The following is a 121,506-nucleotide window of genomic DNA, read 5'->3' as shown; positions in this document are numbered from 1 at the left end:
GCCCTGTAATAGTTCTTGGGCGGTGTGCCTTTTATCGCCTAGGCTCAGCAGTTTGAGCACCGCCTGCTGTCGCTTAGCGACGGCACTGCTGCTGTGCCTAGAGCTAGCGACTGATGGCGCCATGCCCACGGATGGTAGTTCGGAGGAGGAGGAGGCATAGTAGGCCTGAAAGACCTGGACCGAGGTAGGCCCCGCAATCCTCGGCGTCGGCAGTATATGACCAGCCGCAGGGTCAGACTCGGTCCCAGCCTCCACCAAGTTAACCCAATGTGCCGTCAGCGATATATAGTGGCCCTGCCCGGCAGCACTCGTCCACGTGTCCGTGGTCAGGTGGACCTTGTCAGAAACGGCGTTGGTCAGGGCACGGATGATGTTGTCTGACACGTGCTGGTGCAGGGCTGGGACGGCACATCGGGAAAAGTAGTGGAGGCTGGGGACCGAATACCGAGGGGCGGCCGCCGCCATGAGGTTGCGAAAGGCCTCGGTCTCTACTAGCCTATAGGGCAGCATCTCCATGCTAAGCAATCTGGAGATGTGGACATTAAGGGCTTGGGCGTGCGGGTGGGTTGCACTATATTTCCTTTTCCGCTCCAGCGCCTGGGGTATGGAGAGCTGAACGCTGGTGGATGCTGTGGAGGATCGTGGAGGCGACGATGGGGTTTTTGTGCCAGGGTCCTGGGCAGGGGGCTGACTATCAGCTGACACAGGGGAAGGAGCAGCCGGAGGTGAACGGGCTTGGTGCCACTGATTGGGGTGTTTAGCATTCATATGCCTGCGCATACTGGTGGTAGTTAAGCTAGTAGTGGTGGAACCCCTGCTGATCCTGGTTTGGCAAAGGTTGCACACCACAGTCCGTCGGTCATCCGGTGTTTCCTTAAAGAACCTCCAGACTTCTGAAAATCTAGCCCTCGCCGCGGGAGCCCTCGCCACGGGAGCTTCACTACGTGACACATTTGGCGCTGATGCACCTGCTCTGGCCCTGCCTCTCCGTCTGGCCCCACCACTGCCTCTTCCAACCTGTTCTGGTCGAGGACTCTCCTCCGTCTCCGAAGCACTGTGTTCACCCGGCCTCTCAACCCAGCTTGGGTCTGTCACCTCATCATCCTCCGATCCCTCAGTCTGCTCCCCTCTCGGACTTCCTGCCCTGACAACAACTTCACCACTGTCTGACAACCGTGTCTCCTCATCGTCAGACACCTCTTTACACACTTCTTCCACTACGTCAAGAAGGTCATCATCACCCACAGACTGCGACTGGTGGAAAACCTGGGCATCGGAAAATTGCTCAGCAGCAACCGGACAAGTGGTTTGTGACTGTGGGAAGGGTCCAGAAAACAGTTCCTCAGAGTATGCCGGTTCAAATGCCAAATTTTCCTGGGAGGGGGCAGACTGGGGGGGAGGAGGCTGAGGTGCAGGAGCTGGAGGAGTGCCGATTTCGGTGACATGGGTGGACTGCGTGGAAGACTGACTGGTGGACAAATTGCTCGAAGCATTGTCGGCAATCCACGACATCACCTGTTCGCACTGTTCTGGCCTCAACAGTGCTCTACCACGAGTCCCAGTAACTTCAGACATGAACCTAGGGAGTGTAGCTCTGCGGCGTTCCCCTGCTCCCTCATCAGCAGGTGGTGTCTCACCCCGCCCAGGACCACGGCCTCTGACCCCTGCAGTAGTTGGACGCCCACGTCCCCGCCCTCGTCCTCTACCCCTAGCCCTCGGGTTAAACATTTTGAAAATGAAAGTTATAACTTTAATATTTTTTTTTTACTTTTTTTTGTGTTTTTTTGTGTTTTTTTTTTGTGTGTGTTTTTTAGTTTTTAAAACCAAACGATGCTATCCTATTGCTATGGCTATTTTCTAGCCAAGTCTGAAAGCACACTGCTATGCCAGATGAGATGACGCTGAGTTATGAAAAAATAAACGTAAAATAAAAAGTAAATGGCAGACTGTGCCTAATTGAAATCCAACCCCTAATAAATTGTCCCACTTCGGTCTTTGCGATGGATATGTGCGTCACTAAGCGCTAAACACAACGGTCGCAAGTCTCACTGCAAATTCCTCACAATATGGTAGTAGATGCACTACAGCAAGGACAGCCACCAGCAGATCAACCAGAAATCAAATATATATAACGCTATTGTAGGCCTAAGTAAGCCGTTTGGATTCTCCTATGGCTATTTTCTAGCCAAGTATGAAAGCACACTACTATGCCAGATGAGATGATGCTGAGTTATGAAAAAATAAACGTAAAAAAAAAGAAACTGGCAGACTGTGCCTAATTGAAATCAAACCCCTAATAAATTGTCCCACTTCGGTCTTTGCGATGGATATGTGCGTCACTAAGCGCTAAACACAACGGTCGCAAGTCTCACTACAAATTCCTCACAATATGGTAGTAGATGCACTACAGCAAGGACAGCCACCAGCAGATCAACCAGAAATAAAATATATAACGCTATTGTAGGCGTAAGTAAGCCGTTTGGATTCTCCTATGGCTATTTTCTAGCCAAGTATGAAAGCACACTGCTATGCCAGATGAGATGACGCTGAGTTATTAACCCCTTCACGCTCCGCGGCGGATATATCCGCCACGGAGCGCAGTGACTTAGCGCTCAGTGGCGGATATATCCGCCGCGGCGCTTATGCCGGCTCGGCTCTGGATCAGAGCCGAACCGGCATCGGGAAACACGGGGTGCCGGCTGTAACTAATAGCCGGCACCCCAGTGTAACACCCGCGATCGGAGTCGTCTCCGATCGCGGGTGCTTAACCCTTTAGATGCCGCGGTCAGCGCGACCGCGGCATCTAACAAGTATCTGGGGGGTCTTTCCCCCACGATCGGCCCCCCCGAACCGTTTTCGGGGGGCGCCGATCGTTGCTATAGTAACTCTGGGGTCCGATCTGGACCCCAGAGTTACTAGCAAGAATTGCCAGTAAGATGGCGTCTGTGACGTCATCTTACTGGCACAGTGCCAGCCTATGCAAGTGTATAGGCTGACACTGATAATACTCTGCAATACATGAGTATTGCAGAATATTATCATGAAGAAGCAATCAGAAGATTGCTTCTTCATGTCCCATGGTATAAAAGTGAAAAAGTAAAAAAAAAAGTTATTCAATAAAAAAATAAAGTCATAAATCACTAAAAATGCCCCAAACCCCCAAAACATATAAAGAGACATATAACTCAAAAAAAAGTCTAAATCATAACACAAACCCAACATATATAGTATCACCGCGTCCGTAACAACCCGTAGAATAAAAGTAAATCATTATTGAACCCCCACGATAAACGCCGTAAAAAAAAACTGTTATAAACCCTCCAAAAATTATGATTTTTACCTTTTCAATCCCACAAAAAATGCTATAAAATGCGACCAAAAAACCATATGTACTCAGACATGATACTGGTGCAAAGTACAACATGTCCCGCAAAAAACAAGCCATCAACCAGCTCCGTAGCCAAAAACGTAACAAAGTTATGCCACTTGGAAGATGGCAATACAAAAATTATAGATTTTTCCCCACATTAGGGTTTTGTTTGACAAATTTAGTAAAACGTAAGAAAATATATTCATGTCTGGTATCCCCGTAATCGTATCAACCCATAGAATAAAGATAACATGACTATTAGTCTATACGGTGAACACCAAAAAAAAAAAAGTCAAAAATCCAGTACAGAATTGATGCTTTTCTACTCCTGCCCTCAAAAAAAGTTCCTAAATTTTCAACAATAGGTGATACCAACCCCAAAATGGTAACAATGGAAAAAGCATCTCATCCCGCAAAAAAAATGCCGTCACATGGCCCCAATAACGAAAAAGCGAAAATTTTATAGCCTTCAAAAGGGGCCAATGAGGAAACTAAAATCCTGGCAGCTGCAGCGCCCTCCTTCCCTTCTGCGCCTTGCTGTGCGCCCATAAAACAAGTCACAGCCACATGTGGGGGGTCTTTGTACTCAGGAGAAATTGCAGAACAAATTGTATGGTGGGTTTTCTCTTTTTATATTTTGGAAATGTGTAAATTTTAGTGCTAAATGAACGTATAAGGGAACAGTATGACCATTCTAAATTTCACCTCCATTTTGATTCAATTACTATGAAGATCTCAAGGGGTTAACAATCTTCGTAAAAGCTGTTTCTTATAGCTTGAGGGGTGCAGATTTGAAAATGGGTAGATTATATAGGGGGTTTTGATGCTAAATATGTAAAATTTCATTCAAAACTGTATTTATCCCCAAAATAGTCAATTCTGAAAATCCGGAAAAGCGATATTCTATTTGTAAGCCGCGTGACATCAAAATAAATTATCCAGACATTTCAGAAATTATGAAAATGTAAAGTAGACAAATGGGAAATGTTATTCAGCAACTTATTTAGCTGGTAAATCTATCTGCCTGAAAACGCAATGATTTAGAATTTCGAAAATGGCAAATTTTTCAAAAAATTTATCATATTTTCTTTTTTTTGTAAATAAACGCAAAACTTATCAGCCAAAATTTACCACTAAAATGAAGTACAACATGTGGGGAAAAAATAATCTCAGAATCGTTTTGATAAGTAACAGTGTTCAAAAGTTATAACCATATAAAGCAAAGCAAGTCAGAATCCAAAAAATCGGGCTGAGCCTTAAGCTGTAAAATGGCTGCGTCCTTAAGGGGTTAAAAAAATAAACGTAAAATAAAAATAAACTGGCAGACTGTGCCTAATTGAAATCAAACCCCTAATAAATTTTCCCACTTTGGTGTTTGAGGTGGATATGTGTGTCACTAAGAGCTAAACACAACGGTAGCAAGTCCCCCTGCAAATTCCTCACAATATGGTACTAGCTGCAAATAAAAAAAAAAAAAGTATAACATTATTGTAGCCCTAAGAAGGGCTGTTGGGTTCTTGTAGAATCACTCCTGCCTAACACTATTCTAATAGAACAGCCTAACGCTTTCCCTGACCAGCAGCAGCTCTCTCCCTAGCGGCATCCAGACACAGAATGATCCGAGCAGCGCAGGCAGGGGCTAGTCTATTCCAGGGTCACCTGATCTGGCCAGCCAACCACTGCTATCGACGTGTAAGGGTACCACGTCATGCTGGGTGGAGTGCAGAGTCTCCTGGCTTGTGATTGGCTCTGTTTCTGGCCGCCAAAAAGCTAAACGGCGGGAGATGCCATTTTCTCGAGCGGGCGAAGTATTCGTCCGAGCAACGAGCAGTTTCGAGTATGCTAATGCTCGAACGAGCATCAAGCTCGGACGAGTATGTTCGCTCATCTCTACTTACTGGCTATGGAGAGCTCTCCATTCACCCGCAGCCGACACGTGACGTATTACTATGTCACGTGTCGGTAAGGGGTTTATGTACACTCTGCACCCATGTTGACAGTAAAAAATCCCAGAAAGATGTTTTTACTAATTTATTGAACAAGAAAAACTGAAATATCACATGGTCATAAGTATTAAGACCCTTTGCTCATTATTGAATAGAAACGCCTTTTGAGCTAGTACAGCCATGAGTCGTCTTGGGAATGATGCAAAATGTTTTTCACATCTGGATGTGGGGGTCCTTTGCTATTCTTCCTTGCAGATCCTCTCCAGTTCCCTCGGGTTGGATGGTGAACGTTGGTGGAAGAGCTATCAGGACATCCTTTATTTATAACAAAGGACACAGCATTTATTAAGAACGGTTAGATCTTCTATGAATATTGAGGAGAAAAGACAACCATAATGTCCAGGACATTATGCTTGAGGGGTTGGCGGAAAGGAAAAGACGTACATTTCCTATTCATAGTACCATATCAGCTCTTATTACCAAAGTGGCAGAACCCTGATAAAAAATTGTTTATTCCCAGGGCAATTAAAAGGAAGTATCCTTTTAAGAAGAACCACACTGCGTCCTGGGGCCCTCCACCAAAAGTAGATGCCTTTATTATAAAAATGTCCCGTGGCTCCTCGCTCCCCTTTGAAGATATAAACTCCTTAAAAGACCCCATGGATAGGAAGGCGGAAGGGTTCCTTAAGAAATCCTGGGAGTTTTCTACAGTCGCCTTTAAACCAGCATTGGCAGCAGCATGTGTAGCCCGCACAGTTTTACTGTGGTTAGACCAGCTCGGAGACATTCAGAGTAAGGTACCCAGGGAAGTCCTAAAAACCTTGGTAGCTAATATCCAAAAGGGGAAGGCTTTTTTGGCAGATGCTTTGGTTGATACCTTAAGACTTTCAGGCAGGTCTGCAGCGTTGTCAATTTCAGCAAGAAGGGCCCTGTGGCTTAAAGGGGTTGTCCGAGTTCTTAAAAAAAAAAACTAAGGGAGGGCGCTGCTTAAAAAAATAAAGTCCTACTTACCTTCCGGCGCCCTCTGATTCAGCTTCCGGCCAGCCGTGGCCATGCACACCTATCCGTCCCTATTCACAGCATTGTGAATGCGGGCCGGAAGGTTGTCGGGTCCGGCTGGCAGCCTTTATAAGTATAGATCAGGGCCTTTTTATACCCTACCTAGACAACTTCCTCTGGTGGGTCCCTCAGAGCAGGCGGTAAAAAAACAAGTTGTCAGGGTCTACAAAATCCTGGAGTACCTGGGGTGGATAATAAATGTGGAAAAATCAGGGACAACCCCCTTCCGTCAAAAACTTTTTCATGGGGTACTGTTAGACTCCCAATGCCAAAAGTCGTTGCTTTCCTTAGAGAAGCAGGAAAAAAGAGGAAAAATAATCGGGATAAAATCATCTCCCCAAACTTCCATTAGGAGGGCTATGTCTCTTCTGGGTGGTTTAGTAGCCACCATCCCAGCGGTTCCTTGGGCATAGTTTCATCTAAGAGTTCTACAAAACTTACTACTCATGTCCTGGGACAAAAGTCCAGCCTCCCTAGACAGGGAAATAGAAATTCCAGCGGTGGTGCTAGAACCGGTGGTTAGTACCTCCGAATTTGAAAAAGGGTGTCCCTCGGATAGCAAATCCAGGGAAAGTAGTTGCCGGTTTGGGAGCGCATGTAGAAGGCAGGGCCGTTTCAGGGCGGAGATCTTTGGGAAAGATAACACGGACAAGCAAAGAGTCATTCTCATTGCCCCCTACCGCCACGCCATGCTTGGTTTTCAAGCCTAAGGGACAGGTCTATAGCAGATCCATAGATCCTTCCAGAGATGAAAGACTTGTTATACCAGGGTCTTATTTATCATCCAGATGTGAAGGATCTTCATCTCACAGCATGGCTATTGAGAGGCTGATCCTAGAGAAGAAAGGCCTTCCCGATAAGGATATCGCGCTCTTCCGAATAGCAGAAACTGGCCACATTTTTGACAGAATTTACACATGCTTCCTTAGACCAAATCTGTCAGGCTGAATGCTGGTCTACCCCCCACACCTTCTTTAAACACTACCGGTTAGATTCTCTTGATCTTTCTTTTGGGAGAAAGGTGCTCTCCTCTGTTATCCCTCCCTAATATTTCTCTGAAAATCTCTCTGGTTGGTGCCATTGTGGTTCTTGTAAAAACAGTACAGTCATGGCCATAAGTTTTGAGAATGACACAAATATTATATTTTCACGTGATCTGTTGCCCTCTGGTTTTTATGTGTGTTTGTCGGATGTTTTTATCACATACAGAAATACAAGTGCATTCATATTATGAGTAACAAAAGCTTTTGACAGAATGAGTTAATGCGGCAAGTCAATATTTGCAGTGTTGACCCTTCTTCGGGACCTCTGCAATTCTCCCTGGCAGCTCTCAATCAACTTCTGGACCAAATCCTGACTGATAGCAGTCCATTCTTGCACAATCACTGCTCTTGGACGGTTGGGAGAAATTGCTCTTGGAGGACATTCTTGTACCATTCTTTATTCATGTATGTGTTTTTAGACAAGACTGTGAGTGAGACGATTCCCTTGGCTGAGAAGCAACCCCACACATGAATGGTTGCAGGATGCTTTACAGTTGGTATGAGACAAGACTGGTGGTATCGTTCACCTTGTCTTCTCCAAACAAGCTGTTTTCCAGATGTTCTTAACAATTGCAAAGGGCATTCATCAGAGAAAATGACTTTATCCCAGTCCTCAGCAGTCCACTCCCTGTACCTTTTGCAGAATATCAGTCTGTCCCTGATGTTTTTTCAGGAGAGAAGTGGCTTCTTTCCTGCCCTCCTTGACACCAGGCCTTGTTTCAAGAGTCTCCGCCTCACAGTGCATGCAGATGCACTCACACCTGCCTGCTGCCATTCCTGAGCAAGCTCTGCACTGCCGGTAGCCCGATCCCAAAGCTGAAACACTTTTAAGAGACGCTTGCTGGTCCTTCTTGGGCTCTCTGGAGCCGTTTTGGCAACAATGGAACCTCTCTCCTTGAATTCCTTGTTGACTGAGGTGCAATCTTTCTAGCTGCGGTTACTCTTCCGAGGCCAGTTTTGTGCAGTGCAATAATGACTGCACGTGTTTCTTTAGAGATAACCATGGTCAACAGAAGAGAAACGATGATGCCAAGCACCAGCCTCTTTTTAAAGTGTCCAATGGTGTGATTCTTACTTAATCATGACAGATTGATCTCCAACCCTGTCCTCATCAACACCCACACCTGTGTTAATGGAGCGATCACTGAAACTGCTAATGCTAGCTGCTCCTTTTAAGGCAGGTCTGCAATGAAGTTGAAATGTATTTTGGGGGAAAAAGTTCATTTTCTAGGCAAATATTGACTCTGCAATTAATTGCTGTTAAGCTGATCACTCTTTATAACATTCTGGAATATATGCAAATTGTCATTATAAAACCTGATGCAGTAGACTTTGTAAAAATTTACATTTGTATCATTCTCAAAACCTATGGCCATGACTGTAGTTACTGACCGGTAACTCAAACCATGACGGCACCTGGTATATTACCACCCTGGTGTTTTCTTACTTTTTTTCTTGGTGATAGTTCATGGGTGTCGCAAAAAAAAAAACTGTGCCTTTGTTGAAAAGTCCAGTGCAGGTGTCCCAGCTTAAATAATATGCCTCTTACCACCAGTAATATCGTTCCCATAACATTTTCTGCATTTCCACCCATAGTGTGGTGAGTGGAATGGTAAGAAGATTGTATGCAGTTTCCCCATGCAGTACTCATTGCTAATTTCACCATGCAGTAGGAGGGACAGCATTCTGTTACGGACACAAAGTGGACAGGGAGAGGACTTCCTATCTGCTCCGACTGAGTTCTGAACAGAATCTGAGCTGTTAAAGGCATACCTCCCAACTTTTGTGGAGGAGAAAGAGGGACAAAATGGCGGCGCGTGAAGCGCGCCGCGGCGATTTTTTTACCCACAGAAGCCACACCCTAGCCACGCCCCCTAACCACACCCCCTGGCCACGCCACTGCTCATACCTTCAACGCATCCACTGGCACCAATGTATATTTATGTATATAATTGGGGGGCATATTCCACTCCCCCTAGACAACGAGCATGCCCTCCTAGACAACGAGCATGTCCTCCCCTAGACAACGAGCATGCCCCCCCCAGACAACGAGCATGTCCTCCCCTAGACAACGAGCATGTCCCCCCCTAGACAACGAGCATGTCCCCCCCAGACAACGGGCATGTCCGCCCCCAGACAACGAGCATGCCCCCCCCTAGACAACGAGCATGTCCCCCCCAGACAACGAGCATGTCCCCCCCAGACAACGGGCATGTCCGCCCCCAGACAACGAGCATGCCCCCCCCTAGACAACGAGCATGTCCCCCCCAGACAACGAGCATGCCCCCCCTAGACAACAAGCATGCCCCCCCTAGACAACGAGCATGTCCCCTAGACAACGAGCATGCCCCCCCCTAGACAACGAGCATGTACCCCCCCCTAGACAACGAGCATGTACCCCCACCTAGACAACGAGAATGTACCCCCACCTAGACAACGACCATGTCCCCCCCTAGACAACGAGCATGTCCCCCCCCCCTAGACAACGAGCATGTCCCCCACCTAGACAACGAGCCTGTCCCCCCTGTGGCTGCGTGCCCTTTTTTGTGTGTTTGTGTTATTTTTGTCTTCCAGGACCGTGCCTGCTGTGGACTGCTTCCGATTCGAAGGATTACATCGATGACCGACAGTTCTAACAAATAAAATGGTCAACGAGGGTGTGTCTGCGTTTTTTGTTCAATAAAATTTTCTGAAAACGGTGTGATTATTTATTTTTTTGCGACACTCTTCATAGTTTGCCGTAGTAGTGGTGCCGGCTAGGTGACGGTGCTCATTACTAAGGGCTGGCCTTAGTGTTTGCCTTAATTTTTTTGGCAAATTCACACTAACGCCCATACCATTACCCCGGTACCCACCGCCACCAGGGGTGCCGGGAAGAGCCGGGTACAAACCAGTACCTGACCGTCTATAGATGGTCAGGTGTTGGGGCGGCTGCAGGCTGTTATTGTTGCGCTGGAATAGCCCCCTAACAGTGGCCTATCCCAGCTCAGTAATGGCGGCTGCTGCTGCTTTTTTGTATCAGGCTGATTTGAAAAATAGGGGGAGCCCCATGCCATTTTTTCTTCAAATTTTTGACAAAAATATGCGTGGGGTCCCCCCTTTAAAGGGGGCTCCCAGGCTGTTTCCCCCATTTTTACAAAAAAATGGGGGGGAAAAACGGCATGGGGTGCCCCCTATTGTTCAAATCAGCCAGATACAAAAAAGCAGCAGCAGCCTGCTATTACTGAGCTGGGATAGGCCACTGTTAGGGGGCTATCCCAGCGCAACAATAACAGCCTGCAGCCGCCCCAACACCTGACCATCTATAGACGGTCAGGTACTGGTTTGTACCCGGCTCTTCCCGGCACCCCTGGTGGCGGTGGGTACCGGGGTAATGGTATGGGCGTTAGTGTAAATTTGCCAAAAAAATTAAGGCAAACACTAAGGCCAGCCCTTAGTAATGAGCACCGTCACCTAGCCGGCACCACTACTACGGCAAACTATGAAGAGTGTCGCAAAAAAATAAATAATCACACCGTTTTCAGAAAATTTTATTGAACAAAAGACGCAGACACACCCTCGTTGACCATTTTATTTGTTAGAAATGTCGGTCATAGACGTAATCCTTCGAATCGGAAGCAGTCCACAGCAGGCACGGTCCTGGAAGACAAAAATAACACAAACACACAAAAAAGGGCACGCAGCCACAGGGGAGGACATGCTCGTTGTCTAGGGGTCAGGGGTAGACATGCTCGTTGTCTAGGGGGGGGGAAATGCTAGTTGTCTAGGGGGGGGACATGCTCGTTGTCTAGGAGTCGGGGGGAGACATGCTCGTTGTCTAGGGGGGGGAATGCTCGTTGTCTGGGGGGGGGGGACATGCTCGTTGTCTAGGGGGGGGGGGCATGCTCGTTGTCTTGGGGGGGGACATGCTCGTTGTCTAGGGGTCAGGGGGAGACATGCTCGTTGTCTAGCAGGGGGAAATGCTCGTTGTCTAGGGGGGGAAATCCTCGTTGTCTAGGGGGGGGACATGCTCGTTGTCGCAGTAAAGGGGAGGGGTCCTATGGAGCGCAGTAAAGGGGAGGGGTCCTATGGAGCGCAGTAAAGGGGAGGGGTCCTATGGAGCGCAGTAAAGGGGAGGGGTCCTATGGAGCGCAGTAAAGGGGAGGGGTCCTATGGAGCGCAGTAAAGGGGAGGGGTCCTATGGAGCGCAGTAAAGGGGAGGGGTCCTATTGAGCGCGCAGTGAAAGCCATAAAAAACACATTTGATATTTTCCTTCCCGCTTCCCAGTACAGGGCCTGGAATATTTAATACTGTCACTAGGAAGTATAATTTGTTACGCAGAAACAGGCCGCACACAGCTCTGTACGTGGAAAAATAAAAAAGTTATTGATTTTTGAAAGTGGGGAGTGAAATATGGAAACGCAAAAATTGTTCCGTCAGAGTAATGGAGCAGGCGGCCGTGTATGACCATTCTGCTCCATTACCGTCATAGAGCGATGACATGGACCTTATGTGGACCCCAACAGACCCCTTGTTTTCATGATCTATGGGGGTCACATCACTGAAACCCCCACACATCAGCAGGTTAAGCCCTGTCCTATGGATAGGGCCTAACTTGTATTTGTGGGAAAACCCCTTTAACCCCTTAACGCTCTGCGCCGTAGCTCTACGACGCAGAGAGTATAAGGAGTGTATGAAGAGGGCTCACGGGCTGAGTCCTCTTCATACAAGGTGGGGGGTTTTGCATGTTGCAGAAAACCCCCACCGCTAATAACCGCAGTCGGTCATTGTCGCCGGCAAAGTCTTTTTTACGATCGCTGTGCCCCCGAACGTCATCGGGGGCGGCGATCGTTTGCCGTGGTAGCCTCGGGTCTTCTTTTGACACGAGGCTACATGGCTTCTGCAGGTTCGTTACAATGAGCCAGAAGTATTGCAGTATATGGTAGGAGCGATCTGACCATCTAGGGTTAATGTACCGTAGATGGTCTAAGAAATAGTGGAAAAAAAAAGAAAAAACAGGTTTTAAAAATAAAAAAAATTTATAAAATATTAAAAATTCTAATCACCTCCCTTTCCCTAGAACGGATATAAAACATAATAAACAGTAAAGATCACAGACATATTAGGTATCGCCGCGTCCCAAAATGCCCGATCTATCAAAATATAAAAACGGTTACGGGCGGCGGTGACCTCCGAGGCGGGAAATGGCGCCCAAATGTCCGAAATGCGACTTTTACACCTTTTTACATCACATAAAAAATGAAATTAAAAATGATCAAAATGTCGCACAGACCTCAAAATGGTAGCAATGAAAACGTCGGCTCATTTCGCCAAAAATGACCCCACCCCCAGCTCCGTGCACCGAAATATGAAAAAGTTATTAGCGTCAGAAGATGGCAAAAATTTTTTTTTTTTTTTTTTTGCACACATGCGTTTAATTTTTGAAAATGTATTAAAACACAATAAAACCTATAAATCCGGTATCACCGCGATCGCACCAAACCAAAGAATAAAGCTGAGGTGTTATTTTGAGTGCACAGTCAAAGTCGAAAAAACTGAGCCCACAAGAACGTGACATGTGCGGTTTTTTAAAAAATTTTTTCCACATTTGGAATTTTTTGCAGCTTCGCAGTACACGGCATGTTAAAATAAATAACATTACGGGAAAGTAAAATTTGTTACGCTCAAAATAAGCCCTCACACAGCTCTATACACGGAAACATGAAAAAGTTATGGATTTTTGAAGTTGGAGAGCGAGAAATGAGAGAAAAACCCTGCGTCCTTAAGGGGTTAAGGGATTAAGTATATGGTACAATAAAAGCAGAATAGAAGGGCACTGGGGGGGTTAGGGATGGGGGCAGGGGGTCTATGGAGGAAAGTGTTTAACCCTTTAGCTGCTGCCTGCAGTCACTGTAGAGTACCTGTTATCACACTGCAGCAGCTGCACACACTCGGCTCTGCTTCATCAGACGAACTTCAGTGAGGAGCAGGAGGAGGTGGGGGCAGGGAGCCATTGATGTAGCAGTGCTGGAGAGTTCCTGCCTGCACGGAGGATGATCCCCTGGATCTGCTGTGCAGGGGCAGTGCAGAGAACATGACACTCTGCACTGCTCCATCCATCCATCCATGTGCCTGCAAGTGGCAGCCTGAGGACAGGGAGGGCTCTGCCTCCCAGGGGAGGGGATGGGGGAGGTGCCGGCTCTGCAGCAGACAGCCTGGGAGCTGGAGAGGAGGAGGACGCTGCACCCCGCCCCCTGGCTTCTCTGTATCCTGAGCAGGACGGAGGCGGGACTCGGGGGCGGGACTCGGGGGCGGGACTCGGGGGGGGCGGGACTCGGGGGCGGGACAAAACGGAAAAATCCGTGAAACCGCAAAAAAACCGGGACTTTCACTTAACGGTCCGTGCAGGCGGGACAAGGGTTAAAAAACGGGACTGTCCCGCCCAAAACGGGACGGTTGGGAGGTATGGTTAAAGGACACCTGTCATCAGGTCTCTGCCACTAGTCCTGTCACCTCTACCTGTTGGAGCAGCTCACAAGGATCCCATCCCAGCCTTTATCTAGTTATTTCATACGTTATTCATTGTAAAATCATCTATTTTTTATCATGTAAATGAGGCTGGTCACATGGTCAGAGGCAGTAATGTCACCCCTGTTATCCCTCCCCTCTCCTCCCCCTGCTCATGTCTGTGTGTAATGTATAGTAAAGCATGGCTAGTGTGTGTGCAGCATCTGCTGACATGCTGCATCCTCCTAATACACAGGTGAGAGACACAGACATCAGCTACACATGAATCTGACATGCTCTGCTGTAACATGGCTGCCTGGAGCTGCTGTATCTCTAGTATACACACACACATGCACACACAGGCTCCAGGGGGCGTGGCCACCAGAACCAGGAAGCACATCATTATACAGCCTCACATCATTACACAGGCTGTCAGTTATGCACTGGGGGTGTGGCTGTGCCTCCCACTCATGAATAGAGTGGACAGCTTGAATATGCTAATGCTTCATTGGACATTTCACAGGTCATTTGCATACAGCTTTGGGACCTCATTGCTTAGGTTTACAGGCATGTAGAGGGACAATGAAGGGATAGAGGCAATGCTCTCTAATGACAGTTTATGAAAATATATTTAGTTTAGGGGGGTTATTTTGCATGACGGGTTCTCTTTAATCAAAAAACAATGGTGTTCTCTGGAAGCCTGGACAAACATGACATCTATTCAAAATTTGACTCATTTGCATATCAAAAAATGGCTGTAATTACAGTGTCTCCGGGAAGATAATTTTAGGTGATATAGGAAAAACTTTTAACCTTTTACCAGAAGGTATTACTGGTGTGAGGAGGAAAAGTCTGGCGTCCAGTTTTCCTTAACCCCTTCCGACGCACGGCGTAATAGTACAGCGCACCTCGGTTGCCGTTGCATGGAGAGGCCTCATGGGCTGAGCCCTCTCCATAACTAGTAAGTCTTTGCTGTGCATATTGCAGCAAAGGATTAGTGGTAACACCAGCGATCGGTGCTAGCAGGTGTTTTCCTGTCGCTCTCCACCGGCGGAATCAAAATGATGGAGGCGATCGTCGCTCCCCGTAACATCATCAGGGAGCAGCGATCGGTCGCCATGACAGCCTCGGGACTTCTGAAGACCCGAGGCTGTCTCGTTTTAACCCACTCATTACAATGTGTGATTCGCACATTGTAATGAATGAGGAGGAAAATCCACATATATTGCCATACTGTAGTATGGCTGTATATGGTAGGATCGATAAGACAACCTAGGGTTAAAGTACCCTAGGGGGTCTAAAAAATTGTAAAAATAAAAAAAAGTTTAAAAAAAAAACTAAAAATTCAAATCATCCCCTTTTCCCTAGAATTGACGAAAATATAAATAAACAGGAAAAAATCATAAACACATTAGGTATTGCCATGTTCGAAAAGGCCCAATCTATCCAATTATAATAACAGGTTTTTCACTGCGTTTAACCCCGTAACGGAAAATACCACTTTTTTTGCCATTTTGATAAAAATATTAAAAATTCAATTAAAAGTGATCAAAAGGTTGTACAGTACTAAAAAGTAGCATTGAAAACATCATCAAAAGTTGCACAAAAGTCGTACACCAAAGTATGAGAAAGTTATTGATGCCAGAATGTCAAAATAAAAAAATAAAACATTTTTGTACAGATTTTATTTTTTGTAAATGTATGAAAACATAAAACCTATACAAATTTGGTATTCCTGTGATCGCACCAACCCAAAGAATAAAGTAGACATGTTGTTTGTGGCGAACAGTGAAAGCTGTAAAATCCAAGCCCACAAGAAAATAGCGCAAATGCATTTTTTCACCATTTTCACAGCATTTGGAAATTTTACCCGCTTCCCAGTACAACGGCATGGAATATTACATATCATTGCAAGGAAGTGCAATTTGTTACGCAGAAAGCAAGCCATCACAAAGTTCTTTACGTGTAAAAATAAAAAAAAGTTGCATATTTTTGAAGGTGGGGTGTGAAAAATGGAAATGAAAACACAAAAAAGGGCCAGGTCGTTAAGAGGTTAAGAAAATGATGCCTGTGCCTGATGCAATCGGTTACCCTTGTAAGCCATCTGGTATGCAACCATTCTGATGTAAACTTTATCCAATGGTCTGACGTGAAGAAGTAATTGGTGTGGGGTCTGGCCAGAGTACTTCCACTTCCATGCCTTTCTGTGATTCTTCCAGTCTTGCTATATCTCTGCTGCAACTCTGATACTCTGTCTGCGAACATCCTGTTTGAAGCTTTCACTTTGACAACAATTGCAACAATGCCAGTATCCTGCTTCCGAGATCTTCCTATCCTGAGATATAGGGCTAATAGATAGATGGGGCCACCTATAAATCACTCAGCTTTTACAGAAGGAGGTGGGACTTCCTGGTTTTGACATGCATTTTCAGAACAGCTGAGAAGAGATCTGCTTGATTGCAAAATGTTAACGCAATGTTGACATACATCAATGAATAAAGTGTTGACAAGCAATGACAACACATGTTAAAGCATTAACACCAGAGTGGCTGGCGGTTGCGGCCTAGGCATGCTGATGTCACGGTGCTTGGTATGGGGTATGTCCTACAGCCTGTCAGGTCTCCAGCAGGTGGTGTGAGAAAATGTAAAGGGACAGGCTTATTTACTTGAATCTCCCTGGGGAAACCCCTTTAATGTCTGTAGTATGAGCCCCTGGGTAATGTATGGGGCGCCCTTGTTGTCACAGCCGTAGTCAGGGAACAGACGGAGGACACGTTGTGCAAAACAACTCACGGTTCTTTATTCGAACAACTGCAGGCAAGGAGCCAAACGATCTGGTTACAGATGCCGGATTGTAGGAGATTCTGGATTACTGGAGTGGTCATGGAGAGTGATCCTCAGGAGTAGATTCACCAGCCTGGTAGTAGGTGCAGGCTGGGAGGTAGTTGTGTTCAGGTATGGAAGCTGCAGCTTTGTCCTGGGTGTTCTGTGTGTGGCACTGGAGTTGTCACACTATCTCTCTGGTCACTGACAGTCTGTGAACTCTATATTCAGAGCTGAGGCATGTAGCAAGAGCATGTGCTCTAAGATCTCTCTGGTAAGAGAGCTGGATTCCAAGAGGACTTGCCCCTTCCTGTCCAGGTGTTTTGTTAAACCCTAGTCTGGTGGTGCTCACTCTCCAATCATGCCAGTTTACAGATTGGACTACAATTGGATGACAGTAAATCAAAACACATACCCTGTTAACCCTTGCTGTACAGGCAGGGTCTACCACTGCTCATTACCTTACAATGAATGTCTTAGCCTAAAAGTGAGTTGATCAGACTCCTCTATAGGGATCCTACAGATAGAGGGCCTTATTCGCAAGCACTCCCTTGCCTACACATTGGCAGGGGTGTTGCACAAACAGACCTTGAGAATGCTGTAGCTTTACTGATGCAGGATCATATCTTGTTTAATACCTGTGCTGAGTGGTTTTGCTGAAAAAAAACAAATATAGAATTATGATAATGAAGCTCAGTTGCTTCTGTGCCTGGGCTCAGTGCTCTCTGGCCTCTTACATTAGTTATGCACTGCAACTGAGGATGATGCAATTACTGTTCTCCCTGCCAGGCAGAATAATCAATTGCTGCACCACCCCCAGCTGCTGTGTATGAGTGACCCAGTTCATGTTGATTTAGTCATGTTTTAGCTGTTCAGAAAGCTCTGTGTGTAATGGGGATCCAGCTTTCCCAAGATCCTGAATTTTATAATTGTTTTTTCAGCAAAACACCGGGATTAAATAAAATATGATTCTGCAAGAGTGTAGGTACAACATTCTCAAGGTATATTTGGTTGACAATGCAGATGTAGACATGTTGTTAAAACCTAAAATATGTCCACCTACACTATAAATCACCCACATAGTTATTAAAGATGAACACATCGCAACATCACAGCATATGTGTGTGTATATATATATATATATTGTCCCCTACTTAAGAACACTCAACTTACATACCACCCCTAGTTACAAACGGTCCACTGGATATTAGTAATTTATTGTACTTTAGTCCCAGGCTACAATAATCAGCTGTAACAGTTATCACAGGTGTCTGTAATGAAGCTTTAGTGTTAATCCTGGTTCTTATGACAATCCAACATTTTTTAAATCCAATTGTCACAGAGACCAAAAAAGTTCTGGCTGGGATTACAATGATAAAGTATACAGTTCCGACTTACATACAAATTTAACTTAAGAACAAACCTACAGACGCTATCTTGTATGTAACCCGAGGACTGCCTGTATATATATATTATATACACACACACACAGTGAAACTTCCCCAGAAGACCACCTCTCTGAGAGGACCCCTCCCTAAAATACTTTTTTTTTTTTTTTTTGCCATCATACTCTATGGAAGCTATCTCCTATCTGCAGACCACCCACTTCATGGGCAAAGAGATCTGTTCAAAGAGGTTTCCCTGTGTATACACTGTGAGTGCAGCTTCTGATGCCAGTCAGGGGACCTGAGCTCTAGATTTATTTGTGCATTCACGCAAACATTTCTTCAATATTCAAACACAAACAGCTCTGCTACCACCCTTAATATGTAATTGGATTACGAGAAGCATGTGATCAGTCACACGCTTATGACTTCATGGCAGGTCCTGGCAGGTCCTGCAGCTGCTGACAGCTTTTCCTGTTCCTGAGGGTGCATCCACACGTTCAGTTTTTCAAATGCACTTTTTTATGCCCAAACGAGGAGTAGAGTGAAAAAAGGAGGAGTCACACTTCTTATTGAAAAGTCCACCCATTATGATCCGCACCTGCTTTTGGCTTCGAAAACTGCATCTGAAAAACTGAACGTGTGGTTGGACCCTGAGGGCGCGTTCACACGTTGCGTTTTGGTCGCGTTTTCATTGCGTTTGAAACGCATATACAACAGCTGATGAGAGGTGATTTGCCTAATTACATTACCGTTTACGTTTGTAAACGCAATGTTAACGCATGTGTTAACAAAACGCATGTGTTAACGCTTTGTTAACACATGCGTTAACATCACGTTTACGATGCGTTTTGAAAACGGAAACGTTAACAGTGATGTAATTAGGCAAATCACCTCTCCTCAGCTGTTGTATATGCGTTTCAAACGCAATGAAAACGCAGGTCAAAACGCAATGTGTGAACGCGCCCTGAGGGTGCGTTCACATGCTGAAGTAACTTTGCGTTTCCATTGCATTTACTGAAACGCCTTTGGAATGAATCAAAAAACGTGACGCAATGCATCCCGTGAACGCGCCCTCAGGGTGCCATGGCGTGTGCACATACAGCAGTTTACCACCACATATGAGGTGGTGGCATACTTGGGAGAAATTGGGTATAAAACTTTGTGCAGAATTTTGGTATTTTATCCCCTGAGAATGTGTAAACTGTTTGAAAAATACATTAAATTAGCCAACAAAATTCATATTTCAAAATTGCAGCCGATTTTGTGTTGACCCCATGTAAAAAAAAAAATAAAATAAAGTGTTAACAAAGTTGTTTTACATACATCAATGGTGTTGTTTTTATAATGGGATAATGTATGTGGTTTCACTATTATTTAGGCATCCTGAAAGTATGTTTCAACTAACATGAAGAACAGATTAACTAACAGGCAGATTTATTAACCTGTCAGAAAGTCAGAATATTCTTAGTTGTCCATGGCAACTAATCACAGCTCAGCTTTCGTTTTACCAGTACTCATGAGTATTTTAAAGGGGAGCTGTGGTTGCTTGCCATGGGCAACTAAGAATATTCTGACTTTCAGCTTGATAAATCTGCCCCAATGTGTCACAACAAAACAATTTAAAAAGCAACTGGATATGTTAAAGCGTTCCAAAATTATAACCACTTATAGTGACATGTCAGATTTTTTTAAAAATGGGCCGTGTCAGAAAGGTGAAAAGTGGCTTTGGCAGGAAGGGGTTAAAGGGGTTATCTGAGTGTAAGAAAAAAATGGTAGGGAGGGGCAGCATGAAAAAATAAACTTGTACTTAGCTTGTCCTACGCTCTCACTGTCCCATGCAGTACCCCTGTTTGTTTACAGGGGCACAGAAGCTCCACTCTGACAACTTCCGGACGGCTGTGCATGCAGTGCATGAGCTTTGGGACACTGGGAGCGCCGGACAAGGTAAGTACAAGCTTATTTTTTTTTATGCAGCTCCTCCCTGGTCACCTAGCTATTTTTTCTTCCTCTCAGACAACCCCTTTAATTAACACAAAGATTGCAGAATGAAATGTGGCTCACCCCCTCAGACAAATGTTATTACATGCAATAAATGATGAACTTCCTCAAATCTTGTAGTATAAATCTGTCCTTCAATAGAAAATGGACGTAACTGTATATTCCAAGAGGAGGAGTAAGGAAATCCCTAAAGAGTTGACATAGGAAAAACATAGGGGATGGGAGGACAAACAGGTGTCCTGTAGCGAAGGTGACAGACGTTTTGCGATCCAGCCAGGCGAAAACTAGCAGAGGCTAGTGCCTGGATCAGGATCAAGAGGAGTGGAGGTGAGTATTACAAGTTTTTTTTTTTTTTTTTAAATGGTTGATTTCCTTTGAGAAGAACTAATGTGTGTGCGATCTGATTTATTATGTTATTGGAATATACTTTTATCAGCTTTTAAAGGTGTAATATTAATTATATTAAAGAGGGGTACTACAGGAAGAGGCGACCAAGGAGGACACCATTGCTGAAAACAAATCATAAAAAAGCAAGACTGGTATTTCTCTCTGTGCGTACTTGCCTGCGAAGCCGAAGCTACTGCACATGCTCAATAGCTCCAAGTGCGCGCAGCTGCCAGATCTGCATATATAGTCTATGCAGAGTGCTGAATATCTCGTAGTAGGAGGATCCAAAGAGGTTACAAGGGCGTGGAGTAGCCACGCCGTGTAGCTTCAGCTGCGGCTACACCATGCCCCAGTAGCCTCTTTAAGATATTTGCATATTAGGGGATAAAAGATTTATAAAGTTACAGGCCACTGAAGGATTAGCCCTAAAAAGGACTCCCATGTCATTCATTAGTTGAACCTGCCACCAAATCTATTTAATAGGTAGATCCTAGATGGTAAGTTTCCTTTAAAATATGGGCAGGAATAGGATCTCTGAGTGGTCAGGTCATGCATGTGGAGACCACGACTGTGTATATGGGCCCACAGTTATACATGGGACGTGTACAGAGAGCACTAAATCCTATTGAGAATCTATGGTTTGACTTCTTAACCCTGTGGGGTAGATAAGCCCAGTAAACCTGTGTCTCCCTGCTCTGTGGTTTCACAGTACACAGCAGGTCTGTGAGTTGGGAAGCTGGCGACCACCCCCTATGCAGACAACAAGATCTAAATTTTATCTGCCTGAGCCAGGTCTTTGCCTCACAGACTATAGACTTCAATAAGACCTTCAACCTGTGATGCTTCTGACCTGATGCAAGGGCATACAATGATGTCATCACTGAGCTGTGCTGAAAGGAGCGAAGGGGACACCAGCAAGGAGACTACTGGGGCATTATTACTACTGGCTAATGAGGGTGTTAATGCTATTGGGGACCTTGTTACAGCTGGCTACTTGGCGCCTTACTATTGGCTACTGGGTGCCTTGTTACTCTAGGGCAGTGATGGCAAACCTTCTAGAGATCGAGTGCCCAAACTACAACCATAATCCACTTATTTACCGTGAAGTGCCAACATGCCATTTTAAGCAGTAAATGTTTGCTACCTGTTCTTCCACATCTTTCAATCCAATCGACCCCCTGAGCCCACCAATACAGTTGAAAGAAGGAAGGCAAATTAAGATTCATGGCTTCTCTTCAGGGTCTCTCTGTAGGAAAAGAATGGTGGCTCCAGCAGGAGGACCTCCAAAGACATTGCAGTTCTGTCAACACCTTCTCGCTTTTCCCGCAGTTCCAAACAGCCAATGAAATGTTGCTTTAAAACAGCGCTGAGAGCAGCATCTGTTAAATTGCCTGGGGCTGAAGGTGGATTTGGTCCTATTTGGTGAACTCTGACCTGGAGCAATGGTCTGAGTACCCACAGAAATGGCTCTGAGTGCCACCTCTGGCACCAGTGCCATAGGTTCGCCACCACTGCTCTAGGGTATCCAAAAAAAAAAGAGTATTAAATTTGTGATAAAAAGTGGAGGAGGAGATGATGAAGCTAAAATGCTAAATCTACAGAAAGGAGTTGTGGCTAGACATGGCGATCTATGTCTCTTTCATCTTCTTCTATCACCAGAGTTTGTAAGTGCTTGTATTACCCATAAGTTCACAATGCTGCAGCATCTCCCCTGTCCTGTGATTTATTTCTCCTTTGAGGGGGAGCTGTATGGAGAACTTTTGTAATTCATTTTCTTCTTCTGGATCTATGCAGTCAACACAAATTGTTGGTATTTATGGAGTGTTAAATGACTGTATTGGTCTATAAATGAGACAATTCAGATCTATGACTTAAGCTACATTCACACAACCAGTCGGGAACGTATATTTGGCCGTCGTATATACACTCACCGGCCACTTTATTAGGTACACCATGCTAGTAACGGGTTGGACCCCCTTTTGCCTTCACAACTGCCTCAATTCTTCGTGGCATAGATTCAACAAGGTGCTGGAAGCATTCCTCAGAGATTTTGGTCCATATTCACATGATGGCATCACACAGTTGCCGCAGATTTGTCGGCTGCACATCCATGATGCGAATCTCCCGTTCCACCACATCTCAAAGATGCTCTATTGGATTGAGATCTGGTGACTGTGGAGGCCATTTGAGTACAGTGAACTCATTGTCATGTTCAAGAAACCAGTCTGAGATGATTCCAGCTTTATGACATGGCGCATTATCCTGCTGAAAGTAGCCATCAGATGTTGGGTACATTGTGGTCATAAAGGGATGGACATGGTCAGCAACAATACTCAGGTAGGCTGTGGCGTTGCAACGATGCTCAATTGGTACCAAGGGGCCCAAAGAGTGCCAAGAAAATATTCCCCACACCATGACACCACCACCACCAGCCTGAACCGTTGATACAAGGCAGGATGGATCCATGCTTTCATGTTGTTGACGCCAAATTCTGACCCTACCATCCGAATGTTGCAGCAGAAATCGAGACTCATCAGGCAACATGTTGGTGTGAATGTAGCCCTACTAGTACAGGTAGGTATGAGAACCATTGTTTTCATAGTTAGATAAATGTGTATTTAAAACTCTAGGCTAGAAGGTTATAATGCTGAAAGATCTAAATGTAATCGCTTTTAGATACAAAAAAGAACATTTACATATGATATCAATATAAGCTTATTGCAATTCTTTATTACACTAATATGGTTTTTCATGTGCCACTACACAACTGACTCTATAAGTAGAGAGCCTGTTGCTAAAAATGTGAAGACCACCCTGCCTGCACCTCCTGCATTGCCCTGTTATTGTGTGGGAGTATTATTGGGTCTGCCACTACCATGGTGGCGTTACCTGGGCACTGTCTCTACTTATTGGGGCCGTGTTATGGCGGCCACTTGTTCTGCCCCCTCTGGCTGCAGCTTCCTGTCATGCCACCTAGTCAGGGAGGATGGCATCCACCACACAGGCAGACGCAGGACTTAGGTAAATGTCAGGGCGTGGGCAGTGCCCCTCAGCTGCCACCTTGCCTCGGACCCCTGAGCTGTCGGCTACATGGTGGGTTGGCCCCTCTCTCTCGCCGTCTATCGGTCGCAGCGTGCTGATGTCGCCGTGCGTCATCTCCAGGGCAGCGGAAAATGGCGGAGCCTTTACCGGAGCCCGGACGGTACTTATGTGATAAGTGTCCGGCAGACATCAGAGACCGTGTCCCGGTGAGAGAGCCTCGGCGGGGGAAGAGGAGTTAGTGCGGGGGGTGATGAGGAGGCAGAAGAGGGAGCAGCCTGTGCACTCAGTGACAAGAGCCCATCACTGCCTGCACTCTCTGCACACAGCTGGGGACGTAATGGGGCGGCCGGGGACACTATGCAGTTACTGCACGGCTCATGGCTGCCGTGTACAGTAAAGCGCCAGCTCAGCCTCAAACTTTATCATGTCCGCGCACTGTCTGACAACTTGGCCTCCAGCTCCGCCATCAACACAGCGGGTGAGCGGCAGCCGGTGCCATCATTAGGCCTCGGATCCTGCCGCCCCCGGGTGCCCACTCCGTCCACAGCTTCACCCTGTAACATCTGTCGTGTTGTATCCGATTCTAGGAAAGTTGGGGGACATAATGCACCAAGCTCTATAAGACTCCTGAATGACAACCTGACACATGTGCATCATGGCCTCCATTTACATGAAGGATAGTGATGTATGGAGCGTCTTCCTCTAGTCATATCTGACAGGATTTACCACAGATACCTCACATCCAGCATTATGCCTGGACATGGCTGCCCCTGCCTGTGCTTCATGAATGGAAGTCCATAATGTCTAGCACAGCAACGCTGAGAAATCATTCACATGGAGCAGCTCTCATTCACTATGGCACCTCCACATGTTGCATTTTACATATTTTACCGTCAGCTTCTCTATAGGCCCTGACAAATGCCACAAAAACACAACAAAAAGTGCTACAGAGATTTCATGAAAGAATAATAGGGGACATGTATCATTAGTCTAAAATTGGCCACCTGTTTTTTTTTTCTTCTATTTGATACATCTGGCACATGAGGAGTTAAAGAGGTTGTTATGAAAAATGTGATGTATGGGTGTATCTATGCATGTAATAAAACAATAAGCCTCTTAGGGTGCATTCACATGCGGTATGCCCGGCTGGGGTGGCCCCTCCTTAAGAAGCAGGCTCTATCTTTTCGCGGTGTACGGCGCAGAACAGTGCCACACGTGTATGGCACCGGGCCGCCATTGCCGTCTATGGGGATGTATATGCGGCCGCAAATTGGCAGCCACATATACGTCCACATAGACATCCGTCTGAATGTACCCTTAGGCTTCATTCAGACGACCGTATGCCCGCGTAGCTACGGGCGGGCATACCTCCGCCACAATGGAGAGGAGGAGGGCTGACCCCTCTCCATAGAGATGCACGGCATGTCATGTATCTTTTTCCTGTGTACAGAGCGGTATGTGCATCCCCATACGTTCTTGTGACTGTAGCCTTATATTTAATCTCTGCTCCCTTTCACCAGTGGTGCTGCCTGTTACTGTTGAGCCTCTATTTGTATACAGATGCCAGGAGTGTCATCCCGACCACTGACACTCACCTGCTACAGCAGGAGTTTCTGGCCGTAGCAGGCATATGGTTGTGACTGTGCTGCCGGCCTCTGTAAACAAACAGAGCAACTGCCTGCACAACGTGTAAATGGGAGAGAGGTAAGTATCAGAGGTCTGTTGTTTGAGTACACCACCAGCCCTATATCAACTTTTTCTAATCCCTGACAACCCCTTAAAGGTTTATTGTGAATTGGAATTTTTTTTTTTTAAAGTCACCAATTTTTGCACAACTCAAATCTTACTCTTACAACCGCTTTGGGCAGGCGCAGTTTAGCTCCCAAAGTTGCGCCTTTTGAAAAGGTTGCAATGCACAAACTAGAATACGGTACCACATATCTGGAATTTGGTGATAACTCAGACAAACCTGCAGAAAATGTGAACATGATGGCAAATTTTGAAGTGAGGTTGTCTTAGGCACACAAAAATGCACAAATTCACCACCTAAAATTGTTGCAAAAAAAAAGATGAGAAAAACTTACCCCAATGTGCGCTAAGGAGCTATAAGGCGAATATACAGAAAGGGCCTAGTAGAATTTTTAACACATTATTATTTTTTTATTAGCATTGGTGTTTTTTTTTTAATTCGGGAGAAATCTCTTCTAGAAATAGGACACCACCTGCCAATGGAGTGCATTGCAGCTCAAATTGTGGACAAGCCTTTTTAAAGAGGACATGTCACCCTTAAAAATGTACTAAAGTAAGCAGCTCCTAGCGCTACCCTTAAACTGCTAGCTTTATTGGAACCCTCCGATGAAGCTAGCAGACCCAGTGCGATTTATTTATTTTTTTTGAACTCTGTTTTATTGAAGTTGGCAAACATCATTTACAAGAAGAGTGTCATATATTTGTTTACAAATATGCTTGTAACATGACATGCGATTACATGTGAATATACAACTAATCGAGTTTCGTACCTTTACTAAGTTGACATTACAGTAAAACATCATAACATACTTGCTGCTTTCGGACATAATGATAAACATTCCAGACTATGAGGATATGGAAATCAATTGGGAAGACCTAGTTACTCACTGGGTTATATAATATCATTATCACTTGTAGAGTTTATGTTGGGTATATCCTCAGACTGTATCCCGACATATACGTCCCACATTAATTAAATCTGGTTCCCCGTGGCAGCTGCAAATCAACAGGCCTTAGAGTTGTGATTGAAGAGTTGCACCGTCTATCCTATATTTTGTGGAATTTCTCAGGACATTTTCTATGTTTATATACCACCTTTTCATAAGGTATTATTGTATTCACCATGCTGCACGTGGGAGGCCTAGGATCCATCCACCATAGTACTATGGCTTTCCTAACTAAGAAGCAATGTTTCTCACAGGAAGACCCTTTCATAATGTGTCCAGACCTCCTCATCTAACATGCCAAACATGCATATCTCTAAAGTGTGTGGAATGGGTTTTCCCATTACTGATGACAACAGGGTTAGGACCTCTTACCTAGTGTGATTTTTAAGGGTGACAGGTTCTCTTTAAGTTAGTATCTGCCTTGATTTTAGGTTGCTTGCCAAAAATCAAACGTTATAAATGGTCTAAACTAGGAATAACATTTGACCATACTAAAATCAAAATGAAAAATTTGGCACTTGGTTTGTGGCAACTGGTTGGAGGCTGCAAAGATAAATGTACAAAGCTGCAAATCTTTTTCTCTACAGGAACCTATCCCTAAACTATTACCAAATCCACACACATTTAGGCCCCTTCTACACTAGCGAGTGTGATGCGATGAACTCGCATCACACTCGCAACGCAAGCTGCCGGGAACGCAGGGCCCGAACGCTGCACCGCGGGAGTGAACTCAGCATGTCAGTTCACTCCCGCGGTGCAGCGTTCGGGCCGTGCGTTCCCGGCAGCTTGCGTTGCGAGTGTGATGCGAGTTCATCGCATCACACTCGCTAGTGTAGAAGGGGCCTTAGGGTGTGTTCACACATTCAGTTTTTGAGATGCAGTATGAGGATGTCTAAACCAGGAGTAGAGTTGCACTTCTCAATAATATGTTCTCATGATATGATCCACACCTCTTTTGGCTTCAAAGACTGCACCTAAAAATGGAACATTTGGAGGCAACCTCAGACTACGTTCTCCTTACAGCTCCTTAGTGCACACTAGAAAAAGTTGTATAGAATAATCTCTTCTCTCAGGTACATGAGTTCATGCAATGCCCTGTACACAGCGCACTTATAAAATACAGCAGAAGCTTTTAGCATATCCATCTGACGTCAAGTCTTTGCTGTGACGTCAGGCAATTACTATAAAAGCTTCTCCTGTATTCCTTATGTGAGTGTGAGATACACTTATAAACTGAAACTATGCTAAATGGAAGCCCCTAGCAACTAGCCATGGCTACGATTGGCCAGGGGAGCACCCCTAAATTATCCCTTAATTGTCCTAGCTTTTCAATTCTCCTACCATGTGCCTTATTTATCACCAGAATCCAGATGATAAGGTCATATGTATGATGTGTGAAAATTCTAAAAGTTTCAAACATTCGTGCAAAACCGCACGTGTCCTTACCTGCTATAGAAAATGCTTAGGACATAAGAACCTTACTTAACCCCTTAAGGACGCAGCCATTTTATAGCTTAAAGCTCAGCCCCATTTTTTGGATTCTGACTTGTGTCTCTTTATATGGTTATAACTTTTGAACACTGTTACTTATCAAAGCGATTCTGAGATTGTTTTTTCCCCACATGTTGTACTTCATTTTAGTGGTAAATGTTGGATGATAAGTTTTGCGTTTATTTACCACTCCCCACCCCCCCCAAAAAAAGAAAAAATGACGAATTTTTTGAAAAATTTCCCTTTTTCAAAATTTCTAAATCATTGTGTTTTGCAGGCAGATAGATTTACCATCTAAATAACTTGCTGAATAACATTACCCATATGTCTACATTACATTTTCATCATTTTGAAATGTCTGGATAATTTATTTTCATGTCACCCACTTAGAAATCAAAAAAAAATTTTCCCGTATTTTCAGAATTTACTATTTTGGGGATAAATTTAGAATGGTAGGGGAAATTTCGAATGGTAACATTTTGTCAGTTATACGTTTATTTAGCCCTAAAATGTACACATTTCCAAAATATAAAAAGAGAAACCCCATCTTACAATTTGTTCTGCAATTTCTCCCGAGTACAGAGACACCCCCCCCCCCCACATGTGGCCGCTACTTGTTTTATGTATGGGCGCACAGCGAGGTGCACAATGGAAGGAGCGCCCTGCAGCTGCCAGGATTTTAGTTTCCTCATTGGCCCCTTTTGTAGGCTATAAAATTTTCCCTTTTTCGTTGGGGCCATGTGACGGCATTTTTCTTTGCGGGATTAGCTGCTTTTCCCAGTGTTACCATTTTGGGGTAGGTATCCCCTATTGTTGAAAATTTAGGAACTTTTTTATGAGGGGAAGAGTAGAAAAGCTTCAATTCTGTACTGGATTTTTTACTTTTTTTTTTTTTGGTGTTTACCATATAGCCTAATAATCATAATAATCATTTATTCTATGGTTCATTACGATTACGGGGATACCAGACATGAATATTTTTTCTTACGTTTTACTAAATTTGTCAGATAAAACCCTAATGTGGGAAAAATCTATCATTTTTGCATTGGCGTCTTCCAAGTGACGTAACATTTTTAATTTTTTGGCTATGGAGCTAATTGATGGCTTGTTTTTTGTGGGACATGTTGTACTTTGCAACAGTTTCATTCTGGAGCACATATGTTTTTTTGATTACTTTTAATTGCATTTTTGTGGGATTGAATAGGTAAAAATCATAATTTTTGCAGGTTTTTAACAGTTTTTTTTTAAACAGCGTTCATCATGCGGGCTCAATAATTATTTACTTTTATTCTATGGGTTGTTACGGATATGGTCATACTATTTATGTGGGGTTTGTTTTATGATTTAGACTTTTTTTGCGTTATATGTCTCTTTATATGTTATGGGGCTTATGGGCATTTTTATTGATTTATTTTTATTGAACTTTACATTTTATTGAAAAACATAGTTTTTTTTCCTTTTTTTCCTTTTTCCACCATGGGACATAAACAAGCAATCATCTGATTGCTTGTTCATGATAATACTCTGCAATACTGATGTATTTCAGGGTATTATGCATTATGCATAGGCTGACACTGTGCCTTTATGATGACGTCACAGACGCCATCTTTCAGGCAGTGCCAGCAGGCAGCTCTGGGGTCCTTATCGGACCCCGGGGCTGCCATAGCAACTATCGGCCTTCCCTCGGTAACGGCACGGGGGGGGGGCGATCCTGGGGGTAAGACCCCCCAAAGGCAGGTTAAATTCTGCGGTCGCTTTGACTGCAGCATTTAACGGGTTAAAAACCTGAGACCGGATGCCTCCGACCGTGGGTGTCACACTGGGATGCCGGCTAGTAGTCACAGCTGGCACCCCGTGTTTCCCGATGCTGGTTTGGCTCCGATCCAGACCTGAGCCAGCATCACATCATTTACGCTAAGTCACTGCGCTCAGTGGGGGATATATCCGCCGCTGAGACCTAAGGGGTTAAAGGAATTCTACCAGTTTTAAAATGTAAAAAATATATAAACATACTTACCTCTGCTCCTCTTCATTGTGATCCTGGCGGTGTTCTTCTCTAGTCCTGAAACGCTAGGATCACCTAAAAAAAACCTTATAATTAGCAGAATGGAGGGCAGGGACAAGATGTCCAGTGTATTGGGCTGCTAATTATGCACGCCCCGCACCTCTCTCTCCCATGCTGGTAGAGGGTGGTGGCGTCACATGAAAGGCATGAATTCAAACCTCTCGCGTGACCTCACCTCCCATGCTCCCAGCATGAGAGATGGAGGTGGTGAAGGCATGCTTAATTAGCAGCACCAAGCTCCGGACAGCTTGTTCCCGGCTCACTGCTGCTAATTATAAGTTTCTTTTTTAGGTGACCTAGGCATGTCAATATTAGAGAAGAACACCGCCGTAATTGGGATGAAGAGGAATGGAGGTAAGTATCTTTATCTGTTTTTTACATTTTATAACTGGTAGATTTGTCTTTTATGGAAGTCCATGTTCCTTGAACATGAAAAAAATAGTACATATCAAAATTTAGTTTTTCCAGCGGACCACAGGTCAGTGAAAAAATAAGCCAAGATAAAGGGTCATTATTCTATCTGTGATTCACACAGGTGTGTGGATGAGCTGTAAATGCGGATTAATACATAAAAATATTCAGTTTGTCTTGTTTTTACTCTCACCACCTGCCATATTGATTCTTGGAATCCTTGTGGAGCGTGGGCTATGGATAGTATTATATTCTGTTGGAAATAAGGAAAGTTGAGTGAGTATTTTTTCCACACACATGGACATGCTATCCAGGTGTGACTGAAGCACATAAATAGTATACACAAGACATAAAGGGTTATTAAATAATAATAATAATTTCACTAATCAGTAATGTATTGTATTGTTATAATGTCTGCTAATATATTCACTTCAGGTTCAGCTCCTTGACGCTGATGGACTAGAACATGAGGTGGATGAAGACAATGAGTCCCCTGAACAGCGAGCACGGAGACCCATGAACGCTTTCCTTCTCTTCTGTAAACGCCATCGTTCTCTTGTGCGTCAGGAGCATCCCCGTCTAGATAACCGCGGTGCTACAAAAATATTGGCGGATTGGTGGGCTTATCTGGACCCCAATGAGAAGCAAAAGTATACTGACATGGCAAAAGAGGTTTGTAGAGCTTATAATGCATGGTTTTATGTCGGCAATGCTGAACTGGACCTTTTCACTTACCCTTGTCATTACCACCTCAGATCAAGATTTATGTGGATATTAATGTTCTTACTAATGACACAGTTTACTTTTCTTTGCCCCAAAACTAAGGGCTTATTATTTCTGTTTTTTTAAGAGACAGCCTGCAGCTACACTGAATGCAATTCCTTTTAATGGATCAATTCATAAAGCCGTTTTTAAACCCTTAACGATTCCCCTTTTTGGTTTTTGCATTTCCAATTTTCACTTCCCCTGGTAACACCCAGCTTGTATTGAGAGGGCTCAGCCCGTGAGCCGTCTCCATACTCCCTTGACAGACTTGTGACGTTAAGGGGTTAACAGACTGTGTATCCTCTCTGTTAAGAAGTAGATCATGTCCCAGTCATAACCCTTTTCTACAGATTAATCATGGAATATATTTTATTAGAATCAGTGAAAAGGTATGAAAACATCAAAAAAATCATGGTCTTGAAATCTTCCTCTTCTTCCGCCTGCAATAGAAGTTAAAGGTTATCACTGATTTGTGTCTTTAGAATCAGTCAAAATTTGTGAGTTTAATGGCTTTTTTATTAGGAGCAATGCAGGATTTTTATCAAATTATTTTCCTCTTGATAATTCATTAGTAAACAAAATGATTAATAAACAACACGATGAAAGCAGTTAAAAAAAGGAAAGAACCCACCAAAAATTATGATTTTTATCTATCTTGTCCCACAATAAATGAAATTAAAGCGATCAAAAAAACTTATCAATACAAAAATGGTACTTAGGGTATACAGTCAGCACCAAAAAAAACTTTAAAAATTAATGATAGAATTGGATGTTTTTTCTTCAACCCCCGCCACAAAAAAATGTTAATACATTTTCAGCAATAGGACATATCCACCCCAAAATTGTATCATTGAAAAATGCATCTTATCCAACGAATAATAAGCCCTGGCAACATTAACAGAAAAACAAATATTTTATAGCTCAAAAAAGTGCGTCATGAATCAACTAAAAGCCACTAAATTCTATAGGGCACTGCCCTTCATGTGCCTTGCTTTACGCCCATACAACACGGGACGTCCACATGTGGTGGGTCTCCGTACTAGGGAAAACATTGCATAAGAAATTTTAAGATGGGTTTTCTCTTTTTATCTTGTGTAAATTCTACGGCTAAAATCAGACAATTCTAAATTTCACCTCCATTTTGTTTTAATTACTATGAAGATCTCAAAGGGTTAACAATTTTCCTAAAAGCTGTTTCTGATAGTTTGAGGGGTGCAAATTTGAAAATGGAGTGATTTGACTTTTTTAAAAACAATAATGATCCCCAAAAATTCTGAAATCACTTTGAAAATACAGAAAACCAGACATATGGGAAATGTTAACTAGTAACTGATTTAGATGTTAAAACTATCTGCCTGAAAAAAAGATAATTTTGAAAATGGGGAAATTTTCAAAAATGCATCATTTTTAATTTTTATCATAGATAAACCCAAAACTTATCAGCCAAAATTTACCACTAAAAAGAAGTACAACATGTAAATAAAAAACAATTGCTTTGATAAGTAAAAGTGTTTAAAAGTAATGACCAAATAAAGCAACCCTAACAAAATACAAAAAATGGGTGTGACCCTTAAGCTATAAACTGGCTACATCCTGAAAGGGTTAATAAAACAGTTTGCTCCTCATATTCTATGTATAGCCTATAGAATCTATCAGAGCAGCTATCCACACAGTTATGAACGCGCAAACTAAAACATACATCAGTATACAGAGTGAACATACGCTTTACAATCCTGCCAGTTAATACAGTTTTCCTGATCACTTTAGCAATTCTGAGATCAGTGTAGACATTCCTTCCCCTCTGATCTGTAGCGGAGGAGCTTCACTACTGAGCATGTACATAATGTGGCAAAGCAGCTTACAGAGAGAATATACACTGCACATTTTTTTTATGCAGAACTTTAGATATGCTAACTTTGTACTTTATTTCAGTTTTTCTGGTCACTCTAGCAGTGCTGAGATGAGTACAAGCATTCCACTTGCCTGTTTACTCTGATCTGTAAGGGAGGAGCTTCACTACTGAGCATGAGCAAAGAGTGCAGTCCAGTCTGGACAGTTTAGGTAGTTCTGTGTGTAATGTGTTTATGTGGGCACCCAGCTTCCCCAAGGTCCTGAATTTTATAATTATTTTCTGAGCAAAACCATTCATATCAGGGTTTAAACAAGATATGTTTCTGCATGAGTGTCGCTACAGCATTTTCAAGGTATGTTTGGCTCACAACGCATGAAAACAAATGGTAAATTTCCTTTAACAACATGAATGTGCTCAGTCTGTGAATCTCACGAACTGAAAACTGCTCCAGGTTTGCAACTCCAAACCAGCACAGAGCAGTGGTGCCGCAAGAATGTATTAATGTGTGTTGCTTTGACTCCCATATCCGGACCAACGTACAGTCAGTGAAATGTCACCATCACTTTCTGTGTCTATTGGACCCTGGCCTGTTTGTGTGAGTAATCCAACAGGTCTTAGGGCACATGTACAAAATACAGCTGCTGGTCAGAAGTAGCTGCACATTGACCAGCACAATTGCAGTGCTGTTTTTAGCTGTATAGCTTGTAGAGGGGACATTCAACGAAACCATCTACATTATGTACTATGTTAGCTACACAAAGGTACCTAGTGCCTTCTCAGTGATGCATCGTGTAGACGCCCCCATAAGGCTAGGATATCACAGAAATGGATTCTCACACTGAAATTTAGACAAAATTCTTTATGTTTCACAATTTTTTTTTTAATCTGGAGACACATATAGAGCTTTATATTTTGTTGCAGTCATCCCACTATTTTACTGCTTTGAACACACTATTGTGCGTTCGGTTTTAGAATGGTCAGATCTTTACACATGAAGATCAATAATATTTTGGATGATAGATTTAGTAATGATACACTGTTTAGTCTATTGAATTTATGAGCCGATTTTCTAAAATCTTTGTTCTTTTTTCCCAGTACAAGGATGCATTTATGAAAGCACATCCTGGTTATAAATGGTGCCCAACAACAAATAAACCCGTGAAAGCCCCTACAGCTGTCACAACCAGGAAAAAACTTTGGCCTTACTCTCAAGATACAGTAAAAGAATTAACAAGCTCCAAAATCGTTTCAAAAGAAGAAGAAATGCCACAGCTAAACTTCGGAATAGCAGGTATATTTATAGCTCTATTATTTTATTGTCCTTCTAAATTGTCTTACCCGGTTACTGTGGCTTATTTAGTTGTTTGTGTTCGGTATTTCTACTGCTGAATTATGGGCTAAGAAGCCTACAGTAAGGAAAATGCCCATTGCATATCAAATAATCGTCAGAAATATAGTTATGCCTTGTGTACAGTATATATTTTTTTTCTGCCTCCATGTACAGGCAGTCCCCGGGTTACGTACCAGATAGGGACCAGAGGCTTGTACTTAAGTTGAATTTGTATGTAAGTCGGAACTGTTATATTTTCTAAATGTAAAGTAACTCCAGACAATTTTTTTGTTTTGTATGAACAACCCTGTCAAGTTGGTTTTGATGCCCTTGTTCAGATTTTATTTCACTTTCTGTCACTGTGACAATAGGTAACTAAGGAAGCATGAGATTGTACCAGCTAATGCATCCTTAGTTACCTGAAACCTCCGATACTGCCGGCATATACTTACTGCATACATCGGCAACTGATTGCTATCCCCGGCATCTCCGTGGCCTGCTCCAGGCTTTCACTCTGCTCAATGAGGAGGCAACATTGTGAATCGCTGTATATGTAGAACAAGCCATGGAGATGCTGGGGATCGCATACAGTTGCCGATGTATGCGGTAAGTATACGCCGGCAGTATCAGAGGTTTCAGGTAACTAAGGATGCATTAGCTGGTGCGATCTCACGCTTCCTTAGTTACCTGCAATCTCCGGCTACCAGTTCTTCTAGTACACTGGCTGGAAGACTGCCGACCACTGCCGGGTAACTAAGGAAGCGTGAGTTTGCACCAGCTAATGCATCCTTAGTTACCTGAAACCTCCGATACTGCCAAAATGTACTTCCTGCATACATTGGCAACTGAATGCAATCCCTGGCATCTCCATGGCCTGCTCCAGCCTTTCCCTCTGCCCAATGATCCCCGTCACCTCCATGGCCTGTTCCAGCCTTTCTCTCCGCCTAATGAGGAGGCGCACCAGTGCATGCAACCTCCGATAGCAGCGCTATTGGAACCCGGAAGTGGACTGCACATGTGCGGGTGCCGAGTGCCCCATTCGTATCTATGGGTTGTCCGTAACTCGGAACGCCGTAAGGTCGGGGACTGTCTGTACATTAAAATTAATCATTAAATGATCTGTTCTCCAAAATATTACCACTAGAAATTGCAATCTGTCTGACAAAAGAAACAAGAGCTTGTGCAAACTTTTTCTGTAGATAAATAGAAATGTAATGATTCTCGGGATAGTGACATAAAAATTAATCATTTCAATGAAATATGCTTTTATTTATTCTTTATTTATAGAGACCTGTAGAAAAAGTTAACTTGCTATTTTTACAGCACAGTTAACATATGGGAACAATTGGGTACACAAAAAGAAATGAAGCATTCTCTTAGAAAATGTATTAACGCTAATCAATTCATTCTTTGTACCACAAAATAAAGCCAGTCAAAGATACAATTCTTAATTCAAGAAAAATAGCCCTCATTCAGCTGTGGTGACAGCATATTAAAAACGAATAGCTTCTTAAGGCCAGCGGAACACGTGGCATTTTGAACCTGTTTTTGGGCTGTTTTTAAGCAGTACTGAAGTAAATATTAATAAACAGTAAAAATCATAAACACATTAGGTATTGCCGTTTCCGAAAATGCCTGATCTATCAAAATATAATAACGGTTTTTCACCCAGTAATGGAAAATAGCACCCAAAGTCGAAAATGGCACTTTTTTGCCATTTTGAAAAATGTAAAAAAAATCTATAAAAAGTGATCGAAAAGTCGCACTGTCCTAAAAATGATATCATTGAAATGTCATCAAAAGTCTCAAAAAATGACACCACCCACAAACCAAGGTATGAAAAAGTTATTGGCGCCAGAAGATGGCAAAATCAAAAAAAATATTTTTGTACAGGAGGTTTTAATTTTTGTAAATGTATGAAAACATTATAAAACCAAATTTGGGGTCCCAGTAATCGTACCGACCCAAAGAATAAAGTAGACATGTCATTTGTGGCGCACAGTGAAAGTCGTAAAATCCAAGCCCACAAGAAAACTGCATTTGGAATTTTTTTCCCGCTTTCCCGTAAACGCCATGGAATATTAAATACCGCCACTATTTAAGTGCAATTTGTTACGCGGAACACAGCTCTTTACGTGTAAAAATAAAAAAGTTATAGATTTTTGAAGGTGGGGAGTGAAAAATAGAAATGAAAAAAACAAAAAAAGGCCAGGTCGTTAACCCCTACGGGACTCAGCCTATTTTGGCATTTAGGACGCGGCTCCATTTTTCAAATATGGCCTGTGTCACTATAAGTGGTTATAGCGTGGGAACGCTATGAGATATCCGGGGGATTTTGAGATTGTTTTCTCGTGACACATTGTACTTCAAATTAGTTTAAAAATTTGGATGATATCATTTGTGTTTAGTTATGAAAAAAAACAAAATTTATCAAAAATTTCAAAAAATTCTTTATTTTCAACGTTCTAAATTCTCTACTTTAGATGTAGATAGTCAAAACACCCAAATAAATTCATAACTTACATTTCCCAAATGTCTGCTTTATGTTGGATGTTTTTTTAAGATTCCACATATTTTACTAGAATGTTATGAGGCTCAGAATTTGGGTGCCATTTTTCACATTTTTTGTAAAATCACCAAAACCCGTGTTTAGATGGACCTGCTCATCTTCTAATTGTGAGAGGCCTAAATAATAGCGAGACTCGTAAATTACCCCATTACGGAAACTACACCCCTCAACGTATGAAAAACCACTTTTAAAAAGTTTGTGAACCCTTTAGGTGTTTTATAGGGGTTAAAACAAAATGGAGGTGCAGTCTGCAAATTGTAATATTTTTTCACAATACACTCATTTTGGGTGGAAAACTAAACATTTACAATGGATAAAATGAATAAAGGCTCCACAAAGTTGGATACCCAATTTCTCCCGAGTACACGGATACTCTACATGTGCTGGTAACCTGCTGTATGGGCACACGGCCGGGCATAGAAGGGAAGGAGGCGCCATCCAGATCAGATTTGCTATGTCACATTGTACAGGCTATAATTTTTTTCTTTTTTTTTTATTGAGGACCTATAGGGGCTTATTTCTTTTGCCACATGAGATGCACTTTTCTGGTAGGTAATTTTGGGGCATCTATAGCTAATTGGTGAGATTTTATTAACTCTTTGTTGGTGGAGGAAATGAAAATCATCAATTTTTGGGAAAATTTTTATGTGTTTTTTTTTTGGGAGTTAACCATACAATAAAAATAGTATATTATTTTTATTCTATGGGTCCCCACGATTACGAAAAGACCTCATTTATATAGATTTAAAAAAAAAATTTCCCATTTTTACTGAATAAAAAGTAATTTGGCAAAAATGTTGTTAATTTTAGCATCACTGTCTTTCATATGCATATGGAAATTGCAATTATTTCTGGAAAGTTCAGTGCCCGTTATGTGGCGCCCCTTATGAAATAATGGAGGGTTATAGGGAGCAACGTAACCTAACAGTTGTTACAATTATTCATTTTACTGAAATTAATTCACAACAGGTTGGGCATGAATTGTGAATGTGTTGCGTATAAGGAGGTGGAATATACCAAGGGACCAACTAAACTTTTGTCACTCTGGAGATGTAGCAGGTCTCTTAGTATATAGTGTCCATCCTTAGTATATAGCAGTGATGGCTAACCTATGGCACTGGTGCCAGAGGTGGCACTCAGAGCCTTTTCTGTGGGCACTCAGGCCATCACCAGAGATGACTCCAGGTATCTTCCTGCAGTCCCAGACAGCCCAGGACTTGCTGTGCACAGAGCTATTATAAAGTGACAGCACTAACTGGGACTATTTTCTGCTTTATTGGTGTCCTCAGGGGGCTGGTATCAATGAAAGCTGTGACAGAGAAGGGAGTATAAACCACAAATTAAATTTCTGTGTTGGCACTTTGCGATAAATAAGCGGGTCTTTGTTGTAGTTTGGGCACTCGGCCTCTAAAAGGTTCGCCATCACTGGTATATAGTGTTCTTTTGGAACAGACTCTTTAATGAGTCCCACCTTTAGAAGCAGCAGAATTCACCGGGAAAATGCTGTCCTGGCAAAACACAGGAACATCTAAACCAGAGGTACTGGGGCCCCGTCCTTCTTGTCCCAATATTAGTTTCCTAATACCTTCCTCTTGAAAACGGAGAATTGATACGGCAGGACATGCACATTGGAACAGCTCGTAAGAGTTGTACAGCGTAATCTGTACAATGTGCACAGCCAGCACTTTTGTACCATATCTTCGTTTTAGTAGGGAAATTATCACCAAGTGTTGCTCTTATTCACCCTAGCGATGCCCATTGTGACGAATATTGCTGCTTTTGGCTGGACCAAATCGACCAGCCAATAGCCGCAAACATGGACAGAGGGGGGCAACAAAACCCCTCTGTACCGCAAGGCAAAATTGGTGGCTGTCAGGAACAGCCGCCACCCTGCCCCGATCACCGTGTCTATAGACATGGTGACCGGTATTACTGACGTCATAAGTAAATTCGCTTCTATTGGCTGGTCTGAATTGATGAGCCAATAGCAGCGATCATGAACTGGGGGGGTGGGGGAGGGACGGAACCCTTCTGGTCCATGGGGCAGGATGGATAGCTGTCAGGAACAGCCGCCATCTTGCCCCGATCACTGTGTCTGAACCGTGTTGGCAAGTCACTACCCGCCACACCGTTCTATAACAACGCGCGTTGGGAATAGCAATTTTATTAATTTTTTACGTGTGGAGGAAAATAAAATCATCAATTTTTGTTTTGGATTTTTAGCATTTTTTGGGGGGGGTGTTCACTGTAGCATAACAATAATATATTATCTTTATTCTACGGATCACTACGATTACGGTGATACCTCATTTATATAGTTTTATTTATATTTGTCCAATTTTATGGAAGGAAAACTAGAATAGAAAAAATTGCATTTGTTTTAGTATTGCCATTTTTATAGCGGCATAACTATAGTATTTTTTTGTTGACAGAGCTGGTTGTGAGCTTATTTTTGCGTGTCAAGTTGTTCTTTTCAGTGGTATCATTTTGGTGCTTGTAACTTTTTCGGATCACTTTTTCGCGGCTGTTAGAGGCAGGTGTCGGCTATAATATATAGCCGACACCCGCAGCTTCTGGCGCCGGCTCCGTTAAGGAGCCGGCGCCAGAAGTTTGACGTAATAATACTGCATTTTGCGGGAACGCACCTCCCGCAATGCAGTACTATTACTAAAGATACTAAATTTCATCCTCACCTTTTGCTTCATCTCCTGCATTCTCTGCCTTGCTTCTCGCTGCTGCAGTGGCACTGACAGGAACTGGATGCCCGGCAACACAAAGCCACTCATCCAAGGTGCCACATTTGCTAGAGAGGTCTCTTAAAGACCCAGATGCCATTGAATGTTTTCGATAATAGTACTCGAGCAGCCGGATGCGGCCACAGAGTCCCATGGCATATAGGCAGGTGTCGGAGCCCTCTGGTAGACCAAGTTATGTTATGTTGTTAGTCAGTATAGCCATTAGCAGTGCCTAAAAAAGAAATCTATAGTACAAAGTTTTCATCTGCATTTCTTCTAATTTAATATACAAAACATTAATGTATTGGTTCCAAGTAAGGGCACATATAAAACAAGAAGCATCACATTGAGGTATGTGAATCTAAAAATAAAATGTTCTGACCTCCTCCGGACTGCCACTGCTCCAGTTCTCTGTGACGTCAATTTACACAATTTATTTCTGCCTTCCATCCCATTTAACTTGTAAGTATTGTTCTTGTTCATTCATAAGATCCAACACAAATGGGAGGACTGAGTATGCTGCTTCTTGCTGGGGAACATGCCTTGACTGCACAGAGGGATCAAGCAAGGCCTGCTCAAGCAGAAGATGAAGAGACTGAGGTTTGTAATAGCTGACATGGCAGTATGCTCTGTTCAAAACACAACCAAAACTATATAGTGATAGAAGATAATGTTTCTGTGAAGTTCTGGTTCTCTTTTATGCTACTTGCTACTATCTGAGGATATCATAGATTTGTTTCAATCCATGTAAAAATTATTAATTTGAGTTCACACCCATTGTACTCTTTTATAAGATGGCAATGGGGAAAAGAGTAATCTGAATCTATTTTTTTTAAACCTCCGTTCCTTACCTCCCTTAAAAAAAATAAATAATAAATTAAAAATTCTATTGACATCAGTGTAAATTGAAGTCATCCATTATGCATGTGTGTTTTGATGAAAAAAAAAATTATGGTGGCTGTAGTACTTTTTTTTTCCATTTGAAAAAACGCATGCGTAACAGATTTAGTTAGAAAAAGTGGCAATTGCAATACATCAGTGTTTTTTTTTTTAGATCAAGTTAGTGTTAGTTAAAGTAAATGTAAAACTTATAATTATTTGTACCAATGCACAGAGAGCCAGCCATGAGCTGATCGCTCCCACACATGCGGTGACCAAGCTACATGTCTGGCCATATGAACAATTTACACTTTTTATCCCAGTTACAGAAAAACAACATTGAAGCTTCTGGCTTTCAAATAAAAGTCATAATATTACTGTGGTTTTACAATTGTTTTTTTTTATTTTTGGGGGTTTTTTTTCGACACATCTACTGATCTTGGCTTGTGTACTCAGATGCCTTCAAGTCCTACTGAGTCAAAGGAATCAGACTGCTTTCAGTCGCCTAAGAAGTCTGCAATACTTGAATTTGCAGAGGTATGTAAACCCCCCCTCCCCACCCCCCATTTTATATTCTTGACAAGAACAACTTACTTTTTTAATTTAGTACATAAGCAGTAAATAAAGGGGGGTTCCCATCCAGTGGCACCCAAAATCCTAGGTAATCCAGAGGAAAGTGTTGTATGTAAACATGACATGATGTGGTCTTTATTGTAGCTCCAGAGTCTCAAACATAAAACAGTCTTATTTGCATATAATTTTCCATGTAATGTCAGTAGCTATTCATATGTCTGTGTCGCCTCTATGAAGGACACAATAGTTTGTTAATAAAAATATGATCTATTTGCATCAAATGTTCTGCTTCTGGAATGGAATTTTCATAGATCAAAACAGAAACCTATGTCTTGATTGGGGTCTATCAAAGGGAAACTAAAAGTGGCCTCAACACAAGCTGCATAAATAATAGGTCTTAATTCTCAATCCTTAGGGCAGATTCACAGTACCGTTGTCGGTCTGTGAACCAATCAAAGCCCTGTGGCACAGACAGACATCACTTCCAGGAATGGACCTGCTTACATGATAGCAATCTATGATGTAAGAAATTCCTACTTCTTCACTAAACAGCAGCTCAGACAGTGTAAACATGATTACAGTCTCAAGTGCTGCTGTTTAGTATAGAAGCAGGAACAGATTTGATCATAGGTCGCTATCATGTAAGGAGTTCTGTCTGCAACAGTGATGTCAGTCTGTGCCACAGGACTGTGGTTGGTTCACGGACTGAAAAGGACCTTTTCGTAAATAGGTGGCTTGGATGGGGTCCTACCCCAATTAACAGCACCAGTATAAATCCAGACACTTGCTTTTTTATGCAAAATGTGAATTAAAGGGAAACTGCCATTTAACTTGGTCCTGACAATAGACACAATAGACATCAGTAGGCGAGAGGTTGCTGCAGTTTTCAAGAACCTTATCACCCTAGGGTGAAGCAATGCAGTGCAGTGATGAGCAGGCACTTAATTGTTGGGTCTGTAGGAGTTAATTTCGAACTACTGAGTCTATTCAAATGTCTTTCTCCAGTTTTTGTAACTTTAACCCACCTCCCCCCCCAAAAAAAAAAAAAAAAATAAAAATGGTACCTAGAGGGACAGTCAAGTACAGAGAGAGAGAGAGAGAGAGTCAAGTACAGAGAGAGAGAGAGAGATGGTCAAGTCAGAGACAAAGATAGAGACACTATAGAGAGACAGTCAGAGACACAGACAGTAATAGGCAGTCAGAGACAACGATAGATAAATATAGTCAGTGAAAGTTAGACACTACAGGGAGACAGTCAGACACTACAGAGAGACAGTCAGACACTACAGAGAGACAGTCATCCACAAAGATAGTCAAAGACAGATAGATACATATAAAATACTTGTTATGTACCCTTTTTTTTTTTTTTTATATCTTAGAGCAGTTTACTATCCCTAGCAATTCCGGGAGCTACAGCTAGTATCACATAAAAATGATTTATGGGTAAATAAGGGAAACATTTTTTTTAGCTAAAAGAAGGGTGTCAGTTAGTTCACAGGGCTCTATAGGAACCTGTCACTAGCTTTTCATGAGAAAATCTGGCGACGGGCTCATTTTTAAGCACTAAAGTAACCCGCGGGGTAAATTTGACTTTGGTGATATAGGGTTTTCTGATGTATATTTTGCAACTGTCTTTACCACAGAATTGGGGAATTGTGATATCAAATGCAACTGCTTAACTACTGTGCATGTTCAGCTAATTAAAACAATGTAATAAGAGTCAGCAATATTAAAAAAAATGTAATTCTCACATTCACTCTATACATGTTCCTAGCCAAGCAATTTATTTATCGTTATTATTTTTAGTTATTCCCACAGAAACTTTGCTGTCCTTGTCATGTCTTAAAGGCAGTTGCTATTTTATGCCAAAGGTTATGGATAATATACGTATAAATGTACTTTTTATTCAGATTTCTTCCGACTCGGATGCTGTTTCTCCTGTTAAGCGATGTGATAAGTCTGCTCTCTTCCAGTTTGCTGAAGTAAGTGGTAAAATCAAAGGATTCATTTCTATGTAGCATCCAGGTTTCTAAAGTTGCATTTCATAAATATGTAGACTGTTGCAGGTATGTATGTGTCCTTACTTGTACACGGACTTAAATTAATCCAAGCACTCCTTTTGATTTTCAGATGCCAGAAAGTGATATTTATTTACAAGAACGTGATCAGTTGGTGACGTTTCGGCCTATCACAGGCCTTTGTCAAACACTATAAGATACAAAGGTTTATATACATAAGCATGTAGAGCTAGAACAATGTAAAGGCCATAATGATACTTAGTACATGGAGAAGATATATACTAGACAAATTGTGGATATAGAAGACTAGGGTATATCTATGTCATAATATAAGAAAAAAGGACATGAAATGCAGAGTCATATAATCACACAGTAAATCCACAATATATGAAGTATGGCTGTATAATCAGAACTTCGATGCCTTGGTTAAAGAATAGCAGCAGGTGGCGCATAAATTTGCCTGTAAGGTAAAAGGAAAATAAGTTACCGATCCCCAAGATGATGCAGGAGAGGGCTGGCTGGTATGGCAGGCGGCTGGTATGGACACTGTGTGTCTGTAGGAGAGCGTGCTGCTTGTTGTGGTGGTGTCGGCGTTTAAAAGACTTGTGAGCCGCCTCTTGTCCGTCCCACAGCATGACGAGTGCGTCACGTGGGGTGCAGATCACGTGATGTGATGGGCGGCACCTGTAATCATGGCGCGTCATTGGGTAGGTGTGTCCCAGTATCTGGGAGAGGGAGTGATTGGACGGCCATGGAGGAGCCCCGCCCAGTGGGCGGTCTGAAAGTGAGATGTTGGGAATGGTCTATCTGCGATGCTATACTCCTATATACACGGCAGCATCGCAGATAGACCATTCCCAACATCTCACTTTCAGACCGCCCACTGGGCGGGGCTCCTCCATGGCCGTCCAATCACTCCCTCTCCCAGATACTGGGACTCACCTACCCAATGACGCGCCATGATTACAGGTGCCCGCCCATCACATCACGTGATCTGCACCCCACGTGACGCACTCGTCATGCTGTGCCCGCCCATCACATCACGTGATCGGCATCCCACATGACGTACTCGTCATGCTGTGGGACGGACAAGAGGCGGCTCACAAGTCTTTTAAACGCCGACACCACCACAACAAGCAGCACGCTCTCCTACAGACACACAGTGTCCATACCAGCCAGCCCTCTCCTGCATCATCTTAGTGATCGGTAACTTATTTTCCTTTTACCTTGCAGGCAAATTTATGCGCCACCTGCTGCTATTCTTTAACCAAGGCATCGAAGTTCTGATTATACAGCCATACTTCATATATTGTGGATTTACTGTGTGATTATATGACTCTGCATTTCATGTCCTTTTTTCTTATATTATGACATAGATATACCCTAGTCTTCTATATCCACAATTTGTCTAGTATATATCTTCTCCATGTACTAAGTATCATTATGGTCTTTACACTGTTCTAGCTCTACATACTTATGTATATAAACCTTTGTATGTTATAGTGTTTGACAAAGGCCTGTGATAGGCCGAAACGTCACCAACTGATCACGTTCTTGTAAATAAATATCACTTTCTGGCATCTGAAAATCAAAAGGAGTGCTTGGATTAATTTATTTATCGATTACATTGGGGTGGGAACCCTAATCCTTGTCAGCACCCACTGTCGATGTGCGACCGCACAAATCAGACATTTGTACACGAACTTACTGGCAGCCCTGTGAGTGTGCATTCAGATGTGCATACTTACTTCCTGTGTGGTTTTGATTTGGTTACTGATGTTACATAAGCAGCACGTTTTCACTTGACTTTTCTAACACCTAGCTGGATGAAGTATACATATCTGAAGCTTATGCACATAAAATATTCATAAAACATTATGATTTTAAAAAATATTTATATGGGCCCTTGGCTACGATATTCATATCCTATTGCCTTTGCAGTCCTGCCAGTGCCTAAAAGAGGGAACCCATTCCTCTAAAACCATTTGATGCTGCTGTTCCCATAGCGTCTGAAGGGCTAACACTGTGGGTTCTTCTTTATCTTCTGTCTTGAAGCCTGCTGCTTTGTCTCTGTTTGTGCAGTGGGTAATGTGGGGCAGTAGAGAGGAAAGGAGCATTTGAATATGTAACTAGTGGTAGTAACAGGGTACATTTCATTTTCAGGAAATGGCAGGACTTAGTATTTTCTTTGGGTTGGTTTTGCATGAAATATTGTCTCACTATAAAGGAATTCTTTATTGCGTAGACTAAGGAATGTAAAGGTGGATGTCAATAGTTCTTATAAAAATCTTTTAATACATGACTAATATGTGTAATTTATAGCATACCTTCATATGCCAATAATGGTCAGGTTTGTTTTTTTTTCTTTCTTATTATGCTTAGATCTCTTCAAGTACCTTGAAAATGAACAGTCCTGAACCTACAAAACGCTGTGGAAAGTCGGCCCTTTTCCATTTAGCCGAGGTAACATTAAAGTTTATAAGGGGTTTTGGAATAACAATGTGGAAGATGTGAAAGGTAGGCCATTAGAATAAGCTTTGTCAGGATCTGACTAATAAAACTTAGCTTGTCATCTGTCGATCAACAACACTTGTAAACCAAAAAGAGACTGTAGAGTCTAAGTCCTCAGGTCTCTTTATACAGCTTAGTGGTTGGGGCATCAATAATCAGACCAAACCAAAATAGTATGTTAGTAATGTAATCCCCCGAAAACCCAATTACAGCAGATTTATATTGTGAAATAGTTTTTTTTTTTAATTATGAGAGCAGGTTTGTGATTAATTCTGTGTTTGTTAAGTGCTCAAATAACTGAGCTGATGAAGGTTTAATATTACAGTATACAGAAGGCAGTAACCATTACCTTATGTGTGAGAAATGGTGTCCCTGACAAATTGTGGCTGCAGACTGACTCTCGGTCTAGTTGTTGTCTGCTGGGTTACTCTTCATCAGTGTTTACTGGGTTGTTGGTAGTAAATGTCGCTGTCCTTGGTTAGTTGAACTTCTATTCCATGTTTAGCAAAACAGCAGCAGCAATAAGATGTCACTGGCAGTCAGTTTTGCTCCATCGCTTTTTGTTAGCCATATTATTAATACACCTCACGTCTTTTTTTCTCCATTGTGTGACTGATGTGTTTGTTGGTTTTGAGTGTAGATTTCCTCAAGCTCATCACATTCCGATTCATCTGTATCAGCAAAGCAGTGCGGGACATCAGCATTGTTTCAGCTGGCAGAGGTAACTACTGCAACATTACCTGATGATTTATATCTGTCAAGTGACAAAACAAATGAATTCTATATTGTTCCTGTAGCTCACTTCTTTTATCTGGTCTACAATGTAGGAAAAAAATAAAATGTCTAGTGTTGTCTGTGAATTTTGTTAGTCAAGCAGAGCTCAAAGAAAATCTATGATGATAAACCAGGGGCACTTACTCATAGTTCCAGGTACTGTGTCTGTGGTAATCTTCTTATATTTGTTATCCGTGGCCTCCTTCCTCCTAAAAGCAACTTTTAAATTATGCTAATGAGTCAGAAGGCCCTGGGTGCGTTACCAGTGACCCTCCGTGCTTTAGCTTTGCAGGCTGTTACACTGTCTCACCCTTTGATCTGCACCCTGGTCACATCCCCCTCCCTCTGCCTGCATAATCTAACACTGTGGAAAAATACTCCTGCACAGTGTAACATCCTATATATTTACATCTTGGAGAGGCTCTGCTATTGCTCCCACTCATTAGCATTATTTTAAAAGTTGATTTTATAAGGCCGGAGGCCATGGATAAAAAGTATAAGAATATTACACAGTCACAGTGTCTGGATTAATGAAAAACTGTCTCTGGTTAATCATGATGGATTTTTATGGTAGATTTCCTTTAAGGTTTTATTTTATTATCTCTATTTATTGGTAGTGTCCATAAAAAAATCAAATGAACTAAAAGCCCCCCTGATGCTCCTCAGTCAGTAAACCTGATGAATGTGTTTAGTTTATCTTCAAATTACACAGTGTACATTCACATCAATGCTGTGATTTACCAGGGCCAGTACACAGAGAACACTCAATATCAACCTTGGCCTGACCTGAACTAATAATAGAAACGTATAATGTTGTGAGTTCTTAAGAACAGATTTTCTGTCTCATTCTCAGATGTTCTGTGAATATGGAACAGTAGAACTGGTGTTGGTCTAATAGATGCAGATATCATATTGACTATGTTCTTGTACATTTTTTGGCATTAAAGGAAATCTGCGGTCAGAATCACTGATAGTAGACTCCTGACACTCACATGTGCATCTACTGAAGTGGAATCCTGTGCTTAGTTTTTTGTATCACAATTAGTAAAAAAAAAAAGTTATAGAAAATATGTAAATGAGTCTGAGGATCTCTGTGGGCGTCAACATAGCCCCCCTGCCTTTTTTAGTTTATGCACTCCTTTAGTACTTGTCCACCTGTTTCATCCTGTCCCTACTCCAGACAGAGTTGGTGTCACCCGGCTATATGCAAGTATCTTTCTTGCGCAGGCAATACAATAATTATTTAAATATTTTCTAAAACTATTTTTTCTACTTATTGCGGGCATTACTCAATATAAAAAACAGCACACGACTCATCAGATGCACATGTGAGTTTTAGGGGTCTACCATCAGTGATTTTGATGGTAGATTTCCTATAAAGACGTAAGAAAAGAAGAATTGCTTTCTCTCTGGGCAAAACATAACTGTAAAACAATATCCCAGATTTAGACGGCATTAAAGAACAAACGCTCACCTCGTGCTTGTAGGTTGAACTGATATCTGTCAAGTGAAGGAGAGTCCTGGCACTCCGAGGTAGTAAAATGGTCTTTTATTACAAATTCATCATAGAAAAATAAGTAGCATCCATTTATTCTATGGACGCATTGCTTCTCTCCTGAACCTTTATCAACTGCCGCGATCACGATCAACATAGTTCGCTCTGTCACCCCTAAATGTAGCAAAAAATAAAAAATACATACAAAAATAAAATAAGTACAAAGACTGATATCTTTTGTTGTCTGGGTTTAATTCATAATAAAACACTGTCCCCTTTAAGCCAAGTTACAACATAGAGGCCCACATTTACTAAAAAACATTGCAGTCTGTAGTATATGCAGTTTGCCTGTGTAGTGTTCAGGATTTCTGGCGCACCTTCTTCATGAATCTGCACTCCTCCAACTTTTTCTTGCACCTTTCACATGGCGTGTGACATATTTCTGTTTGACGTTGCATGTTAAATCTGGCACACGGTCTTCAGTGCAGAAATTTGTGTCACATGGAGAATGCGACTCAAATGTGGCACAGCCACTTCTTAAATACTCATGCAAGAAGTTTGCACTGAAAAGAATGTGCAAAGTCCGACAGAAAAATGGCGCAAGCAACTTAGAAAATGCTGGGCCATAAAGTCCTTTTAGTGATTTGCAGACCACAGACACGACCAGAAGGATGTGAAATCTGTGCCAAACATGTAACACTGCAAGGTTTGTCCTTCCTGGAGAAAATTGTCCTTGCACTCATTGCTTTGTCCTTTTGTCATTTTTGGTCCTTCTTAGACATTTTATCTTTGAATGACCTTGTGTTTCAGATTACATTAACTCCTTACTGACAAGCCGTTATAGACATTTTTCCCTTGTCACATGGATTGATACTATTTTTCCATCAATGTAGCCTTATCAGGGCTTATTATTTGCATGATGATTTTAGACTTTAACAGTACCATTTCTTGGTACATTTAACTTAAAGTATTAATAATTGAATATAACAAAACTCAATGTCACAAAATGGAGCTTAATTAGTTTTCACCAAGATGGCTGCCCCTGGAAACTACAAATCCAATGATCTTTTAGTTCTCAGTGACTCTCCTCCCTCTTAAGCTCTGCTCCCAGAGGTGATGTAACAGACTCTCTTGCTCTGTTAACATAGTAATGATGTGTAACTGTCATCATTGCACATTACCTCACTGAGATAGGTCTCGCTACAATACCAGCCATACTCAATGCACTGCAACCAACCCACTACAGCCAAACATTGTGATGATCACATGACCTACCCAGGCAGGTGTCCTGTGTCTGAGAAAATCAACGGACTGATTAAAGGGCCAGTTGCATTTAATTCTTCATTATAGTATATGTCAGCAGTATTTTTCTGCTAAGGGGAGCAAATTTTTACATAACAACTAATTACATATTAGCCTATATCTTAAGGACCCATTTGTTTATGAATTATGCTTATTCCTGGAATACCCCTTTAAGGATTCAACGTTATTAGCTCTTTCTGGAGAAAAATTAGAAAAAAAACTGCAAAACTATTAGATACATAATAACTTCTGCAGTGTTTATTGTGCCACAGAAATAATAAGCTACTGCTATTCACAACACAGGAGCCGTGTGCAATACTCAGATTAGACTACAGTGAAAATGTACAGTGGGTATGGAAAGTATTCATATCCCTTTAAATTTTTCACTCTGTTTCATTTCAGCCAATTGGTAAGATCAAAAAAGTTTGTTGTCATTAATGTACACTCTGCACCCCATCTTCACAGAAATAAAGAAATGTAGATTTTTTTGCTAATTTATTAAAAAAATAAAAACCGAAATATTACATGGTTGTAAGTATTCCGACACTTTGCTCAGTATTGAGTAGAAGCCTCTTTTGAGCTAGTACAGCCATGAGTCTGCTTGAAAATAATGACGTTTTTCACATCTGGATTTGGGGATCCTCTGCCATTCTTCCTTGCTGATCCTCTCCAGTTCCCTTCGGTTGGATGGTGATCGTTGGTGGAAGCCGTTTTCAAGTCTCTCCAGAGATGCTCAATTGAGTTTAGGTCAGGGCTCTGGCTGGGCCAGTCAAGAATGGTCACAGAGTTGTTCTGGAGCCACTGCTTATTTTAGCTGTGTGCTTAGGGTCATTGTCTTTTGGAAGGTGAACCTTCGTCCAGAACACTCTGGAGGAGGTTTTCATCCAGGATGTCTCTTGAGTGCATTCCTCTTTCCTTCAGTTACAACCAGTCGTCCTGCCATTACCCCCATAGCATGATGCTGCCACCACCATGTTTCACTGTTGGGATTGTATTCAGCAGGTGATTAACAGTTCCTGGTTTTCTTCACACATACTGCTTATATTTAACACCAAAAAGTTCAATCTTCATCTCATCAGAGCAGAAAATTCTATTTCTCATAATCTGAAAGGCCCTTGTGTTTTTTGGAAACAGTATGCAGTCTTTCATATGTCTTGCACTGAGGAGAGACTTCTGTTGGCTCACTCTGCCATAAAGCCCCAACTGGTGGAGGGCTGCAATGATAGTTGACTTTGTGGAACTTTCTCCCATCTCCTTTCTGCATGTCTGGAGCTCAGCCACAGTGATCTAAGGGGTTTTTCCTCACCTCTCTCACCAAGGCTCTTCTCCCACGACTGCTTAGTTTGGCTGGACGGCTAGGTAAAAGAAGCGTTGAGGTCGTCCCAAACCTCTCCCATTTAAGGATTATGGAGGCCACAATGCCCTTTGGAACCGTGAGTGCTGAAGAAATAATTTTGTAACCGTGGCCAGATCTGTGCCTTGCCACAATTCTGCCTCTAAACTCCTTTGGCAGTTCCTTAGACCTTGTGATTCTCATGTGCTCTCATACATGTGCTGTGCGATCTTATATAGACATGTGTGTGCCTTTCCTATTCAAGTACAATCAGTTTAGTTAAACACAGCTGGACTCCAATGAAGAAGTAGAACGGTCACAAGGAAGATCAAGATGAAATGGACATCATCTGAGTTAAATAAGAGTGTCACGGCAAAGTGTCTGAATACGTATGACCATGTAACATTTCAGTTTTTCTTGTTTTATAAAGTAGCAAAAATATCTACATTTCTGTTTTCCTATTTCAAGATGGAGTGCAGAGTGTACATGAATGAGGGGAAAAAAAGAACTTTTTTTTATCTTGCCAATTGGCTGAAATGAAACAAAAAGTGAAAAACTTTTAAGGGGTCTGGATACTTTCTGTACCCAGGGTGTGTATGGTCTCTAAGGGATGTAGCTAATTAAAACCAGATCGTGAAACATTTATTTTCTCAAAATCATAACACATGTTTACCTATATTTCTTTACTTTACTTATTCTAGTTTAGTGCAGTGTAGGGAACCAGTTTGACTAGGTGAGTGGCCATGGAAATGGGTCAGAAAAGGTAATGTGTCCCCCTGTAGAGACTCCCTTTACTACAGACGTTCAGAGTCTTAAAGGCAACACCCTTTGTTGATGAGTTTGAATAAGGCTAAATTCATACATCGTTTTTAGACATGTTCAACTTTTAAAATGATGCTAATGAGTCTGAAGGGGCATTACCAGAGCGCTGTGCAAGAGTATTTCCCCTCCCACTGTGTGAGATTATGCAGGCAGAGGGATGGGTAGTAAGTGTCCCTTGTTTATCATGATGGTAGATATACTTTAAAAATAAATATCACAATCAACATCAAAAGTCTTAAAAAAATTATTAAAACATAAATGTATTTAATATAGAAAACATTATCTTTTAAAAATTGTCTCTGGTTGATAAGCTTTGGTGCACTGTGGTGCTCACTCTCACAATTTACCGTATTCATATTCTTCTCAGATAGTTTCACTACATCGTATCTGATGCCTATCCCTTCCTTTATAGATGTGTGTGGCATCTGAAGCAGTGAAAATAGAAATTTCAGGAAACTTAAATCCAGCACAATTGAAAGCATTGAATGTTGATGAGGCCGATGAAGTTGTCACATGTAACAGCCAGAAAGAATGTTCTACTGTTTGCAAAGAGGAAGGACTTAGTAATGTTCCAATTAAAACACACGGGTCACCTTCCACAGAACATGCAGAGGCACACTTTGTAGGATTTCTGAAACGGGACAAAGTGAAAAAGAAAAAAAAGAAAAACAAATCAGACCATGATGCTGCTGATAAAGGGTCTCCAAAGAAGAGCTGTAAAAAGAGACAGTCCTCAGAATCAGACATTGAAAGTGTCATGTACACTATAGAAGCAGTTGCAAAGGGAGATTGGAGCATGGAAACACCTTCTTCTTCCCCATGTAAGAAAATCGGTTCTACTCCTAGTCCAAATCATAACTTCTCTGACATCAAGCCAACAAAGAAAAAAGCAAAATCTAAAGAGAAGAAAGACAAGGCAGCAGAACCCACCAAAGATATGATGCAGTCAGAGACCACAGTGTTAACACATGCCACAGAATCTGAACTGCTGGAAGATATAAAAGATGAACCACTATCTCCTGCAGAGGAAGTTCTCCAATTACATCTACCAGAAATCCTAAAGGCTGAAGACTGTGACAGTAACAAAAAGTCTGAGGCATGCGGATCAAGAAAATCTGAACGTTCCTGCAAAGGTGCTCTTTATAAAACCCTTGTCTCTGAGGGAATGTTGACTACTTTAAGGGCAAATGTTGACAGAGGTAAGCTATATCAACCTATGTCATTCACTATAAATAATGATAGGATGGAGGGCAATATATAGGATTTATACACATTTGCATTATGGTTTCTGTTAATAACAGGAAGCATAACACGTTGCTGAATATTTCACATGTCCCCCATGCCATGTCATACCATAGACTCAATCTTGGTTATATACACTTGCTTGAATGTATCTAATCATATGAGGAAAACCTCCAGAATGGGGGAGAACGGTGATCTATGTAGTTTGAGTTTTGCTGATGGTGCTCATAACAGAACAAAGTCCTATGAGGGCAATTTCTAAAGATTTTTTTCTACTAAGAGATCAGAGGAGGCCGCAAAGAGCTCTCCCCACTAAGACAATGATGGTTTATTGCATGTCTCATCAATGGATGTCCAGCTAAAGGATTATCTACAAGTTGTGAACAATATTCTGGGTTGTTGTGGCTAATTTCAAGAGTTAAGTGTGTGGTACTGTGTTTCCAATCCATACAAGATATTTGTGTAGCAATATGTAAAAAAAATCTGATGAGGCCGTAATGGGCTCTTCTTTCTAGGGATCGGTGTATGTCTCATTGGTATGAACTCCTCAATCAGATGACACACTAATGTTAACCTAAGATTGTGGGGGAAAACAGGAACCTAAGTCTGCTGAATCATGATTTTATTTTCAACATATAGATGGCAATAAAGGAATCTGGAGGTAGTTTAACCCCTTACCGACATGTGACGTAGTATTACATCACGTGCGGGTGCGTGGAGAGGGCTCACAGGCTGAGCCCTCTCCATAGCCTGTAAGTCTTTGCTGCATATTGCAGCAAAAGGCTTACTGGTAACGCCACCACCGATCGCGGGTGTTTTCCCGCTGATCGTCGCCGGCAAAGCTGCTGGCGGCTTCAATAAGATGGATCTTTCTGAGGATCGTTGCTCCCCGTGACGTAATTGGGGAGCGGCAATCCGTCGCCATGGTAGCCTCGGGTCTTCTGAAGACCCGAGGCTACTTTAGATTAACCTATTCATTACAATGTGCTACAATCAGCACATTGTAATAAATACGGAGTGAAATTCCCATATACTGCCATGCTGTAGGATTGTACAGACAACCTAGGGTTGAAGTACCCTAGGGAGTCTGAAAAATAGTAAAAATTGTAAAAAAACTAATTATAATAAAAAAACTTAAAAACTCAAATCACCCCCCTTTCCCTAGAACTGATACAAATATAAATAAACAGTAAAAATGATAAACACATTAGGTATCATTGCGTCCGAAAATGCCTGATCTGTCAAAATATAATGACGGTTTTTCACTGCGTTTAACCCCGCCATTAAAAAAAAATTCTATAAAAAGTGATCAAAAGGTTGTACAGTCCTAAAAATGATAACATTGTAAACGTCATCAAAAGCTGCAAAAAATTATACCGCACAAAGCTCCGTACACCAAAGTATAAAAAACTGCATAAGACGGCAAAATCCCCCAAAAACATTTTTGCACAATTTTTGTAGATGTATGAAAACATTATAAAACCTATACAAATTTGGTATACTCGGAATCGTACCGACCCTAAGAATAAAGTAGACATGTCATTTGGGGCGCACTGTGAAATCCGTAAAATCCAACCCCACTGCAATACGGCACAAACGCATTTTTTTACCAATTTCACTACATTTGGAATTTTTTTCCCGCTTCCCAGTACACAGCATTGAATATTAAATACCACCATTTTGAAGTGTAATTTGTTATGCAGAAAATAAGCCATAACACACTTAGGACCTGTAATTGAGTTAGTGTCCCAAATTGCCCGGACAGGTTTCCTTTAATTGTAGAAGTGAGAATGTGTTGCTATGACCACTTCAGCGCTTGAGGGTAGCATGAAGAGCGGGTCGCAGTGCGTTCACCACTAGTGAGAGTCCATGCTCTTCACTCTACCCTCAAGCATTGCAGCGGTCATAGCAACGCGGTCTCACTTCTACCTCCTCTTCGCCTATTTACCTAGCAATCTGTGCCTGATGAAGATCTGAATTATTAAGACCCAAACTTTGCAAAAATTGTTATTGGATTGCTTTTCTCTTACCATTGGAATAAAAATAACATTTCCTCAATTTCTTCAAAAAAAGAGTGCCAGGTTTTTCTTCATTTACAGCTTGTAAAATTATATTCCTGGGTAGTAGCTGGACTGGGAGCACTAGTCTCTTTAATTTTAAATCTCTGCATTCAAATTTCTGCCCTGTTCCTCCTTTCTGCTGTGATATCTAACCAAAAGCCTTCTACTGATCTTACCCAGAGCAGAAGGGAGGAGCTGTGAAATATCACACAGGAGTTTATCACAGTACAGTAAAGATATTATGTAGAATTTAATGTAAACAAAGACCAAAATCTGTAAGGAATGTTTCTAGAATTATGGCATGCTGATAAAAGTTGTGTTGAGGGCACAGTTGTCAACTGAACACTAGAAAGCTGTACTGAAGAGGATTTACCAACTCTGCATAGTTGTAGTCATAAGCTGACTGTGGTGATTCACCTCAAAGCCACAGAATATCTACACTCATATTCTCACATCTTCCAACAGGTTTAAGGAATGTAAACCAAGCACACTGACATACTGGTGTGTGCCCATTCATGTAGGATCTACTCTTCTTCAAGCTTCCTGTGCCCTTGTTTCTAAGAAAAAAGGCTTTAAAAAATATACAAATAAGCCTTAGGGGCTCCAGGCTCCATTAGCAACTCGGAAGCCCGGAGCTCCTTAGCCTTATTTGCATAGTTTTAAAAGCTTATTTTTTTCAATAAATTAGGGCATAAAAAGCTGAAAGAAGATCAGATTCTGTCACAGGGGACACACACCAGCATGTAAGGGTGCTTAGTTTACATTCCTTCATCCTGGCGGTAGATGTCTTTTAAAAGACTTGTCTGGGATCTAAAAACTTTTTGTATATGGCTCCAGGATGGTAAGAATATAATAAATCTAGTCGAATAGGCAATGAAAGTGGACATATATTACTAGTTAGGATACTGGTGGGTGGGACTGCAACAGCACCAAAGGGGTGGTTAAGAGTGGTATAGGGGTCCGCACATGGACTTTTTGTTCAAATAGTTTATTTTAAGATGCCTGTTTCGGAGGTAAACTTTATCAGCTCCTCTGGAGACAGACGCTGAGACTGCATGGTGGGTGTGTGAATATTTTTAGCTTTATGTCCAAAACATTAATGATGTCCTGGATTACAAAAAACAAGGCTGCTCAAGTATATAGCCAGCCAGTCCCTTCCTAGTATGCAGCCTGCCCCTCCCTATATCCAGCCGTCTACAGTAGCCTCCCCACTCCCCCCTGTATATAGCCAGCCAGTCCCCTTTCCATCACATTAAAATAATAAACAATGGTGTAGTCACCTTTCTGACGCTTCCCCGCAGCTCCGCTGTTACAGTCCTGCCGGCAGTGACAGTTCCATACGCTGGCAGCGGCTCACAGACTATGACACCAGCCGCTTGCCTAAGTCATAGTCTATGCGATGACCGCAGCACCATAACAGCAGAGCTGCGGGGGAGCGTCAGAAAGGTGAGTACATGGTTTTTTATTTTTCAACCAGCCCTAGTCTAATCGCCACACCGGGCTCTGCGAACCAGATGCGGCCATCAAAAGAGCCACATCTGGCTCATGAGCCATAGGTTCCCGACCCCTGTTCTAGCCCATCCGAGCCTCGTATATGACATAAAATAGGCCATACGTGGATTAGTAACCACAACTGTATTGTTGCAGTCAATCAATATAGCTTTGTCTAACATCTGTGTAGGTAATGTTAGATGATAATAATGATTAAAATATGTAAAAATAAACAATAAAACTCTTGGTTTTGTAAAGTGTAGAAAAGTAGGCAATTCTGGAAGGGTTAAAATTGTTTAAAGCGTAACTCTAAAGCTATTGTGATTTTACCAAATTATTGTGACAAGGTGGAGGAGGGGAGCAGCATGAGGTGCAGAGACATACAGACAAAGTTCTGTAGAATCAGACTTGGATGGAGGACTGATAAGAAACTGGGAGATCATGTATCTCACTATTCTGTGCAGGAGGCACCTGCATTCAAACATCCAGCTCTGCTGCATACACTGACCTTCTCCCCGGTGAGCAGGGAGCAGCAGCTCCTCCCATCCCATGAAACCAACTCAGAAACAAAGTGTACACAAAGTACAGACTCCAGGGCTTATCAGCATATGGAGAGGAAGCTGCTATTGCTGCACTGAGATAATCTGAGGGGTATAGCAAAGAAACTGCTGTATGTTGGTAACAAAGATAATAGGCAAACATGTTTTACATCCCAAGAGCTATTGATTTTTGGGGAAAAAAACCTTTACAGTTACTCTTTGATGTATTTGTCATCTTGATTTTCCTTTTTTGTCCTTTTTTAGGGAAAAGAAACCTAGGGAAAGGTAGTTCATCTGATCATGAAGGAAGCTGGAATGATGAGTCCTGGTCCTTTAGTCAAAATGGAAATAAGAAGCTAAAGAAGACAAAAACAAAGGAGGAAGGAAATGTTGGGTACGTTTCATTTATTATGACAATTTATAGAAGATTGTTCCTTGGTTTGATTGATTTTACACTGAAGCTGTTATTATATTATCACATTTTGACTGTTGGGTGCTTGGGCCCAGGTGGCAGGTATTTTGACCCACTATTAATGAGCTCTTGCAATAAATGGGACCACAATACAGCAGCAAGCCAAGTTTAGGGATTCTTTTCATGATATTTTCGGACATTTCGTTTTTTAATAATTCTTTTATTTGTAGAAAACAAGTATTTTCTCTTAATTATCATTTTCTTACCCTGTTCCTTAGCTCCAAGTTTTCCTTTTTGCGATCACAGCAGTATTATCATATGCATTTGTATATACTCCAATATGAGCCGACCGATTTATAAGCCGAGCCCCCTAATTTTACCAGCAAAAACTAGGAAAACCTATTGACTGAAGTATAATATGAAGGTGGGAAATGCATTGGTCCCAGTATATAGCCAGCAAGCCCCCAGTAGTATACAGCCCGCCAGCCCCCTTTAGTATACAGCTAGCCCTCTTTAGTATACAGCCAGCCACCCCCATTTAATAGCCAACCAGCCACCCCCCTTTAGTAGCTACCCCCTTTTAGTAGCCAGCCCCCTTTAGCAGCCAGCCACCCCCTTTTTGTAGCCAGCCAGCCCCCATTAGTAGCCAACCACCCAGCCCAATAAAGTACCCAGCCAGCCCCCTTTAGTAGCCAGCCAGCACCAATTTGCCCTGCACATAACAACTGCTCTAACAGCCGGCATGTGCTCTGCCATGTGGTGCACAGTATGACATCATCAGTGGTGACCGCCGCATCATAGAGTCCGCCAGTCGGCACATTTGCTATACAAGTCTATTTTACTAATCTAATATGCTCTCTCTAACAACCCCAAAACACTTTTTGATACTCTCCTGCACCAAAGTTGCAGGCACCTGTCACAGACCTTGGGGCTGAACATCTGGCCACCTACTGTAAGAATAAAATTGACTGCATTTGTCAGGAAATAATTGCTCATTCCACTCACCCCACTAATCCCCTTCCTTCTGGTACCTTATCTTGTTCACTCTCTTCCTTTCAGCAAGGCACCTTTCCTCTGCCCTACCCACTACCTGCATCAGTGACCCCATCCCCTCACATCTTGTACAGTCTCTCTCCCCAGCAGTCACTTCTCACCTCACTAAAATCTTCTACCTCTCTCTCTCTTCTGGTGTCCCCTCTTCTTTCAAACATGCTTTTACCCCATTACTAAAGAAGCCCTCTCTGGACCCATCCAGTGCTACTAACTACAGACCAATCTCTAATCTTCCTTTCATCTCCAAACTCCTGGAACGCCTGGTCTATTCTCATTTTCCCTGCTATCTCTCAGCCAACACGCTCCTTGATCCCCTTCAATCTGTTTTTTGTACTGTATTTATTCCACTGAAACTGCTCTTTCTAAAGTCTTCAATAATCTCCTCTCCCACTGTCTCCCACTTCCTGTAAAGCAGGGGTCAGGAACCTATGGCTCACAAGCCAGATCTGGCTCTTTTGATGGCCGCATCTGGCTCGCAGCCAGGGATCTTATCCAGGGGCGTTAATACAGCTGTAGCAGCTGCTGCGCTGCCTGCCAAGACCAGGGGCCCGTATCTGGCGTGTGTCCCGGGCCCCTGTTGTGCCCCTGGCTGTAGTTATGCCCCTGGATGTATTCGGCAGAGCAGCGCAGGGTCCGCGGGGTTAATTCAGGGGCGGCACCTCCCTGCAGCATGCGCAGAAGAGCAGGCCCGCGCCTGCGCGGTCACTGCTCCGAAACAGGCTCGGGCCTGCTCTTCTGCGCATGCGCAGACGGCAGGATCGCCGGACGAGGGCGTGCAGCTACGCGGAGCAGTAGCCGCATAAGTAAATTTGAATATATGTGTAATAAAAGTTATCAAAAAAGTGTGGGGACGTGAGGATTAGCCCTTAAAAGGGCTATCCTCACGTCCCATTGATCCACCTACCACCCAATCTACCTTTATAGGTAGATGTGTGGTGGTAGGTTTCCTTTAACTTGAAGAACATACCGTACTTAGGGATAATCTGCTATGATACATCTAAAAATTGATTTGTATAAATTTATCTAGTCAATTAAAATAATTGTGCAGGATTCATAACTGTTTTTTTAATCACTAATAATAGTTTTTTTCTGTATTTTATGGACTAACTCTGCTTTGTTTAACAGCTTGGCAAAGCTGGAAGAAGAATTTGAGAAGAAATTCAATAGTCTTCCTCAGTATAATCCCGTTACATTTGATCGCAAAAATGCTTCATTGCAGAGAAAAAAGAAAAAGCCCAGAAATGGGCAAGAAGAGGAAGAGAAAAATAAAGGTAACTGTAGCTTTAAATTTTTCATCTGCATTTAATGTTGAATATATGATTGTCAAGCCATAGCTTTTAGTCTGTCTCAAAATCCTTTAAAAATCTGGTTAACATGTTTCCCTGGGTGTTACAGGCTTCAATATGTGACATTATATTGTATTTGTATAGCAGGTGCTTTACAGTCACAGAAGAAGAATCTCTTTCACAAAATTGTAAGCAAATACAAGCATAAAAAGGAGAAACAAAGTACTTTAGATAAAGGTATGTATTTGAGTATTGTAGTTGTTTTATTCCATTCTTTTCATGTTCCTTCAGCACTGTGACAGTTTGTCCTGGATGGACAACGTGTGCTGAAACGGGCTGCAAATATTACCTTTCTTTGGCCAGGTGGAGATGGAAGAGGTGAGCGCTTCTTACCCTCCCATATCCATAACAGCTTGGTGGAGTGGCCCTGCTAGGTCACAGTGCGGTGAGACATAGCGGCCTTACCACACCCTGAACATATATAAAAGAAGTCAATGCCATGGTGAGTGCCCATACAGCAGTTATGACTGTCAGAAAATCTAGAATGTTTCCAAATTTTCTCCAAATATCCATTTAGTTCATAAATAAATGGAAAACATATAACCCAAATTTTTCACCTAACATGAAGTACAAAGTGTCATGAGAAAACAGTCTCAAAATCACTTAAATATGTTAGTGTTCCAAAGTTATAATCACGTATAGTGACACAGGGCAGATTTGACAAAAAGGGGCCTTGTCAGGAATGCGAAAAGTGGGTTTGGCAGCAAGGGGGTTAAAGGACATCTACCCTCAGTTTACCTAATGGTAGACTAGTCCTACTATCCAGTTCATAAGGAACTGTTCTAAGGTTTTTTTTATATTATAACTCTATACGCCTCAATTTTGGCAAGTTCTAAAAATATTGCAATCAGTCTAGGGCGCTTGGGCTACGTCACCGGAGCTCCCTGTCTTATAATTTTTTGGAAACCCTTGGGCAACTTTTTACCTTTCACTTGCCACTGCCTGTTCCATTATGGCCTTGTTTTTAGCCATGTTCACACTTCACTTATATGTGTACATTTGTTTTTCCTAACCATTACAGAAGATAAGAACACAACTGAGAATTCCAATACTGTTACTTCCATCCCAGAGCCTACAACTACACAGGAACCACTGGTTGGAAGTCAGAAGAGGAAAGCAAGAAAAACTAAAATTACACACCTAGTGAGATCTTTGGACTGTGAGCCCTCTTCTTTAGGTCAAGTTTTGGGTAAGAATTTAACAGTCTTAATAACTTCATATATAGGGGAATACAATCGGTAGAGCACTTGTTGAGGAGGAAGGAGCTGCATTTATTTGTAGATTATAAATGATCTTCTTTATGCATATGACATACATGTACCTGGTGGAATGCCTTTATGTGGAATGAGAGCCAATGGGATCACCACAAGCTGAACCCATCTGTAACCCCTAAGATGCTGCCTTCAACCACTGTCAGACTGATGTAATGTTTGACATTGTGACAATACATATGTGTTGTTGTGTATGAAATCAGTGACTAAGCCCTTTGGTGTGCACCTAAAAAATAAGTAATTATCAAAAAATAAATATTTAGTATTACTCTATCTATAACTACCCTGTTTAACCCGTGCAGTGAGACCCCAAACTCAGTGCCAAAATACCTTTTTTCTTTGCCTCCTGCAATAAAAAGGTATCCAGAAAGTAATATTTACCCCAAAATTTTACTAAAAACAATATCAACTTATTATTGTGAAAGAAAATTTAAAAGCCCTTACACAGCTTCATAGATGGGACAATAAAACATGTATGGATTTTAAAAGATGCTGATCTTTTACAAAGTCCTACTAATGAGCTGGTCACAGAATTAACCGCTGATGGCTTCAGTTTTAGTAGTTTATGTTCTTTTCCTTTTTTCTTATTACTACTTAAAGGGAACCTGTCACCAGGAGAGCCATTTTTAGCACTCCCCCAGTCCCCACAGAGCATAATACATACACTGCCAAAGTGTTTTTGTATAAAAAATTGGTTTTACAGAAAAAAAGATATGTTATATTGTACCTTTCATTAGCATCTGCTGTGTGACTAGGCAGTTGCCTTTTGGGAGGGGCTGGAAAGGAGCAGTCCCCCCCACCCTTGGGAAACATGTGGCCTTTTCAAATATATGAATAACTCCCCACACTCGGGATTGGCTGTAGAGCAGCAGGGGGCGTCACTAAGCCAAGTGATGTGTGTTTTCATATATTAGAAAAGGTCACATGGAGAAGCTGTTCCCCAAGGGTGGGGGGGAACTGCTCCTTCCAGCTCCTCCCAAAAGGCAACTGCCTAGTCACACAGCAGATGCTAATGAAAGGTACAATATAACATATCTTTTTTTCTGTAAAACCAATTTTTAATACAAAAACACTTTGGCAGTGTATGTACTATGCTCTGTGGGGACTGGGGGAGTGCTAAAAATGGGTCTCCTGGTGACAGGTTCCCTTTAAATGCTGATACTTATTTGTGGAACTTCCATTTAAAATCCAGTTTCCATTGACTTAAATGAATGCAAAACTACATAATGTCATTGTTTTACATTTTGTTCTAAATATTGTAATCATGATGGGAAGTAGCCTTCCCTGCATATAATAAACACTAATGCAAACTTCATTAGTATGCCTACTCAAAATAAAACATTCAGAGTAAAATTTAATATGACATATAATGGAACATTAAAAACAGGAGGATTAAAAATGACTCCCCAAAGGTCAGAATGAATGCACTACTTTAAAGGGGTTTGCCCATGAAAGAAAGTTCTCAAATTTAATCCCCTAGTGATGTTTACACAAAAGAGTGTGGACGGGGACTCTCTAAGCAGAAACTTCATAATCCCTCTAGTGCTGTGAGATGTTGTATGCTGACAATGTGCTTAGATAATCAGGATCCAGGTTTAGCTACATTTGTATTTAGCTTCTGAATATTCTACTAGTATCTGACCCATAGAAAAAGAGAGATAAGAAAGATAAGAGATGATGAGATCCATCGTCTCATATAGAACACAATGACACTGTCAGCCCTGCTAACTATAACACACACAGAGTCACTTCTGTATATGCCTCCCTACCCTGGATAAAGACCTTATCTGTCTGTAGTTGTAGATTAAATCTATGCACACTGCTACTTGCCAGCAGAAAGTTCTTGTGTCTGAGCTGTTCTCATAATGTATGGGGGGAGGGGCAGGAGGCAGAGAGCACTGCATGGTGCAGACAAGAGAAGCTACTCATGACCATAGTCAGAAGATTTACAGTCGTATCCAGGAGCAACCAAATTGTGTACAGCAGGACTGACAGGTTGGAATTATATCTGTGAAATGCTGTATTTTTTGTTAATAACAGTGAATTAGAGAATGTGTTAATTAGTTATCCTAACTATATTTAACACTGCGCCAGTGTGATAATTACAATCTGCCCCTAAATAATTCATTGCAACATATGAAAATATGATATAAAATAATAATACACTACTCATGGAGGCTACAAATTACAAACCTTGCATCTAAAGTGCAAAAACTGCCTCAATCGTTGTTAAATATGTAGTGAATGGCTTTATTTTCAGTGCGAATCAATAATGCAATCCCATACAGTTTTACTGACGTTTTGGCCATGTGAGGCCTTTGTCAGAAACAGATTGCCTTGACTTGTTTGTGTAGCAGACGTGCTCTGAGCGGGGATGCTGCTGAAGTGTGTTGTGGTATAACCACTGGAGGGAGGGTTTCCAATCTGCAGGCAGCTTGATGCTGAGCAGGTTGATATACAGTCTAGTTAGAATTCAAGCATTACTTGTCATTAATTAATTAATTTTAATCTTTGCTCATACTTGGCTTAGGCGTTCCTGCTATGTGATTGCTTTCTCTGTTTGTCACATGGAAATAGAATTGCCCACTTGACTGCTAAACTCACTATGAGCAAAGCTTTAACTGAGAAATTACTGCATCAGACTCCAATATTTGCTTTAAGATTGTCCCTTAGTCATGTTTTAAAAATTGCAAATACGGTGTGTTACATATGAATTCATGTGTTTTATTTTTTTTTGTGCAGATGAAAAAACTCCTCCCTGTAGTTATCAAAGTAACTGCAGTGTGGAAGGAACTTGCAGAGCAGAGCTGACAATCTCCAGGGAGGCAGGTGTTGACCAGAGCTGCAGTATTACCCAAGACATACCAGCTGTGTCTGCTTTCTTTAGTTTAGCTGCTCTAGCTGAGGTGGCAGCAATGGAAAATGTTCACAGGTGAGTTTTGTCTTTTACTTCCTCTGTTTTATTCTGCAGTCTTAATTCTATTTTTGTTGACATTTTTCTTCAGTTCCGTGTCATTTCTAGAATAGAGGATTTAGGTAATTTGTGATGAACGGCTTTCAAGGTAGACTCTACCTGACAACTGCTTCTTGTAGAACACTAATAACAGGTGGTATTTCCATTGCGTTTACAAACACAATGGAAACGCCCATTGGCGGGTTCAGGCCGATCGCTTCCAGTGAAACAGATGCAATCGATAGCCAGCACCCGGTGTTTTGCATTGTGTACAGGCAATACACCACTGATGGTTAACGTTTGCATGTGTTTCACTGGAACCACAGATTCGATTGGGCCTAGCCCTGCCCCAGGCTTTTTAAGTGCAATGTAAATGCAATGCAAACGCCACATGCAAAATCTTAGAGGCCAATAATTAGCAAACAATTCAACAGTTAAGGGATTTGTGAAGTTAGTTTTCTTTAATATTGACGTCAATAATCACTCCAGTCAGAAATAAGCGATAGTCATTCTTTATTGAAAACATCGATTGGCAGTCCACATTCATTTCATTTGACGTTTTGGTCGCAAGACCTTCATCAGAAACTAGCTCACCGAATTGCACATGGGTAGCAGCAAAAAGAATGGTAGGTCTGGCCATCAGCAGCAGTGTGAGTAAACGTGATGCAGTGACTATTCAGAAAGACACTTCCTGAGCAGTCACTGCACCACATTTACTAACACTGCTGCTCATGGCCACAGACCTACCATTCTTTTTGCTGCTACCCATGTGCAATTCGGTGAGCTAGTTTCTGATGAAGATCTTGTGACCGAAATGTCAATAACTATGACTTATTGCTGACGGGAGTGATGAGTTATTGTTGTTGATATTGCGGAAGGGCTGGTACCCTACTCATGCACTGACCATTTCTCAATTCCTCATATTGTAGTGACGTGTTTAAGTATTTTATTTGCCAGACTTGTTTTCAGCCTGAAAACACAGACATTACTTTGAAAAAAAGATAATAGCAGATGTCTGAAATTGACTCTTCAAGGAATTCATTCAGTAAAGTTTATGTGTGTCCACCAACTTTGATTTTTTGATCCCTACTTCATGACTGACACATGTTGAAAAGTGTAGCTGTAGTTAGATTATAATTGCCCTAAGCAAGATATAAACTAAGCTTGTTGTTTGTTTTTTTTATTATTCAGAAGTCCTAGATCTAGCCATGCAAGAGATGGACAGAAGAACGATATGTCCCAGGCAGCTGTGCTTATATCTTGTGCTGACCAATGAAGCTTCACTTTATGGCAGAACCTGACTCCGTATTTAAATATAAGCCTTGAGCCTACTTAGGAAGGCTAAAATTATCCATGAAATGGAGGACTAAACGGGCGGAGAAGAGTTTCACTTGAAGCCAGAAGTTAAAAGCTTGGGTTTTATCCTTTAAAACTCAACTTGTTCTTGGCCTGCTAATGGAAGGAGATGGCACTATGGTCACGGTTGCTTTCTACTGAGGCTAACAATGGAATAACGACAAAAGCCGAAGAAGCCGTCAGTGCTGTATCTCTGTAGAAGAGCTCTGTTATGCAGAGTGTGATGTTAGTTTCATATTATAGTTACTAAAAAAAAGAAGAAATACTGATGCACTGCACTAGATAATAGACATGCTTGGTCTTTTTTGTAAATGAAGATTTACGTTCCAAAAAATGGTTTATATAATAGTTTATGCTTACATTTATATTGAGACTGAGTTTTAAAGATGTTCCAGGAAGATATAAACCGTAGGCTCAGGTGTACCATTGTTAGGGTTGGTGCGTGTATTGTCTGCGACCCTTGCCTTCTGCACTTCGCTAGTTTTCTGTAGAGTATAGACCCTGCTTACCCCTCATATCCTCAGCTCAAGCCATGTGCCATAAACACAGGCCACCTAAATGCCACCAACTACATGTCATTGTTATTGTACTGACAGCAGCCACTGATATGCATACACATACAGTAATAAGCCTTAACTGATAGTAAGTAGCTCTGTCTCCATGGTAAGAAGTGATCCCTGCCACTAGCATGAACATACATGTGAGTATGTAGTCCATAAATATATGATGTAAATTGTTTACATGTATGTTTATGATCATTGCCAATATGTGTATGTTTCACTTTAAGCCTTCTATTTAGAAGCAGATTGAAACTGAGATGCTGTATGTAACCCTTTTCTGGTGGCTATTGTGTGCACTGTTTCTATGTGAAGGTGTTAAGGACCGAGGTAGTTCAGGGTGATGAGTGCTGCATCCAGATCAGGGATTCCTTTTAGCCAGGTCTCTCCAGGGAAGAATAACTATGCACTAACGTGTACCTCGTAACCAGTAACGAGGGGAGCAATTTTTTGTCTGTACTTTTGTGGATTGAAGACTAATCAAAGCAAAAAAAACAAAACATTTAATTTTAGTTATGAAGCTGAAAAAAAGTCCATTCAGTGTCATGGTATAGAGATGTCACATGTTGCTTTACAGAATGTTTGTTATCCTTAGCAATGTACTTTTAACAGATTTGATGAGCTACTGTTAGTGTTGCGATACCCATAAGAATCTGCATTAGGTAAAGGGAATGTCCCAAGTTTATTCACAGCATACAGGGTTAATATACTGATCAGAGGGGTACGGACCCCCATTGTTTACTAAAAAGGAGGTTCTGTGCTCCCTAATGAATAGAGTGGCAGATAGAGCATGTGCCCAACGCCCCATTCATAGTCAATGGGATTGCAGGAAATGGATATGTACAGCGCTCCACTATTGCTGCCAGACCCATAGACTATTAAACGGAGCATTGATGGGCAATAACATTTAATTCTGGGGTAAACATTTTAAGATACTATTATGTATAGCTGACCTACCTGTGCCTGTAGTCCAAGAATACAACCCCTATTCATATCCAGAGGGCATATGAATGCCATAGAGAGGGGTACTCTGCTCTGGAGCCAACAATGTAATCTAATTAATCATGTAAACATCAGTGCAAAAAGTCAAACATGGAGTGGGTTTGGTAAATCAAGTTTTGAAGGGATTTACCTGGAATAGCAGCTCTGTACCCTCTGCTGCTCCCCATGTAGATGTAGGGCATCTCAGCCTTCATGTGGCCTTCCCCTGTAGCGCTTTACGTGGCACTTGTGGCAGGTGATATTGTGCTGTTTCATCTGTCTCTATGGTGAGCAATATAGAGGGAGACATATTTATGCAAGTTCTTACAGAGCCCAATGATTCTAATATATATCAGACATGTGAATGTCTTCCATGTAAAGAAGGTTTTTATCTCCATAGGTATGATAGCTCCTGCACAAAGCCATTATTTTATAGATTGTGGTCACTTCTATGAATTTCATGACAGTGGCAACAATCTGAAACTTTAGAACCTACAGCAGTGTCTACTGTACAATGACTTGTTAGACAAGGTTCTTTCCAGATTAGACTTTTATTTTGTACCACAGCCTACATATTATGAGCAAAAGCCTTTTCCATTGCTGAATGGCGCTGGGTTGTCCTTTTACCTTTACCATGCTGATAAGATGAGCTTGCAGTACCGTTACAGCAATAAACTTGTTTGCCTTTTAATTCAATGATGGAATACTTAGCTTTATGTAGCCCTGGGTATAGCCGACCTTAGATCATGTTAGTAGAGTCCACTAGGTGGCTCTCCAGCTATGCTGTGGAAGGTCTGCAGTACCTCAAAGTGACAGAATTGTCAAGATCCTAGACTTTGATTATTTGGCAGATATTTTTTAGTCATGTAAGTTGTCTTAGGTGAAGATGAGAATATCACTCTCCTAAGTGGATTTCTCTGATGTTTTAGACCACTATTACAGCCATGATGCCTGTAACACTTAATAACATGATGATAACATAATATGGCGGGGAATTATTGGTCTGTTATCTGTTACGCCATGCAATAGGATAGGAAACCTTAAACTTGCACAAAACTCAAGGAAAACCTTCTGTAATGCAGTGTTTGCCAGCCACTGGCTCAGGAGCCACTCACGGCTCTCATGCTTCCTAAGTTTAAGTCCATATGAAATGTGACACAATTCTTGTAATTATCTAGAAAACCTTTACAGGCGGTCCCTGACTTCTGAACACCTGACTTACAGGCTACCCCTAGTTACAAAAGGACCTATCTGCCCACTGTGACCTCTGGGGAAGCTCTCTAGATGCAGGTCATTTACTGAACTTTAGCCCCAGACTGCAATGGTCAACATAAAAGTTATCACTGGTATCTGTAATGAAGCTTTATTGCTGATCCTTGTTCTAATGACAACCCAACATTTTGAAACTCCTATTGTCACTCGGACAGAAAAATTAGTTTGTCTGAGGTTACAGTTGGAAAACATATTTGTTCCGACTTACATACAAACACCTATAGAACCTTTTGTGTATGTAACCACTGAGTGACTGCTTCTATCTGGGACTTGGTTCCAATTTCAGGTTTGTGTGACTGCCATTTGATACTTGGCTGGGTGTTTTCTGTATGTTCTAATCAGTAACCAAATTATAATCATGAGTATCACTAATTAGATAAAACCCAGCCACTTTTATTCTCAAAGAAAAGCACTGCACTAACCCATGAGTTGTGTAAGGTATTGCATTCTAGCTTCATTAACGGGAGTCATACTACACATAACCTAAAGAGTAGTGTGGTGGAAACTGTGGGATTTTTTTTGTTTTTCTAATTCAATACAACCTCCATAAAGGAAACATGTCAACTGGTTAGGATCACCTAACCAGCGTGTCTGGCAATTGTTGTCCCATCTGTCGCCCAGTTTTTGACTTTAAAAGCTTTTATTTAATTGTTTTTCAATGCATAAACTAGAAGATGGATGGGAGTGAGATTGTCACCCATTGGGACCCTAAACCCCAGTAGCCTAAGGACCTATTGGTTGTTTATGGGCCTCAAATCTACCAGTAGGATGTAGATTGGTTTATAGTTTTGTTGTAAAATATTCGGTATAACATGTCTAACTTTTTCAACAAAACGATATATCAATCTGCTCTATAGCATGCTAAATCATTAGATTTCTCACTTTCAAGTAGGTGGTAAACAAATAAATAAGGATTTGCCTTGTACCACCACATATTCCTCTGGGTGATGGTGAAAAGTAAAATCGTCACTACTGCTACTGGGCAGTGTTAGGTGGAGGTGTTGGATATAAGAGGTAAGGCACTTAAGGAATTATACGCTGAAATTCTGAATTGTATAACTTTATTACTTGTCCTGCACATTAGCAATGATTAAGAAATATGCCATTCCCTGACTCCCTTAGATATATCTATTTTTTTGCCCTGGTAACATTTCAATATTGCTTCTAGATATTTCTGTATGACTATGGTACCTTTCTTTTTTTTATTATAAAAAGGAGAGAGAATATCTTATTTTATATGTGAATTACTAAGTTACTAAACCTAAGTGGCTTTCCCTTAGAGTAGTGTAGTGACTGTTTTCTGAAACTTTTGTAGATATTGCTTAATTTTTAAGCTGCTAGGCACTAAGAGTAGCAGAAATCCTGCAAAGCTTTAGTTAGTTTTTGAGATATTGGCCATTGTTGGCTCGGAGTAAGTGATTTTCAGTAGATATATTTGCTAATGCACTGAATCCTTTAGACAAGGCTTTGGTATAATCAGGTAACAAATATTAGCACAACTTCTTATCATTTCACTCCAACATTTCCTGATGTGTATCGTTATACATAGAGCATATCCAGATCGCTAATACTTTCTCCCAGAGCTGGAAAGACTGTAACATTTCCTCTGAGTGCTGAAAACTCCTCACTGAACTCTTAATGCAGGAATGGAGGAGTCCATGGTTACTGCCGCTCTGTAGCAATTGTAATAAACAGGGCTTGTGTGGAAATACCACAATATTGCCATAATCTTCACATGATCATCTTCACAGCAGCGTCATTGAGACACATCATAAGAAATTCTCATGGGAAATGTTTGCACCTTATAAATCTTTGAATACCAAAATAGAAATCCCTTTTGCTCGGTTGCATTTTGCTTTAGTGTACTAAACCACTTATAATATTGATACGTCTGCATATGTGTGTTGCACCCACCAATTATTTGATCCTTAAAATCGACTGTACTGTAGTAAACCTGTGATTAAGTTAAGAGAATGGTGTCTGGGAGGCATCACATATTTTATAAATTATACAGTGTTCCAGTAAATGTTTTTTGCTTTTATGTTAGAATTTAACATTGTCATTTGTGCTGTGGTTTGTGCCATAAAACACAGTGTTCCAGAAATTTCCATTCAAGTATAAATATCTTTTCTTTAGGTTTTTTCCAATTCTTTTTCCATCAATTAGATTTTAATTCCAGTTATGAGACCAAAAGCATTGAACCTTTTTGCTGCAATTAAGCATTTTGTCTTTGACAATGTACCCATCCCAATGCTAAACTCCAAAATTAAATTTCTATTTATTAAATAACAATGAACTAATGTTTTATACGGCTGTGATGATCTTATTTTGTTCCCAGTCAAGCTCTGTAGATTTCTTAAACTATTTGAGAGGGTAATAAAATGTTACAATAACTATATAACAGATTGGTTGTTTTTTGTTGTCCTATTTGTCTGTTGATTTGTATCAGTTGCTTATATTATGTTGGAAAAGATTTGTTGATTATAGATAATATAATATTGGTGATGTTTTTAATTCACTTTAGACATTAATTATAGAAGGAAAGTCAAATAGAAAGTTAATTCTATGTAAGGCCAGGTTCTACAATGAAAACCAAAAAGAAGGGGAGGCCCAGTTTGATACAACAGTATATCCTTACAACTCTCAACCAATATCTGATCTACAACCCAAGAGAGAGCCGAAAAAAGCCATCAAAAAATAAATAAAATTCATAATATATTTTATTAGAATAATAATACACAAAATGCATAATACCACGTAATAGGGAAAGAAATAGGGGGAAACAAATAGCCCCTGATGGAAATTGGGGCAACCATGGAAAACATAAGCGCCCTGAAGAACCCCAGAACCTAAAGGTAAGTAAATAGTAATACAGACTAAAAGGTTGATAAATAGTGAATAATGCAGATGGGAATGTAAACAGAAGAGTATATCCTCAATTCAGTCCTATGTGAAGTGGGGACCGGAGGTACCTTCCGGCTCCCAATGTACACAATCAATTAGTGCTTACCCGTAAGTATGGTGATAGGTTCAATGGGGGATCCTAGGAGGCCAATAAACTACACCCCGACACGCGTTTCGCTGATGCTTCGTCAGGAGGTGAAGTGTGTGTATCACGTCAACTGTTTTATACTCACCATCGGCAGTCCAGCTTGAAGACGCGCACCTCCACATGGACGAGCGCGTCAACTGGACGCCACGGACAAGCATAGCCAGGTGATTACTGAAATAGTACAGGTATATCATAATATAAAACCGAAACAACGGAAAGGTCACAGTGCCTAAAATCCACACAGAAACATAGAATCCCATATCATGACCATCAAACTATACATATATAATATCAAAAAAAGCCACATTTCAAAACCCTACATACAGAATTATTATTAATGTGTGGTATAAAATTGAAATTAGGTGCTCATAGTGAACAATTAAAATTAGCATACATATTAGAAAGTGCATATGTGCAATACGGTAAAAAGTACCAATAATAAAAAAATATAGTATATATTACAAATTTTATACATATATACTTAACGTACATATGATCCACAATAAAGTGTCACAGTCAATAAAGTGCACATAATGCCAAAAGTGCATAAATATAGTAATGCGGGAGAACAACTAATATTAGATAAAATACATGCGCCTATTGCAGTTCAAAAAACTCACAACCAAAAAACTATTTAAAAATAAATCACACAGTGATAATACTATCAGACCTGACCAGTGCAAGGTCTTAGTCATCAAATAAGAAAAAAGTGAAAAGTGCTAAAGTGCTCAGAGTTACACCACACAGGACAGCAGAGTCGGTGTGTGCATCAGAAGACGAGATTTCTCTGTGTGTCAGCATCTTCAGATCTTAAGACATCTATCTGGTAAGCCACTTGGAAAATCAAGATCCATGATGACCACTAGAATTCAGTATACATCTATAATGAAATAGGCACAATCAACAATTACTAAAAACACACCACAACAAAAATTACACTAAAGGGAATTATAAAAAAGGTTTGAAGCTAATGGCCTCATTGAGGCCTTTCGGTTGTACTGTATCCAGGAGGGTAATCCACCTAAGTTCCTTCTGCAGTAGACGTTTTTTCACGTCCCCACCCCTGGAGCCCATGAGGACTCTATCAATTCCTCGTACTGTGAGTCCCCTCGGGTTACAGCTATGTACTTCACAAAAATGTTTTGGAATAGGCTGCAATTTTTTCAAGTCCCTTAAACGGACCCGAATTGGTCTCATCCCGGCTGATTTAATACTCCTGATATGCTCTAAAACCCGTACCTTAAGAGGTCTCGTCATCATGCCGATATATATTTTGCCACATGGGCAACGCAGATAGTATACCACCTCCTCCGTATTGCAGTTAATATGATACACAATTTGATATTGTTTTTTAGACTCTGAGTCGGTGAAATCATTTGTGCATTCCATATAGCGGCATGCCTTGCATTTCCCACAGCAAAAGGAACCCCACGTTGGGCCCCTATTGCCCAGCCAGCTTCTTTCAACGGGAGGAACATAATGGCTCCGGACCAACATGTCCCGTAAATTACGGGACTTCCGCCATGTAAGAGAGGGATATGTTCTTAGACTCTGTGCTAGGTCTCCATCAGTCATGAGGACAGGCCAGTGCCGTTCCACGATTTCCTTAAATTCCCTCCAATGGGAGTTAAAGTTTGTGATCAATTGCATCGGTTCATCCTCATTTTTCTTTTTTGGCTTACTCACCAGCAAGGAGCCGCGGGTCTCATTCTTCGCACGATCATAGCCCCTTCTGATGGTAATATCATTATACCCTCTATTGCGGAATCTCCTGGTGAGGTCTTTAGCCTGATTTTCAAAAGAAAGGTCACTGGAGCAGATACGTCTCATCCGTAGGAACTGTCCTATGGGAATGGCTTTTTTGATTTAGGATAGTGGGAGGAGGATGCGTGAAGCAGCGAATTAACAGATGTTTCTTTCCAATATACATCAGTTGCGATAAATCCCGATGGATCCCTTGCAATCAAGATGTCCAAAAATTCAATCTGGCTCTGACTATATTTCCAGGTCAACCTGATATTCTGTTGATTGGTGTTGAGGCTCTGCAAAAAGATATCCAAATCAGTATCTGATCCTTGCCAGATGAACAGCACATCGTCTATATATCTAGACCACGAGACGACGGCGTCCCAACCTATGGTATTATCCACTATTTCCCTCTCCCACAGCCCCAGGAAAGATTGGCATACGAGGGCGCACAAGTCGCCCCCATAGCCGTTCCCTGGAGCTGTAGGAAAAAGCGGTCCCGGAAAACAAAATGAAATCCAAAAGGAGCAAAATAAATTCAACGAAATTGGTGTCCATGTTGGACATAGACAGAAAATATTTGGACGCCCTCATCCCGTGGTCATGGCATATAGACGTGTACAGAGCCTTGACATCGCATGTGACCATTCAAATATCAGGCTCTAAATGCACCCCCTCCAATCTACGCAACACATCCGTGGTGTCTCTTACAAAAGATGGGAGCGTCTCAACACATCCTTGTAAATAAAAGTCAACAAATTGGTATATTTTCTCGCAGAGCCCCCCACGCCTGACACTATTGGCCTACCTGGTGGTCTTTTCGCATTTTTGTGAACTTTAGGAAATAGGTAAAATGTCGGTGTAGTGGGGATTTCCACTGACAATCCATCTCTCAATTTAGGTCCAATAATGTGATTCTCCACTCCCATCTGTAAAAGAGAATCCAGTTCTTTTTTAAAAATCAACATAGGGTTGGAAGGTAACCGTCTGTAGCATTGAGTCATATTCAATTGTCAGAATACCTCCTCTTCATACATCTGTGCTGGCCAAATCACAACATTGCCCCCCTTGTCTGCAGGTTTAATTACTATATCCCTCCGTTGGTTAAAGGGGCATTCTCATTACAGCAAATTAATGTCATTCTTTTTATTATCAAAAGTTATACAATTTTCAAATATACTTTATGTATCAATTCCTTACAGTTTTCTTTAGATCTCTGCTTGCTGTCCTTCTATGGAAAACTTCTATGTTTACTACTAGTGGTCAGAAATCTGATCATGGTCACACAGGTGCACGGCTCGTTATACTGCACAGCTCTGATTACTGCCCGTGTTATAACAAGCCGTGCACCTGTCTGACCATGGTCAGATTTCTGTCCACTAGTACCAAACAGACGTATTCCAGGACATCAAGAGGTATTCAAGGACAGCAAGCAAAGATCTAGAAATCTGAGAAATTGATACAGAAAGTATATTGGAAAATTGTATAACTTTTTATCATAAAAACAATAACAATTTTTTGCTGAAACGGGAATACCCCTTTAAGTTCTTTAATAGCCTGTCTCTCCTTAGTGGAAATATTATCTCGGGGGATCTTATCGGATATGGATTTTAAGTCCCTCCTCACTAAGGTTCTACGATGGGAGGATTCCCAGCCTTTCATTTCAATGGAGGGCAGCGGCGTATCCCACTGTATCCTTTTACAGAGAGAAACGTCCTCTGATTCAGTTCTTCCCCCTTGAAAGCAGATGGAGTATTGAACATTGATTCAAAGAGTTGATGTTTAAAAAGTCTCCCTCTCTGCACATTTATTGTAGGCAGGTATCAAGTTATTTTGGTGTTATAATCACTGATTGATAAAAGCTAAAACAGCTATAAAACTGAGTAAAATTGAAAAGTAAGAAGGTTATAAATGATCTTTATAAACATGACTAGGAGATTAAAATTTGAGAACTTTCTTTCATGGGCAAACCTTTAACCACTTACGGATGCATGACGTAGTATTAGTCACATATCGGCTGCAGGTGAATGGCAAGGGCTCTTGGGCTGAGCTTTCTACATAGCCGGTAACTGTAAGCTGCATATTGCAACTAACACTTACCGGTAACACCTGCCTTCGGTGCTAGCACCGATCGCGGGTGTTCATCTGTCCATTCATCAAAGGCTGCGCTTTGGTGAAGATCGTTGCTCCCGGTCACGCAATTGAGGTGCAGCGATCGGTTGCCATGATCAAAAGGTCGTACAGTCCTAAAAATAGAAGCATTGAAAAGTCATCAAAAGTCGCAAAAAACTACACCACCCACAGCTCCGTACAACGAGGTATGAAAAAGTTATTAGCGCCAGAATATGGCAAAATATATATATATATTTTTGTGCAGAAGGTTTTAATTTTTGTAAATGTATGAAAACATTATGAACCCTATAAAAATTTGGTATCTCTAAACAGCCGGTACCAGAAGCAGCTATGGACTAGGGGCTTGGTGATTTCCAGGAGAAGGCAGGACCCGGGTGTAACACACTGAGCATGCGCAATTTGCTCAGTGTGTTACTTAACACAATGTAATACACCTGTATTACACTGTGTCATAGGAATAAGAGCTTGAACAAGCGATCAGCGCATCGCTTTTTCAAGCCAACCTGTTAAAGTTAAAAAAAAGCACTTAGTAAAAACACTTTTTAATAAAAACGAATTAATTAAATAAAGTTGACGTCCCCTAAATACAAACATTCCGTTTACACATCTAATAAAGTAAAAAAAAAAAATCACCAAAAAACGTCACATATTTGGTATCGCCGCATCTGTACAATAACTCCGAAACATTATTGGACCTACTCGGTGAGCGCCGTAAAAACGAAACCCGAAAACTTGCCAAAAAATGTTAATTTTTCATAAAATCCTTTCACAAAAATTTTCTTCGGGTTTCCCAACTTTTCGGGGATCACGCCGGAAATGGTGTTGTACGGGATCGGATTGTGTCACAATTGCGCCGGCTTTCAGGCGACACAAATCGGGGGGGGGGGGGTGACGGGCGATCCGACGGATTTGGACTAATCGCAGGATTTTACATTCAAATTTGTGTCGCAAGCCAAATATCTGATCGAGGCATGGTGCCAAAAGGAACTCTCCAGTGTACCACAAAAGTGGGGAGAGGTAGTAGAAGACTGGAATCTGGAGAAGTGGAACGAATGTTGCAGGGGAATCGGTTCATCATCAATCGCATGGAATCACAGAATGGTGAAGTTTAATATTGCTAACCAGCTGTATTACACTCCGGCACTACTTCACAAGGCCACTATACCCACTAAAAGAATGTCACCGTGAAGGGGTTAGTGGGCTCATGCAATTTGATCTAAATGTAACTAGTAAATCGACCTTGATGTTATTAATGTAGCCTAGCAGCAATGATTATTGTATAACATGTGGATGTGCCGTGCAGACATTTTTTTCCAAATGTTGGCTTCCAAATGTCATTTACTTACATAAAAATAAAATGTCACTATTAGGAGATGGGATTTGTATGTTTGTTTTTAACATCCCCTTTGGAAAGGTTTAATAAAGTAATGGCACCCACACTGAAGAGTACAATTTGTTTTACTAAAAAATGTTGATAGAAAAGAGACCGTTATGGGAAAAAAGACTGATGACATTTAAAACACACTAGTAGTAGTGCAAACTACTGCGCCAGATTCCAGATTTCTGGAGCCCATACATCATGAATCTGATGCCCTCTGTACAGTTACAACAGAGGGAACCACTTTTTTTGGTGCACCTTTAACCCCTTAAGGACGCAGGGTTTTTTTGCTCATTTCTCGCTCTCCACCTTAAAAAATCCATAACTTTTTCATTTTTACATGTACAGAGCTGTGTGAGGGCTTATTTTGTGCATAACAAATTTTACTTTCCTGTAATGTTATTTATTTTAACATGCCGTGTATAGGGAAGCAGGAGAAAAATTCCAAATGTGGAAAAATTGGAAAAAAAAAACGCACGTGCACGTTCTTGTGGGCTCAGTTTTTACGAATTTGACTGTGCGCTCCAAATAACACCTCAGCTTTTTTCTTTGCTTCGGTACGATTGTGGTGATACCAAATTTATACAGGTTTTATTGCTTTTTAATACATTTTCAAAAATTAAACGAATGTGTACAAGAACGAAAAAAATGTTTTTGCTATTTTCTGACGCTAATAACTTTTCATACTTTGGCGCACGGAGCTGTGTGAGGGGTATTTTTTTGCGAAATGAGCGGACGTTTTCATTGCTACCATTCTGAGGTCTGTGCTACATTTTGATCATTTTTTATTCCATTTTTTATGTGATGTAAAAAGGTGTAAAAGTCACATTTCGGACATTTGGGCGCCCGTCTCGGAGGTCACCGCCGGCCGTTTTTATATTTTGATAGATCGGGCATTTTGGGACGCGGCGATACCTAATGTGTCTGTGATTTTTACTGTTTATTATGTTTTATATCAGTTCTAGGGAAAGGGGGGTGATTTGAATTTTTAATATTTTAGCATTTTTTTTTATTTTTTAAACTTTTTTTTTCTTTTTTTTTTTCACTATTTCTTAGACCATCTAGGGTACATTAACCCTAGATGGTCAGACCGTTCCTACCATGTACTGCAATACTTCTGTATTGCAATATATGGCATTTTTGCATCTCATTCATTACAATGAGCCACTGGCTCATTGTAACGAATCTGCAGAAGCCAGGTAGCCTTGTGTCAAGACCCGAGGCTACTATGGCAACCGATCGCCACCCCCCCGATGACTTTCGGGGGAGCGACGATCGTAATAAAGATGGCGGCGCCCACGCGCCGTCGTCTTTTAAATGCCGCCGGCGACTTTGCCGGCGGCAATGAAAGGGTTAATAGCCGCGATCGGTGCAATCACCGACCACGGTTATTAGCGGTGGGGGTTTGCTGCAATATGCAACAGCCCCCACCCTTGTATGAAGAGGACTCAGCCCGTGAGCCTTCTTCATACATTCCCTATACCTCTGCGCCGTAGAGCTACGGCGCAGAGCGTTAAGGGGTTAATATGGGGCGTGCAATACAATTTTGTTGGACACTGCATGTTAAATTTGGTGCACGGTCCGACTAAGCACCGGAACGCCCCCTTATTTGTGTTGCATGATGAAGCCGCGCCACAAAAGGGTTGCATGTGACACAAATGTGGCACAGACACTTCTTAAATACCTGTGCTAGCAGTTTGCACTAAAAAGAACATGCAAAGTCCGACAGAAAACTGGCGCACGGACCCCATTGGCCCACATTTATCAAGTTCAGTGCAGTCTGCTGTGAAGTGTACAGGGTGCGCCTAATTCATGAATTGTGGTGCCAGTTCTTCATGAATCTGGCACCTCTGCACTGTTCAGGAATTGTGCACCTTTTTTTGGTGCACTTTGTTCATGCTGCAGAATTGTGGTCCGACTAAGCACTAATACGGAAAAACATGAGACAAGTAACTTGTTATTATTTTGTTAATGGAGCTGTAATTGGTGACAAATTGAAGTTTTTATTGGTACCATTCCGGGGTCCTTGTGACTTTTAACCACTTTTTGGAGGATGACATGTGATCAAAAAAAAAATTAATATTGCATAGTACTCGTAACGTAATGGAGCCTGAATACCACCGTATTAATAGAAGTGCTGCTACACCCTGTTTGATATAGAAACCGGTTTGAGCTGTTTATCAAGGTATCATGTTTTCCTGGCAGCTGACAAGAAGGTAAATAAGGAAGCCTTTCCTGTAAATGCATCTCCCAGATAATAAATGATATACTTTATTTTACATATATTACGTTAATTATATATTTGAATAAATCCATGCAGCAACATTAATGAACTGTTGATATTTCTTTATTGTAAAAAATATTTTTATTTCCCAGTGTTTATTGTTTTGTCTCCCAAGGGAACTTGAAAGTGCTATTTGTTCACAGTGAGGGGTTGAGGAAGTGAGAGAGGGAGCCTTCACCCCTCTAAACACTTAGATGCTGTAATCTGTATAGAACTTGGCAGCTAAGGAGTTAATTTGCTCAAAGAAATCCAGTCCAATATATTGTATGATTTATATGCATTGTCAAACTATTTCAATATTTCTAACCCGCATAGTTTATGGACCATGTGTACCTAGTTTGTTCAGAATCCTAGAATGTCCAAACGGACTTCCCTGGGATTTACAATGTCTGTTATGTCATTATATAGAAATAGAGTCAATAGAAAAAAAATCCTTAGATGTGTAGTTGTAAGACAGTGTGATAATGTCACTTATTTGTGCCTGAAATCTGCTGTGTGTTAATACCACTAATTTTATCCATAATATTGAATAATGTTTGTCATTGTAATGGTTTTGCAGTATGACAAGGTTTTGTGTTACTTTCTGTTTACAACTGTCAACAACGTGACTTCTGAACTGAGTGCGGAGTACAACCTGAAGCACTGACATAACCTGACATAGACTAGTGTCGAGCTAACACTCTAGAAACAAGGTAAGAAAATCTACTAAATATGTGTGTCAGGTGCTGTCACAGGTCCCTACTGAATATGTGTAATGTAAGCTGTATGTGTGGAAAAGAACGGTAGTGCCAGTTCTAGATTTGATGCCAAAAGATTTTAGTTGTTACAACAGAATACCAAGGAAAACAGAAACAGAAGGGCACCAGCAACAGCAGACTGTTCGTGTATGTATTTGTGTCAATGTTCAATTCTGTTTTATGACACTTTTGGGGGTGGGGGGTTATATTAGGCTGATGAAGGCAAATACTACCTAAATAGGAATCATGTAAGCTGAACCTCACTTTGATTTCAATGTCCAAAGCTGTAGTGAATATCACATTCCTTCAGTCTGTCAAGCAGACGGAGGCAAAGGTCAATTTTCCTTCCTAGTGGTTATTTACCAAATGTCAAATCTGGGTACAGAGAGCGGAAAAAAGTCAGGATCGGGACCTGTGGAGTTGAAGGAACAGTCCATGCCGAGTTTCTCACAATAACAGAGTGTATATTTGTCATACGGTTTTAAAACACAATTTGTGGTTGGTCTCATTTTCTACCAAACGTTTTTCCCTGCTATTTGCTCTGCTACATTAGAAACATTTATACAAACATAAAACCAGAGAGGGCAGAAAAAAATTTGAATGCACAATTCAATCTTTAAGACAAAAAACAGATAGACAGACATATTGTAAACATATAAGGTAATTAAAAACATGTATGCAGAGAATAGTGAAAAGCAGAAATCACCAGCATACAATGAGGCAGATTTATCAAGCTGTCTGAAAGTCAGAATATTTCTAGTTGCCCAAGGCAACCAATCTCAGCTCAGCTTTAATTTTACCAGTGCTCATGAATATTTTAAAGCTGAGCTGTGATTGGTCGCCATGGGCAACTAGAAATATTCTGACTTGCAGACAGCTTGATAAATCTGCCCCAATATATTAGAGGATGCTGAAATATGGGTTAGTATCAAGAACTATAATTCCATCAAATTGCATGGGCTGCAAATACACTTACAATGCCATCATTGTCCAGACATCCCCTGTGGGGTAACCTTACAACACTTTCCTACCCTATCGCCAGTTGGGTTTTTTTTTGTATGTTTGTCTTGTTGTTTTGTGACTTTAATAGAGATTAAATTGTGTATTATCTATGAATTATTGTGACACATATTACAATTTTATCATTTCTTTGTGGTTTCTTTGTATACATATTGCTGTAAAAAGGGATTGGTTTGGCACCCTTATTGTTACTACTCCTACTCCTGACCAGGTCCATTAACAATGGTCTATAAAATAATCTAGTTCCCCACCATTGGCAGCTCACCTTTACAAAGTATAGGATTTATAACTGAGAACAGGACTAATTACTTCTGTAACTGTACCACAGCAATTGCATTATCCTAAATGAGAACCATATGGCTGCCTTCTTCCAAAGCAAGTTGTGCTCTGTATTGTAGCTCAGCTCTTTTGTGAACAACACACTCAGTGCAACCTGCAGAAATGTGTGATGCAAGTATATTTATTTAATTCTAGACAGGCCCTTTAATTCAACATTAAAAATGCTTTTAGGGAAAGGACAAATATAGAGAACATGTGGACCCTTATTCAGCTGATTAGCAAGGTATCTCATTAGTATGGTTATTCCAAAGTCTGTGTATGCATAACATTAACATAAGTTTGTGTATCTGTACCCTTACACCCCAACAGTACACAACAATGCACAAACTCAGTCTGTAAAAAAACTGCAATATTTGTGGATGCCTTTTATCCACAGTGGAATCAAAAAGTTCTCCTTCTATATTTTGGGAAATTCTGTATTAAGCTTAAAACAACCCTTTAAACTATGTATTTAAATACCTCTAAATATTCAAAAGGGGTTATAGAATCAACTTTCATGGGGATGTCTCAGATTTCATCACTTATTCATAATGCTCTCAATTTAAAGTGAACCTGTCACCAGGAATAACCTTTGCTATACTGATTTTAAAATGACTTTGTCAGAATTCTGCATAAGTTCAGTAGTTTATAATAGTTCAATTCACATTACCTTGCGTGGTGCGTCCTGGGGGAGTAGAAGCTGCAGCCTGTGTGTGCCCTGTATCTCCTCATGCATTCTCCATCGTCTCCACACTATCCCTCTCCCTCCCCTGCCTGCTCAATGACATGAAGTGGGGAGCAATGAGGGGGTTGCATGAGGTTGGAAGAGAGGAGACTGATGCAGGCTGCAACTACCCCCCTCTCCCTGAGACTCGCAACATGCTGCTGGCAGGCGGCCAGGGTGTGAATTAAACTTATATGAACTATTGGAATAATTCAGAATGATGACAAGGGCATTTTTTAAATCAGCAAAGCATAGAATATCCCTTTCAGTCTTTGGTAATGCCAAAATTAACCAAGATAGCCTGCTTTGCTATTGTCTCACATAGATTTCCACTTGACATACTTGACATATAACACTAGCAAGGGTAAAAAAAGAGAGAGGTCTGGAAGGTGGAAGGGGCAGATATGTGACTTGAGAAATCTTACCAGGAAACTTCTAAACAAATACCTTATCGACTGAGCATTTTAAGGTGTGACACACCTTGACCTTAGTTACACAAGAATTAGCTTTCAGTTTTATTTCTGAGGTAGGTAGCTTTGCATTGGTTTTGCAAAATCTTCGAATTTGTATGTGATGCCATAAAAGTCTACAGAAAAGTATACAAAATCGTAGGTTAAAAGGTAAGATTTTCCACACTGTGCAGTTTCTTGTGATAGGACCTGATAACTTTGGAAATATGACAATGTTAAAAGACAAACCCCAAATCGTACTTATGATATAATGACCTGGGAAAAGACTCGGAGGCTGGGAATCTTTACGACCTCCAAACCTTATGTCTCCAGTATAAGTCAGAGAAGGGAGACAAAAAGAGACAGGGGCGCTCTCCTCGTGTAGTACTGTTAAAAAATAAATGGTAAAACTATCGCATAATTAGGTGCTCACCTTGTAGCACAGTACAGTGTGCATGTAGTATTATGATTCTTGGCAGCAATCTTCGTTAGCCCTACCTTTCTTCGTCCAGGGAAAGATGGACAGGCCTGACGAAGGTCCAGTTTCTGGACCGAAACACGTAGCTTCTAATAAAAAGAACTACCTTATCGTGTATGACTATGCCAAGGATTTGATTAGCTGTGAGCACAACTTCTAATTGCTCCTGGTTGGACCTCAGATCCCTAATTATTAAATAGTACTTATGGCACATTAATGTCATGGAACATTTCATGTAAGGGTTTGAATCTTTTTTAAGGTATTAAGACTATAAACTATATTAATCAGCATGATCATACTGACTCAAATAATAAATGGGATTTGTCAATTGGACCACACAGTGAAAATCCATAAGAAAATGGTGTTTTTTTGCCAAATGACAACCACATTTGGAATTTGTACCCAGCTTCCCAGTACATGAAACACAATATTATATGGAGCCACCAAGAAGAACAATTTGTCCCAGTGATAGCAAGAGCCCATATAGCTTTGTAAACAGACAAATCGAAAAGATATGGTTTGTGGAAGGAGCAAAGTAAAAAACGAAAATGCAAAAACCCAGACAAATCCTGAGGAGGCGTGGTGAGCAGTATAGTCACAACTGCACAGAATATTAACTAGTACCAGGAAGTATAATTTGTCCCACTGAAGCCTTCATAAAAGTATGGGAATGAGAAAAAAATATATGACATTTGGAGTGTGGGAAGAGTAAAATGGAAACTCAAAATGTAAAAAGGCTTGGTAATGAGGCTTGTTAGTAAGTCTCTTAGTATGTTTCTGTGTGAAAATGCAGCAATGGACCTGAGGCACACTGGAATACATTGGTACAGAATATTTGTGGTGGACTTTCTGGGCTAGAGAGAAAATTCTGTGAAATCATTGGAGGGGCACCTGTTTAAGGATGTAAAGAGAGTAAGAGTTGATGGAGGTGATGAGTGAAGCCATCACACCATATGTAAGGCACAATATAATACAAAAGATCGACCACAATATTCAATTACAAGATAACTTTATTAAGTAATTAAAAGAGTCAAATGTCTCAAGAATATTAGTCAGTATTACTCACAGTTTATGGTTAGGTGTTTTTCTTGTTAAAGATCTCTCGTTGAGAGATATTTAGCATAGTGGAATGAGGGAAAACCTGTTTTATCTGTATAGGGTATGCGATCCACATCACACAATACAATAAATTCATAGCAAACATATCTCTGCCGCGTAGCTTGAATTATGACAAAAATCCCTGCCTAAAATAATAGCAAAGATAGCAATGTGAGATTTTATCTGAAGGAGAAGATATTATTTTGACTTGGATGCCAAACCCACACAAACATTCACAAGAAATTTACAGTATGTGAAATCAATGGTTTACTTTGGAGAAAGAAAAAAAAACCTTTCTGGTCTCACAATGTAGGTTCTTTCTTTGTCCATAGGTAACTGCTGCAATCTATTCTGTCATGCCATGCCATGTACCAGGCCTGAAAATGTTGCAATACCTGGGGCATTTCCGGTTTTCTGCCTAACATCAATTTTTTGAAAAGTGCCGGTTATGGCTCAAATTTACTATAACCTATAACCTGTACCTGACCTAGATCTCATTCAGCGCAAGAAATACTAAGAGGCTGAAACCTCTTTGTAATTCTGCCATGTAGGACACCGGTCCAGGTATTATTATGACTTGTACACAATGCACCAGTCTCCACCGATGTATTCTACTGCTAAAACTTTTGAATACATTCATGGCTGTTGGGCTTATTTCAACTTGAATAGTAATTATTTTTCAATTATAACAGAAAAGGTCAGAAATATATTCTATACATTATATGTTTATCTCTGTATAAAAAATACTTAAAGGGTTTTTCCCAAGAAAAGAATTCTCACATTTCAATCCTCTAGTGATGGTAACACAATAAAGATAATTTTAACCCCTTACTTTACAATGTTACTCAGGGTTATTGCTGTTTTAGCTCCTATCACTCCTTCGGCTGCGCAGTGCAAAATCCCTGGGTGTGGGCCTCTCTAAGAAGACACATTATAATCCATCTAGTTCTGTGGGGTGACAATGTGGTTACATTATCAGGGTACAGGTTTATATATACTTTCATCTGGCTTCTGACATTGTACTAACACACTGACAAATACAAAGAGAGATGAGACAGATGAGAGACGCATGAGCTCCATGAGGTGCCTATTACACACTATCAGCTTTGCTACATCTGTGTTCTCACAGATATGTACCTGCCTCCCTCTTCCCACGGATCACTAATCTCCCTGGTGTTTGTAGCTACTCTGTGCTCATTATGTCCAGGCAGGAAGTGAATTAGTGAGTGTCTCTGAGCTCCGTGCAGGGGGCGTGGCTACAGGCACACAACAGAGAGAGACAGAAACTCAGCAAGCACGGCAAAATAAACAAGAATAAAAATAGATTTACATTACTTTTTGCAGCAGTTACTTCATTATGATCATAGACAGCATTACAAAAAAATAGATATCTAGATAACAAATGCAATTTTTTACCTATTAAGTCATTGCTAAACCACTCCTCCATATTATATAAATCCATATCTGCACACAAAAGCTTGTATGGAAGCTGATTTTACTTCCAGTTCCACTACCAATTTATCCTCTGCTTATAGAGGGGACAGTATTTTTTCCAATTACTGTATAAATTGTATATACAGTAGTTCCTAAATTATCTTAACACTATATAAAGGATACTTTATTAACCAAATGTTGAATATTAGCAAGTACAATTTGTTACGCAGCCCTTACGTTTTTAAATTTAAAAAATGGAATTTTGAAAGTGGGGAGTAAAGAAAACGCAAAAACTAAAAAGGGCTTTCCTAAGCAACCAAACGCATAGTAACTCATTTTTGACACATGCATCTAAAACGCATGCGTCAGAACACCACGTGTGAATGTACCCTTAATGTTTAGTAGGGGATCAAATACTTATTTCTCTCAGAAAAATGCAAATAAATGTATATAATTTATACAATGTGATTTTCTGGATTTTATTATTGATATCCTATCTCTCAATGTTAAAATTAACCTACCCTTAAAATTATAGACTGTTCATGTCTTTGTCAGTGTGCAAACCTATAGCCAGGGATCAAATAATTATTTCCTTCACTGTACATATACATGCCAATAACTGAGACTAAAAGTTCATCCAAATACAAATAAAGGAAAATATGGCAGCACTCCAAGACTTCCAAAAAACAAGTAAGGGTTTTGTATTCACCAAGTGTCCAGCAATATTTCATCTCTCAGAGACAGGAGCCTTTCTCGAAGGACTAGGTTCAACCCTGCTAATAACCTACAAAATAGGTTAAATTATGCAAATGAGGTAGGGCATGTCAGTGTGCTTGGTTTACAATCCTTGTTCCTTTTGGTAGATTTCCTATGAAGGGGTTTTCCCATGAAGGAAAGTTAGGGCCTAACTTGCTGATCAGGGGGGGTCTCAGTGCTGAGTCGCTCCGTCAGATTAATGGAGCAGATGGCCGTGCATGACAGTTCTGCTCCATTAATCTCTATGGAGCTGATGGAGATCACCGAGCCCATAGCGCTCCAGAGCACCCTTCATTTTCGCGATCTGGAGGGTACTCAGCACTGAGACCCCAACTGATCAGCAAGTTAGGCCCTATCCCGTGGATAGGGCCAATCCTTTGTGGGAAAACCCCTGTAAAAACTGCCTGTACTTCCATTCAGTACAGAAAGACATTGGGGAAATGTTGGTGATACTGACATACTCATTATTATGCCAAATACCAACTGATAGCTATTCTTATTTCATGTGTGTTTAACAGCAGATTTCTTGCAATTTGTAATAGTAAGTACAAACAAATTTTTGTTTTGACATATCATAGAGAAGAGTTTATATATGTAGATATTTCTGCATCCAAACTTTTTTAGGTACATTTTCTCGTGTGACTAATAGTTTGTAGCTTGTTTTCTAATATGTTTATCCAACTACAAGTCATGTGTTTTATTTTCAGTATGTCACAAATACAAAGCGATAAAGGATTGGAGGAGGAATGACTGTCTACAATGGTTGTGGTATTCCTTATTTTTTGCATCTTTGAAGTCACTCAAGGTAGGTACCTAGTTCATATATTGCATTTCTATTGTCAGCTCTTTTGGAATTGATAAATCATGAGATTATTAATGTATTTGTTTTTTATTTTACTAAATACCCCTGATTTATGGGAATATAAATTAAAACAGAGTCTGCATAATGGACAGCAGATTAGACATGAATAGTTGTGTGTTGAGTTATATTAGGTATACAGCAAACTTTCACTTTTTATTTGCACCGTTTTACTTTTGTATCTATTGTATCCAAGGGTCATATCTTCAGTGTTGACCTATGAAAAGATATATGTGAAAGTGAGAGGAGCACTCACTTTTGTGAGGGACCATATATAACTTAACTATATATAACTCTAAGATGGTGGATCTCCACCTTCCTAATGCCACAACCCTTTAATCCATTTCCTCATGTAGTGGCGATGCCCAAACATGAAATTATTTTCCTTGCTACTTCATAACTGTAATTTGGCTGTAATAATATTTGCCTAGTAATTAGCACCTCCCCTTTTATATAACCTGTAAAGCAAGCAGAATTTGAAAAAAGTTAGCCGCTCACCAGCATCCTTGCTCGTGCTTCAGGAGTACGTCTGGACTTTGACGTGGGCATAGAGGAAAAAGAGTTTCTTTGATCACTCCGGCACAGAGGATTTCTTGACAACTTCTTTATTTGTCCAAAAATCGAGAAATGTATAAAAATAGTTACAAACATCCATTAACGCATCACCAAGTACAAATCGTGTGGAAATAGCGGAGCTAACGCATTTCAGGTGTGACCTTAGTTATGGCATACTGAATGGAATGGGATGTGTTCCTAATATGCCGGTAACCGGGTGACGTAAAACACGTACATCCGGAATCGGCACAGCGACCCTAAAAACATCACGATAAAACATGAAATAGGACAAAGGTATACCCACTATTTTATATTTTCTACTATCTATAATATAATATACAGTGGGTACACCTTTGTCAAAGATTTTTGGACAAATAAAGATTGGAAGTTTTAAAGAAATCCTCCGTGCCGGAGTGATCAAAGAAACTCTTTTTCCTATATAACCTGTATATGTATTTCAGGGGGATGCTCTCTCTCTCTCTCTATATATATATATATATATATATATATATATATATATATATATAATACAGGGTTTATTCGGGTGTTGTATATAAGGGAATAGCTGAGTATGTATTTAGGAAGTGTTTCTACTGTATTGGCATTAGGAAGATGCTGTATATAAACTGGAAAGCTCCCATACCAAGGCTACTCCCAGACAAATCGTATGTTGAGGATGACGTTCTCGCAGCAACTGGAGGCTTTTACATGTTTGACTATGGGTGCTAAACAGCAAGAGCTAGACCAGATTTAATTGTGGTGTATACTTATATATGATCTTATTACTTTGCACATTTGTCTACTCTCTACCACACTATGGTACCATCCTGTGGCCATATGGGGGCACATTTACTAAGGGCTCAGCGCCTTACTTTAGTCGGACCGTGCACATTCTTCATGGCTAAAAAGGATTGCACAGGTATTTAAGAAGTGTCTGCACTGCTATTGTCTTGCACATGCCCCTTTTGTGGCGCAGCTGCGCTAGCTATCATGCAACACAAATTAGGGGATGTGCCGTCCATCGGTCGAACTCAACTTTCCAATTGTGTCGCACACCCTATGTTAATGGTGCACCACAAAAAAGATGGGGAACTCTATCAGACCAGTGCAGGGAAACGGCACATTAATGATTTCAGGCGCACAATCTTTGTGCATCGCCGGACCCATGGACAATACACTTTTGGTAAACTGTCCGAATTTGTAAGTGAATGTGCCCCATTTTGTTAGCACGCCGGATTTCTGTTATAATATTTTACCTCCCTAAAGTTTCCTTGGATTGTTCCACTGATTGCGGGTAGCATTAATTTTTAACTGGTTGTGATTTATTATATTATCAATAAAGATTTTTGTACTTATTGTTATATTATTGTTGCTTTCCTTTGGCTTTTTACTCCAGAAAATATGAGGGGGGGCTTAATTTGGTTATATACAATGTATCATAAGTGTGGCCCTGTTGTGCCTGCTTTTTTTGGCTTTTCTGCTAGTCAGATATATCTTAATGAATTTCCTTACTTATACATATATAATTTGAGGAGTTAAGGTCCTAAGTAAATCTGCAACTTTTTCAAAACATAAGTGGCAAAAAGCCTACAAAAGTCTAATCTGGTAGGGGACAGTGGGAGATTTGCGACAAAATTTCCAACTTTTTTGCAACTTTTTTTAAAAAGTCTCAACTTTCACATCTAAAATTGGGTGTGAAATCAGGTAACACTGCAGAAAACTCTTCCATGGCAAACTTTAAAGGGAGCCTGTGTGGGACAAAAAAAATTCAGAAAAATTGAAAAAATTTTAGTTATTTGTTTAAAAAAAAGTGAAAAAAACTCAGCCAAAAATTAGACATATGTTCTCCATTAAAGGGTTTTGCCCATAAAAGAATGTCATCAAATTTGAATCCCCTAATGTTTACACAAGACCATTTTTAGCCCCTTACTTTACGATTTTTACAGTTTTATCACTCAGTTATGGTCATTGTAAAACTGCAGAGTTGGGGCGGGACTCTCTAAGCAGACCCTTTGGGGCTTATTTACTAAGGGTCTGTGCGCACACTTTCATCGGACTTTCCCACGGGATTGCACAGCTTTGACAGGTATTTAACAGGTATCTGCACTGGGATTGTGTTGCATGCGATTGGATTTTGGCTTTACTGCAACAGAAATGAGAGATAATATCCATGAGATAGATATGAAACAAAATGACACGCTCTTCTATATACCTCCCTTCCTTGGATAAAGGCCTTATCTGTCTATAGCTTGTAGAGTAAGTCTCTGCACACTGCTGCTTGTCGGCAGAAAGTGCCTATGATGGTTCTGTATTTTGGGGGAAATTGGCAGGAGGCAGAAAGCACTGCGGCGTGCAGACAAGAGAAGCTATTTAAGAGAAGAATCCAACAATAGTCAGAAGATTTATAATTGTATCCAGGGGCAACCAAAATTGTAAAGGCTAGGATTGATAGAGACAGGTTGGAATGATATCTGTGAAATGCGGTATTTTTGTTAATAGCAGTCAATTAGAGAATGTGTTATTTTGTTACCCTCAGTATATTTAATCTTGTCCGTGTGTAAATACCCTTTTAAGTTATTTTATGTTTACACTATCTCCTTCCAATTAGTTTAATGTTGTATAGGTAGTAATTGCAATCCAAATGTCCCCTACTGAAGCCATCAATGAGTCTTATGATTGTTTATGAGAGTCTCTGGGGTACATGTATCATAAGTTTGGCATTGTGCTCCTGTGTCCCTCTTTTTTTTGCTTTTCTGCTTGTCAGATGTGTCTTAGGAGTTTTTCCTTTCTGTCATCACAAGAGTCGCAAAAAGTCCCCAAAAAGTTGCAAACCACTCTTTTAGTCTTCTTCATCTGAAATCAGGTGATAACACAAGAAAAACTGCAGAAAACTCGACTATGGCAAACTTTCAATGGGGACTGTTGTAGGCACAAAAAAAGTCAAAAAGTGCATATGCACCACAAAAAGTCATAACAAAATAAGAAGCCAAGACAAAACAAAGATACATGTGCCCTTTTGACTCTTTATTATAGGTGAGCAGACCCAAACTTTCTGTTCTTTGCAAAAATTGAGCACTTACAGACATGCAATATTTTGCCGCAAAAACAAAGTAGTTTTGATAAATCTCCTCCCCACCCATAGTTCCAAATCTGGTAATTTTGTTTGGGTTTCAGTCTGTTCTCCCACTGTCAGTGAACATGGAGCTACTGCGCATGCACAGAACCACAGGAGACGGCGACGCAAGAGAAGCTTCAACTAGACCATCCAGAGACTACTGGGGGCTGGAGTAGCCTTTGCTCCTGTTCTCCAGAAAAACTACTCCACACCCCAGTAGCCTCTGCGAAAAATTAGCATATTAGTTAGATAAAGTGAAAATTTGGTTAGAAAGTATTATAGGATTAGGTAAAGATAGTTTAGGCCTAGGATGTTACTGGGAATCTACCTTAACCCCTTCCTGACAGAGGACACAATAGTAAGGCATGCCCTCCCGTGGCGTACCACTAAGTCCTGGTTCTGCCACCATGCCGTGCCCCTTGGCCTATCCTTTTCCCCCTGCTGTGGTTGCCCTATTACAACCAGGCCACTCCAGACCCACCTACCTCATCCACCAGCAGTTGCCCACACTCCTCATTCGTCGGTCACTGCCCACCCACTTCATCCGCTGCCTCACCTCCTGATGCGATGTCTAGCGCCTAAGGCCTGACACAACTGCGCTATATATATATATATATATATATATATATATATATATATATATATATACATAATACATACATACACTCACCGGCCACTTTATTAGGTACACCATGCTAGTAACGGGTTGGACCCCCTTTTGCCTTCAGAACTGCCTCAATTCTTCGTGGCATAGATTCAACAAGGTGCTGGAAGCATTCCTCAGAGATTTTGGTTCATATTGACATGATGGCATCACACAGTTGCCGCAGATTTGTCGGCTGCACATCCATGATGCGAATCTCCTGTTCCACCACGTCCCAAAGATGCTCTATTGGATTGAGATCTGGCGACTGTGGAGGCCATTTGAGTACAGTGAACTCATTGTCATGTTCAAGAAACCAGTCTGAGATGATTCCAGCTTTATGACATGGCGCATTATCCTGCTGAAAGTAGCCATCAGATGTTACAGGGTACATTGTGGTCATAAAGGGATGGACATGGTCAGCAACAATACTCAGGTAGGCTGTGGCATTGCAACGATGCTCAATTGGTACCAAGGGGCCCAAAGAGTGCCAAGAAAATATTCCCCACACCATGACACCACCACCACCAGCCTGAACCGTTGATAGAAGGCAGGATGGATCCATGCTTTCATGTTGTTGACGCCAAATTCTGACCCTACCATCCGAATGTCGCAGCAGAAATTAAGACTCATCAGACCAGGCAACGTTTTTCCAATCTTCTACTGTCCAATTTCGATGAGCTTGTGCAGTTTCCTGTTTTTAGCTGAAAGGAGTGGCACCCGGTGTGGTCTTCTGCTGCTGTAGCCCATCTGCCTCAAAGTTCGACATACTGTGCATTCAGAGATGCTCTTCTGCCTACCTTGGTTGTAACGGGTGGCGATTTGAGTCACTGTTGCCTTTCTATCAGCTCGAACCAGTCTGCCCATTCTCCTCTGACCTTTGGCATCAACAAGGCATTTCCGCTGACAGAACTGCCACTCACTGGATGTTTTTTCTTTTTCGGACCATTCTCTGTAAACCCTAGAGATGGTTGTGCGTGAAAATCCAGGTAGATCAGCAGTTTCTGAAATACTCAGACCAGCCCTCCTGGCACCAACAACCATGCCACGTTCAAAGGCACTCACATCACCTTTCTTCCCCATACTGATGCTCGGTTTGAACTGCAGGAGATTGTCTTCACCATGTCTACATGCCTAAATGCACTGAATTGCCGCCATGTGATTGGCTGATTAGAAATTAAGTGATAACGAGAAGTTGGACAGGTGTACCTAATAAAGTGGCCGGTGAGTGTATATATGTATATACAATCATAGACATGTGTCTGTATGTATTATATATTATTATGTATATGTATTATTTTTATTTCAAACATTTTTATTGATAGTTACAGTTTACAATCACAAACCACACACACATTATTTTGGTATATGTTAGATAGGGAGGTAATTCCAGGGAGTAATTCCTATCCCCTCTTTCCCTTCCCCTTTCTCTCCTCTTTCCCTTTATTCAATTCCCCTATATCTAAATCTGGAAATTATCTAGCGCAAATGTTTCATATCCAAAAGTCCCATCCCAACTTTTTCTTTGGATCTATCACACCCCCTTCAAACATGAATAATCCTGTCACCCTCAGTTCTTTCAACCTGATTACAACATTATAACTGAGGTACTGAATCAGATTTCCATTTCTTGTAGTTCTCCATACTGCCTGTGGAGCATAACGTGTAAAATCCTCTAAAAATCCTCCATATTTTGTACTTATTGTTATATTATCCCATATTATGTTAAGAAAGAATAACTCTGGGGAAACTAGTGTCTTTATCTTACAGAGTTCCTTGAATAGGATCGCTACTTGTACCCAGAATTCAGTTAGAAGTGGGCAATTCCACCATCGGTGGAAGAGATCTGCTGGTTCTCCGCAACCTCTTCAGCAAACATTAGATGTATTATTTCAAATGCCTGCTAACCGTTTAGGGGATAGATGCCATCTCAGAACAGTTTTGGAGAAACATTCATTGTGGTTGAGGCAATTTAGGTGATTTGGGACTTCATTTATTGAAGAAAGCCAATCCTTTAGAGGGATTGTTTTCCCCAAGTGCTTTAACCATGTAAGCTAATTTTTCCAGGGGTTTTATAAGGTGCTCAAGAAGGCTAAAGAAATCCACCCTTTATGCTTGGTACTTGCCTTTAGAAAATTCATAAATTTCAGTTGATATATGTCATGTCAGTTTTTTAGATATTTTATTTGATTTTAAAAAGGATTCTATTTTCTTATAGTTAAGAAATTCATTAATAGGAATATTATGCTTGTTACAAATAACGTCAAAGGCAATAATGTTTCTTCTGTATAAATGTCAGCCAAGGAATGGATATTTGGATTCTTCCACTTATACACAAGCTGATTACTTCTAACCTGACATCCTGCCTTCCCAAGAGTAACCCTCTGCTGCGGGAATGGTAGGAATGCCAGGCCACAAGAATAGACCTTGTATCCTGCCTTCCCAAGAGTAACCCTCTGCTGCGGGAATGGTAGGAATGCCAGGCCACAAGCATAGCCCTTGTACCCTGCCTTCCCAAGAGTAACCCTCTGCTGCGGGAATGGTAGGAATGCGTAACTAGGCGTAACTAGTAGTGGCTGGGCCCCATAGCAGATTTCTGCATGGGGCCCCCTTCCCCTTTAAAAGATATATGCAAATTTATACAGACATATACACACATATAAAGTTCTACACTCATACATTCACTATCCTATACTCGCATCCACATCCATACATGTATACACTCATATGCATACATTTATGTACACAAATACATTTATAGACATATATACAAACTCATACAGTATATACACATCGAATTTGCACACTTACTGTATACTACATACACATTATATACATATAGTATGTATATGTATACTTATACATACAGTATAAACACAACATATACATACAGCATTTACACACATACATTTAGTATATATAGCATATACACACACGTATACAGCACATGCATACATTCACATACATTCACATTCTCACCATATACAAAAACACACATACAGCATTTATATATTATATATACACACACACACACACACACACACACACACACACGCATAAGCATATATATATATACACATAGACACACACACACAAGCATAAGCATATATATATATACACATAGACACACACACACAAGCATAAGCATATATATATACACATAGACACACACACACACAAGCATAAGCATATATATATATATATATATATATACACATAGACACACACACACAAGCATAAGCATATATATATACACATAGACACACACACACAAGCATAAACATATATATACACATAGACACACACACACAAGCATAAGCATATATATATATATACACACACAAGCATAAGCATATATATATATACACATAGACACACACACACAAGCATAAGCATATATATACACATAGACACACACACACAAGCATAAGCATATATATACACATAGACACACACACACAAGCATAAGCATATATATACACATAGACACACACACAAGCATAAGCATAAGCATATATATACACATAGACACACACACACACACAAGCATAAGCATATATATACACATAGACACACACACACAAGCATAAGCATATATATACACATAGACACACACACACAAGCATAAGCATATATTTTTTTTTTAAAAGTATTTATTTTTGCAGTTTTTTGAATTTTTATACAAACATAATAAACAAAACCAGAAATCAAGATTGTCTGTCACATATTTCCTTCCCCCCAATACAGGATTATTATACAACAGCCATGGTAACAGTCAGGTTCTTACTGCGTTTCAAAACTACCTGAGGGATATTACATAGTAGATAACAGCAGGATACTGCAGCCAGACATCTTGATACAACACAAATAACTATTGACACGTAGACAATCAGTCACACACACACACACACACCAGCACGCTCAGTCTCCTTCATCATGGAGAGGAATATAAATCACATGTGATTATAAGGCTGTATGGGGAGTCGCGCACCATCTGGACCAGATGCGGTCAAACTTCTGGGGACACTTCCTGTTGGTATACAGGGACCGGTAGTGGGGAATGACACTATTAATGAGTAGTATCCATCTTTTTAATGGAGGGGGCTCCTGGTCCTTCCAGGTCATCACCACCACTTTTCGGGCGTAGTATAGGACAAACCTAAAGAAAATTTTGTCATAGTGGCCATTGACAACTTCATTTATGATGCCGAGGAGACACACAGAGGGAGATAGTAAGCGTGGGAAATCAAAGTGTAAATTAAGGAACTCCAGCACTTCGGACCAGAAGACATGGACCCTAGGGCAGGACCAGACACAATGCAGGAAGGATCCGACTTCAGCCTGACAGCGAAAGCAAAGATCATTAGGCATTGCTCCCATGCGAAATAGTCTAGCAGGGGTGAAGTATACTCTATGGAGGAATTTAGATTGGATCAGGAAGTCCCTCGCACTCACTACAGATGTGAAGTAGGACAGTTCGACCTCCCTCCAGTCATCATCTGACAGGTCAGGGATATCCTGTCTCCAGCGTTCACAGGCTCTATCAAACGGTCTGGACTTTTGCTCTTGTAGGAGAGCATAGCACTGAGTGAGTGGCTTAGGGAGGTCCGGGGTACTCATCAGAGTCTCTAGTTTGGAGAATTTCACTGTCAGGCTGAAGGAGCCGAATTGGGCTTTGAATGCGTGTCGCAGTTGCGTGTAATGGAAGCTGGCCGTATTGGGTACAGTATGTCTCTCCCTTATCTCGTTAAAGCTGAGTAACTCTGCTTCCGGGGATAAGAGCTGGCCTACAAATGTCACCCCTGCTGCCCCCCACATTGTCCAGCCCGGGAGGGAGAGGAAGTGAGAGAGCCACGGATTGAGCCACAATGGAGTCCTAGGCGAGAGGGGGGGAGAGCTGCTCGGTTCTACCAGGGATTGTGCCCTACGCCAGCACACCGCTACCGTACGTAGGGGAAGTGGGGTATCAGATGGGGACTTATACCTGTACAGCAGGTTTGTAAGGGCCTCGTAGGAACCTACCAGGGCACCAGCCAGTGCAGTAGCTGCATTACCCATGTCTATATCTATCCACCACTGGGCATATACTAGCTGGGAAGCCAGGTAATAAAGATACAGATCCGGGGCAGCCAGTCCACCCCTAGACTTGGGAGCCTGAAGCAGCGCTAGACTGAATCGCGGGGCACTACTCTGCCAGTAGAAGGACCTGAGAATGCCGTCCAAGCGTTTAAACAGACTCTTAGGAAGTAGTATAGGGCAGGCATGGAAAAGGTATAGAAATTTTGGGAGAAAAATCATTTTAAATATATTAATACGCCCGTACAAAGACAAGGGGAGAGTGGACCAGGCTTTTAGGCGCGATTCCGTTGCAACTATCAGGGGTGTAATGTTTAACTCCGTAAATGCCTGGACCTTGCGTGACACCTGGACTCCCAGATATTTAAAGGTGGACACCACCCGGACTGGGACGGGGAGGGAGTGTACCCCTACCTCAGATAAGGGAAATAGGGCCGATTTGTCCCAGTTAACCCGAAGGCCTGAGAACCCCCCATAACGTTCTATCAGGGCCAGAAGGGATTCCAGAGAGGGGCCCACATCCCCAAGGTATACAAGTGTATCATCGGCATAGAGAGATACCTTTTCAATAATAGTACCTCTAGTTATGCCCTTAATGCCCTCAGAGTGGCGGATCGCCACAGCAAGGGGCTCAATGGCGAGTGCGAAGAGGAGGGGAGATAGTGGGCAACCCTGTCTAGTGCCCCTGGCCATAGGGAGAGTAGGTGAGATGTTAAGGTTGGTCCGCACCCTAGCCTTGGGATCGTTATACAGTAGCTTAACCAATGCTGTAAATCGAGGGCCAAAACCCATTCTAGGCAAAAGGGTCCACAAATAGGGCCACTCCACAGAATCAAACGCCTTACAATTGTCTAAGGATAATATAAACCCAGGGTCTGGAGACCGCTCTGCCTCTGCAATGTTCAGGTGTAGTCTTTGTATATTTATGTCAGTTCCCCTCCCAGGCATAAAGCCTGTCTGGTCCGGGTGAACCAATGATAGTATTACTTTGTTAAGCCTTGTTGCCAGAATTTTTGCTAGTATTTTAACATCTGAATTTAGGAGGGAAATTGGGCGGTATGAGTCAGGAAGCAGGGGATCCTTGCCAGGCTTAGGAAGAACTACAATAAGGGCCTCTCGCATGGAGTCGGGGAGGGAACCACTATCAAGCGCATCGGAGTATAGGCTGAGGAGAAGGGGGACCAGAGTCTCACAGTTATCCCTATACCACTCACCTCCCAGCCCATCAAGTCCAGGTGTCTTACCGGGGGGCAACGATTGGATGGCCAGTTCCACCTCCTCTGCCGAGAGCGGAGCATCAAGCTCCGATGACTGTGCCTGTGTGAGCCTCCAAAGTGGAAGACTGTCAAGGAATCCGGAAATCTCGACGGAAGAGGCGGACAATCTGGAGCTGTAAAGAGAAGAATAGTATTCATGAAATACCAAGTTAATGGCCCGGGGTTCTGTGATCAATGCTCCGTTACCATCAACAATAGAGGGAACGGAAGCACAGGGGCGTTCAGCCCGCGATAAATACGCAAGCAGCTTCCCGTTTTTATCTCCAAATTCAAAGATGGACGCTTCCCTGGCTAGCAGGCGTTTGCTGGTGCGCTCCTTCACTACAGCTAGATGGTTCCTCTGCGCCTGAGCCCAAGTCTTTTTATTCCCCGGAGTAGGTTTCTCTAGATAATCCTTTTCTGCAGTCACCAGTACAGCCGTCAGCCTTTCCTCCTGGGCATTCAAGGACTTCCTATGGCCAGCTACCCCCGACATGAATGCCCCCCGCACCGAGGACTTGTACGAGTCCCAGACTAGAAGGGGATCAGGATGGGTTGAGTGTACATCCCAGAACTCGCTGTGCGCTGCCCTAACAGTACTCTGGACCGCTGGGGACAGGAGCCAAGCCGGGTGCAGGCGCCATAAGCGGGAGTCGCTGGGAGGGCCTATAAGGAGACTAATGAACAAGGCGGAGTGGTCTGACGCACTGCGCGGGCAATAGGATATCTGGTCAACGTGCTGCATCATATCGGGGGAGACAAAGGCCAGATCAATCCGAGAGAAGCTCTTATGAACAGAGGAATAAAATGAATATTCTCTCTCTTGAGGGTGTTTACTACGCCAAACATCGGCGAGGTCTAGAGAGGTGAGCCACTCGTTCAGACGGACCGAGCCTGTGTCCAGACCACTTGTACGATCCAAGGAGGGATTAGGGACGGCATTGAAATCACCAATACAGAGTAACGGGCTTGGAGGCATAGCAGCCAGCTTACTGGATATTAGATGCAATACTGCTGGATCAAAGGGAGGTGGGACATAAATAGACGCAATAGTAAAGGTAAAGCCCCACAAGGCGCAATGTACGATCACAAAACGGCCAAAGTGATCCGGTGCTACCTGTATGACCTCTATGGGAAGCGCTTTGGATATGAGTATGGATACTCCCCTGGCGTAAACAGAGTAGGAGGAATGGTAACCTCTAGCCACCCAGGCCCGCTTCAGGGAGAGGACCTTCTGACCCGTAAGGTGTGTCTCTTGGATACATACAATATGGGGGGCCTGACGCTTAATGACGTCTAACATCAGGGCCCTCTTGAATTTGGAGTTAAGTCCCCTCACATTCCAGCTCATTACCTTAAGTGAAGACATCTTAGCGGAAGGGAAAGGGGTGTGGGGAAGGAGACGTGAGCAACCAAGCATTCATCCTTTCATACCACAAAGACATAGACAGACAGACAACAGTGAGCATAACAAATATAACAGAACTGAACTAACAATCCCAAGAATACAAACCCCCTGTCTAACACCCTAACAGCAGTAGTGTAGACCTATACCCACTAACAGTCAAATAGTAGAACAGTGGTCCCTAACTCAAGACAAACCTACACCATTTGTCCCGGGACCTTCAACCCTTAATGAATAGATGATCAGGAGGTTATTAGGCAGCCATATTTAGAGAGAACCAAGAGGAAATAGGGGAGGGGGGGGGGGGGAAGAAGGAAGACGCAAGGAGGTAATGGTAGGGGGAGGTAATGGTAGGGGGAGGTGGGAAGGGGGGGGGGGGGGGAGGGAGGGAGGGAGAGAATGGAGTGCCATAAATGGCGCACTGGTCAAGATGACCAAGAAGAATGCGCAAATCAATCACAGGGTACATTTGTGAGGCACGTAAAGTGTAAACAAATATTAGAATACTGTAACAGTGATTTGGGACCCCTGGATAACCACTCAGGACCAAGTCCAGCACAGTCACTGCACATCAGACAAAAGGATATGTGAGTCCAGTCACTCAGGAGGTGCGGGCCTTGCAGCTGGGGCCCGTGGAGCTGCATCAGCCCAGTGAAGTGCTTCGGTTGGGCAAGTGAAGAATCGAGTCTTCTGACCATCCACTATTCGGAGCTTGGCAGGGTACATCATGGAGTATTTATACCCCTTGTCACGGAGACGGGCACGGACCTCGGTGAATTGTGCTCGCTGTTTCCTGACGGATGCAGAGAAATCAGGGTAGAAGGACACTCTGCTGTTGGCATAGAGAATTTCTCCCTTGGTACGGACAGCCCTGAGGATAGAGTCCCTGTCCCTAAAGTGCAGCAGCCGGGCCAGGAAGGGTCTTGGATTGCCCCCTGGGGGGCCAGGGCGGAATGGCACACGATGGGCCCTTTCTACTGTGAAGAACGGGGAGAAGGTATCTGCAGGCAGCATATTTTTGAGCCAATTTTCAAAAAAGGATACCGGGTCAGACCCCTCCACTTTTTCGGGGAGGCCAACCACTCTGACGTTGTTCCGTCGCAGGCGGTTTTCGAGGTCATCAGCTCTGTCGATGGAAGCAGACATTTGGCGCTGAAGCTCTCTTATCTGTGTCGGCATAGGCCTCTGGACATCCTCCACTTCAGATATTCTGCGTTCAGTTTCTGTTATTCGCTCTTTGGCTTTGTGAACATCGTGTCTTAAAAGAACAAAGTCTTGTCGCAGCTCATCCACCTTGGTAACCAGTTTGGATTGGCACCCATTAATGGCCGCCAGCACCTCTGCAAATTTGCGGTCCAGTTCAGTGGCCACGTCAGGCGGATCAGCGCCCTCCTCATAACTTACAAGCTGCGGCGGGCTCTGGGAGCCTTCAAAGAGGGAGGGAGAGGAGTTTGGGGACCCCTGAGGAGAGCAGGGCTGTGTGCGGGAGAATCTCCCCAATTTTTTTGCAGCGTTTGACTGTATCTGTGCAAGAACGGCTTGTGATGTGGAGCATTCCTGCGCATCCAGGGGTTCCAGGGACTGGAATGGAGGATCTTCATGGATGGATTCATCATCCGATGGAGGCGCAGACACCCCGGACGCCGCTTTTTGCAATTTAGCCGTCCTCCTCCGGTTACCCATGGCGTCTGGACAGAGGGGGCCAGTGATAAACAATCGAGGAGCCTAGCGTCCAGTAATTAGCAGAGATACAGTCCAAACCCACGTGGACTATTGCAGCGGCACTGCAAGGGTTAATATAAAACAAAACCCAGGAGCAGGGGGTCACTGGGAGTATGGTGGGCTGCACAGCTTGGGGTCCCCAGGTGAGAGGAGGGCAGTAGCAGGGGAATTACTTCCCTACCTTATTCCTGGCTGCAGTCCGGCAGTGACAGGGTTAACCCTGCGCGCCTAGGCCTCAGGCAGCGCAGGGGAGTCCAGTAAGATGGCGCCTCCGGCCGGATACAGGGCTGGCTGGAGCGCTGCCACGATCCCCCAGGTCAGCAGCACAGCGGGTCGGCGGCACAGCACGGGGGGGGGGTTCCCTCCCCCGGTATTCAGCACCTCTCCGGTATACAGCCGCGATGCCGGGCGGCTATGGTCCCGCCGCCGCGCGGGACACGTGGAAGGCCGCAGGAGGTGAAGTGCTGGAGGGGACCTCACGGAGCCGGTGACCGCCGCGATACCGCCACCGGAGTATGGGGGCAAGTACCCGCGGCACCGGGGAGCAGACTGGAGGGGGTACAGGTAAGGATGGCTGCCTGGGAAGGGTGATAGGGTGCCAGGTCCCGGGAGCTCCGCGGTGCACGTCCTCCTAGGTCGGCATCAGGCCACGCCCCCCAAGCATAAGCATATATATACACATAGACACACACACACAAGCATAAGCATATATATACACATAGACACACACAAGCATAAGCATATATATACACATAGACACACACACACAAGCATAAGCATATATATACACATAGACACACACACACAAGCATAAGCATATATATACACATAGACACACACACACAAGCATAAGCATATATATACACATAGACACACACACACAAGCATAAGCATATATATACACACACACACACACAAGCATAAGCATATATATACACACACACACACACACAAGCATAAGAATATATATACACACACATACACAAGCATAAGCATTTATATATACACACACACACAAGCATAAGCATATATATACACATAGACACACACACACAAGCATAAGCATATATATACACATAGACACACACACACAAGCATAAGCCTATATATACACATAGACACACACAAGCATAAGCATATATATACACACACACAAGCATAAGCATATATATACACATATAGACACGCACAAGCATATATATACATATAGACACACACAAGCATATATATACACATAGACACACACACACAAGCATATATATACACATAGACACACACACACAAGCACTAGCATATATATACACATAGACACACACACACAAGCACTAGCATATATATACATACACACATACCCAAGCACTAGCATATATATACATACACACATACCCAAGCATATATATATATATATATATATATATATATATATACACACAAACATAAGCATATATATACAAAACACACACATTAGCATATATATACAAACACATGTAAATAATAGTACTTACTTTTTTGATGTCCAGCGTGGCGGCTGTGTAGGCCAACAGCTGGGTGGTTCGGCGTTCGGGCGGGCAGGTGGGTTCGCGGGCGGTTGGCAAGTGCGGGGGGCGGGCGGTTGGCAAGTGCGGGGGGCAGCGGGCAGCAAGTGCGGGGGGCGCGCGGGCATAGTGCGGTGGGGGCGGGCAGTGTGGTCGGAGGTTCCTTGTGCCGGCGGCTGGGAGGGAAGTTCAGTATTCGGGGTGGGTCAGTCACGGGGTGGGTGGTCGGTCCCCTTTGTCGGCCGGCGTATGGGAGTAGGCGGGTTAGGTACATGCGGCCGTGAGTCCCCGGGCCCCTTAAGTTCACGGGCCCCGTAGCAACCGCTACGGCTGCTATGGTGGTAGTTACGCCACTGCCTTGTACCCTGCCTTCTCAAGAGTAACCCTCTGCTGCGGGAATGGTAGGAATGCCAGGCCTTAAGCATAGCCCTTGTACCCTGCCTTCCCAAGAGTAACCCTCTGCTGCGGGAATGGTAGGAATGCCAGGCCACAAGCATAGCCCTTGTATCCTGCCATCCCAAGAGTAACCCTCTGCTGCGGGAATGGTAGGAATGCCAGGCCACAATCATAGCCCTTGTATCCTGCCTTCCCAAGAGTAACCCTCTGCAGCGGGAATGGTAGGAATGCCAGGCCACAAGCATAGCCCTTGTATCCTGCCATCCCAAGAGTAACCCTCTGCTACGGGAATGGTAGGAATGCCAGGCCACAAGCAATAGCCCTTGTATCCTGCCTTCCCAAGAGTAACCCTCTGCTGCGGGAATGGTAGGAATGCCATGCCACAAGCATAGCCCTTGTATCCTGCCTTCCCAAGAGTAACCCTCTGCTGCGGGAATGGTAGGAATGCCAGGCCACAAGCAATAGCCCTTGTATCCTGCCTTCCCAAGAGTAACCCTCTGCTGCGGGAATGGTAGGAATGCCAGGCCACAAGCATAGCCCTTGTATCCTGCCATCCCAAGAGTAACCCTCTGCTACGGGAATGGTAGGAATGCCAGGCCACAAGCAATAGCCCTTGTATCCTGCCTTCCCAAGAGTAACCCTCTGCTGCGGGAATGGTAGGAATGCCAGGCCAAAAGCATAGCCCTTGTATCAAGCATTGGAAGGTTTACAGGGCCACCTAACGAGTCTTCTACCAGGACACTCTTTAAAGATGTCTTATTTATGACCCCTTGTTCTATTGATATCCATTTTTCGCTCTCTATCTATTGCCGCAATAGTTTTATTGGATTTAAAAGTATAACAACTTGATATGTCAACAGATGTGAGTGACCCGCTTACCTACTAAAAAGTTCAGGAAATTGAATATTTCTTTCGAAAATCGAAGGTGTTTTCCTTTCCAAACATATCTATCAACATATTTTTGGATGTTTTTGTTTCTCTTGACTGCTGCAATCTTATTAAGCTGAGATAAATGACATTTTGTTATATTTTTAATTATATTTATCACTTTAATTCTGTCAGCTTTTTTTTAAATACAGGCAGTCTCTGGGTTACGTTACAAAGATAGGTTCTGTAGGTTTGTTCTTAAGTTGATTTTGATCTTAGTTAGAACTGTATAGACAAAATTATTTTTGGTCTCTGTGACAATTGGATTTTAAAAATGTTGGATAGTCATTAGAGCCAGGATTAACAATAAAGCTTCATTACAGACACCTGTGATAACTGTTATAGCTGTTTATTGTAGCCAAAAGCTAAAGTACAGTAACTTACCAACATCCAGAGGTCTGTTTGTAAATAGGGGTCGTCTGTAAGTTGGTTGTCCTTAAGTAGGGGACCACCTGTAATGATCTCCAGAGTAGCCGCCACTTGTATGTCTAAGTAACAGAAACCTTCTGGAGACTATGGATATATAAATTTTTCCCTGATTTCCTTTTCTTTGGTTAAAGTACCAATAATTTGCTTATTTTGCTTAATTTGGTTAAAGCAATAATTCGCTTTTACCTTGGTTGATTTTACAATATGAAACAAAAGAAAAATTGTTCACCTTCCTTTTTAAAGGCGACTAGCGATGCTATAGGTAATGATTGTATAATCAGTGTAAAGGCCAATAATATATTCAGTATTCGGGACACTTAAATTACTTCATCCTTTCTAACTGCTTGAGCGAGTGGTTCTATTAAAATATGAAAGGGGGAGAGTGGACATCCCTGGCAAACACCTTTTGCAATCAGAAATTTCTCAGAAATAAAACCCAAACCACTAACAAAGGCTGAAGGTTTTCTATATAGGCACATAATCATATTAATTATGTGAAAACACAAACTTCCCCAATGTAGCTTTTAGGAAGTCCCAGTGTACCCTATCGAACGCTTTCTCTGCATCAATGGACAGGAATGCAAATGGAATCTCCCTGATTCTCGCAATTTTAATTAGAGTAATTATTTTGCGTGTGGCATCTCTTGTTTGACTCCTAGGCATATACCCGGACTGATCTTTTGACATTAAAAATGGGATAACTTTAGCTAATCTCGCAGATAAGATTGCTAAAAATATTTTTAGATCACTGTTGAGCAGGCATATGGGCTGATGGTTCTCTACCCTTGTAACATCTTTCCAATTTTGGGGATAGTTAGGATTTTTGCTGTCAACATCTCCTCTGGAATATGTTCTTTTAGTTTGATTTTATTGAACATATTTACTAGATGTTGGGCCAGTATATCATTAAATTGTATATAATGTTCATTTGTTATTCCGTCAGGGCCAGGTGCGTTTGATTTCTTTAGGTTGCTTATTATTCTCTTGACCTTATTCAAGGTAAAATCTGCGTCTAGCTCCCTCACTTGTTCTGTATCTAGACTAGGTAAATTTGGTGTTTCTAACAAGGAGTTTTTCTGACGCAGGTCTGGTTTAACAACTTATATATAAATATATATATAAATAAATGTATATACATGTGTGTGCACACATACGTGTGTGTGTGCATATATATGAATATATGTATTGTGGAAGTGTGCATTGTTATATACTTATTATGATAACATGTATAAAATGGTACACATCCTCCATTCTTTAGTGTGTCAGGTTGAATGCCGGGGCCCCCTGACACTGTGGGTCCTGTAGCAGCTGTTTTGGCTGCTATCACTGTAGTTACGCCCCTTCATGTATATGATCTAGTGTTTGGGCCATTGGAAGTGGTGGGAGGACTTTCCCTGTCTCTTTCTTTTTTAGCTGGACAAAGGTGACATTTCATATTTTATTTTCCGTAATCATGTGTTGATATTCTAAGTTTGTTTTTAAATTTTAATAATAAAAATCTTTTTTGTGCTGGAGTACCTTTATTTAAAGGTTGTGTACTGTTAAGAGATATCCTAAAGGTTCCCTTTATTGTCTCATGTCTTTCACAATTCAAAGGTGTAATTGTGGGTGAACTAAACAGCGATGTCATCTTGCCATGTTTTTTTATACCTGGTGTGGATGAAGTTATTCATTGGACAACTAGCAACAAAAAAATTGTGCATTCATTTTATACATCAAAAGACCAACTGGAATATCAAGATAACGACTATAGTAGAAGAACATCATTGTTTGTAACTGAAATAAGTAAAGGCAACGCTTCTCTGCTAATAAGGGACTTGAAGAAAAGTGATGAAAATACATATAAATGCTACGTGGGGACAAGGATAGGCAAAAAAGAAGTAGATATAACTTTGAATGTTATTGGTAAAAAACAGGCAGGTAAGGATACATACATTCTAAGATTCCTATAGTTTTTTAATTACTGTTTTTTTTAAATAATTATTGCATTAAACAAACACAATCAAGCATAAATTACACATTAACCCCTTAAGGACCCAGCTCATTTTCACCATAAGGACCCAGCCCAATTTTTCAAATCTGTCGTTTGTCACTATATGCGATTATAACTTTAGAATGCTTTAACTTACCAAGGGGATTTTCAGATTGTATTTTTTGTGACATGCTGTACTTCATCTTAGTGGTATATTTTGGTTGATGTGTTTTGCATTTATTTATTTAAAAAAAATTAAAATCTTGAAAAATTAGCGATTTTCTGATTTCTAAATGTTATGCTCATCATAAAGTTAGTTTAACCTCCCAAATAGGTTACTAACTAACATTAATCAAATGTCTGCCTTTATGTTGATGTAATATTTTTTATGTACTTTTATTTTATTGGGATGTTTTCCAAATTTTCACGAAAATGTTAGATTCAATTATTTTAGAGGCTTATTCATATTTACATGCGGTTTTTTTTAAGTTCTATTTATTAGAAAGTACCACATTTTTAAATTGCATATGCCAGAACCAGAGAAACTCCTAAAAAGTGACCCTATTTGAAAACTAAACCCCTCAAGGAGTATAGTAACACTGTTTTTGGGTAGATATACCTCATTGATTATATTTTATATACTAAAATGTATTCTCATACTGTTTTTTTTACTTTTATTTTTTGTTTTATACACCGTATTGCATATATATCATGTTATATATGTTCTATGGGTCAGTTGATTACAGCAATATCCCATTTATATAGCCTTTTTTGATTGAATCATTTTGCAGAATAAAGATCTATTTCTTTGCATTTTTTATAATTGCATTTTATTGTATGAGCAATACCTTATATGTACTGCTGGTGTGGCGATTTTCCTTTTTTTTATATGTAAGTGAACTTTTATGTGGCAGTAAGGGGTGTGTGGTGATTTTCATTTTTTTTATATATGTGTAGGTGTTGATTGGGGAGAGAGACTGTAGCTAAGGGACTATAGAATGGAGGGGGCTGATCAATATAATCGAGTGGTCTATGAAAAGAATAAAGGTGTTGGTTCAAAACAAATATGTGGAGACATATACAATTTGGAAATGGTTCATGGTCGGGGGTGCTATTGGACAAGTCGAGGTTCTATGAGTGGAGAGAAGGATGAGATCTTCTCAGCACGTGGTCTGATAAGGAAAATGTGATGGGGAAGTTACTGGTAGCAATACATGGGGGACAATGGGGGAATAAGACAAATGTGCCCAATGGTGTCTAAGATTCTTTAACTATATGTTGAAGGAAATCAACTTTATGAAAAAACAAAAAAAACATAGAAATACTCACCTCCGCTCCTCATCATCTTGATCCTAGTACTGTCCTCTGCTAAGCTTGACACACCTAGAAAAGAAAGTTATAAAAAGCTGCATGGAGTATGGGGATAAGATGTCCGGTGCTCCGGGCTGCTAATTATGCATGCCCCCACCACCTACCTCTCCGATGCTGGGAGAGGTAGGTCACACGATGTCACAAATAAAGACACCACCTTCTCTACTTCCATTTGGCTGTGATGGGGTACTGCTTCTTTCTTGTCTGTATGTATATTGGCGTGCACCCACTTTTGGCATTTTACAATTGTGCTGCTAAGAACTTTCCATTGGTAGGTATATTGACTATCACCCTGAATTCTTGGACCACCCTTATAATGTAGCTACCAATTGTAGCAGTTTGCAGAATCCCATCACACCTGCATTTCTGCTTTCTCTAAGCATTTGCATTACAATATTATGTGTGTTATAACTTACCTTGCACCCTGACAAAATCCTCCGTGTAGTCTCAACCTGAGTGAAGTTGGCTCCCCCCACCTTGTTCAAATCAAACAAAATTGGTGTCAAACGTTTGTGCTACGTTTGTGCTGGTTTGTGCAGCAGAAATTTTTGTTTGTGCCGCTATTGTTTTCGAGATTTTAATGAAGGTTTCCAGAGGTCATCAGAGGTCAACCAGCCCCCCCACATTGCTCAAATCAAACAAAACTGGTGCTGAACAATTCTGCTACGTTTGTGCTGGTTTGTGCTGCGCAAATTTTTGTTTGTGCTGCTTTTGTTTTGAATATATGAACAAAAAATTAAAGTTCAAGATTCAAGCAGCCCCCCCACATTGACCGAATCAAACAAAACTGGTGTCAAACATTAGTGCTAAGTTTGTGCTGGTTTGTGCAGCAAAAATTTTCGTTTGTGCCGCTATAATTTTTAAGTTATGTTCAGGTGTTCAAGGTGTTTAGGATGAACTGGTAAAAAATAAACCTAGTGACCCTTTTCTAATTTGATCACCAGGGGGAGCTAGCAAACACATTGTACTTTGGAAGAAATGAACTCTAATGACCTTTGCAAAAAAGTATGAATATATTAAAAATGATAGCGGCACAAATGAAAATTTTTGCTGCACAAACCAGCACAAACGTAGCACTAACGTTTGATACCAGTTTTGTTTGATTCGGGGGGCTGCTTGAACTTTTGAACTTCAATTTTTTGTTCATATATTCAAAACAAAAGCAGCACAAACAAAAATTTGAGCAGCACAAACCAGTACAAACATAGCAAAATTGTTCGGTCCCAGTTTTGTTTCATTTGGGCAATGTGGGGGGGGGGGTGGTTGACCTCTGATGACCTCTGGAAACTTTCATTAAAATCTTAAAAACGATAACGGCACAAACAAAAATTTCTGCTGCACAAACCAGCACAAACGTAGCACAAACATTTGACACCAATTTTGCTTGATTTGAACAAGGTGGGGGGGGGGGGCAACTTCCCTCAGGTGTAGTCTCAGGGGTTGGGCTTTGGTTTGGATGCTTTTTAAAAAATAACATGTGACTTGTCTGTGCTGCTGCTTAACTCTTGGCCCCCAAGAGATTATGCTTCTGTACACCTCCTCTCTCCTGCTCCTTCACAGAGCTCACAGCCTTGTGAGATAACAGTGGGGAGGGAGGAGCTTACAGGAGCACAAAGGTGGGGGCCAAAGCTGAGCAGTTTTCAGCACAGACAAGTCACATGCTTCCAAACAGTCAGGGTGCAAGGTAAGTGATAACACACATTACATTGTAATGCAAATGCTTTTAGAAAGCAGAAAGGCATATTTGCAATGCAGGTGTGATGGGATTATGTAACCTGTCTTTAGTAAAAAAAAGAGGTCCCTGGTGAAAGCAATAAGCAATAACATCTTTCATGTTTTTCAGGTGTCATTGTGGTGGGTGAATTAAACAAAAATGTCATCTTGCCATGTTCTTTTACACCTGGGGATGATGAAGTAATTCATTGGATTATTGGCGAGGACAAATATGTGATTTCATATTATCATAATAAAGATCAACTGGAGAACCAAGATAAAGACTATGTTGGAAGAACTGCGCTGTTTAACAATGAAATAAGTAAAGGCAATGCGTCTCTGCAAATAAGGAACTTGAGGAAAAGTGATGAAAATACATATAACTGCTATGTGGGAACAAGGACTGAGAAAACAGAATACATAACTCTGCAGGTTATAGGTAAGAAGCATTTAATGTGATCTATGTTTAAGGTTAAATTTATCTAAATAATAGTGCCAAAATTATGGATGCACAGATCCTTATAAACAGCACATCAAGACTGGTTAAAACTCAATGACCTCCGTTAGTCTTTCTCCAGCTCTGAGTGCAATGAGTTTATGGGGTTTGACATATTTTTGGATGAGGTACATATTTCTTGTTTAAGGCTTTTAAGGCTCAGCCATTTTTTGGATTCTGACATGCATCGCTTTATATGGTTGTAACTTTTGAACTCTGATACTTATCAAAGCGATTCTGAGATTGTCTTTTCCTCACCTGTTGTACTTTATCTTAGTTGTAAATTTTGGCTGATAAGTTTTGCTTTTATTTATAAAAAAAAAATAAAAACTGATGAATTGTTTGAAATATTTTCCATTTTCAAAATTTTAAATCATCGCGTTTTCAGGCAGATAGATATACCACCTAAACAAGTTGCTGAATAACATTTTCCATGTGTCTGCTATAAATTTTCATCATTTTTGAAATGTATTTTATTTTATTTTTAAAATAAAAATTAAAGGTCGGTTTTCCGTATTTTCAAGTAATTTTCAGAATTTACTTTTTGGGGGATAATTACTGTAAATACACGAGTATAAGCCGACCTGAGTATAAGCCCCTAATTTTACCAACGAAAACTAGGAAAACCTATTGACTCAAGTCTAAGCCGAGGGTGTAGTATACAGCCAGCCCCTATGTAGTATACAGCCAGCCAGTCCCCTGTAGTATACAGCCAGCCAGCCCCCTGTAGTATACAGCCAGCCCCATGTAGTATACAACCAGACAGCCCCCTGTAGTATACAGCCAGCCCCATGTAGTATAAAGCCAGCCATCCCCATGTAGTATACAGCCAGCCAGCCCCAGGTAGTATACAGCCAGCCCTATGTAGTATACAGCTAGACCCCTGTAGTATACAGCCAGCCCCCTGTAGAATACTGCTGCTCCCAGCGTTGGGAAGAGGCATTTTGGTGACAGACAAAAACATTTGCACCCCCAAAAAAAGTCACTATAGTGCACATAAATATGTACCTCTAGTCACAATTCTATACACATACTTGCAGAAGCTTCTTTCTCAAAGGGGTGAGATAAATTAAAAGGGAAGTTTTTTCAAATATATAAATCTTGGAAAAGAAGAGAAAAGGAAAGACTAATGTAACAACAGAAGAAAAACATCCGGTTTAGGAAAATCAAGGCAACATTTCAACTACCAATTATAGTCATTAAAAACATAGCTGTCCAATAGTAGAGAAAATTCCGCTGTCTACAAATCTCATTTGGATTCTGTAATGTTGTCAGTAGAACAATGCAACGTAAGAACCACAGTAAGGTCAAAGTTTCTTTTAGCTGCAACTTGTGATTTTGTTTTGCAGATCTACAACAGACAATGGAATATAAGTGGGATCATAATAGTCTACATCTCACATGTTCTGTCAATACCTCTACTTCTGAAGGCATTACTATAACGTGGTATGAGAATAACCAAGAGGTTCAGAAAAATCAAAGTACTAAAAGCTCTTATATTGTCCGAAATGAGTCTCTTACATATCAGTGCACTATATATAGCCCCACCGTACAAAGCAGCTGGACAGGTTCATGGAGAATGAAGGGTAAGGGTATAATTAATATCTAGGACATTTACACCAATGTATTTATTCCTTTTGCTGAAAATTGTTTCTGATTTAATGAACACCAATTAATTTTCTCTGAATTTATTAGAACCTATAATGAAGGATGACAGTATTACATGTGACTGCAATTTTTGCAATGGTACTTTCAATTCCAAATGGTATTTTAAAAAAGGAACACATGAAGTGGAAATAGCCTCAATGGACAAATCATTCCCCATCATTTCTACGGAATATAAAGACAGGATAGACAACCTAAACAAACACAATCTGACTCTAAGAAAGCTTGGTCCAAGTGACAGTGGGAATTATATTTGTGTAATTAAAATGGAACAGAACATGGATATTGAGATGACAGCTGTCAGTATCTCAGGAGAGAACGGTAAGCCAAATTGACTTTTTAACAAAATAGTAGTATTTGGTTGCTTTCTTCAGCAATGCCTCAGAAGTTTATCAGTATATATTTTAAAATCTGCTCCTTCATTTAAAAAAATCTGGTGCCCTTCAAAGTATTTCCCAAAGCTCAGGTACAGCGGCCTAGCAGCTGCTATTGGTCCTGCTGTGTCAGGGGTCCCTGGCACCCAACCTGCAAAACTGAAGAATGGAGATGTACACCATTATACATACTGAACACTGTATAGTATGCATATAACAGAGCACATCTTCCATGGTAGACAGCTGAGGCGGCAGTTCAGAATAAGAAATGTTGAGGGAGGGGGAAGCAGAAATGGCAGCACTAGAAATCCCTTATCTCTACTTCCTGACGTATATTTCCCCCATATAGTCTGCAGCTACTTGGCGGAAGTCAGATATGTGGCTTCTGAAACCCCACAGTGAATATAGACATATGTATGTATGAGTGTATAAGTACGTGTATATGCAACACCCCTGCCAATGTGTGGGCAGAGGAGTGTTTGCGAATAAGGCCCTCTATCTGTTAGGACCCATCTAGTGAGTCTGAGCAACTCATTAAGGGATAATACAGAAACACTGAGGTAATAGGCAAGCGTTAAAGGGGTTGTGTCACCATTGCACATTGCTGTAATTGGGTCCAATGCATTGTTAAAAGTACTTTCACCATTTACACTTATTACAAAATCTGCAGGCTTACTGAGATAACTCCTTTTGTTCTGGTTGCTGGCGCCCCCCGGTGGTAGCTGTGTCCCGTCCTGAGCAACAGCTGATCTGGCCGAGTCTGCGCACATGGAGTCAGTCAGCTGTTCTCCACTACAGATCACTCCACGGGCTCACAGCTCCTGTGCACACTGAGAGATCACCTGACACACTGCAGCCAATAGGAGGTGAGAGAGGAGGAGGGGCAGAGATTGTGCTGTGATGGCCACTGCTCACCAGCTACACAGGAGCTTCCAGCAGCAGATACAAGGTAACTGCAGCCAGACATGTCTGCTCAGAGGAGTCCTCTCCCAACATGGATCATAGCAATGTATCAGCCCTTTCCTCCCTCCACCATTAGTCAGGTCACACAGGAGGCTGCAGAGATAACACAAGTAACAGGCTGAGCTCTGACCTCTCCTAATGCAGTCCTCCTCCTGTACTCTCCTCCATGCACTGTCCCTCCATGTTACCCTGCTGTCCTGCAGTCCTCCTCCTGTACTCTCCTCCATGCACTGTCCCTCCATCTTACCCTGCTCTCCTGCAGTCCACCTCCTGTACTCTCCTCCATGCACTGTCCCTCCATGTTACCCTGCTCTCCTGCAAAGGAGCCCCTGTGCCTGACTAGCAGGGAAGTCGCTAAACATCAGCAACATGTGAGAAGCTGTCATCTATCTATCTCCTATCTCTCTATCTCCCTATCTATCTATCTATCTATCTATCTATCTCCTATCTATCTATCTCTCTATCTATCTCTCTATCTCCTATCTATCTATCACATATCCATCTATCTATCACATATCCATCTATCTATCACATATCCATCTATCTATCACATATCCATCTATCTATCTATCACATATCCATCTATCTATCTATCACATATCCATCTATCTATCTATCACATATCCATCTATCTATCTATCACATATCCATCTATCTATCTATCTCTCTATCTCCTATCTCTCTATCACATATCCATCTATCTATCACATATCCATCTATCTATCTATCTATCTATCTATCACATATCTATCACATATCCATCTATCTATCTATCACATATATATCTATCTCTCTATCACATATATATCTATCTCTCTATCTCCTATCTCTCTATCACATATCCATCTATCTATCTATCACATATCCATCTATCTATCTATCACATATCCATCTATCTATCTCATATCTATCTATCTATCTATCTATCTATCTATCTATCTATCTATCTATCTATCTATCACATATCTATCACATATCCATCTATCTATCTATCACATATATATCTATCTCTCTATCTCCTATCTATCTATCACATATCCATCTATCTATCTATCACATATCCATCTATCTATCTATCACATATCTATCTATCTATCTATCTATCTATCTATCTATCTATCTCTCTATCTCCTATCTCTCTATCACATATCCATCTATCTATCACCTATCTATCTATCTATCACATATCCATCTATCTATCTATATTCCAAGAAGTTAGGCAGCACTCCAGTTGTAATGTGCAAAAAAAAGTGGTTTTCTTTATTCCATGCTTTTTAAAGATACAGCAACGTTTCGACTCACTGGGAGTCTTTCTCAAGCCAAATAACAAGAGTGAACATCATACATATATATCAAACACAAGTGATCACGTGACATGTTAGTTCCCACCCCCGTCATTAGCATATTGCATCATAAAACTAGTAAAATTCATAAGAAATGATACAAAGTGATATAAATTGCATAGAAATAGACATTTTTAAAGTGCTGGTGCATTGGCAACAAGTAAAATGACTGTTATTGAACACCGATGTGTTAAGTAAAGTGCTGGATGCAGATTGTGCTTAGTAATAAATGTAATAAAGTTTAAAAACAAAGTGGGGTCGCTCACCGTCACGTCCACCAGCTGAAACAAGACTGTTGACCCTCAGTTGGCGAGTAGCGCTTAGCGCGCCAGAGTATATTAGAGCTTGACCCGCATGGATGGAACGCAAACAATGTTGCGCTCTAATGCGCATGTCTGGGAGGGTCACGTTGCCAGGGAGACTGTTCGCGTCGCACACGCGCTGTCAGATCTTCCCTGATGACACCTCGTCAGAAACCTGATGTTACTGGCACAGCAATAGGTGCATCTATGAGGCTTAAAACAGGGCTATATTAGGGGAGAGGTGGATATGCATAAACCCCAGAATCGGGGAGAAAGGCAAATATTAATTCCCCAAAGTCTCAACGGGACCCTTTAGGGGATATTTAATGAAGTAATAGCTATACTCCCAGCCCAGAAAAGACGTGAGTTGTTGCTGGCCAAAGTTGTAACAAAATATGTATGATAAAAAAACAATGTACAGAAAAACAATTGCAGAGGTCAAGCATAAAGGAAATATAAAGGATCAAAAGGAAAAGAAGAGGCGTCTTGGATCAGTCTTGTGACAGCCAAAAAATTGTGGAAGGCGGCAGTGAGGAAAACCCCATTATGGCTTTCTAGGTATTCGTATGATCTGTAAAAACAGAAAAGAGGTTTTTAGTAGAATTTAATGTCAAATTTGTGTATATTTACGTTGGGTGGTTCTTGTTATTATCAACTTATATCACATGAAAAGCAATAAACAGATAAGACAAGGCTCGACATTGACGCTGTCATTAAACAACACTTAATTTAAAATCGACATTCAATCCATTAGACCCTCCCAGACATGCGCATTAGAGCGCAACATTGTTTGCGTTCCATCCATGCGGGTCAAGCTCTAATATACTCTGGCGCGCTAAGCGCTACTCGCCAACTGAGGGTCAACAGTCTTGTTTCAGCTGGTGGACGTGACGGTGAGCGACCCCACTTTGTTTTTAAACTTTATTACATTTATTACTAAGCACAATCTGCATCCAGCACTTTACTTAACACATCGGTGTTCAATAACAGTCATTTTACTTGTTGCCAATGCACCAGCACTTTAAAAATGTCTATTTCTATGCAATTTATATCACTTTGTATCATTTCTTATGAATTTTACTAGTTTTATGATGCAATATGCTAATGACGGGGGTGGGAACTAACATGTCACGTGATCACTTGTGTTTGATATATATGTATGATGTTCACTCTTGTTATTTGGCTTGAGAAAGACTCCCAGTGAGTCGAAACGTTGCTGTATCTTTAAAAAGCATGGAATAAAGAAAACCACTTTTTTTGCACATTACAACTGGAGTGCTGCCTAACTTCTTGGAATATATCATTGGAGGATCCGTGGCCCGATCCTATTGTGCTTGCACCCGCCATTACTCTGTTGTTTGGTGTGCCGTTCTCATTTTCCTAAAGCATCTATCTATCTATCTATCTATCTATCTATCTATCTATCTATCTATCTATCACATATCTATCACATATCCATCTATCTATCTATCACATATATATCTATCTCTCTATCACATATATATCTATCTCTCTATCTCCTATCTCTCTATCACATATCCATCTATCTATCACATATCCATCTATCTATCTATCACATATCTATCACATATCCATCTATCTATCTATCACATATATATCTATCTCTCTATCACATATATATCTATCTCTCTATCTCCTATCTCTCTATCACATATCCATCTATCTATCACATATCCATCTATCTATCTATCTATCTATCTATCTATCTATCTATCTATCTATCTATCTATCAATCACATATCTATCTATCTATCTATCTATCACATATCTATCACATATCTATCACATATCTATCACATATCCATCTATCTATCTATCACATATATATCTATCTCTCTATCACATATATATCTATCTCTCTATCTCCTATCTCTCTATCACATATCCATCTATCTATCACATATCCATCTATCTATCTATCTATCTATCTATCTATCTATCTATCTATCACATATCTATCACATATCTATCACATATCTATCACATATCCATCTATCTATCTATCACATATATATCTATCTCTCTATCACATATATATCTATCTCTCTATCTCCTATCTCTCTATCACATATCCATCTATCTATCACATATCCATCTATCTATCTATCTATCTATCTATCTATCACATATCTATCACATATCTATCACATATCTATCACATATCTATCACATATCTATCACATATCTATCACATATCCATCTATCTATCTATCACATATATATCTATCTCTCTATCTCCTATCTCTCTATCACATATCCATCTATCTATCACATATCCATCTATCTATCTATCTATCTATCTATCAATCACATATCTATCTATCTATCTATCTATCTATCACATATCTATCACATATCTATCACATATCTATCACATATCTATCACATATCCATCTATCTATCACATATATATCTATCTCTCTATCTCCTATCTCTCTATCACATATCCATCTATCTATCACATATCCATCTATCTATCTATCTATCTATCACATATCCATCTATCTATCTATCTATCACATATCTATCTATCTAGTGATTTGGTTGCAATTCCTTAAAAAAATACACAGAAAGAGATTCAATCAACATGCAAAAATACAAAAGTTTATTAGTAAAAGTCATAAAAACAACTATTGCACCTACTTTTGTACAATCAATGCATACAAGAAGAGCAAAACAATGTATTCTCACAGCATCATGGTCGTCAGGCGGACAGTAAAGTGTAAATATGTCGGAGGTCTAGAAAAATGCAGGGACAGCAAACTCCATGCGTATCCTCTCTTCAAAGTGACTTCCTCAGGGGTAAGTGGCACTTTGGAGTGACGATACACGTGGGGTTTGCCTCCACCTACACTTCCGCCATGCATGTCAACCTGACCGACCATGATGCTGTGACAATACATAGTACATGTGTACTATGTGCAGTGCCCTGTGTAGTGTGCAGGGGGCGCCAGATTCAGGATTTCTGGCGCACGTTCTTCATGAATCTGGTGCCCCTGCACTGCTTTGACAGAGTGCACCAACTTTTTTTGGTGCACTTTTAACATGGGGCGTGTGACACATTTCTATTGGACTTCTATTGGATCAGTAAATGCAGGGACTATTTGAGCACAGCAGGTGGAAGGAGACTCTGAAGGCTGAGCGCTCTGTAGTGCTGAGATGTGGAATAACTGCAGCTGTCAGTGCTGTGCATGTGCCTGGCCCCTCCCACATCTGCTTCTGTGTGGAACAGAGTAGAGGCAGAACAAGCATCATAATAACAAATAGAAAGGTATCTTTACTTCCAGGTAACCTTTACAAATAGATTTTTGAAATATTTTAACCTCTTTGACAGCTTTTTGTAGTCAATTGTTTTGTGGCATAACCCCTTTAAGTGTATGTAAATTCTAACCAATTGTATTGCACCATGTACACTGGAGTGTGAATGGAGAGTTAGCCACCACCTGAGCAGGATAACAAAACCCCAGGACAGGGAGGGGCTAGAGGTCTTCTACCATTCTACCACAGAGGTCCAGACCACAAGGTTTTGCTTCTGAGCACAAGCTCCTAGGCCACATCTCTTACCACAGGAGCTTTTAGGAGAGCACATGTTCTTAGAATACCAGCACGCAGAATGAAGAGAGAGACCGTGTCAGTCCACCATCAGGGCTGATATCAAGCTATTCCCAGGACTAGAGTTAGGAGACTCAAAGCTGCAGCTTTCACAACTGGACACAGCTACATCCCAGCCTGCATCTACTACAAGGCTGGGGAACCAATCCAGAGGGCCACTCTCCATGACCACTCCAGTAACCAGGAATCTGTTCGGAGATCATTCTGGCCCATTGCCTGCAGTTGTTCTAATAAAGAACCGAGTTATTTTGCACAACGTTGCCTCTGTCTGATCCCTGGATATGGCTGTACCACCACGGGCTCCACATCTTACAGATATTAAGGGGTTGCCCCAGGGAGATTCAGTACATCAGCCTCTCCCTCCATATTTCTTGCACATACCACCTGCTGGAGACCTGTCAGGCTGTAGGTCAGCCCTACTGTCCTCATACCAAGCACCCTATACACACTGACACCCCCCCTGTATACACAGCCTTCCCTGTATACACTGCCTCCCCCCTGCACACACAGCTTCCACTGTATACACTGCCTCTCGCCCCTTTATACACAGCCTTCCCTGTATACACTGCCTCTCCCCCTGTATACACACCCTTGCCTGTATACACTGCCTTTCCCCCCTGTATACACAGCCTCCTATGTATACACTGCCTTCCCAACAGCCGTGATGTCTGTGAATGGAACACAGGTCGGTGTGCGTGATGACATTCTCATGCACATGCTGGTCTGTGTCCTGCAGAGCAGTGCAATGTGCTGCACCACTCCGCCTATAAATTACCTTAAAGGCACCAATGTCATTTATTTTTCAGGTAGCATGGACTTGCAGCCATGCTGCTTGCCCTCAGAGAGAGGAGTTCTGACTTGCTGCTGATGGAATGTTTTCATGTTACCCCCATAATATAACAGACACAAAGGGGATGAGCTGCCATCTTTTCTTCTCAGAACTCAGTTTCCCCTCAATCATTTGCCTTTTAAAAGGGACCTTTTATATAGTTATTAAGAAGTTCATTTTAGTCCTGAAATAACTCACCTATACCCTCCCCCCTTTTCCTTGTCCTTCAAATGTATAGATTAACATTGTGGAAACTGTTATGTAACTAGGCTGAACAAGAGAAATTTCAGCAGCAGGTGGCAAATAGCTTCAACTATACTCTATAACAGTGATCCATGTCCCAAACTATCTTATTTTAATAGTGTGTAGGCCCCTGCTCTGAGTGTGCATTGGAAGAGCTAGAGCAGCGGTGGCAAACTTATGGCACAGGTGCTAGAGGTAGCATTCATAGCCCTCCCTTGTACGTACCCAGGCAATCAACCCAACACAGTTTGTCACACATGATTCTAGGTATCCCAGGCTACCAACATTCAGTATAGGCACTATGGTTTCTAAAAGCATTAGTAGTGTTGGAGAGGATACCTCAATCGTCTTATGTAATGTAGCTCTTCAGCAGTGGGCCCCAAGATTAAATTTTACTGGTGGGCCCTTGGTAAACCTTTTAGACAGTGTCAGACTGGGATGCCATCGATGTGTTACAGAAATGCAAGCAATTAGGAGAATTATATGAACTTTCTAGACAGATGTATTGTACATAGTCCTCTGTTCGGGATAGTAATGCCGCTCCATAAATGTTTACTATCATCTCAGTACCAGTCCATTCTTGAGACAATCCTATAAATTAAGTTACAACCCAGCAATTAGTATATGAAAAAACACAATTTAACATTTACAATGTGTCAGGCACCTATGGTTATCCAATCCGCCCAGGATTCCTTTATACTGGTAAAGGCTAGATGATACCTATTAATATATGGTAATATTGAAATGTACACACTCCTGAGATTTTATTTTTACTGCACAAAGATTGTGACTATACATACCATAAAACATAAGAATACTGTATATCATTACTATAATTGTATAGGACATATACAGTAATATGTGTTTATATATGATTAATGAATAGTTTGTTACATTTCACCAGAGAATCACAAATTGAATGCAAAAAGTCATCGGAAAAGATGGATACTCCTGGTACCATTTATTCTAGTTCCATTGGGTGCAATATTTAAAATATTGAAAGACATGAAGAAAGCAAGACCGAATGAATAAGCAATCCTATAGCTGGAAGGAAAAGGATGCTGAACAGTCAAATGAAGTATTTATGCAGAGGAATGAAGACCAGAAGTATTAGTCCATGTAATAGGTGGTGGAATAAATGTTTGGTTTGTCTCAAATGTTTGTTTGGCTAGTAACTTCTTTCTATGGAGAACAGTGGGGCAGATTTAGTAAGCTAAAGGCGCCAAAAATGTGGCTCAATTTGCACCAAATAATCAATCATAAAGAGGCATAGCTTTAAAGCAAACCTGTCACCAAGAATGCCATTTTAGCTGGTGACAGGTTACAATAGCCTATGCTATGCTGATTTTAAAAATGCCTTTGTCAAGCTGCGCCCGCTGATACTGCCAGAGGGAGGTGCTGGGGGCCCCCTTTGCGGAGGACAAGTCAAGGCTGCTATCTCAGGATCACGGTCAGGAAAGGTGCCAGGGCCAGACGGCCTGTCTGCGGAGTATTATAAAATACTAGTCCCCGAAGTAATCCCGCTACTCACTGAGCCATTCAAACTGACATATCGGGATGTCATTATGGCAGACAGGTTCACAGAAGCCAGGTCTATACTCCTAAAACCTAATAAAGACCATGACTCTATTAAATCCTACCACCCTGTAACTTTGCTCAATTATGAACTCATGACATCCATTCTGGCCTCCCGTCTGCAATCTATGATACCTCATATATTACACCCGCCACAGGCAGGATTTACAAAGGGGCGCCACGCGTCCAAAAACATTTGGCATGTGATCACAGCTACAATAGCAGTAGTAGAAAGCGACGGTCAGGTCTAAAAGCTTTTAGGACTGGATGCAGAGAAGGCCTTTGATACAGACTCCTGGCCTTTTTTTACAAGCAATATTGGGCAAAAGGAACTTTGGTAGACCCTTCCAAAATTGAATCAACCTGTTATATACAGGATGCCACACTACAATCACGGTTAATAAAAAGAACACTCCTCAGATATATTTAGAGGAACCAGACAGAGCTGCCTAACATCTTCTCTTCAATATTTCTCTAGAGGGCATACAACTGGGAACCAAAGAGATCTGAGTCTCTGCTTTTGCAGATGACCTAATACTGGTAGTGTCTAAGACATGTTTACAACAATTACTGGAGGACATAACTAGGATAGGCTGATTGTCAGGCTATTCTTTAAATTTAGACAAAACAGAGGCCCTATTATTGAGAGGCCTGGCTAGGCCTCTCTGGACAAGGAACTTCCCCTTTAAATGGCAAGCCTCTTCCCTCACGTACTTAGGCATACAGATTACTAAACAATCCGTCAAGCACTACAACATGAACATAGCCCCCAACATACAAAATCTAGAACAGACAATCTCCAGATGGCAACATCACTCTTTCTCTTTCATAGGTAGAGCCAACCTACTTAGGATGGTGGAGTTCCCTAAGCTGTTTTATCTCCTGCAATCTCTGCATTGACCCTAAAACTCAAAGACTTCAACAAAATTGACTACCTATACCGGAAATTCATCTGGGGGCATGTCACCCAAGGATAGCATTTCAAATCCTCCAGCAACCTAAGCATAATGGGGGGCTCAACTTCCCTAATATCAGGGCATACATCCTAGCCGCTACTATGAGGGTTATTGGGGACTGGATACACTGTACCTCAATATACACAGACATCTTCATAGACCAATATTTTGCTGCAGGGATGGGTCTAAATAATTTGTTACACTCCACGTATGACCGCCTGACCACACAGACAAGAACTAACCCCTTACTAATGTCCACTTGGCGTGCGTGGTCAAGGGAGATTTCTCGCCTGTTAGGGGCATTTCACAAGAATCGGACCCCCCCTGCAGTGCTTACCGGGGGGTCCGTGGTTCCGATTGCAGCCCTGGGATTGCCAGTGCCCAGGGCTGCCCGATCTGCTTCCCGGTGCCGGGTCCCTGCCTTCTGGCAGCATGCTCAGTGTGTTACATTACACAGTGTAATACATCTGTATTACACTGTGTAAGGAGAAGAATAGCTTGAACAAGCGATCAGTGGATCGCTTGTCCAAGCTAACCTGTAAAAGTGAATAAAACAGTTAAAAACATTAATTAAAAACATTTTTTAATATAAAAAAATTAATTAAATAAAGTTAAAGTCCCCTAAACATAAACATTCCCTATACACATGTAATAAAGTAAAAAAAACGCCAAAAAACCCCACATATTTGGTTCGCCGCGTCCGTAACAATCCATACAATAACTCAGAAACATTATTGGGCCCGCTCAGTGAATGCTGTAAAATGCTGTAAAATCAGAAACTCAAAATTGTATCCGATTTGTTTTAACCCCTGTAAAACAATTAAAGGGCTAACAAACTTCATAAAAGTT

At 41.4% G+C, this 121,506-nt stretch overlaps 2 protein-coding genes and 1 long non-coding RNA gene across 7 annotated transcripts; 2 read left to right on the top strand and 1 right to left on the bottom strand.

Annotated features, from left to right (window-relative positions):
• Positions 1 to 23,383: 23,383 nt before the first annotated feature.
• Positions 23,384 to 70,082, top strand: BBX (BBX high mobility group box domain containing). Of its 4 annotated transcripts, none has more exons than XM_072136084.1 (15): positions 23,384 to 23,522; positions 30,642 to 30,878; positions 33,919 to 34,114; positions 39,948 to 40,057; positions 40,793 to 40,873; positions 42,820 to 42,891; positions 45,310 to 45,390; positions 46,079 to 46,159; positions 51,577 to 52,363; positions 56,761 to 56,890; positions 59,087 to 59,232; positions 59,392 to 59,484; positions 60,329 to 60,496; positions 63,321 to 63,510; positions 64,723 to 70,082. In XM_072136084.1, the coding sequence occupies exons 2-15, from the start codon at positions 30,723 to 30,725 to the stop codon at positions 64,805 to 64,807; spliced, it is 2,376 nt and encodes a 791-aa protein (XP_071992185.1). In that variant the 5' UTR covers positions 23,384 to 23,522; positions 30,642 to 30,722; the 3' UTR covers positions 64,808 to 70,082. The 4 variants fall into 4 exon arrangements, with proteins under 4 accessions (XP_071992185.1, XP_071992183.1, XP_071992184.1 ...); XM_072136082.1 differs by lacking the exon at positions 23,384 to 23,522 and adding an exon at positions 23,601 to 23,749 and having other exon boundaries at positions 59,395 to 59,484; XM_072136080.1 differs by lacking the exon at positions 23,384 to 23,522 and adding an exon at positions 23,602 to 23,749.
• Positions 31,327 to 47,847, bottom strand: LOC140118312 (uncharacterized). The gene is made up of 4 exons (XR_011853170.1): positions 47,687 to 47,847; positions 45,788 to 46,192; positions 39,840 to 40,028; positions 31,327 to 31,411 (listed from the first exon to the last, which is right to left on the bottom strand). It is a non-coding gene; the product is annotated as an uncharacterized lncRNA (long non-coding RNA).
• An 8,761-nt stretch (positions 70,083 to 78,843) lies between the features above and the next one.
• Positions 78,844 to 119,283, top strand: HHLA2 (HHLA2 member of B7 family). Of its 2 annotated transcripts, none has more exons than XM_072136078.1 (7): positions 78,844 to 78,982; positions 86,012 to 86,109; positions 104,819 to 105,142; positions 108,409 to 108,717; positions 110,124 to 110,360; positions 110,470 to 110,760; positions 119,031 to 119,283. In XM_072136078.1, the coding sequence occupies exons 2-7, from the start codon at positions 86,064 to 86,066 to the stop codon at positions 119,156 to 119,158; spliced, it is 1,335 nt and encodes a 444-aa protein (XP_071992179.1). In that variant the 5' UTR covers positions 78,844 to 78,982; positions 86,012 to 86,063; the 3' UTR covers positions 119,159 to 119,283. The 2 variants fall into 2 exon arrangements, with proteins under 2 accessions (XP_071992179.1, XP_071992180.1); XM_072136079.1 differs by lacking the exon at positions 78,844 to 78,982 and adding an exon at positions 79,086 to 79,174.
• Positions 119,284 to 121,506: the final 2,223 nt, after the last annotated feature.

The sequence above is a fragment of the Engystomops pustulosus genome, chromosome 2, assembly GCF_040894005.1.
Source record: "Engystomops pustulosus chromosome 2, aEngPut4.maternal, whole genome shotgun sequence".
Lineage (NCBI taxonomy): Eukaryota > Metazoa > Chordata > Amphibia > Anura > Leptodactylidae > Engystomops > Engystomops pustulosus.
The sequence above is the reverse complement of the archived record's forward strand: the minus strand, read 5'-3'. Positions and strand labels throughout refer to the sequence as shown.

Coding starts and splice junctions, on each gene's coding strand:
- BBX (XM_072136080.1), top strand. CDS start 23,675: ATGGCGGAGCCTTTACCGGAGCCCGGACGGTACTTATGTGATAAGTGT. Junction 23,750..30,641: donor ACATCAGAGACCGTGTCCCG/GTGAGAGAGCCT, acceptor TATTCACTTCAG/GTTCAGCTCCTTGACGCTGA. Junction 45,391..46,078: donor CCCTTTTCCATTTAGCCGAG/GTAACATTAAAG, acceptor TTTTGAGTGTAG/ATTTCCTCAAGCTCATCACA.
- HHLA2 (XM_072136078.1), top strand. CDS start 86,064: ATGGTTGTGGTATTCCTTATTTTTTGCATCTTTGAAGTCACTCAAG. Junction 105,143..108,408: donor TATTGGTAAAAAACAGGCAG/GTAAGGATACAT, acceptor CATGTTTTTCAG/GTGTCATTGTGGTGGGTGAA. Junction 110,361..110,469: donor AGGTTCATGGAGAATGAAGG/GTAAGGGTATAA, acceptor TGAATTTATTAG/AACCTATAATGAAGGATGAC.